At 48.2% G+C, this 142,711-nt stretch overlaps 2 protein-coding genes across 3 annotated transcripts; both read right to left on the reverse strand.

Annotated features, from left to right (window-relative positions):
• Positions 1-11,164: 11,164 nt before the first annotated feature.
• On the reverse strand, positions 11,165-91,463 carry MGAT5B (alpha-1,6-mannosylglycoprotein 6-beta-N-acetylglucosaminyltransferase B). Of its 2 annotated transcripts, none has more exons than XM_059485792.1 (17): positions 91,250-91,463; positions 84,325-84,437; positions 60,841-60,985; positions 47,134-47,246; positions 46,019-46,092; positions 44,437-44,607; positions 42,864-43,028; positions 41,470-41,639; positions 31,809-31,940; positions 30,006-30,139; positions 28,789-28,919; positions 26,400-26,555; positions 24,636-24,782; positions 21,291-21,407; positions 13,989-14,063; positions 13,278-13,552; positions 11,165-11,600 (listed from the first exon to the last, which is right to left on the reverse strand). In XM_059485792.1, exons 1-17 carry the CDS (start codon positions 91,315-91,317, stop codon positions 11,402-11,404), a joined length of 2,385 nt encoding a protein of 794 aa, XP_059341775.1. In that variant the 5' UTR covers positions 91,318-91,463; the 3' UTR covers positions 11,165-11,401. The 2 variants fall into 2 exon arrangements, with proteins under 2 accessions (XP_059341775.1, XP_059341774.1); XM_059485791.1 differs by having other exon boundaries at positions 28,783-28,919.
• Positions 91,464-123,259: 31,796 nt separating this feature from the next.
• MFSD11 (major facilitator superfamily domain containing 11) lies at positions 123,260-140,698 on the reverse strand. Its single transcript, XM_059485678.1, has 14 exons — positions 140,522-140,698; positions 139,993-140,163; positions 138,439-138,494; positions 137,383-137,490; positions 136,895-136,974; positions 136,698-136,794; positions 134,982-135,040; positions 132,820-132,961; positions 132,013-132,053; positions 131,209-131,274; positions 129,028-129,153; positions 128,010-128,184; positions 126,866-127,001; positions 123,260-126,361 (listed from the first exon to the last, which is right to left on the reverse strand). The coding sequence occupies exons 2-14, from the start codon at positions 140,086-140,088 to the stop codon at positions 126,194-126,196; spliced, it is 1,350 nt and encodes a 449-aa protein (XP_059341661.1). The 5' UTR covers positions 140,089-140,163; positions 140,522-140,698; the 3' UTR covers positions 123,260-126,193.
• Between the last annotated feature and the right edge of the window lie 2,013 nt (positions 140,699-142,711).

Consider the following 142,711-nt stretch of genomic DNA (forward strand, 5'->3'; position numbering starts at 1 on the left):
TGGGTGCAAGAAACTGGAAAACCCAAACAGGTCCCATCCCAGCACAAGGTGTGACAGTGTTCACAGGATGAGGGAAGAGACGAGGATCTCACTCCATTTTTCAGAAGGCTTGATTCATTATTTTATTATATATATTACATTAAAACTATACTAAAAGAATAGAAGAAAGGATTTCCTCAGAAATAGAACAGGAAAGAAGGATAACAAAAGCTTGTGGCTTGGACTCTGTTTGAGCCAGCTGGGCTGTGGTTGGCCATTAATTAGAAACAACCAACATGGGCCAATCACAGATGCACCTGTTGCATTCCACAGCAGCAGAAACAAAACCATTGTTCACATTTTGTTCCCGAGGCCTCTCAGCTTCTCAGGAGAAAAAATCCTAAGGAAAGGATTTTTCATAAAAGATGTCTGCCACACAAGGACCCCCCCAAATCCTCTCCACTCCTCACAGGGAATATTTTATCCCTCTTTTTCTCCCTTTGCCTTCCTCCATTGAGGCTTTCCCAACCCCACTGCTGCCCCGTGCAGGGTGAGGTCTAAAATCAGCCAGCCCAAATCCACAGGCCCCAACAAGGCCCCAACAAGGCCCCAACAAGGCCCCAACAAGGCCCCAACAAGGCCCCAACAAGGCCCCAACAAGGCCCCAACAAGGCCCCAACAAGGCCCCAACAAGGCCCCAACAAGGCCCCAACAAGGCCCTGCTTTGCTGTGTTCCAGCACCCTGGGAGCTCTCCAGATCTCCCCACAGACCATTCCCATCACAGGTGCTTTAAACTCCACCATGCTGGAGCACAGTGATTAAAAGCATGCCTGAAACCTTCCCAGGGAACTCAGAGCAAAGCCCAGGCTGCAGAAAACTCCAGAAAACAAAGACTGGAAGTTCCTGAATCCCTCCTGGTCAGGGGAGGGGGGCAGGCACTGGGTAGGGGTCTCAAGGGGCAGGCACTGGGTGATGGTGTCACCTCCTGAGGTGCCACTTGCCCTAGGGACAATGCACAGACCCCAATGGCATCAATTCAGATCCCAGCAGGCTCCAACCTCCCAGAGAGCTCTGATCATGCCCTGCCTTGGCTGGAAACCCTGCAGGGAACAGAGAAGGAGCCATTTAGGGGGGGATTCCTGCTGTCCCCCAGAAATCTCCTCACCCTGACCCAGCCCAGCCATTGGTGCCCCCCTACAGCTCTGCCCTAGATTTTTAAGGCACTGGGGAGCCCTGACACATCAGAGATGGGCCCCATCCTGCCCCCAGCCCTCCCCGCTGCAAAACAGATGGGGAGCAGGAAAAGCCAGGAGTGCCAGCAGGATCCAGCCCCACTCTCCTTAATTTCTGTTGAATAATTAAACCCTGGGAAGTGAATACTTTCTGCTTAAAAAACACCAATTCCAGTGTTTGTAATTACTGTTTTATTGAAGCATTAAAAATTAAAGGACATCCTGAGGTTACAGTGAACGTGAGAGCTGTGCTCAGCCCCAGCAAGGGCAAGCTGAGCTCTTGAGCACCAGCCCAGCCCTGGGGGGGCACAGCCCCTCAATCTACCCCCAAAACCTGGGAGTCTGGGCCACAAGCCCTGCCCAGCCCAGGCTGCCTTCCTGAGGAGAGAGCCCCACCACGTTACTCCAGCCTGGGCTGCTGTTTTCTCCTCTTTGGGGACTTCATACTCCGGTTTGGCCCCTGATAACCCACGGGGAGGATGCACAGGGTCCACAGCCTCTGCATGCCACATGGATCACCATCACCCCATACCCATGACCAGTGGGATGCCCCATAAACCCCAAACTGGTTTCCATGGCAGTCAGTTTCCAACCCTCCATAGCAATTACTCTTCTTGCTCCCCATCCAGGGTGGTGGGGCAATGCCAGGTCTTCCCAGAGCACCCCAGCCCATCCGCTGTGGCATTCACATTCTCTGAAAAAATCTCTTCACCCAGGTTTTTTCTCCTGGGAAGCTGAAAAGCAGCAAGAGGCCTCAGAAAAAATGAAAACAATTCTTATCTCATTTGCTTCTCCTGTGTTGTGTTCATGTGGAATGTGTTTGGAGATTGTTTACCCACAGGTGATTGTTTCACTGGATTCTGGTGTGAGTTGTTTTCACTCTTTGGCCAATCAGAGCCAAGCTGTGTCAGGACTCTGGAAAGAGTGATGAGTTTTCATTATTATCTTTTTAGTCTATCTTATATTAAAAAGATATAGTATATCTTTATATTTATAAAAGTATCTTTTCTGTATTCTTTAGTATAGGATAGTACATAGTGTTTACTTGGAATGTGTTTGGAGATTGTTTACCCACAGGTGATTGTTTCATTGGATTCTGCTGTGAGTTTTGACTCATTGACCAATCAGGGCCAAGCTGTGTGGAAAGAGTCACAAGTTTTCATTATTATCTTTTTAGTATTTAGTAAGTATCCTTTCTGTGTTCTTTAGTATAGTATAGGATTTTAAAAAATAATATAGTATATTAATATAATATAGTATCATTAAGTAATAAATTAGCCTTCTGAGCACATGGAGTCAGAAGCATCATTCCCTCCCCTCATCAGTGGACCTGCATTTACAATAATCCCCCAGTTTCCCCCAGCCCTGCCAGCAAACCAGTACAACCAGTGCAGCTCGCTCCACCTGCAGGGACAGAGCTCATGGGGTACCTGAGCAGGCAGATGAGGCACAACCTCCCTGCAAACTCCAGGAAAATCCAAATTCCTTCCCTCTGCCCGCCCCTCACCCCATCCCTGCTGGCTCCCCAGTGCTGTCTGTGTTCTGGGGCTGCCTGGCAGGTATTTGGCTCTCTCCCAAGCTGAGGGTTGCAAACCATCCCCGTGGCAGCAGAAGGAGAGACAAGCTTTGTAAAAGTGACGCATGGCAGATGCAGATTAATTTTATTTTACAGTCCTGCTGAGGCTTTTCAGCCAGTCACCAACACGGGACTAAAAATACCACCAGGGGCCTCGAGTTTTTTATTTTTCCTGTTCAACAACACTTACAACAAAAACACCCAGCCAAAATAGCAGCTACAAAACCACCTGAGCCCCTGGTGGGCGATGGAGGAGCTGGGGGTGGGCAGGTGAGAAGGCTCTGCCTGTGCTGGGGCGGCCAGAGGAGAAGGAGGAGGAGGAGGAGGAAGAGAAGAATCATTCCTCTGCAGCAGAACAGGCTTCCAAGGAAGATAACCCCCAGATCTGTGGTGCACAATTCTCTGCAGCTCTGGATGATGCTGAGCCAAATGTAAGGAGCATAATCCTCTATTTTCTGTGCTGCTGAATGTTGGCAGTGTGGTTTTGTCAGTGAATTTGTCCTTTCTGGTGTATTTAATGGAGCTTTGTCTGGCTGCTCTGATGCATCCAGGACCCTGGGCATCCAAGATTCCCTTTGTGGCCATGCTGGCAGCCAGATTTTGGGGAGAAGCCTCTCCAGGAGTTCATCTTTCAGCCTCCTGGCCAATCTGGCCAATTTTCAGGAGAGTATTGGCAGAACCCTTCCCCGTGCCAGGCAGGAGTGGGGATTTTACATCCATGGCTCTGGAAGCAAATTCCCCAAGGGAACAGCAAAGGTGTGATGGGATGCTCCCACAGGAGAGGGGTGCTGGGAAGGGGTTTAGGGGTTTTGCTGGGGGGATTTAGGGAGCAGGAGTGAAGCAAGGAGGGTTTAGAGACAGGACTGAGCTGCCTCTGGGATGAGTGGGATCCAGAGCCCCTTGTGTGATCCAGAACAAAGCAGGAGGAAAGGGCTGCTCCATATCCCTGCTGAGCCCACCTGGCACTGCTTGGTTAACGTGCCCAGAAAAAGGAGGACAAGCAGATGTTCTCTGCCAGGCTCTTTGCAGCACAAAGCAGCAGTGGGGGAGTCCCTGAAATGTCCCTGCACTTTGGTTTTCTGCTAGGAACCTGCTCAAACAGGAGCTTGAGCAGCTGAATTTGCAGCATTCCTGAAAAGGTGCTGCTGATGAAATTCAGTCAGGGGACACTGGGTCACACAGGGGTGTCCCCTCACCTGTCCCCCAGGTGAGGAGAAGCAGATTGGGGACCAGACCCAATCCTCTCCCCAAGAGGACGCCTGGGTGGCAGCTCTGGTGTCATGGACCCATCACTGCACCTCCTCCCCTTTGTGATGCAGTTAAGGGAGATAGTGCAGCTGTGGCTTGGGGGGAAGATGATTAACCATTATAACCCCAATTACAGCTTCCTAATTGGGATTAATTTGGTGAGTTAATTAAGTGTGGAAATCTGTTGCCTCCCACTTTTCTTTTATGAACTTCTTGCTCCCAAACCCAGTCCCAGCCTGGCCACACCTGGAAGGGCAGAGCACTGTCACTGCTGTGTGGTGACACAGAGATTGGGGTGGGACTGCTGGTGACAGCCTGAGGGGCTCCACTTTAGCACCCAGCACTGCCATTGTCTGAGCCAGAAGCAGAGATGGCAAAGGGTGGGGACAGGAACCAAGAGGGCTCAGACCTCAGTACCAAACTTGAATGAGCAGAGGGACAGGAATGTCACAGGAGCCTGGGGACAGCCAAGGAATGTCTTCTTGTTAATGTCTTGAGGGTCTGGTGGCTGAGGAACCTTGCAGGTAGATCTAGTGGAGCCTCTTCCCTGCACTCCTCCCCTGTGGGATCATCCCAGCACACCTCTGCTGTTCCTTGGGGAATTTGCTTCCAGAGCCATGGGAAGTAAATCCCCACACCTGCCTGGCTCCTCCTTTGTCTCCAGAGCAAACCATGCAAAGAAATCCTGGTGTGCCAGACTTGGTGAGGGATGTGGGACAAAGCACACCCAGGGGCTCTGTGGGCAGCAAAGGTGCAGGACTGGGAATGCCAGGAATGCCAGGGAAGGGAGAAGCAGCAGCTCCAGTGCCCAGGGTCTGTGCAGCTGCCAGGGCAGCCTTTCCCTGAGGAAAGCTTTGCTGGAAGTGCAGACCAGGATCTCCCCAGCTGCAGCTTCTGTAAAAGGACATGGGGGAGCTCCTGTGGGTCCAGAGGAGACCCTGGAGATGCTCCAAGGGCTGGAGCCCCTCTGCTCTGGAGCCAGGCTGGCAGAGCTGGGGGTGCTCACCTGGAGAGGAGAAGGCTCCAGGGAGAGCTCAGAGCCCCTTGCAGGACCTGGAGGGAGCTGATAACAAAGATGGGAACAGACTTTTAGCAGGGGCTGTTGTGATAAGACAAGGGGTGATGAACTAAAACAGAGGCATTTCAGACTGACTATAAGGAAAAAAGTATTTATAGTGAGGGTGGTGAGGCCCTGGCACAGGGTGCCCAGAGAAGCTGTGGCTGCCCTTGGATCCCTGGAAGTGTCCAAGGCCAGGTTGGATGGGGTTTGGAGCAGTCTGGGACAGGGGAAGGTGTCCTGCCCATGGCAGAGGTTGGAATGAGATAAATTTTAAAGCTTCCAAGCCAAACCATCCCATGATTCTGTGATTCCCATCTGTCCCTGCAATGTCCAGGCCTGCTGTGCTCCCTGTTCCATGCACAGACCCTGCCCTGCTCCCACTGCTGCACACAGCCAGACAGCTGGCAGAGCTGCTGGAGATCCCTATTATTTTTCTCAGCACTCTCCTGAAAATTAATTAATGCAATCAATTCATTAAATAAACACTCCTCCACACTCTGAGCCAGCTGTGCACGGTGTCAAGCTGCAAGAACATCACTCATTGCCAGGCTGAACTTCCAGGTCCCAGTCCCAGTGATGGCAAACTGGGGGAATTTGGGAAGGAATTGGGGCTGGGAGTGAGGGGTTGCAGTGCAACATTCAGCACAAAATGAAAATGAAATGCTTTGCACACAAAGCTCTGGAGTGGCTGCATTTCCATGCAGGTTGCAAAGTCTTCCCTTATTTCTTAGTGATGCTGTCAGATGCTTTGAATCCTTAGATGAAAGGCACTAAATTAGGACAGATCGTTATTTCCTGTTTTCTGGTTTATATTTAGAGAGAAGCTGATACCTCTGGCAGCTCTCTCTAACACTGAAAACAAACTTCTCTCCTGTTTCTAACTGATCTCTGCTGGCACCTCAGCTCCAGAGGGTGAAGGGTGGTGGGAGCCCTCTGAGAGATGGAGAGGAGATGGGACACCCCCCAGCCCCTTTCCTCTGGCATTCCAGAGCCAGCAGCCAGGGTTTGGGAATGGACACTTCATTAATTCATTTATCTTTGCCCTCCTGATGCCCTTTGCAGGCAGCAGTGGCACCTGTGCCAAGCAGCCCTGGCTGGAGGCCAAACCCCTCAAACATTCCCCTCTCTCCCCATCCTCCCCAGATTCAATTTCTCCTCTCTCTAGAGGTGCTGGATGCTCAGGGCTGGGTCCTGGCTGAGCTGCCACCCTCCCTGGGCTGGGCGATGTCCCCTCCTGTCCCCTCCTCAGGCACTGGCAGGAGAAGCTGCTCCTTCAGCATTCCTGCTCTGCTCTGGGATGGCTCTTGGTATTTCTGTGCCTGCCTCGGGGGATAACATTGAATGGGCCATATCTCTGCCGAGAAAATATCGATCCCGAGTTTTAATGGCTTTCCACTAACGAGCCACAATGAGTGTGGCTGGGCACCAGTGCTGGAGCTGATAAAACGTGAATGCTCAGCCCCACAGCTCTGAAAAGCACTTTCACCCCCAGTCCACGTCCCTTCCACAAGATACAGTAAAATAAAGAATGAAAAAGAAACAGAAAGGAAAAAAAGGCAGAAGATTTTGCTGCTCTTTCCACCCAGTTAGTCTGAGGACAGATTTTCAATTTGTTCACTTTCTTCACAGCTCTGGATTTGCCACAGGGAGGGAGAGATGAGGGAAGGGGACAGGAGATGAAATGCATCCGTTTATTTCGGGAAAGTCATCCTAAAGGGGAAAAAATAATATTTAAAAAAAAGGAAAAAGAGGTAGGAAAAACCCTGCCATCAGGGAGACAGGACTCAATTAAAGCAAGACCTTGAGATCCATGAGGCAGCAGCGCCAGCAGGGTCCATCAGCCATCCCTGTCAGGCTCCCGGAGGCTGTGTGGCAGCGAGATCCATCACCCGGGGAAATAACCACGGTGCTTACATCTTCAGCAGCTCCTTGATCTGCTGATAAACCCGTTAGGGGAAATAAATGGGTTTCTGCTGCCCAGACCGGCCACATCAGGGATGTGATTTGCTGTTTTACCGGGAGCTGATAAGCGCAGGATCAGGAGGGAAAAGCTGCTTGAACCATTTGCTAATAAAGGCTGAGATAAGAGCAGAGCAGCCCTGAGAGGTCCCCTGGCTGTGATTTCCAGCCCTGATCGCTGCTCCAGGCTGGCTCTGCAGGGCAGGAACTGCTGCAGGACAGGGATGTGGCATTCACATAGAAAAAAAATGAAAAAAATCGGAAAAAAATTCCTTCACTCAGGGTTTTTCTCCTGGGAAGCTGAAAGGCAGCAAGAGAGGCATCAGAGAAAAGGAAAACAATTCTTATCTCATTTTCTTCTCCTGTGTTGTGCTCATGTTGAATGTGTTTGGGGATTGTTTACCCACAGGTGATTGCTTGATTTGACTCTGCTGTGAGTTGATTTCACTCTTTGGCCAATTGTGTTGGGATTCTGGAAAGAGTCACAAGTTTTCATTATTATCTTTTTAGTCTATCATACTAAAAAGATATACTGTATACTTATAAAAGTATCTTTTCTGTATTCTTTAGTATAGTATAGTATATTGTGTATAGTGTTTGCTTGGAATGTGTTTGGAGATTGTTTCCCCAAGGTGATTGTTTTATTGGATTCTGCTGTGAGTTGTTTTCACTCTTTGGCCAATCAGGGCCAAGCTGTGTCAGGACTCTGGAAAGAGTCAGGAGTTTTCATTATTATCTTTTTAGTATATCTTGTACTAAAAAGATATACTATATACTTATAAGACATACTATATCTTTATACTTATAAGAGTATATTTTCTGTATTCTTTAGTATAGTATAATATTCTTTAATATAATATAGTATCATAAAATAATAAATTAGCCTTCTGAGAACATGGAGTCAAATGCATCATTCTCTCCTCTCATCAGTAGCCCTGCATTTACAACAGAGGTGCCGAGGATGCTGAGGGGGACACAGGGCAGGGACCACTCATCCTCCCCCCACTGCACTGGCAGGGGAAGGGTTTGGTGCCAGCAACATTAAAAATAGGGAGAAAAAAAAACCCAAATCAACTCCATAAAGAAAGTTCTGTGTGGATTTATTTAGAAGAAGAGTGAGGCTCAGAAACATAAATAGCCCCTGGCTTCATTTCTAGGTAAGGAAAATGGATTTCCAGAACAATATCATTCTTTTGACACGCCTGTCCTGGTTTCACAGCTGCCAGAAAACAGGTTAGGAAAAAAATCTGAGACATTCCAGGAGGCTCTGCTGGGTGGATGCCACCAGAAATCTGGAAATCAAAAGGTCCAACCCCACCCTAAGGGGACCCCAGGGGCTCCCCATGAACCCACTCTGGCTGTTAAACAAACTGTCCCAGCCAGCAGCATCAGAGAGTGCAGCTGACAACTCCTCGTTCCATTTTGTTTGGGTTTATTCACAGTTTTGACACTGTTTTCCCCCTCCCTACAGGGGATCTATTCTTTGCAATTAGCTGTGGGAATTAGAACTTCTTTCATGTGGCAGTGGCTCTGCTTCCCTTCAAAACTCTTTCATGTTCCTGCTTAATAAATTGTGAACTTGTTGTTTGCATCCTCAGCTCTCCCTTCCAAATGGAAATGTGTCCTGGCCAGGGAGACCAGGCTGCAGACCTGCTCAGGAAAGGGCTTGGGAAGGCAGCTGGGATGCCCCAGTGATCACCAAGCACAGCCAGGGCAGAGAAAAGCATTCCCAGGTGACAAAGTCCCTTCTGTCCCGCACCAGCAGCTCCATTCCTTGGTGCCACCTCCACATCAGGGTGCCACTATGCCCCTGGCACACACACTCATGACATAAAAAATATTTTGATGCCAATTGTGCACCCAAAAGTGATGTTAACACCCAGCACTGGCATTCCCAAAGCAGTCGAGACCCCAGCTTGCCCCGCCATGGGATTTTACAGACCAAGGCATGTGGGATGGGGCAGGAGGGGCTGCCCCAGCAGTCACACTCTGGTCCCTGCTACATCCAACATCCACGAGTGATGCTCCATCACCAACAGGAGAAGCTTTTTCCCCAGGCAGCCTCTGAGCAGGACTCAGTGCCCACTAATGGGGCAGAGACATGCCAGGCAATAGCAGAGCCTCACTCAGCCCCACCACCCACATTTCCAGGCTGCCTTGAGATCCAGCCAGGCTCCAGACAGATCATTATTTCCCATGACAGCAGCGAAGGTGAGCCAGCCACCTTTTATTTCAGCCTGGAGAAAAATTCTCCTGCCAGGGGATAATTGGGGCTCTCTGCAGTGGGAGGCAGCGCTGCACTGCTGAAAGGTGAAGGCTATTTTAAAAGCAGCTGAGCAGAAACTGTGGAAAAAGCTGCCCAGGGAGCTGATGTGTAACAAGCACTGCCTCACGAGGCATCCTGAGCCTCTTGCTCTTTAAAACTTGTTTAGATTTCCTATAAAACCCAGTTTTATTTGGTTTTTACAACCCTGGGAAGTGAACTGCTGGTGGTTCCTGCTGGTAGACCCCCCATGCCTCTCCTAGGCCAGCTCCTGCCCACCCAGCTCTGGCAGCACTGTGTGCCAGGGGATGCTTTGAGGCTGAGATGAAAGGGGCTGTGGAGAGGTGTTGCTGCTCAGCTCTGCAAAGAGAGGCTTGTGCTGCTTTTATTTAGATGCACACTGGCTGCAAGACACAAAAATTACTTAATCAATCCTTCCCCTGGGCTGGCGTCACAGGCAGGATGGAGGCTGCCCACGCAGCTGGGAGCTGAAGATGATAAATTGCTCTGGGATAACAGCAGTGTGTCCAGCTCATCCAGGGCAGGATGTGGCCCAAAGGACACAGCACCCTGTGGTGACACAGCAGGGACACAGTGAGGGTGGCTGGGCTCTGCCCAAAGCTGCAGCTCAGCTGAAGGAATGGGAGTTTCTCCCAGAAGCTGGCACAGGGAGGACAGGCTGGAGGTGCCAGGGGTGTGGCACAGCTCCAGGGCAACCTCCTGCACTCATCCTGCCACTGCTCCCCATCAGTCACTGGGAGCCAGAGGGGACAATTCTGCCAGGATCCTGCAGGGACAGCGCCAGGTCAGGCTGCCACCCCCCCAGCCTCCCTCACCAGCCAGGCCAGGAGCAATTCCATGGCTGAGAAGGAGTTTCCAGCCCCTGATTTTCCAGCCACACATTTTATGGCATGAAGGAATCTCCTCATTCACCCTTGCAAACAGCAGAAGGGCTCAGCACCAACCTTACAGCAACACCTTGCCCTGGTGAGCAACCCTACAAGAACAAACTAGGTGACCCCAGCCAGCACCAACCCAGCCAGGAGGGGACACATCAGTAGTGGGGGGAAACCACCCCCAAAGCAAGAGAAACAGCACTAAGGAAAGTTGAAGAAGCAAAGAGTTCCATGGAAGATGGTTGCTTGGAGCTCACCTCTTGCTCTGCTGGCAGCATCTGGGGCACACAGAGTCAGGATGTTGCTCTCCAGCTGCTCTGCCCTTGGTCAGTGCCCACCAGGAATTCCCTCCATGTGCTGCAGCACATCTTCCCCTCTGCCCACTCAGCTGAACCCTGAGCAGCCCCTGTGCCCTCACCTCCTCCTCCAGTCATCCCTGGGGGGGATGTTCAGCTCTGTGCATGGCCCAGCAGGGTGAAGAGCAGCCTGGAGGCTGGAGGGATCATTTTGGGCACCTCTGTCCTGCCTGGGGAGCAGCAGCTTTCCCAGGAGCCCAACCCAGCCCCATCCCACCACTGTCTCTTCCTGGGACTACCAGGGGTGCAGTCCCCAATGTGCCCATCAAACCCAGCCACTCTCCTTGTGCTTTGTCCTCCCCCAGCTCCACACCCACAGCAGCCACCAGCATCACCCCTGTCCCACCCCCAATGCAGCTCTGCCCAAGAACTCCCACAGAAGGGCTGGGTGTGGATTCCCCTTTAATTTACCACTTGTCAGGGGGAGGGTTAAAAAAATCAATAAATAAAACAACTGAGGATGCTTGAAGAAGATGAAAACCCTGAAAGTCTGCTGGTGGCTTGTCCCATCGCCAGAGGAGGGGAAGGGTGTCCCCAGCCCCTCTCCCCACCACCCCATCCCAGCGCCACCAGGTCCAGGTGGGTTCGGTCCAGGATGCGCTCGGACAATGCTCCTCGGGAAGAAAATGACTCCAAAGTTCAGGACAGGGTCATTCACAGCTGGCTGGTGGATCAAACAGCCCCCAGAGTCGGACATGGAACAGCCCCTGGGTGAGTCTGAGAGCCCCGGCTCACCCACCGCGAGGGACCCGTCGCAGCTCCTCGGCCGCCGCGGAGTTCTGAGGAGAAGCCACCCGGTGCCGGTGTCCCCGGGGCGGTGGGGACGCCGTGTCACAAGCAGTCCCTGCACAGAGCCACCTGTCCTTGGCGGAAGTCGCGGCAGGGGCAGAGACGCCGGTACTTGGCGTGGTGGCCAGCGCAGCTGAAGAGCAGCGGCTCCTTCTGGAGGTAGCACTCGCGGACGTTCTCGGCCACCGCGGGGTACAGGTGGTTCATCTCGTACTCGGTGCTGTCGCACGCGATGCTGAGCCTGAGGGCCAAGGCAAGGTGGGCAGGTCAGGTGAGCGCCCATTGAAGGGTTTTTGTCCTTCCTGGGGAGGTTCCTTTGCTGAGCTGTGTTTGCCACCCCTTGGCTACATGTGAGGGCTTGTCACCAGGCCAACACACCATGCAGGAAGGGGAGACCCTGGCAACTCAACCCTGCAGTCCAGAGATCACCCTAACCTACAGATGGCTCAGAATCACCCACAAAACCAACCCAAATCTTAGGAGTTGGTCCTTGTGGGTCCTTTCCAGCTCATGAAGTTCAATGTCTCTCTTACAGCCCCTTGCTGACCAACAGCTCTGTCCATGGACAGAGCTCCATGGACACCTCCATGGATGTAGATAACATTCTGTTATTGTATGTTACTGTAGATAACATTCCCTGGAAGGGACAGGGGATCAGGGAATGCCCACATGCTCCCTGTTAGTTGGGATTAGCCAGAAAACTGAGGTGGGCATCAGCGAAAGGCCTGAGGAGCAGCAGAACTGCCCAGTGTGGATTTTAACACCCCTCCCCTCCCAGATGGAGCAGCAGCACTGGCATTGCCCTGCCACCAACCCTTCTCAGCTGATGAGTCCCTGAGCCAGCTCGTTTTGAGGTCTGGAGGAGGACGTGCAGGGGGAAAGAGTGAAAGGCAGGCCCCAGCTGTAATTTATCACATAAAAATGTCAGTGGGACATGCGGCGCCTGCCTGACCAGCGTGACAGCTCCGGCAACGCTCGCATTTAAATTGCCCAGAGAGCAGCACAGAGCCCGGTGGCAGATTTATACTCTATTAAAACTTCACCACTGTGTGTTCAAAACGCAGTTTTATAGAGAGAGCACGCGGGAGGTGGAGAGGAATGGGGTTGGAAAGAGGCGGAACCTTGCCTGGAAACGCTGCTGTTGCCTGCTGAAAAGTGAAGCTGGGCCCTGCCTGCACTGCCTTCATCTCGTACTCAATGCTGAGGCTGGGGACCAAGGCAAGGTGGGAAGCTCAGGTGAGTGGCCATTGAGGGGGTCATTGAAGGATTTTTGTCCTTCCTGGGGAGGTTCCTTGTAGGGTGATACAATATAAGAAAATAAAGGTAGTATAGAAAGTAATCTTACCCCATTAAGGAGTTGTAGCTGAACCAAATATTAGAGATTGGGAACTGGCCTGATTTTAACAGGCCCCCGCTGTAGCAAATAAGAAGAGTGTTATAAAAGAGTGGATTGGTTGGTTGAGGGGAAGTGGAGTCAGCTGGCAACTGCGAGGACAAGGAAGAGTTGGTGCCTAGAGGAGAAGCCTCCAAGAAAACATCGAGGCAGTATGAAACTCCAGCAATATGGAACCCTTGCAGTGTAATGACAATACAACTCTTATGCTATAATGATGACAGTTCCTGATGAAGGACTCATCAGCTGAGAAGGGTTGGTGGGAGGGCAGTGCCAGTGCTGCTGCTCCATCTGGGAGGGGAGGGGTGTTAAAATCCACACTGGGCACTTCTGCTGCTCCTCGGGGTTTTTGCTGATGCCCACCTCAGTTTTCTGGCTAATCCCAGCTAACGGGGAGCATGTGGGCATGAGGGTTCATCACTGGGATTTGGGGAGGAAAATGGCTGCAGGGGATGTGGGGAGCAAAGAGAACATCATCTGGCTGGTGGCCCCCCCCCAAAGCTCCCTGAGAAGGCCCCAACTCACTGTAGAAACACCTCCTCCTTGTTGAGGAACCTGAAGAAGGTGGGCTCGCAGACCAGCCCGTGGTGCCGGCACGTCTCGGTGCACGTGTGCTGGGGCTCTGACACCCACACCTGCAGCGAGGCCACCGGGGGCCACGCCTGGGGGGCCCAGCCCGCGCTGGGGGACCACACCAGGTGTGTGGAGTTGGGGGAAAGCGCCAGCGGGCTTGGAGGGCTTTGCATAGCAGGAGTCTTGGTCTTGGGAGACGGAGGAAGAGATGATGTGGTGCAGAAATCCTGGTGGTAGAGAAGATAACGGGTCAGTGCTCTGAGATGTTAACAGCGGGGAAGGGAGGCCACTAGTGGGACAGAAGGACACTTGGGATGATGACTTTGCTCATCAGGTTGAGGTCACCTGCATGCAAAGATGGCACCTCCTTCTGCAGGGGATGAACCTCTGCTTCTCTCACCTCTTCTCCTCTCAGTGCTGCCTCATTCGCTGCAGCAGAAAGGCCCTGACCCAGCCCCAGCACCCCCAGGTGTCCTCCACCAACCCCCAGCACCTCTGGCCCATGACAAACCTCCCCCAGCCCCATCTCCTGGTGCTCTCTGCAATCAGGGCACTGGCTGCACAATGCCCACAGGAGAACAGGGATGCTCCCCAGGGAGAAGAGGGAAAGCTGGCCATGAGGACAGAGATGGCTCCCCAGGGAGGACAGGGATTCTCCCCAACCTGGTGCTGAATGTAGGCATGGATCCGCTCCAGCATCCCCTCGCAGGTGTACTCATAAGGCAGGTAAGGGTCCACCTGTGAAGGGCAAGAGCAGAGCACAGGCAGCAGCTGGGGACAGCCTTGCCCTGCCCCTGAGAGAGCAGAACATTGGACATGGCTCTGCCACCCACCAAAGCCCATGACTCGTGTCTGTCCACCAAAGCAAGCAGGGAAGAATGCTAGGGCTGGAGAAACCTCACAAGAGTTTCATAAAGTGAGAAAGAGAGAGGAGTACTTTGAGTTCGACCTGTTGGTGAAAATGAAATCATCCCTGTTCCACTTTAATCTCCCTTTCCTCCGCTTTTAGAAAGTTATACAATCAAATCAGTTTTCATCCAATAGGTCACTTCAAACTAAAGCATGAACTGTTCCAGCTCACAAAATGCTCTGCAGCTGTGGGCAAGGGAAGAGCAATCTTTAAAAAATATTTTTTTAAGGAACTTTCTGCCCTGGGAAGACATATTTTTCCACACTCCCTTATTTTCCAAAGAGATGTTAAATGAGGTGCAGGAGGTTGGTGTCAGTCCTGGGACCTCCCTTCCCTTTGTGTATCTCTGCAGATCTTTATTCAGGAGGATTATAAGCAAAACCACCCAGAGATAATTAATCCAGAAAACACTGCTGCTTCTATTTTCTGAGCTCTGCACCTCCAAAATAGCTATTTCCTTTTGAAGTACCTGTCAAAACCAAGCTCAAAGGCTCAGTCTGCTGAGAACCCTCTAAGCATCTCCCTGCCATAAATATCCCACCTGAGATCTCAGGCAGGCTGGAAATCACAGCTGCTTCATCTAATTACAGATGTGCACGCTAATCAGGGCTGACACAGCGACAGGCACCAATCCTGCCTCTGAATTCCTGATGGGCTCTCAGTTAACTGGGGCAGAGCCCTCTGAAAGCAAAATTGCCTGTCTCAGTTTCAGAGCCAGGCTGGGGCTGCCTGGGATCAGTTTGGAGGAGACAAACCCCCCCCTTGCTCAGCATCACCAGTGCTCAGTCTCATCTCACCACTGCCTTCATGGGGGGCTTTTCTCAGGACCCCCTTTGGCCAGGCATAGTGGAGATAAAATTCCAGAAACAGCCTCACCCCCCAAAATGCTGCAGCACATCACACAAACCCTCCTTGTGCTGCACAGGTATCAAAGGTGATGCTCCAGGTGCACTCCCACCTCTCCACAGGCTCCCAGGGGGTTCCCTGAGCATCAGGAGCCTACTGCAGCCCCTGCTCCTCTCCCTCTCAGGGGCTCTCCTTCCCTTTGCTCTCCTCTCCAGGTTTTGTTAGGATTCAGCTCGTGCACTCAGGACTGAGAAAATGCCAATTTCGAGAAGATAATTGTTTAATTAAAATCTGACAGGCTCAGCCTCTTCTCAACAGCCATGTTGTTAATGGCACTCCTCAGCTCAGGATGTCCCCAAAGCCCTGGGAGGGAGGAGGAGGAGGGGGCTTCTGAGGTGGGGATCACTGCAGAATGATGCACGGGATGGCATGGAGGGAATGGAGGTGTTGGAAAGATGGATTTTGCCATTCTTTCCTCAGCTGGGAGAGCTTCCCAGCCCCAGTGCTCCTCCATCAGCCAGGCAGGGAGTCACTGGTGTCCCATGGGAATGCCACCATGAGAGCCCTGCATTTCCAGCTGGAAGGGAGGATGAAGTCTCCTTCATTCAAAAGGAAAAGAAAGCAGGGTGGAAAAAAATCTGAACGTCACCAGACAAATAAGTAGAAACATAATGCAATTCAGTGCTGGCACGTAACAGCAGGCTGGAACATTTTAACCAGCTATTTTCACTGGGATGTTTAATGTGCCGCTCTTTCAGGCATAGTCTGAAATGTATAATTTTCCATTATAGTCCTGTATGTTTGACTTTAATATAATGAAGCCTTCTCCCTTCACTACACCAGAATATTGGGTCTATTAAATTGCTTGTGTGAGGACTGGTTTTGACAAAGGGAAAAGCTCAAGGCCCAGAAAATGGTGGTGCTTGCAAACCTCTCTCCCTCTCCAGCCTCTAACCCCAGGATAACAGACAGAATCCATCAGTGGATTCTGATGGATTTTAAAGACAAGATACCCATGGACTCCTGGAGCCAAAGCCCATAATAAGGCTTTTAAACCTCCAGCATCCCCTGTCCCAGGGGGACACCACTTGTCTCTCTGTCCCCTGTCCCTGTGTTGAGATTTGGTCTCGGAGGTAGAGGGGTTTGGTGCTTCCCTGGTTTTAATCTTCCTTATAAATAGTTGAGGGATGCAAACCATCAGAGAAACCCAGAACTGCTCCCAGAGAGATGAATGGCAGAGTCACAGCCTGCCAAAAACCCTGCCCAGCAGCTGGAGGGTGACCTGGAACGGGTGCCCCCTCCAAAAGGATGAGAGAGGGCAGCACCAAGGGCTGTTCTTGGGGGAGAAAAACACAGATTGCAAACCCCAGCCACGTCCCAGGCATGATTCAGCTCTGCCTCCAGAAGGAAGAAGTTTCTTTCAGGCAGAACTGGGTTGGGAGGGATGCCGGCTGCATCCCAACTGTTTGCACACAGCCAGCAGCCAGGGGAGCTCTGCCAGCCCAGCAGCAGCTCTGGGATGGCACAGCCTGCCCAGGATGCAGCAGGAGAAACTGGGGTGCTGCAGTGACATTAAAATATTGCTGAGAATCAGCAAATCCCCCTGGGAGCGAAGCTGGTTGTCAGCTTGACCATGCCAGGATTACTGCCAGGTTCATCAACCAGCTCCCAAATTCCCAGACAGATCCCCAGCACAGCTTCCACCTGATGGCAGAGCCAGTTTTCCCACAAGATGTCATATCCCCAAAAATGTCTTACTGAGTTCTGCCCTAGAAGATGCAAAACATCTGTGGGATATGTGATTTTTCAGTCATACAACAACAAAAAATCCCTAAATAAATTCAATTTCAGGTCAGTTTTCAATTTTCAATGTTTTCACCCATCAGGGAGGGGGAAATGTTGTGTTTCAGGTTCAATCTGTCTGAGTTAGTGAAGCAAAGGGAAATGCATCATTTCAGATCCAGCACTCCTTTCAATAAATTGGCAGGGTATTTCCAAACAAAGGCAGGCAGATGGGAAACAAAACCATAGTATTTCATTCCAGTAATTTTGAAATGAAATGTTTTGACAGAAAAAAAATAAATTGATGGTGGTTATTCTGAAACACAGACAAATTTATTAGATATTCCAATAACAGAACACCCCATTTTGCCTTTGGGGGGAAAAAAATGGAGTCAGTAAAATAATTTCTCCAAACTCCAGTAACTGGCTGGGAACAGGAACACTAAATTGCCCAGCTACCATCTTTCTGCTGCTCCTCCTGCTAATGCCCTTGTTTTCAATTGCTGCTGTAACAAACAGTATTTTAAAGACAAGATACCCATGGACTCCTGGAGCCAAAGCCCATAATAAGGCTTTTAAACCTCTAAGGTAGGTCAATTTTTAGGCTTAATTGCCTTGACAGCCTCTCTAATAAAGCAGACCTTTCCATTTAAAAGATAAAAAGGTGGGGAGGGGGGAAAGAGGCTGCTGTAAGTTATTCACACTCACTCCCTGCTCTGCTCTGGGAGGATTTTTACAATTTCTTCAAAACCCCAGAGGGATGAGTTGGGGATTAACTCCTTGGTGGGAAGGAATCCCTCCTCTCCAGAGTGACTTCGTGTCATAATGCAAATGGGCCTCAGTGACTTGAGCTGTTCATCTGAGGCAAATTTAGGACTTCCAGCAGCTGAAGGTAAATCCAGAGGCTGAGATGGTTTGTGGGAGGGCACTGCAGAGTGGGGGTCCTGATCCAGAGTGGTGAGAGGAATTTGTCTTTACAAACCAGCTGTGGGTCTGCTCGTAGATAGAACCAGCACTGAGAGGTAAAAGAAACTACGGAAAGGATTCCACTGATGGATGGATGGATGGATGGATGGATGGATGGATGGATGGATGGATGGAAAATTATATTTCCTTTTACAAATAAACTGCTGGTTTGCTGATAAATGAAATTGGATATTGAAAGATGAAAGAAACAATGGGAAAAATCATAAATTCTATAAGAATTAAAAATTAAAAGGGAGGGTTGTACATTAGAGGGCAATCTCTGGTATCAGGCATTTCAGGAAGTCTGTAGCTCTCAAGCACGTCAGCCAATGGGGAAAGAGAGAAGGGAAATTGGGATAAAAAGGAGGCTGTGTCCTCCAAAAATTTAAGAGACCCCAGAGGAATGCCCCATGGTCTCTCCCTTTATTCAAATAAAGTAAATGGACTCCTCTGTCTCCTTTTTGGACATAAACCTCTGATGTTTGTGGATTAATTTTCCCAACAGTGGGAATGAGGAGAAGAGCTGAGAGAGGAGCTTGGTTTGGGCACACCAGGGATGGGCACAGCAGCTGTTCACTCCAATGAGTGCCCAGTTCTGAACACCAGCTCCTCCTGCCCAGTGCTCATTATGCCACCAAGCCCTTCCCTGAAATCCTTTTTAGTTCTTTAATTTTTAACCAGACCATTAAGCACCTAAATGACCTGGTGCCCATCCAGTCAACACAGCAGCAGCACAACACAGCTGCCCAGGAACCAGCACAGCCCTTCCCTCCATCCTCAATCTCACCATTCTTTAATCATTTTAACAGCACAGCAGCACCAGGCTTCACTATATTCTCTGTTCTCTTCTGGAAAAAGTGAAAATTTCCTTCTCTCTCCCAAAACAGCTCCCAGCCTCCCACACACAGCAATTCCTTCACTTCAGGGCTGTCTCCAGCCCAGATGGTGGAGGGTCAAGCTCTGACAGCTGGCCTGGCAGCACAGCAGCAGGGATGTCATTATTTTTAATTTAATTCTAATCAAGATACGGGAATGAATGTGCAGAACAACAACTGTTTTCCTAAGTTGGGTTTGATGAGTCTTTACAAACTCACAGAGAAAATGAACGTGAGGTGAAGAGCTGCAGTAATCACCCTGGAGGAGGTGAGACACAGGGTGATGGCATGGCCACATTACCTGAATCAGGCCCCAGACTGGCACAGGCACCCCCCTCTGCAGCTTCTAATGCAGGGAAAAGCAAGGATGATCCTTCTCTGAGCACCATCACACCCCTGTGCCCGCCAAATCCCACCCAGCACAGTGAACCCCAATGTTTCAGCTTGCAAGGCAAGATGTATTCTATTACCATCTGTATGGCAGATTATCTTTTGTCAAGTGGGCAGTTTGCCTTATCTCTCTGGGTGATCACAATCACTCCTCCCTCGGGAGGGGACATCTGCTGATAACAGCTATTGAATGTCCCTGCATGGCTGATAAGAACTACAGCATCCCATTGGGAGATGGGAGCCCAGAGGGAGGAGCCAAGCATTCCTACCTGGATAGAATCTGGAGATTCTGGAACACCAGCACGGCTTCTCCACTGCATTCCCCAGAGGAGCAGCAGCTGCCTCTTCTTCCACTGGATCTTCAGAGGAAGAATACATCCTTCTCTACAGGATCCCTGCTCCAGCAGAACCACCCCTAACACTGCAGGAGGGCTGAGCCACAATTCCAATGGGACTGCTGCCAAAACCCTGACCCACAGGGTGTCAGGCTGGGTTCTGACTCTGTCAGTGTTGTTCTAGTGTACTGCATTGTTTATTTTATCATTTTTTCTTTTTCTACCCTATTAAAGAACTGTTATTTCCCGTTCCCATATATTTTTTTTTTTTTGCCTGAGAACCCCTTAATTTAAAATTTATAGCAATTGGGAGGGATGAGGAGGATTTACATTCTCTGTTTCAGGGGAGGCTCCTGCCTTCCTTAGCAGACTCCTGGCTTTCCAAACCAACACACCTGAGCCCACACAGCCCCAGGCAGAGCCTGGGTTCCACAGCACATCCCTGAACTTCAGCTCATCCCAGGTGAAGCAAATGGCCAGCAAAATGGCTATCAGCACTTTCCTCCCCTCCAGGAAAACTGACTTTAATAATTTGGACAACTTGACAGGCTCCTGCCACAGGGTGGGAGCTAAATATTCATGAGGGAGCGTTTTCAGAGTGGGCACAGCAGGAGTGTTGCCTTCCCTGGGGTTCTCCCCTTCCTTACATCCCTCACAGAGGCAACTCCTGAGTTATTCCCATTGATCTTCTCCATCCAAAGGAAACAATCAGTGAAGTGAGGGGAAGGCAGGTGCAGAGGGCTGCAGGTTTCTGGGTTTATCTTTGTTATCACACCAGCTTGCAGAACTGCTCAACCCCTGCAGCAGCCTCAGCCTGCTGCTCCCAAACCCTATCTCAGCCTTCCCTTGCTCCAGGCCGGCCCACAGAATTCCCAGGGGATCCTTCAAAAGCACAGCTCTGCCCTGGGGAAACACCTACAATGCCAAAGGAAGGTGGGAGCACCTGTGCCCCTGGGGCTGCAGGAAGGGACCAAAAAATCCAAAGGAGAAAGGAAAGGAAAAGGAGAGCCAGGCTCCAACATCTGCTGCTGCTTGTTGTCTTAGCTTGGAAATGGGGATGTGTGTTGTATTGCCATCTGTCAGAGCTGGGGCAGTTCTCTGCTGTTCATGGGGCAGTTTTTCCTTTATCTCCCCCACAGCCAACCCTCCCTCCAGGAGATCTCTGCTCTCCATGGCCACTGAGTGTCCCTGCAGGGCTGATCCAATCCCAGCATCCCATGGGGAGATGCTCCGCCCAGGGGAGGAGCCAAGCATTCCTACCTGGATCCAATCTGAGCCTGGCACAGCACAGCAGCCTTTGCCCCCTGCATTGCCAGAGGAGCAGCTTTCTGCTGCCCTGCATGGCCAGAGGGAGCCCAGGCCCATCTGCAGCAGCCCTGGAGCTGCAGAGGAAAACTCCCCCCTTGTGCAGGATCCCTGCTGCAGCAGAGCCACAGCTGGCACTGCAGGAGGGCTGAGCCCCCATGGCATGGGGCTGGGACACCTCCCTGACACACGGGGGCAGCTGCTGTTCTGACTCTGGCAGTGTTGTTTTGTATTATCGCATTTTTATTTTTATATTTTCTTTTAATTTTTTTCCTAATAAAGAACTGTTTTTCCTATTTCCATATCTTTGCCTGAGAACAAAATGTCAAAATTATAATAATAATTATTATAGAATATATAATATAATTATTATACAATTTCAAAATTATAACAATTCAGGGGGAGGGGGGGTTACATATTCCATTTCAAGGGAGGCTCCTGCCTTCCTTAGCAGACATCTGTCTTTTCAAACCAAGACACTTGTCCAACCCCGGCAGCAGGGAGGTCACACCATAACTGCTCTGAAGATGTGGGATATGTGATTTTTCAGTCATACCTGTGTCCTCATGATGGTTTTGATGGCAGCTTCAAACTCCTCAGAGTTGTTGTAGTCAACAGTCCACACATGGGGTTTCCCAATGAAGTCCTCAGCATATGGGTGTTGGGAGGACACCTGAAACACAGAGGTGCCAGCTGGATTTTGCAATCCCTGCTGGAATGGAATCCCTGCTGCAATCTCTGCTGTTTCCTGCTCACAGCTGGCTGGCAGAGAGGAGCAGCAGCCTCACATTCACAGTGGGGTTTGACCAACTGCAATAGGGAGTGCTGGAAAATCGATTCCTCTGAATCCAGTTGCTTCTCAGCCTCAAAATGATGTGCTGTAATTCTCACTGGGTTGGGGTGCCCCATTCCCAACAACACTGAATTCCTGTGGCAGCCTGGAATATCTCCACTCTGTACCACAAGAATAATTTACCCTTGACCTGAGCCATTCTGTGGGTCTGATGGTAAAAACCCCCAAAGCAGGAAAGGTGTGTGAAGGCACCACATCTCCCAGATTTGCCAGCTCTAGAAACAAGGCAGGGAGAAAATCCATTGCCACTGAAGGCTGGGAAAGGCTGGGAAAGGCTGGCACTGGGAGAGAGCAGTGCTGGAAGCTGCATGACCCTGATGCCACAGGCAGCCCACACACTGGTACTCCACAGGTACTGACATCCTTGCTTTTCCCTGGGCTGCCCACACAGGTGATTTTTGGGGACCTACCTCTTCTGTTTCAGCCCTGATCTCCTCTGGAAAGGGAAGAGAGAGGTTGCTGAGCAGAGGACATGTTTTGGGGGCACTATAAAACATTTCAGAAGGGCTTGAGCCCCTGCCAGCTGGAGGAGAAGAGCTGTGTGGTTCATCCCCCTCAATGCTGTCCTTCCTCATCTCTCTCCTGGAGACTGATCCCCTCTTTCCCCTCCAGCACAGAAACACCCCGAGGCATTTCACAGCCCTCACCCTGGCTCCAGGCTGAGGCACAGCCCCAGCGCTGCCCAAATGGGTGTTAACACCAAATTTGGGGGTGCATGGGGCAATCGGGGGGGGGGCAGGAGAGCCCAGCCCAGCCCAAATTAACACCAAATTCAGGGGTGCATGGGGCAATCAGGGGGGGCAGGACAGCTCAGTCCAGCTGCACAATTAACACCAAATTTGGGGGTGCATGGGGCAATCAGGGGGGGAAGGACAGCCCAGCCCAGCCCAGCTGCACAGCCCCCAGCTCACTCCCTGCTCAGTGAGGGAGCCTTGCACTGCATTATCCACTTTATTAATAATAAAAGAGGCAATTTTCCCAAGCCTTTAACTTTTAAAGAGTTCCTGCTCTACTTAGATTGAATTCCCAGCGCTGGGTAAGCCTGGAAGGGATTTCATAGCCCTGGCACACTGTGCAGGTGCTGGTGTCCCTCTGGGGGGACAAAGGGATGAGCAGGGGGCATTGCCCTGGGCTGGGAGCAGGGTGTGGGGACCTGTGGGTCTGGGCTGGTGGGGAAGAGGCTGGGGGTCTGCAGAAGGCTCCTGCTCAACCTTCTCCTTGGAAACCCCAAACCTACAGCATAGCCCCTTCTATCCAAGGCAAATCTTGAATCAGGAACCCCATCTGCAGACATCCACTGAGGAAATCTTGCCCAAAAAAAGTAACCTCAGCCTGGCAGCTGCTCTTCCCCAGGCTGGCCCAAGGCCTGGTGCCAAGCGGGTGGCTCCATGCAGCCCCCACATCACACTTGTGTTATAGATATATGTTATAATATTGGCTTTTTGCAAATATTAAAATGGATTCTACATGTGCAGGGCTAAAGTAACTTTGCTTTGAAGACACAGATTTATTTCTGTTGTTAACTAAAACTTAGAAATAGCTGATATAGATATGCTTGTGTTAAAATGCTTGCTTGGATGGGATAATATCCAAAGAATATATGATGAGGACCCTGCTACTGATATGCCAACTATCAATGCTTGCCACTGGTAGAAAGTAAGGCCCAAAACTGAAGGTGATTATAAGAATGGATTAAAACCACAGCCAAGGAATATGCATGCTCTAAAAAAGGCAGATCTGAGGTGGAGCTATGCTAAACAATTCTGGGAATATGTAAACTAGTTTTGGGGAAAAGTTTACTATTATATTTATATTTGTATTTATAATTGTAATATTTACTATTAGTAAATATAAAACAATATAAATATAATAGTAAATATCAACTTCTATAAATATAAATATAAATATACATATTTTTATGATTATAAATATAAATAATTTGGAAACACCCTTTATAGACCATTTCTATTGCATTAGCCTGTGACATATTCATAAACAATATAAATATAATAGTAAATATAAAACAATATAAATATATTGTATTTATATTCTTTATGAATATGTCACAGGCTGATGCAATAGAAATGGTCTATAAAGGGTGTTTCCAAATTAGCAGGTGTGCTCTTGGCTGAATGCAAAGAGGCACCTGGCAGTAAATCCTTGCTTTATTGTCTTTGTCTTCTACTGTCCTTTTTAAAACTTTCTAAACGTTTACAGCAGAGTGAACTGTTGCATTATGATTTCAGGGTTTACCTCAGAACCTGGTCCCTCCTCTGATAATTCCTTCCCAGGTGTGTCAGTCACCTCTCTTTTCCCCTCCCAGCACTGTCTGTCCATCCTGGAATTCCAGAAGGGCCTCGAGTGATTGGCAGATTCACAGGATGCCCTCTACCCCTGGGGGGCACTGGGCCATCCAGGTGTCCTTTGTCCCTCCCCTCCTGTACCTGTTTGGTGGCTCCCTGCCCCTTCCCTGCCCCTCTGCCCAGGGTTCAAAGGAACAGCAACCACGGGCTCAGGGAGTTCTGTTGGAGCTGGTGCTGGATCCAGAGGCCTGTGGGCCAGAATAAAGCTCTGGATCCAAACCCTCCATCAGAACCGACTCCTTTCCTTCACCATCACCTTAAAGCTTCTCCACAGAGGGAAACCTGAGGAGCAGCCCCTGTTATGGGGGGAAGCTCCATCCTGCAGCCCTCAGAGCTCCTGCAGGCCTGGACTTGTCCCCGCATGCCCAACTGCAGCACCCAGCCAGCCAAAAGTGTCTCAGGGTGAAACACCGCACACCCAGCCAGCCAAAAGTGTCTGTGGGGTGAAACACCACACACCCAGCCAGCCAAAAGTGTCTCTGGGGTGAAACACCACACACACAATTAGCCAAAAGTATCTCTAAGGGTGAAACACCACACACCCAGCCAGCCCAAAGTGTCTGTGGGGTGAAATCACCACAGTTGCCGCTATTTGGTTCAGCACCAAGGGCCAGACAAGCTCAGGCACATCCCATCCAGCCATATTGGTAATATTCCAACAGTGAACAGAGTTTTCCAGACTTGCCTCTCGGGACGTGGGCTTCCCGCGGAAGAACTCGTGGTTGAGGGAGCTGTGGGGAGGGTTGAAGCGTGCCTGCAGGAACACACAGCCGTTGGCGATGGCCTCCAGCGGGGCCGGGCCCTCGTAGGGGAACCCAAAGCCAATGAAGAGCTGCAAGGCACAAACACAGTGCTGCTGAGTTGTGGGAACCCAGGACATCCTCCTGAGCAGCCAAGACCCCTGCCAGGGGGCTCAGAGACCCTGGCACAGAGCACAAAACACCTGTGGGTTTGATTATGACCCATGGAGCAAGTTACCAACCTCAGATGAAGATCTGCAAGCCATGACAGTTAAGTAGAATAATAGTGAATTTATCATGGGGTGAAAAGGTAGATTTTGGGGTTTTCTAGAATGGTGTTCAGGGGGCAAGATGGAGGGATCTGGGCATGTCCAGCCTTTCTCCTTCTTCTTCTTGGCCTCCATCTTCTGCTGTGATGTTGGCACTTACAAATTGGTTTAGAGTAGAAGCTCACTGTCTAACATAGGTGATAGGTATTGGAAAGTAATTGTAAACATTGTATATGTAGTTTTTTGTATAAAGACATAACACTGCCCTGAGGGCAGGCAGAGTGCCTGGAACTGTCCTGATGAAGGACCTCAGCAGGACAGGAGAAAATATTTTATAGATAAAGAACCTTGAGACCAAGAACTGAAGAGCTCTGACTCCTTCTTCAAGCACCGGGCTGGGAAAAGAGACTTTCTAACGTATCTCAGAATCATTCTGACCAGCGAGAGGCCATGAGACTGAGTGGTTTTCCCCACAGGGAAACCTCCCAGATAAACCCACCAACATCCCCTCCCCTCTCTGCTGCTCTGCTCCTGCACACCAACTCTCTAAAGGGGTTCAACAAGTTATGCTGAAAATTCCCCCTTTTCACAGAATTCATAGAATGACCAGGTTGGAAGAGACCTTCAAGATCATCAAGTGCAACCCAGCCCCAGCACCTTAACTAAACCCTGGCATCCAGTGCCACATCCAGGCTTTGTTAAACACACCCAGGGATGGGGACTCCACCACCTCCCCGGGCAGCCATTCCAGAACTTTATCACTCTTTCTGTGAAAAACATTTTCCCTGATATCCAACCTGTATTTCCCTTGGCACAGCTTGAGGCTGTGTCCTCTGGTTCTGTCAGTGTTGCCTGGAGAAAGAGCCCAGCCCCAGCTGAGCACAGGCACCTTTCAGGAACTGTGCAGAGTGATAAGGTCACCCCTGAGTCTCCTTTTTCCAGGATGCATGACCCCACTCCATCAACCACAGCCCACTTTGCACAGCCATGGCGTTTCCAGGAGCTGCAAGATCCCCCATGGTGGTTACAGCCATCACTTTGGCTCTGCATGGAACAACATTGCTTTGCCACAGCTGTTTGGGCTGGTAAATCAGGAATATTTCCCCCAGGCAGCAGCTGAAGGCAACAGGGATGTGCCCACACCCACACACTGCAAGAATCTGGTTTATTTTTATCACAGCTATAAGGTGAAAAAAAAACCAAAAACAAAACCCACCCCACTCAGCAATAAATGAATTAATAAGGAAACTTTGCACTCTGCCTGTGGACCCCTGGACAGTCTGCAAGGAGAAACTCCTCAGACACATCTTGATCTGAAATGTGCTCTGCTTGGCTCCTGCCTAATTATCCTTCGAGGTTAATTATCCCAGCTGGGAGTGCCTGCAGGCCTGGGAGGGGCACAGGTAATGGGGGACAGGGTCCTGGGACGGCCTCACCCACCTTTGCCTTCCTCAGCAGCTGCTGGAACTCGTGCTGGGGCAGCAGCCCGTGGTTCTTGACAAATGCTGGCACCTCAGGTGGCCTCTGTGTCTCATAGTAAACAGTGCCATGGATCTCCATGTACTTGTTGAGGATGGCCAGGAACTTCTCCTTGCCCTGGGGAGGAAGGCAGACATGTGAACTACACCAAAGGATGGGTCTGACCTCCTCCCCATGGTTATGGAGGGGGGTTAACTCTCAAACTGCTGTGCCAGAGCACCTGCCATGCTTCAGGCAGACCCACAGCAGTGCAAAATCCCCACCTGTCCCTCTTCATTTCTTGGAAACACATCCTGGACTGCCCCAGGCTCCTGGAGAGCCCCAATGGCTGCAGGATCCATCACTCTGATCATCAGGTTCCTGCCTCCCCTGTCCCCTCCAAGGGCAGCTTCCACTCTGGAGCTGCTGAATTAAAGGCTTCAGAGGGCTCAGAAGGAACCTGAGCTTGCTAATAGCCTCTTATTCCAAGTAACAAGTTCCAAGGATTTTCTCATTCAGATTTAATCCCGTTTCACTACCTGGAAAATGAAAGGGGTCATCAATTTTCTTCTCTTAGAGGCCTCCCTCCTTTTGCTCCAAAGCAGCCTTTCTTTTTAACAATTTCTTTACTGGAGAGTTTTTTTGCTTGTAAAAACCACAAAGGGCCCATCCTTTGGATTCTGGATTTTCCAGTGCTGCAACGGCCCCAAAAGAGCAAAGACCAGGGGGAATAAGGAGTTCTAAATGGGGAATTTGAGAAAACTCTGTATGTTGCCTTAAAACCTCCTCAAATGCTGAATTTCTGCCCTCAGCCATGGATCTCAGGAATCCTCCAAGGCTCTAAGGCTTTCCCAGCTTATTAAAACTTCAGCTCCTATTGTGAGCCAGAGGCAAGGAGTTCAGAGGGGTAGGAAATGAGAAATAAAGGGAAGGGAGGTTTAATGAAATGTTTCTAAATGTCAAAAACATCCTGCTCTGGAGAAGGTGTTTGGTCCAAGGCTGGTAAATGAGCACCTGGCTCCAGAAGATGGAGGTGCTCTGTGCCTTTCTAGACCTCAAAATCACTCAAAATAAGGAAAAACTCCTCTATTCCCTTTTTTATTCCATGGAGTGTACAAGATGGGAAGGAAAGGCCAATTAGCTTGGCCTCAAGGAGCCCCAGCCTCTTCAACCAGCAATAAATGACCCCAACTATGCAGTTTGGGGGAAAAACTGATGTTGTTTGTGAGTTCTGACTCAAAACAGCAAATGCCTGTAGCACCCTGGGTGGAGGGAAATGTCCATTCTGGGGTTTGAACTCTCTTTAGTGCCTTCCCAAATTACCTTCACTAAGCTCCAAGGAAACTTCTGGATAAAAAAGGGCAGCGGAATGGTAGAAAAATAAGACAAGATGTTGCAGTTCTCCTAAAATGAGATTTAGTGGGTTTCAGTAGGGCTTTTAGGGAGCTCCAAACCAGGCAGAGGCAGGGGGGATTTGTTCTCAGACCTGGGCAGGGATGGAAACCCCACAAACACCAGCAAAGAGGAGACAGCCTGGCTGGATCCTGGCTCACCACAAGCATCCCTGCTAATTAGCAGCTGCTAATCAGGAAAGCTGGGAAGGGGAGGAGGTACAGCCCCCACTGCATCAACCCACATCAATCCCAACAGCTCCAGAGGACCCAGCCCACGTCAAGGCAAAGTCGAGTCTGACAGAAACCTTTTCTCTCCCGAGAAGAGGAGCAGAGACAAAGCCCAGCAGCAGCTGGTGTGGTACAGTACCTGCAACTGGAGCAGCCCCAGGCAGTGCACAGAGGGAAAAATAGAAATAAATCAACAATGAGGCAATGCAAATTAGCTCCTTTTTACAGTCCTGGAAGGAAAAGCAGCTTGCTAGCTCTGGATAAGGTGGGGGGAGCATGCACGGCCCCTCTGGAGATGCAGGGGGGTGTTTTTGGTGGGTCCCCACCCCTCTCCCCCAGGTGTTCCAGGCTCAGGGAGCACAACCCCTTTTCACAGAGTGCTTGAAAGCAGACACAAACTATCCCCATCATAATGCAGCAATCACTGCAATTAATTAGTGGCAATCATTATAGCTAATTACATAAAATCATCAATATGAAATCCTCAGCCTCAGAGCCTGCTGGGAGGAAGCACCACCCAGAGCAAGGAGCAGGGAATGGTGTCCCACCAGCCTCTCCCTGTTTGTGGGAGGCTCTGGATGTGTCCCATCACTCCCCCAGGAACCAGGACAAGCATGGTTCTCCACAAACACACCCAGATCTGCACCTCCACAGCTCAGGGTGAGATCCAGAGGCTGGGCTGCCTCCCAGCCCTGCCTGTGCCTACCCCTGCCTGCCTGGCTTGTCCCCAGCAGCCCAAGGACACCCACCTTCCAGATGCTGGCCTCCTTGCCATACACCACAGCCATGCTGCTGACTTTGTTGGCCTTGATGAGCTGCTTCTCAGTCTGGTTGAGCTCCTCCGACACAAAGCCCATGAAGGAGTTGTCAGGAGTGTGAGCTGTGGGCACCAAGGGGAGGAGACAGGTGGCTGGAGAGATGTTTTTTGGGATGTCCCCAGGGGTGGGGATACAGCCTGAGATGAGCTTGGCTACAGAGCCTTGCTGGAGGAAAATGGAGCTTGAATCCCCACCCAAGCAGCTCAAGAAATCCAGGCTTCAGAACCCACTCGAGCTGCTCTTCACACAGTGAGGTGTTTTTAGGCTGCCAGAGGGGCTTCACACAGCCGGGAAAATGGAATGCTTGAGTCACCCAGCACCCCCCCTTTTTCTTCCTCTCTCTCTATCCTGCATCTCCTTTCCAACCCTTCTATCCCATTTACTGTGGGCACTCAATTAAGGTGCATTCATTTTGATTGATACTGAAATCCCCTCTGTGTAGTTTTTGCACTGTGAGATCAGTAAACCAACCACCATGACCTGTAGCAGGCCCTGAACCTGCAAGGGCTCCCTGGCAGTCAGCAGCCTAAGACAGGAAATGCCAAGTCATGGTGACTGTGCTAGAAGCCCCTGTTCTGCCTTTGGACCCCTGCTTATCTCCCTCTAAGACTATAGGTCACTTTCCTTTAACCCTTGCTATTGGACCATTTGCAAAACCCCTGAATCCTATATAAAGAGCTGCTTTTGGCCAGCTTGGGCAGAAGAGCTTGTCACAGACATCTTTTATGGAAAATCCTTTCCTTAGGATTTTTTCTCCTGAGAAGCTGGGAGGCCTCAGGAACAAAATGTAAACAATGATTATCTGCTGCTGTGGAATGCAACAGGTGCATCTGTGATTGGTCTCATGTTGGTTTTTCCTAATTAATGGCCAAGCTGGCTCAGACTCTCTGTCTGAGACACGAGTCTTTGTTATCATTCTTTCTTTTGCTATTCTTAGCTATCCTTCTGATGAAACCCTTTCTTCTATTTGTTTAGTTTAGTTTTAATATAATATATATCATAAAATAATAAATCAAGCCTTCTGAGACATGGAGTCAGATCCTCATCTCTTCCCTCATCCTGGGACCCCAACGGCATCACACCCATTTGTACAAGCAGATTGTGTCAAGCCCCTGTTGCAGGCAGCCACGCCAGGCTCCAGCACTCACGGAACATGGTCATGAACTGGCTGGGCTGCAGGTTCCAGTAGCCCCAGTTGGTGCGGTAGCCGCGCAGCGTGGCGTACTCCTCGTGGTTGTAGGCTGGCTCTGTCCCAAAGGTGTCGATGACCCGGACACGGCACCTGCGGGGCACACACCCCCTGAGCACACCTGCTGTCCCCAAGAACCCCATCTGCACCCCAAAGAGAGTGAGAGGAATGAGGGGTTTGTCTTTACAAACAAGCTGTGGGTCTGCTGGTACATAAAACCAGCACTGAGAGGTAAAATAAACAATGGCGAGGATTGCACTGATTGATGAATGGAAAAAGATATTTGCTTTTACAAATAAACTGTAGGTTTGTTGATAAATGAAGTTGGATATTGAAAGATGAAAGAAACAATGGGGGAAAACCATAAATTCCATAAGAATTAAAAACTAAAAGGGAGTGTTACACATTATCATGCCAGCAGGAGAACCCACAGTGTGAGGGGCAGGGGCTGCAGGAGGGGAGCAGAGATGCAGCTCATTGCTCCTGAAGCTGCTGGCCATGGATCCCAAGTGAGAGTAATAGTGGATTTTTCTTTACAAACCAGCTATGGGTCTGCTGGTACATAAAACCAGCACTGAGAAATAAAAAAAACAACAGGAAGGATTCCATTGATTGATGAATGGAAAAAGATATTTGCTTTTACAAATGAACTGCAGGTTTGTTGATAAATGAAATTGGATATTGAAAGATGAAAGAAACAAAACCATAATTCCATAAGAATAAAAAAAAAAAAAACAACATAAATTCCATAAGAATTAAAAACTAAAAGGGAGTGTTACACATTAGCGTGGAATCTTGGGTATCAGGCATTTCAGGAAATCTGTACCTCTCAAGTACCTCAGCCAATGGGGAAAGAGAGAAGGGAAATGTGGCCAGGAAATTGGGGTAAAAAGGAGGCTGCATCCTGCAAAAATTAGACAGACCCCAGGGGAATGTCCTATGGCCTCTCCCTTTATTTGAATAAAGTAAAAGGACTCCTCTGTCTCCGTTTTGGACATAAACCTCTGGCATTTCTGGATTAATTTTCCTGACAAAGGGTGCAGCAGCATCCCAAGGAGCCCTTCCCAGCACTGCTCCCTCCTTGCAGGACAATTTCCCTTTGCAGGACCCTCAGCTCCCCAGCAGATGAATTTCCCAAAAGTTTATTATTAATGCCTTTCCCAATATCCTGGGAATGCTGAGGCAGGCACTACCAGCACAAGGCTGAGGAGAGAAGAGGAACAACAAGCAAGGGAAGAGCGAAACAAGCTGAATTCAAAAGCAAATGCATTTATAATAAAAGCAATAACAGAGCTTGTCATTTTTCTCTCTAATAAAATTGTGTAGGATAGTGGAAGAGATGGGAAAAAAATGTAATAAATAGCTGGTCTATCAGCACTAAATTAAATCGCAGATTTTCCAGGCTGGTGATGTACCAGGGGATGATGACATTTGTCTTGATGTTCAAGGAGCCAGGGATAGGGCTCCTTACAAATTCCCAAGGCTCACCCTCCCCTGGCTGCAGGAATGGAATGGAAGCACATATCAACACACTGCAGGCACATGCAGGGTTTGGTCTTTCCTCCAACTCTCTCTCTTTTATTGAGGTTTTATCCTAAATACCTGAGGCTCAGAATGCCTCATGCTGTGGCAGCAGGGGGCACAGCAAGGCACCAGGCAGGCAAAAATCAAAGATAAAATCAAAAGGTCTGGCTCCTTGGGTGGGTCATTAATCTTTGCTTGTTAATTAATGAAATGGAGATGAAGAGCAGGCTTTGCTTACCTGTATTTCTTAAAGGAGAGCCCCATGTGCTGCTTCATCTGCTGGAGGCCGTGGTAGTCGGTGTAAATCAGGTCGAAAGGCAGAGGACTGGTCAGGGGGCAGTTCCCCCGTCCTGGAGGTACCCCTAAGTGACTGGGGAGAAGCAGGAGGGATCAGCCCCCAGCACAAACACTCCTTTCCCTGCTGAGCCATCAAACAGCTCCTCTTTGATGGAGGGGGAGGCAGATGGTTCTCCTCGCCCCAGTTTTTATTTCCCAGGCCAAAGATCGGGAGAGTCCTGGTCCCTCCCCATCTTTGCAGCTGCTCCAGGTGAGCTCCTGCTCCTCCCAGATGGACTGTGAGGCACAGCATCCCCAGCCAGGGCTCTCCAGCATCCCAGTCCCCACACACCCTCCCTTGGACCACTCTTGTTGAAGACACCAGATTTCGTTTACTTTCATTGCAGTCACACCAGTGACAGACTTGTAAAGCCACATCTTTCCTCTCCTCTCTGCCTGCAAGGTTCCCAGCTGAGCCTAAAGCTCCCTGTTCCCAGCTCCACATCCCTGGAATGTCTCTCTTATTCCACTCCTTCCCCACCACATCCCAGAGCACTCTCAGCTTTCTCCTTGAGTCTGCTGGCAATGCCTGTCCTTGGATGCTGGGCACATTTCATTCATATTTCTCACTTTTGGTCCCATTTATGAAATAATTCCATAAAACAGGGGGCAGCTGGGCCCTGGGTCTCACTCAGAGGGCTTCCAGCCAGTTCCTTACAAACAGCCACACTCAGCCCCTCTGCCCTCCTCCAGCAGATAAAATGCACTATGAAAATCCAGATAAACTCAACTGACAGTAATCTCTTTATCAAGACCATCAGTTACCTCGCTGCCAGAGCAAGATGTGATTAATCCAGCAAGATACAGGGCTGCTAAACCTGTGGTGTGTCTCGTTCTATTTCCAATTACCTCTGTGAACTGATGAATCCCTCTCTCCAAAGCTGTTCCACCAAGTGTACCACTGATGTCAGCCTGACAGCCCATCTGCTTGTCTGGACCATATTTCCTCCTTCTCAGGAAAAAAAAAAAACCCTGTGACACCTTCCAGCTTCAGCAGGTTTGTCAAAAATCCATGTTGCTTGTACTTGTGATTTCCCAGTGCTAGTTTGCTCAGAGGCTGATTCACTCCGCAGTTTTAATGCTCCTGTATTTTGTTTTTCCTCCTAAAGATGATAATTCCTCATCCTCCTAACTTCATTCACACCCAAAAAGCAGAATTATCCTTATGGAAAACCAAACTGCTGAGCTGCTTTGGTCCACCCAGGCTGTCTCACTCCCACCACACAGTTGTCCCATTCCGTTCTCAGTCCTTCCAACAAGGCTGAGGAATTCCTGGTTTATTTCACAAATCTGAGCTCAGACACTGTGAAATCTCACCCTTAGCTCCTGCCTGCCAGGACGTCTGTCTTTGTTTTCTTCTGGCTTCTTCACTTACTCCAAACCTCTATTTGGAGATGGGAATTTATCCCAGCCATGCCTGTAGGTATTTTCTCTTCTTTAAGGAATAAAAGTTCTGGTCAGGCTTTACACTCCCAGGCTTTGAATCTTTCCTTCTTTGTGAGCTCTCTTACTGGTTCTCTCAATTTCTCAGCATTTTCCCGTCTGAACCTGACAATTCCCTTTCCAGCCCTACCTGGGGTTTATGTGTTCCTCAGCTGAAGCTTAAATGGACCCATGGCCCCACGGTCCATCCTCTGAGGAGCACTTCCATAAGGTCCTCAGCCCTTGTCAAGCCCTTCAGCATTTCACCTTTCAATCCCATGGCTGCTTCCAGGGGGAATTGATGACTTTCCCATCCAGGGAAAACCAAGGGACACAACTGTCACAAGGATTTGTTCTCCACAGAAGGAGAAGGAGCCACACAGAGCCAGAAATTTGTTTACCATAAGAAATATGATAAAGGGCTCTTGGTTGGCTCCTGACCACACCTCCCTCCTCTTCTGAACCTGACCTGGTGGAAGATGCCCTTGCTCATTGCAGGGGTTTGGACCAGAACACCTTTAAAAGGTCCCTCTGAACGCAGACTTTTCTATGATTCTAATGCGGCTCCAAGCCCTTGAGCACTGAGAATCAAGATCCTTCGTCCAGCCCCATCCTCAACCTGACCCAGTTCAGGGTCACCCCAAACTCCTGACCATGACAGGGACTCCAGAAAATGTGTAAATGTGGAACAACCTCGCTGGCCAAAGCCAGGAAAAACAGAGAATTTCAATTTAAGACAAAGAGCTGCTTTTGTAGCTGCTTCATTGCTCTTGTCAGAAAGAATCTCAGCATCAGCTCAGGGCAGCCTGGCCGGGGATGCCGCAGGGGGAACAGGTTGCAGTTTTGTCACTTTTATGCACAATTTTACACGACAGGACTGGTTGGGAAGATGGCAGGAATAGAAAGGCTCTCACCTCCCACAGCTACCTCGGTACAATAAATAGGGCACCAAGGAGACTCAGTCTCCAGAGAAGGCTGAAGGGGAATTTTTAAGCCAGGATTTTGTAGAGATGGAATTCTAAACAACACATTTGCTCACACAGTGCTGCTTTTTCCTCAGTCATCAGACAAACAGTGATTTACACTAACCTGCACTGTGGTGGAACCAATCCATAAAGCTTGTATTTAACTAAAAATCCCCAAACCATTACACTGTGCTTGCAGCACACACCATCCTCTAGCTGGTACATGTCACACAAGCCACTGCACTACAAAATAATCTGTAATTTAAGGAAGCCCTAACCAAGCTTGACGAGGGGCTGCAGGAGGCAGCAATTAGTGTAACTCATACTGAAGCCTCCAAAAAAGTTCCCACCAGTTGGGAAGAGCAGGTCTGACTCTCCCAGCTCCCATCAGCGCCACAATCTGCCACACATCCCCTCTCCAGGTGCTCAGGACTTGCCACATCCATTTATACTCCCTGTGCCATCGCTGCGTGGCTGGAATAGCTCTGAGAGCAGGAGCAGTGCTTTAAGCAGAACACCTCTCCATTTACCCCCCTTATCCTCCCTAAACACTTTATAACCACTGATTTTAATATTCCACTCATGCAAATCCAGCCTACACCTCTGAGATGGGGGCGGGGGGGAGAAATTTTTTTTTTTATTCCTCCTTATTTAAACATTCTTTATTCAGGCTTTCATCATTTGCCAGTTAAGTCAACTAATTTTCTACTAAACCCAATTTCACTCATGGTTGGAGTGCAATTTCCCTGATTTTTCCTCGTGCCATGTACTATTAATGGCGCTTGAAATTACGCAAATAAAATTGATGAGCGCAAATGCCGCCTTTGCCGCCAGCACAGCCTGGGGATCTGCTGGGGAAACCTCCCCTCCCAGACCAGCCATGGGTGGTGACCAGCTCAGCACCTCTGGCTGGTGATCCAGGGCTTTGTCCCATCCCAAATCCTGGATCAGCTGAGCCCTGGCTCCTCTCTGGGAGGGAGCAGCCGGAGCGGCTCTGATCCAAGCGGATGCCGAGCTCGCCTCTCCGCCAGCTGCCTCCACCAGCTGTGCCTACTCCAGAATAAATCTCCAGCAGCTTCTTGTCCTGCTATTTTCCTCTCAGAGGTACTTTAATCAGCCAGGGGACCGTCCCCTCCCTGGGCATGGTGCAGGCGCTCTGGAGTCAGATGACTGTAGGGTTATCTTTACATCCCATTGACCTATTTTCAAATTAACCCAACGTTTCTTTCTGCACTATCACTCCTGGTGCTGAGAAGTCCAGGACTAAATGGATCTCATGGGCATCTCCTGGCAGCCTGGGCCAATATTTTGTATTATGTTTAATTGCATCTTCTCTGCCCATATCTGTGCCATCAGCAAGGCTGAGAACAGAGCAGGGATCCTGTTCTCACTGCTCCCTCAGCTACAAGAGCCCAGCAGGCACAGGGATGTTATCCAGGGATTAAAGGTGCCAGAGCCAGGCCTGAGCAGCTCCCAGGGGTCTGTGACAACCCCATCACAACCAACAAGTGCAAATCTAAGCCCACAAAATGAATATCCTACCACCTGCCTTCTGCCCTCAGCTCTCTCCCTGCTGGAATGAACACTCACTGGAAATTAGGATTTCCAGCCAATTTCAGCAGCTGAAATGGTTTCACTTTTGCAAAGTACACCTGGACTGTTTCTCTGGTCCATCATTGATCTTGTATGACACAGCCCTACCCATCCAGGGAGGAAGTTCAGTAATCCTTTTATTTATTTCCAAGACCTGGAGATGCACAGGACGGTGCCAGAACAAACACTTCTTTCTGGTCAGAGACTCAGCAAATATGAAGGAACTTCCCAGGAAAGGAGAAATCAATACTTGGATTCCTGCAGGGAGCAGCAGAAACTGAGCACTCACGTGCTGGTAGTGCCTGGGCAGACGTGGGACAGATGGACTGTTCTCCTGCTGTCCCAGCTGCTCCAGCAGCTCCCAAAAAAGGAAGAAATCCTTTTTTTGGAGGACAAGACCTCTGCTCTGTGAGGGTGGTGAGGGCCTGGCAGAGGCTGCCCAGAGAAGCTGTGGCTGCCCCATCCATGGGAGAGCCCAAAGCCAGGTTGGACTCGAGCACCAGGAGCACCTGGTAAAGGCTGAAGGTTCCTCCCCAGTGGTGCAGAGCTGATCAATCCACAGCTTTTCCCCGCAGCTCCATCAGGATCACATGGAATCAGCCACTTCTGGCTGTTTCCACAAGCAGTTCCTTTCTCTCCCACACAACAGCAGGACTGGTTTTGCCAGCTGGCAAGGGGAGTGAAGCCAGAGCCTGGGCATGGCGCAGGTTTTCATGTGAACAGATGTGAGACAGAAAGATGGCTTTAATCTGCCAGGAGACAATCAGAAATGTGCTTTCTGGACATGGTGTTTCCATCTGAACAGCCCTTTTTGCAGCCTGAGCACACCTCAGTGAGCACAGAAAGAGCAGGAAAATCACAGCTCTCGCTGAATGCCAGGCACTGAGAGGAGATGGGGCAGTGGGAGCAGAGCCAAAGCCCACTACAGCTCCAAGGCTCCATCCTCCCCACCCCAGCACAGGGAGGGTGGTTCAGCACCCAACATGCTGGCCACAGAAGGAAAGGGCTGCCAGCACAGGGTACAGGCACGTGCTGCAAACCCAGCGCTTTGCCAGGACTAGAATTAAGAGTCCAGAACTTGACACAGGAGCAATTAAGCTCCAAGAATGCTTTGTAAAGCTCTGACCCCAAGAGGCATCAAATCCCATTTTCTTCGACTTTCTGTCCTGCTTTATGAGCAGTTAATTTCGAGGGGACCATTGAGAAAATCACCTTTCAGTGCTTTTCTGAACTCCCCAGCAGCTCACAGCTCTGCAGCCCCTTCTCCCCCAGCCTCTTCCTTAGCTCCAGAAAAGCAGCTGGACATGCCAAGATGACCACTCCCATGGCTCAAGGATGAGAGTGGGAGCTGGAGCATCCAGGAGTGCCCCTTGTGCTGCTCCTCCCAGGGAAAAAGGCCGAGAGGATCCTTCCTGCCTGACCCCAGGGCATGGGTTTATTAAAGCTTTTTTTGTGGGCACAGCCGTTGTTCCAAAGTGCTGCTTGTAATTTTCCACCATCTACTCATGAGCTGCCTCATTAACAACCCAGCTCAGAGCTTTCAGGCACTTCCCACTCCTCCCCTAGCAAGCAAGCAACAACACCAACACTGGCCTGGATTCTCACCTCCCTGAAAGCACTTTTGGGCTACCAACACAGCACCAGGGATCTTCAGCATGAATCAAGTGTTGCTGTTCAGATTTGGGGTTCTGCTTCTTCCCTCCCTGCTTCAAGACAAGGCTCAAAATGCTGCTGGCTGCCCACCCAGCACAAATCTCAGAGAGAAAACAGCTCCTGGCTCCCTGCTCTCTGCAGTTAATTTTCCTTCTGGGAAGATGCACACAGAAATCCAGAATGGTTTGGGTTGGGAGGGAACATATAACCCTGTGATTCACCCCTTTACCTCTCCAGAGGCACCAGAAGCAGGTCACAAATTCACTGGGAGTTCAAAGGAGAATAAACACCTGCACTTAGCTCAACTACAGGAGAAAAAATAGCCCCTGGGTAGGACTCGGCAGTGGAATTCACAGATCTTTAAAGTCTGTAGTGGGTAAAACATAACCCAAATAAACTGGCCCTGAAAAACCAATCTGTGATCTCAGACCCCACAGGGACATTTGGACAGTGCTGAGCTGAGCTGGGGATGAAGCCTGCAGATTCCCTGAGCTCCTTATCTTTGTTCCAGATTAACATCGGTCCCTGAACCAGAGGAAGAAGCATTTGACACCCCTGGCCCTCACTGCTGGGCAGGGAGAGGTGCCCAGCACACACATGGGTGTCACACTCCCAACATGTTTTCACCCCCAGCCCTCCATCACCAGCTTTTTTGACCAGGGCCTTACTTCTCCTCCTTCATCTTCTTGATCCTCAGCATTCCTGACCCACTCCAGACCACCTCCAGGCACTGCTGCATTGCAATCAATACAGATGCTAATCATGAACAGCTCTGATAACCACTGGCTGAAGTGTATGCAGGCAAATCTTCCAGTGATCCCTTGCCAATGATCAATACACGCAGAAAAATCAGCTCAGAAATTTGAAGGGACAAAAAAAAAAAAAAAAATCCAAACCAGGAGAGAGGTTAATCTGTGCTGAATAATTTATGGGCTCCAGTGAAGGCTTTGCTGGGCTGGAGCAGCCACAGCTCCCAGCCATGAAAAGAGCAGGGTTTGCCAAAGAAAAATGCACAAGGATGGAGTCAACGTTTCGCACTCCTGGAGCAAAATATCCCCAAACCCACCTTAACACTGCACAAGCAAAATATCCCCAAACCCATCCCAACACTGCTCAAGGTCAGCAAGAGACAGCCAGGATGGGAGAGGACAGATTCAGGCTCAGTGTACAGAGGTGCAAAGCTTTGCTGCTTCAAGGGGGTGCAGGGGACAGGAGGGGTAAGGAATCATAGTGCCTGGGTTGCCACTTCCCCAGGGACAGGGATTTGGCTTTGCTGTATACCCCAGCCCAGCTCCAGCCCTTTGTGCATCTCTGGCTCTCTGCAACCCCTGCCCAAAGCTGTGGCTGCAGGTAAAACGCCTCCAGGCTGTAAGGAAGAGCTCAAGATTAACTCTTAGCACACCTCAGGACTAATTACTCACGTTAAGCTAAGCCTCCCACTTGCTCCTGGTCACAAAAGCTTTTCCCAGCTCTCCTCAGAGGCAGCAGCCCAGCAGCAGGGATGTCACTGACAGATCTGCAGGATCCAGCACCAGGATTGCTGGCACCACTCATTCCTCTGCCCCCTGTGACACCCACATTAACCCATCTCCTGAGGGGCTGCACAAAGATGCCAATGGTGGCACTCCAAGCGCTGGGCTTTGTCTCCAAAGGGACAGAGGGGATGTGGTTACATCCCAGCTCCTGCCTGCACTGACCCCAGCCCACTGAGAGGAATAGTGGATTTGTCTTTACAAACAAGCTGTGGGTCTGCTGGTAGCTAAAAGCAACACTGGGAGATCAAAGGAACAATGGGAAGGATTTCATTGATTGATGAATGGAAAAATATATTTGCCTTTACAAATAAACTGCAGGTTTGCAGATAAATGAAATTAGATGTTGAAAGATGAAAGAAACAATGGGGAAGAAAACTCTAAATTCCGTAAGAATTAAAAATTAAAAGGGAGAGTTGTACATTAGAGGGGAATCTCTGGTATCAGGTGTATTGGGAAGTCTGAACCTCTCATGTACCTCAGCCAATGGGGAAAGAGAAAAGGGAAATGTGGGAAATTGGGGTAAAAAGGGAGGCTGTGTCCTCCAAAAATCTGAGATTCCAGGGGAATGCCCCATGGCCTCTCTCTTTATTCAAATACAGTCAAAGGACTCCTCTGCCTCCTTTTTGCACATAAACCTCTGGTGTTTGTGGATTTATTTTTCTAACACCATCAACATGAAAGTGAGCACTCAGTGTGGGTGTCCAGCATTTAAAACATCACCAAAGGCAGGCACAGGACATGTGTTTGGGGAGGTGGGGACATTTTCTGGGACACTGAGAAGAGCAAGATGTGCAGCCCCAGCCCAGCTCGCTCACTTCCCATCTCAGCTACCGAGGGGAAGAGATGGAGCTGCCATTCCCAGGAGTCCCAAGGGACACATCCAAATCTGCATCAGGGGAGCTCTCATCACTGAGAAGTGACGTGGAAGCTCCCAGGCTTCTGGCAAAGGCAAAATACTCCAGGCAGCAGGGCAGCTCTCACCAGAGTCACTCACAGAGGGAAATGGGTGCTGCAAAAGCTCCCCGCCTCCCTAAACAACCACCGTGAGGTTTGTCATTATAAAACACAAACAAGAACCACACAACAACAGCAACACAGCCCTCCCAGCCATTAACTCCTTTCATCCTTGACTACACGGGTATTATTTAGCATGTCACTCCCGCCTCTTGGAGGAGATGCAGCCTCTTGCATTAGGACCGGGATTTTTTTAAAGTTAATTAGTTAGGAGCTAATTCCATCCATTAATTCTGAATGCTGCAAGGGCTGGGTTGGGGGGTTTTGTTGTTTTTCTCCAGGATTGTTGGGGTTTTTTCACTCCCTTTTCAGCATGGCTCATTATGTGGCTGATGCTGGCTTAGCATCTCCTAAAGCCTGCCCAGTCCCCGAGGCAGCTCGAGGCTCTTCTTGATTTATAACCCATCTAATTTGCAATTTCCTTGGTTCTTGCCCTCTGATCAGGAGGAGAACAAACCTTATGAGGTGACAGAAGGCAGCAGTGTCAGCCCAGTAATAACAGAGAGGAACATCAGCAGAGAGGAACAGGGCCCACTCTTAGCTTCTCCCTCTTTTTCCATCTAATATTGGTTTCTCTTGGAGACTGCCATCCTGTGTTGCCCCATGTCAGAAAGAGACAATCCCTTTGTGGGAAGTGCCTCCAGCAGCAGCAAATCCCCCCACAGGTCCCCAGGTCACCCCCAGCACCTCCTGAGGGGGAAGGGAAGGGAAGGGAAGGGAAGGGAAGGGAAGGGAAGGGAAGGGAAGGGAAGGGAAGGGAAGGGAAGGGAAGGGAAGGGAAGGGAAGGGAAGGGAAGGGAAGGGAAGGGAAGGGAAGGGAAGGGAAGGGAAGGGAAGGGAAGGGAAGGGAAGGGAAGGGAAGGGAAGGGAAGGGAAGGGAAGGGAAGGGAAGGGAAGGGAAGGGAAGGGCTGCTCAACCACTAGCAAAGCCCCAGGGGTTGAGTGCAGCCATGCATGGTGGGAAGAGCCAGTGACCTGCAGGACATCTGCATCCTGCAGCCACCTGGCCACCAGCCCAGCAGGGAGCATCCCTGGGGAATGGGCCGGCAAAGGGAGCTTTCCCATGGCCAGCTCCAGGCAGGTGTCAGGGGACACAGGTGATGCTGTGTGCTGGCAGCAGGAACCATTCTGCTCAGATCAAGCACTGAAGCCACAGGGCAGAGCCCTGCTCCAGGTATGTCCACATCAGCTCCATGCAAAGCATCACCATCAGTCCTTCCCACTTTCCAGGGATGCAGAAGGATGGGATCTCCCCTAGCCACAACACTGGTGGTGCAGCACAGCACCAGCGCTGTCTGAGATGCAGGTGGGCAAAGAGCCTCCCCCAGCCTTCTCAGACCTGCTGCTTCCACCCAAGACCTTGATGCCATCCAGCACTCACCTCTGCAGCTCCTTCAGGGAGACTGTGACCCTCAGGCTGTGTCCCAGCATGAAGAGGGCAGCCAGGATGTCAGCCCACTGCACCATCTCACCCAGAGGGCCTCCCTTCAGCACCCGTGGGCTGAAAACGTCCCCTGACTCCTCTGTCAGGAAGCCAATATGGACAAGGATCTGCAGAGACAAGGAGAGGGGTCAGCACTGGGGAAAGGGACAATCTGGGTTTTCCAGCCCAGAATGACTTATGGTCCCTGATTCCCTCCAGCTCCTTTGCAGGCTGTCATTACTCAGAGAGCTCAGTCAGGTGTGCAGACAAATGAGCCATGTCCAATAAGCACAGACCCAATGGCCAGAGCTTGGCCCTTTGACTGCCACTCTGTGTCCTGGGGCCTGGCTTATGCTCTCCATGTAGATCACAGTCTGAACCATGGGCTGGAGCTGAATTTCCCTGCACACAGGGGCCAAAGGCACAACAGAAACACCAACAGGAGGGCCAGGAACCTCAGCTTATCCTCAGAGGAGACCTGTCACACTCCAATGGCAGCCAGACACCATCTCCAGCCACCAGGACCCATTTCCAAAATCCACCCCACTGCTCAGCAACACCAGTCCTGCCACATCCCAAATGCCTGTGGAGTCATGTTCACAAACAACAGACCAACCCTACAGACCCACATGTGGCATTCACATTCTCTGGAAAAAATCCCTTTGCCCAGGATTTTTCTCCTGGGAAGCTGAGAAGCCTCAGAGAAAAGGAAAACAATTCTTATCTCATTTGCTTCTCCTGTGCTGTGCTCATGTGGAATGTGTTTGGAGATTGTTTACCCACAGGTGATTGTTTTATTGGATTCTGGTGTGAGTTGTTTTCACTCTTTGGCCAATCAGGGCCAAGCTGTGTTGGGACTCTGGAGAGAGTCACGAGTTTTCATTATTAACTTTTAATTATATCTAATACTAAAAAGATATACTATATCTTTATACTTATAAAAGTGTCTTTTCTGTATTCTTTAGTATAGGAGAGTATGTAGTGTTTACTTGGAATGTGTTTGGAGATTGTTTACCCACAGGTGATTGTTTCATTGGACTCTGCTGTGAGTTATTTTCACTCTTTGGCCAATCAGGGCCAAGCTGTGTCAGGACTCTGGAAACAGTCACAAGTTTTCATTATTATCTTTTTAGCCTTCTGTAAGTATCCTTTCTGTATTCTTTAGTATACCATAGTTTAGTATTCTTTAATATAATATAGTATCATAAAATAATAAATTGGCCTTCTGAGAACTTGGAGTCAGATCCATCATTCCTCCCTTCATCAGGGCACCCTGTAAACACAATACCCACACGCTCCCATAAATGAATTTCCCTCCCAGCTGGGTTCAGCTGCCCCGAGTGTCCCCGTACGTTTTTCTGGTCCCGCTGCCGTCCCGCCAGCCTCTGCTCGAGGCGCCGCGCCGCGCGCAGCCACTGCTGGGCCAGGTGCCGGATCCTCTTCTTCATGAAGCTCAGGGACTCCTTGCCCGTGCCAATGAGCTCCAGCAGGCGAGCCAGGTCCCTCCGGAATGCTGCCTAGGGAAGGAGCACGCTCTGCACGGTGAGTGTAGGGAAAGAGGAGCCAGAGGAGCCCCTGGGCTGCCCCGCGGCCTGGGGGAGGTTTGTCTATCTCAGCAGAGTTGATCTGAGCCCTTCCTGCTCCCCTGGAGCCGTGGCAGCTCCTCCACTTCATGCCCCAAATCCCAGAGGGATCCCACTGAACACAGGGTTCCTCATGAGAATCCAGATTCCTCAGGAGAGGAAAGGCATGAATGTGTTGGAGTGTGATCAGAGGCATGAATGATCTCTGCTGTGGAGAGAGCCTGAGGGAGCTGGGGGTGTCCAGCCTGGACAAGAGAAGGCTCCAGACACATCTTCTTGCAACCTTTCTGTACTTACAGGGACTTATAAAAAGAGAGGGACAGAATTTTTAGCAGGGCCTGTAAGAGCCAAAATGAGGGATGCAGGACTCCAGGCTGCTCTCCAAAATGCAGTTTATTGTATCCAGGATGTCACAGCAGTCCAGGGTCATGGGTGACAGAGCTGTGCCCACAGCTGTCAGCTCCAGCTGCAGGCAGGCCTGGAGACCCTTTGGTTTTGGTTACAATGCATTACAGACTTTTCTTTGCTGAGCATCTTAATACAGTAGAACCAATCTATACCTTAACTTTTATCTATAGCCTATCATAACTACTATAATTACCATATTCATGTTACCATTCTCCAATCACTAGAAGTTAGTACATTACAGTTTAAGCTAGAAGGTTTTTTTCAGTTTTCTTGCAGTGGAAAATTCTGAAACCTTTTTTCTACTTACAGCTTTGCTGCCTTGTTTGCCTGTGCTATCTTGCTGCTTGGTACAAACATCTTCTTGTTTGAGGTGGGTTTATCCTTTGCTCTAAGTCATAAAAACCCCTTCTAACCAACATACCCTTTGCCTCCTTGGTTATCCAGCAAGACTGGCTTCTTCTATATCAAAACTTGCTTCCATCTCTATTCCTTCATCAGATTCTACATTTAAAAATCTTCCTGCTAAGCACACATATCTGTGAGACTTCCTTGTCAAACTTTCATCCTTCCCAACAAGGGCTTGTTGCAACAGGACAAGGAGTGATGGCTTTAAACTGAGAGAGCTGACTCAGAATAAATATAAAGAGGAAACTTTTCATGGTGAGGGTGGTAAAACACTGGCACAGGTTGCAAAGAGAGGTGGTGGATGCTCCATCCCTTGCAACACTCAAGGCCGGGTCGGGCAGGCCTTGGAACAACATGTTCTACTGCAAGGTTCCCTGCCCACAGAGACCCCTTCCAACCCCAGCCACCCTGTGAATGTGTGAAAACCCACATCAGGCATCATGGCCCTGCTGAACCTGAGTATTTATTTCTGCTGATGCCTCCCCACAAAGCCCCTGGCCAAGCAGAGGCCGGGCTGGGCCCACCTTACCTGCGCACGTGGCGCTGGCGGCGGTGAGGGCACGGCAACCGTGTGGTTCCTCCAGGGCAGGGGGGGACAGAACCACTCGACCTCGCTGAGGTAGATGAGGAAGGAGCACTCGGTGCCATCCACACCAAAGAAAGCATAGCAGGGGTCAGAGGTCCAGCGGGCCCTCATCCACTGCAAAGGGCACAGAAACACGTGAAGCCCATGGAGGAGGTGTGCCAGCCCTGCCAGCTGCCCCTGCTGTGAAAAACCTCTGTTCTCCATCCCCTTTCTCTGTCTGGGAGATAAAAATGAAAGGCAGAGGGTGGAAAAGGGCTGCAAACCCAGCCCCAGTGCCACAGGGCTGGTGTTCACCCACTCGGGGCCTCCAGGGAATTTGGGGCAGAGGAAGAGCCAGGGAGGTTTGCTGGGGCTCCCTGGGTTTCTTGCGCTGGTTCCAGCCTTCCCTGGGGGCACAGCCATTAATCCGCAGGAAATGATGCACCACAGGGATTTCTTGTGGCTGGCTTTGCTGGGGAGCTGCTGATCTCTTCGCCCCCGGAGCAGCAGGGCAGCAGACAGATCTGCCAGCAGTCCCCAGGGATGATTTCACACAGAGAATAACCAGGGACCAGAGCAGCGATTTATCATCCCCCACAACGGCTCTTGCCAGCCTCTTCCTAATTCAACTACAAAAACAAATCTGCTCAGGGACAGTTTGCTGTGTGTGTAAAGCACAGCAATCACCAGGAGGGGAGATGGGATTACAGCCTTCCACAATTGCATTACATCCTGAATTTACTGAAGTCGTGGAAGGAAAGGATGGCTAACACCCCTGGAAGTGAAAAATCCACATCACTTTCTTGTACCCCCCATGTCATTCTCTTGTACCATTCAACATCTTTCCAGGGAGACTGGGCCCTGCAGAAGCCTGAGCTTGAAGCAGGTTGGCAAGAGGAGGCAAAAGGGCAATACTTTAATTAGTTGATATAAATATGCTCTCTGACAAAGCCATCATGCTCTGGGCCAAGTGCCAGGCTGCATTCCAGTATGAGGAGCAGGCTGGGTCAGGCAGGACGGATTGAGATGGAGGTTCTGGCCACTTCAACAAGGTGCTGCTCTGGGCACTGCTGGGCTTATTCACCAGGGAATGCTCCAGATATTCAGAGGTGATGTGGCAGAGCTTCCTCCTCGCTGTGTTTCTGGCATTGAACACACAGACTGCAGGCAGGGAGGGCTGCAGGCAGAGGTGGGCCCACAGCTGATTCTGCTGCAGCCTGTGGCTTCAAGGCTTTGTACCTCTCCAGCTAAAGGTACACGTGGTGAGGGTATTACTTGGGGAAAACAATCCCATTTCTGTAGCAAAGCTGCCAGAGAAGGTTGGACACCTCCCTTGTGTTTTCTCATCAAAGCACAACCCTGCTTTGCTTTCCACACCTTTGGGTCTGCTCGTCCTCCTTCAATGGGCTGCACCTTTCCAATATTAACAAACATTTTATCCTGGAAATCATCCCATTCCCCACTGCCCTTCCCAGTTTAACCCCCAGGGTCACTGCCCTTCCATCCCAGCTGGAGACCCTATCCCAGACAGGGAACCCCAACTCACCTCCACCTTCCCAGCACAGTCGGGGTACTTGGGGTCCCTGGGCACCTCACACTGATCCCTCCTGCCTTCTATCCCTGTAGAGAGACAATTTGGGCATGGGGAGAGCTGGAGTGTGACAGAGGAGCAGCCAGAAATGCTGTGAGGAGAATGGGATGGGATGGGATGGGATGGGATGGGATGGGATGGGATGGGATGGGATGGGATGGGATGGGATGGGATGGGATGGGACAGGGCTGGCAGCCCCCAAGCATGTTCACTGGTGCCACAGCTGGGCTGGCAGACAGCCCTATCCCACTGGATGGAGCAGAACATCAAGATGTGAAGCATCTTCAGCATCCCTCCCAAATCAGGGAAGAAACAGAGGAAACCACCCTGCTTCAATGCAGGGAATGTTCTCCTTCCCTAAATCTCAGCAGATCCATTTCCAGCATTTTCCTGTGCCCTCTGCCTGGTCCAGACCCCAAATTCCACCCATCCCCACTCTTGTAAGCAGGCTGCAGGATCTAGGGAAGCACTTGACAGCCTTTTATGCTGTAAACTTGCAATAAAAACTGTCCTGCTGAGCTGCTGGAAGAAGACTCAGCCCCCAGGGTGAGTTCCAGAATAAGCCATAAAGTGGTTAAAATGGCATCAGGATCATTTCTCCCTCCATGGCTGGGCCAATAAAAGCCACCAGCCCTCCTCTAAGCCCTCCTTTGCTCATAATTGAAAAGCATGAGGTGCAAGAGGCAGTGAAAGGATCTTCAGCCTAAACCCCAATAACCACACAAGCATGTGGGGAAGCATCTGCAGAGCCCAGCTGCCCTCCCAGCAGTGACACAGGGGGATGGGAATGTCTCTCCTGCTGCTGAATCCCAGCCCCTGTGAATTTGGATCCAAACCACCAAATTTTTCTATCCAGGGGCTTGTGCACTGCTCGTCACCTTTAATTTTGCATTTAATTCTTCAGCATTTATTCCTGACAGCCATTCAGATTTGTCACGCACGAGTTTCCCAAGGAAGGCAGCCTCAAGATCAGCCTCCATTTCTGGGATTTTTACCAAATTTGTCATGGTTGGACCTTCCCATGGGCACAGCACAACACACAGGGGGTTTGGGGCACGGGGACCACTGACCTTTCCCATTCAGGAGGCTGTTCCGGAGGATCTGATCCACCTTTATTGCAATGTCCGACACATTCTGAGCTATGGCCTGGATCCTCTCCATCAACCCAGCTGCTGGCTGGAACCTGGGAAAGAAACCAAATTAACCCTGAGAATTTGATGTCTCCTGTTACTGTCATGTTTTCTGAAAAATCCCTTTGCCCAGGATTTCTCTCCTGGGAAGCTGAGAAGCCTCAGAGAAAAAGGAAAACAATATTATCTCATTTGCTTCTCCTGTGTTTTGCTGCTTTGGAATGTGGTTGGAGATTGTTTATCCGGCATGAGACTTGTTTTTACTTAATGGCAAATCATGGCCAAGCTGTGTCAGACTCTGAGGAGAGAGTCGCGAGTTTTTCCGTAGCATCTTTTAGCCTTCTGTCTAGGTCCTTTCTCTATTCTTTAGTATAGTTTAGTATAGTATTCTTTAATAGAATAATATAATAAAATAATAAATTAGCCTTCTAAAAACATGGAGTCAGATTCATCATTCCTCCCTTCAACAGGTGTCTCAGAAAATACCACAGTGTCCCAGTGGTGACACTCAGAGGTGCTCAAAGAGAAATCCATACCCAGCAGATTGAACTTAGCTCCAGGATGAAACACAGGCATGCCTGGTGCAGCATTTAACAGGCAAAGAAGTCACTGCTTTCCAGGAGGTTTGATTGAAAACCTATTTAAATCAGTGTTTTATACATATTCTGCCACTTTTTGAAGTGTGCTGTTAAACACGGATCCACCTGTGCATTTTATGCAGGAAAAATATTAAATAGACTGACAAAAAATGGTTTTTTTCTTATTTTAGTTGTGCTGTGTTTGAAAATCCTCTGCTGTGATAATTGGTCCTGCAGTAGAAAGCTGTGCTGGAAAAAAAAATGAGTAAAAGAATAAAAATACAGAGAAAAGAAGGTAAAACTGAGCATGGCAGAGGAAGATTGAGTTTGGAGCAGAGTGATGAAAAACACACAGGACATGTGGATCTCCTGATCCAGCCCATCCACAATGGTGGGGATCAGTTTTTCCTCCCAAGGAACAAGTGACAGGACAAGACAAAACAGACTTACGGTGCACCTGGGGAAGTTTAGATTGGATAACAGGAAAAATTTCTTCACTGAAAGTGAGGCCAGGCATTGGAACAGCCTGCCCAGGGAAGCAGTGGAGTCATCATCCCTGAAGTGTCCCAAAAATACCCAGATGTGGTTCTTAGGGACAGGGTTTAGTGATGAGCTTGGCAGTGCTGGGTTAATGGTTGGATTCGGTGACATCAGAGGTGTTTTCCAGCCTCAGTGATTCTGAGATTCAGGTGAGTGGATTTCCAGCAAGGAGCAGCAGGCAGGGCAGTGCAGGCACAGGGAGCTGGGGCTGAGCTGGGCATTGCAGCCCCAGCAAAGCCCACAGGCACCTTCCACCAAGGCTTGAGGTCAGATCCCACCAGCCTGGATTGCTGCATGTGCTTCCATAGAATCAAACCTGGAATCAACACTGTCCTGGGTGAACAGCTCCATTGAACTCATCTAAGGAACATGTTGTGTGAACAGGAAAAGAGAGCCCTGTAAAGAGGCTCAGTGTCAATTAAAACCTGGTGTAAGCTGGAAAAAGGCAAACAGAACTCCATCCATCAGCAGTGGAGCCTGCCAGGCCTGACAAGGAGCAAGCCCTCCCACTCCAACACCTCTCCTCTGTCTAGCAGACAAGTGTCTGCTAAGGAAGGCAGGAGCCTCCTCTGAAATGGAAAATGTAAACCCCCTCCCTCTGAATTATTATCATTTTGAAATTAAGGGGCTCTCAGGCAAAGATATGGCAGTAGGAATAACAGTTCTTTATGAGGAAAAAATAAAACATTTAAAAATATATAAAATTAAAAATGCAGTAATACAAAGCAACACTGCCAGAGTCAGAATCCAACCCTGCCCCCCTGTGTGTCAGGGCGGTGTCCCAGCCCCATCCCATGGGGCTCAGCCCTCCTGCAGTGCCAGCTGTGGCTCTGCTGCAGCAGGGATCCTGCACAAGGGGGGAGTTTTCCTCTGCAGCTCCAGGGCTGCTGCAGATGGGCCTGGGCTCCCTCTGGCCATGCAGGGCAGCAGAAAGCTGCTCCTCTGGCAATGCAGGGGGCAAAGGCTGCTGTGCTGTGCCAGGCTCAGATTGGATCCAGGTAGGAATGCTTGGCTCCTCCCCTGGGCGGAGCATCTCTCCATGGGATGCTGGGATTGGATCAGCCCTGCAGGGACACTCAGTGGCCATGGAGAGCAGAGATCTCCTGGAGGGAGGGTTGGCTGTGGGGGAGATAAAGGAAAAACTGCCCCATGAACAGCAGAGAACTGCCCCAGCTCTGACAGATGGCAATAAAACACACACCCCCAGCACATCTTGCATTTCCAACCTCAGATACCTGCCACTTCCACCACAAACAGCCACCACATCTCCATGAGTTATCCCAGCAAATAATTTTCCCTTCTTCAATGTTTTGGTCGTAAGTTTTCCCTGCTGCTGCCGCTGAGGTCGTTACAATACAGGGGAATGTCACACGCAGTGAGCAAAACCAAAAGGGCTACCTTGAATACTCATGGCACAAAAAATATGTGCTGATGTCAGGTCTTTCGTGGTGAAGTTTTATGTTTGTTCTCCAGCAGATCAGTGAAACCAAAGGCTGGGATTTAAAGTACCTCTGTCCTCAAGGCTAAAAAAATCCTGGTTTTATGAACCGACACTGCTTCGCTTGTTGATTTAGAGTCCATTTGCCAGCAGCGAGCAGCCCACATTTTTCCTTCTGGCATGGTTTACAACCATCAATATTCAGGCTGCATATCTCCACAGGGAGCCACTGATCTTGGGCTTTTAAGAAATAATAATTAAATGCAGAGGACACCATTGCCCCCAAGTCACTTCCAACCTTTGCAGAGAATAAACCCCAGGTATCCTGCTGTAACCAGTGCAGCAGGGAGGCTGCTCGTGAGGCCCTGGGAAAATATGGGCACAAAAATAACCTGAGATAAGCTCTGCTTGTCAGCATGGCTCCAAGGAGATAAAATTGTCCTGGTCTGAAAGCTTGCAAACCCCCATTTCTGCAACCCTTTTTTCTCCAGCAGAGGCACTCAGTAAACACCTGGGATGGGCAATTTAGGAGGAAACATCACATGGATGCTGTGAATTTAGAGTCAGTGATCCCAAACTCCTGTTTACAACAGGAAAAGCATGTGGGCTTGGTGAAGATGCTCCCCAGGTTTCTCCATCACTCATGGCAAGGAGAGAGGATGACCACAGCCACAGCAGCACTGTTCTCTCACCCTTCAGAGCACTTAGATCAGCTCACAGTCTAGCTTCTGCCTCTTCCCAGAAGCTATCCCAATTCTTACTTGCTCCCAAACACCCAAGGAACCAGGTGAGCCTCAAAAATCAACAGCAACCTCAGCCCTCAGCTCCTCACTGATGATGTCCAGGCCTCAGCTCAGCCAGGACTGAGCACTGGGCAGCCATAAAAATGCTCAAACAAAAATCAGGATTGTTATCCTAAATAAATTGCTTTCTTCCAGCTCAGCCTTGTCCTGCCAGGCAGCCACAGTGTTGGGTGGTAGAGCTGGTCCAGGCTCTGTGCCAGCTTGCCCAGCTCTTGTGAAGCTAGAGCTGCTCCCCAAACACAAAGATTTCACCTCAAAACACTTGTGAAGCCACAGCTGCTCCCCAAACACTAAGATTTCACTTTAGATGCAAAATGTATTTCTGAGCATCACACTCCAGTCCTCCAAACAGGGCGGGCATTGCATGAGCACAACAAGGCTTTCCCCAAAACACAGAGGATTACTGGAAAGGGACATTTTTAATGTCCACATGATTCCTGGAACATATGAAAGTGATGCCTTGTGAAGGCTGACCTAGAGCAGAGACTGGACAGAGCTAAAGAATAAAGTAGGGATTTATTGAAAGGCTTCCATGGATCCACCTTGGGCAGCACAAGAGCCCAGCCAGGGCTGCACCCAAGATGAACCAAAATGGTCCCAAAATGCACAAGCGGGCACAGGGTCTCTCACTTTGATCAGTTCTGCTCCATTTGCACCTTGCAGTTCATTGTCCCATTCCAGCTTTAGCCCATCCAGTCCCATCCTTGTTTTTCTCTCTCCAGCCCACGGTGTTTGTGCTCTTGGGGCTGAGATTTGGATCATTTGTCCTTGGTGCCCAGCTGGAGCAGAAATTGTTTTGTCTCCCTGCTCTGTGCACAGAGCTCACCATCCCCTCATGTGAAGCTCAAAAGTAGCACAGAATCTGAAAAATGTAAAAGCCAAAACCTGAGGCATCAAAAGGAGAGGGAGAAAAGTAGAAAAGTCCCTTTGAAACACAGACCCAGGCTCAGATCTCCCATGCTCCTCATCCTTGGATGCCACCAAACCCTTGTGGGGTTTTTCTGAGGGAGGGATTTCACACCTGGGGAGAAGAGCCACGCTGCCAGCTGGGAACACTGACAGGTCCCAGTGTTTGTATCTGCTGGGTATCAAGGCCATCACAGGAGCAGCACATTTCGTGTGAGGCATTAAGGAGATGACAAGCAGGTTAAGCATAAGTTACATCAACTATCAGCACAGCAATTTGTCACCCAGGCAGGGGACAAGAAAATAAGGCAGTTAAAGGTGTATCTTCAATGTGAAAAGGTTCTCTGTGCCTCGTAGGAGTTTGATGCCTTGTTGTTAGTAACTGGAGACACCAGGAAGGACACGGTAAGTGGCTTGTTCTGCTCAGCAATAGCTCAGCAGAGCAGGGATATCCCACCACGTGGTGGATCCAAGCCAGGATGCCAGCACAGCCTTTGCCAGCCCAGTGGAAAAAGAATCTCCTTTCTTCCAGCACCACCACTGCCCAGGGAGCAGCTTTGCGCCTTTTCCCTTCCTGCTTTTTAAATTTTTCCATAGTGACATGCTAAATGCCACCAAAATGTGCTGGCACTCTGCCAGCTATTGAAACTATACTAAATTACCACAGCTTTCCTAGAGTAAATTTTTCCCTGGGACCTTAAAACCGTTTACTACAGCAAATACAGTATTTTAACTCCTAACCATCAATATAGATTTCGTCTTTATTATTTTCAGATTTATATTTCCCCCTGTTGATTAGGATTCAGATCACACTGTGCCTTATAATGCTCTGTATACAGTATTCATCTCCTTTCAAAAACTGCTATTAAGATGTATCTTTCCCCACTGACAGATCATTTGCCATAGAATATAGCCGGAGGTTGGGTTTTCTGTCACTTTTTTATGCATTAATTTGGTTCCCTTCACTTTGCTCTTGTCCCCAACTCCACAGCACGAGCTCGGATTCAGCCTGTTTATCCCTTTACAAGCCACTGTATTTTTATTGCCTTTTATAAAAGTGGCATTATGAAAAGATGAATCTCTTTCTCTTTGTGTGTTGTCTTCATAATACAAGCCCTAAACATATTTGCTTGCTCATCCGATATTTCTTGCTATTAACTTGTGAAAGCCATGGCTTTGGGAAGACCAATACAGATGGAGAAAAGCAGATGTTCTGAAGATAATACATCAACAAATTCAGCATTTGCACAGAGCAGTTTACCAAAGGATTTCCACTTGTGTCTGTGCTGCCATTTGCCTCTTTAAATATTTTTTTGTTTGCCCAAAGACCCAAAGCAGATCAGAAAGCAGCCGGGCTGGTGCTGCTATTTCACTGCTCTGGGGACACAAATCACATCCAGCCCCACAGCAGCATTAGTCTCCAGAGCAGGGAGCTGAAATCCCACAGGGAAGGGAAAGGGAATGCCAAGGGAAAAAGGATCTTTTCTGTCCACCTGGTTCCTGCTGCAGCTTGTGAGGTGGTGCCTGTTCAAACACCTGGGACATCTCCAGGAGAAATGAGCCCCAAGGGCAGCTCCAGCAGGTCACCCTGAGGGCTCAGGATGCTCTTCCCATCCATCCATCTGTCCCTTCATCCCCAATCCCCTCCAATGGGAAACACTCAGAGTCACCCAGCTCTGGGAAGTTACCAACTCGGTGGCTGGAAAGCTGAGGGGTCCCAGGGATGTGGGGAAAAGCCCTCATCAGGTGCTGGATAACAAAAAAAAGTCATTAAAATGTCCAAGAAGATGGAGAAATTAAAAGTTTTGCTCCACAAACATAAGAGAATACAAGTAAAACTCATCCATGCTGGAGGAAAAACATTTTTGGGAGATCCATGCCCCAGTGTGTATCTGTATATCCTCTCTGAGATGGTTTGTATCCTAAAACCCAGAATCCAGGCCTGCCCATGTGGGAGAGGGCAGGACACAGAGCCAGGGAGATTATTGGGGTGCTGATGCTCTGTCTGAAATTTGTGTCACAGTCCCCTGACACCGACAACCCCAACACAGGAGGTGGAGCACGAGGGGCAGCAGTGGCTCAGGAGGCTCAGCTGGGCAGTTTCTGTTTACTGGCCTTGTAACCCTGGATTTAATCTTCATCCCTGCAGTGCTGCTCCCCTGGGCTTGGATGAGTGCTGGTCCTTGTGGTGGGAGGGCAGCACACCCCGTGCTGGCATGGGATGTGCAGGGAGGATTCCACATCCTGCCCCATTTGGGAAAGGCTCAGACCCCCAGCAAGCAGAGAAAAAGCCCAAAGCTCTGCTTATGATCATCATGGTAGAAATTTAGAGTCATGCTGGAGGGAAGAAGTGCAGGGGCTGAGGCACAGCTGCTTTGCTCCCCCCTGGAGGGGGCTCTGCCAGGTCACTCGTACCCTCAGTGCCTTTCTGACATTGGACAAGGACAGGGCACCTGGCTTTGCCCATGTGAGAAGTGAGTTTGCCACTGAGAAGTGGGTTTATTCTTCACAGGCTGCCCCTGCCAGTCAAATGAAATAAAAATATTTTTTAAAAAACCAGAGGACAGCATTTGTTCCCAGTGTAATTTCTGGGGTCTCTGTACATCCCAAGGTTTTCCACCTCAGGGTGACACAAACAGCTCAGTCTCCCCTCCACGAACACCTGAGTAAAGACCTGAGCTCACTCTGGCCATGTTTGCCCTCACTGGGAATTCACCCTGGGAAATTATCCCAGAGAACACGATTTGGGATGGGAGCATTCCTTGGAAACTCCTTTGAAGCAAATGCCAGATGATGCATGGGCAGAGCCCTGACTGAACGGCTCCAACACCAAGTTACATAATAAATCACATTATAAATGCAGCAGCATTTAGCTCACTAAAGCACTTCCATTTATTTTCATTTCAGTTGATTGTGGGTGATATTTCTCACACAAATACTTTTCTAAGAGGCCCTGAGCCAACCCAAAACCCATGGCTGCACACCCCAGGGGGGGACACTGACATTTCAGTGAGCTGGCAATAAACTTTATGAAAAAAATGATGAAAATCAGCTTTCCAACCAAACCCTGCTCACCAGCACAAAGTGTAACCAACACCATTAATTAAAATATTTTATCAATGCTATATATTTTATCAATACTCTCAAAATGCTTTGAGATCTTCCCCAAGCAGAACACAAAGCTGAAGCCACAAGCCCAAAACTTCATTTTCCTCCTGACCCTCAGAGCAGAACTGGGCTCAGCCACAGGCCTGGGCAACTGTAGGTTTATTTATGGGAACACAGGGGATCATGAAAAGGAGGGTTATGGGATCACCACTTTGTTGGGGCATAAATCAGATACATTTATCTACAGGCTGGGAAAAACTCCCTTCAGTGAGCTGGGAAGGCACTGCCAGCCTCACAGGCTTCACTAAGAGGCACCTGCCTAAAAGTGAGCCCAAAACCACCAGTTGTGGTCAGAATCCTTGGGGCTGAGGATCCCCTGGGGCAAGATACATTCCTCAGCCCCCCATTTCCTTTGCCAGCTGTGTGTTTGGTGCTCATGCTGTGTTTCATTTTAGCAGGGGTATTTTGGCCCTCTGTCTGCTCCAAAATCAGAGGATCTGCTGGAGGTTAACAGGCTCTGATTTTCCTTGTGGGGTAAAGCAGACACACAGGCTGTGTAAAGGCAGCCCCACACCACCACTGCCCAGCCCTGCCCCTGTGCAGCCACACAAAAACAACCACAGCACTAAAACAGCAGTGACTGCACTTGGCCTCAGGTGCTCATTCAAGAAACCTCATTTGCCAGCCCTGTGATAAAGCAGTTTTCAGTGTGTCAATGCTTTGGCATTGGAATAAAATTAATTATTAAATATTAAATATTAAATAAAGATAAATATAAATAAAATTATAAATAAGTATATAAATATAAATATAACTTTAATATAGATATAAATAATATAGTATAAATGTAAATATAAAATTATAAATATAAACATTGAAATAAAAATAAAGTTTAAAAATAAACAAAAGCAGAGCCTCTGCTGAATTAACTTCAGCAAATTGAGCAGGCGGTGCTGGGGGAGGTGCAAGCCTGGGAGCAGGAGGGGAGGGTGTGAGTGACCTGGGCATACCTTGGCACCTGTCCTATCACCATGCTGGTGATGCCCAGCACCATTTGGGCTGTGGGGCTCTTCCATAGTGCCACAGCCCTTCTGGAAATGTGGGTGCATGGATGGACCCTGCTGACCTGCTGGCAGCACACAGCCACCTCCCTGCTCTGTCTTAAGAGAAAAGTAACTTATCTCAGCTGCCCAGGCCTGAATTTCCCCATTTATGTCTTCTCCTGATCCTGATGGGGACTCCAGAGCAGCAGTGAGTCCCTACACTGTGCCCATCCTCTCCAAGTAACACTGAAATGGGGTTGTGTATCCTGGAGAAAAGGAGACTCGGGGGTGCCCCCATCACTCTGCACAGCTCCTGGAAGGTGCCTGTGCTCAGCTGGGGTTGGCAGGACAGACAGAACCAGAGCACACAGCCTCAAGCTGCACCAAGGGAAATGCAGGTTGGAGAGCAGGGAAAAGGTTTTCACAGAAATAGTGATAAAGTTCTAGAATGTGCCCGGGGAGGTGGTGGAGTCCCCATCCCTGGGTGTGTTTAACAAAGCCTGGATGTGGCACTGGGTGCCAGGGTTTAGGTGAGGGGTTGGGGCTGGGTTGGACTCGATCTTGAAGGTCTCTTCCAACCCAGTGATTCTGTGAATTCTGTGAAATCATCCACAGAGGCAGACATCCTCAGGAGCTGGCAAGGAAAAATTCATCCCCTCTGCCAGGATGGAAGAGGCTGTGGGACCTGTGAGGAAGGTGAGTGCTGGGAAGGGAGGCTCCTGTCTCCTGATGTACCCCTGCTCCTGCAGCAGAACTCAGCTCAGCAGAACCAGCACCCAGCAAAGCCAGGCTGGACCACAGGGTGGTCTCACCTTCCCTGGGCTGCTCTGAAGAGCTTTGCCCCCTCTGAGCCCCTCAGGAGATGGGAGCCAATGCTCAGAGGGGTCCAGGACTGCTCCAGGCTCACCTGGGCTGCAGGACACCACAGCCTTGGCAGAGATTTCTCTGCAGCCAGCTCACCATCAGCAACAATTCAGGAATTAATAGAGCCAGGCTGGCAGGATGCAGGAACATCATCCATTTAGTGTCATATTGCGAGACTTTTAATTACTGGGGGAATATGGAGTCATGTAATGATTACAAGAACAAATACTTAAAGTGTGTGGAAATTAACTGAGCCTTGGCAGTAATTAAGCTTGAAGATTAATCAGTCGTTAGCAAATAACACCCTTTGCAGGCTAACCACCACGTGGGGACAGGGATGACCAGGAATGCCAGTGCTGCAGACCCCAGCCTTGCTCTCTGCCATGTCCCTGGGGCATGAGGTGGGCAGGGGCAGCCCAGCTCCTGGAAAAGGGCTTTTCCAAGCCCCAACACTGCAGGGTTACAGTGCCAGCTTGGGTCAGCCACTCAGACCCTATCCTCCCCTCCCTCCCTCCCTCCTAAGCACTTTTCAGCAAGAGATCAACACTTCCCCTGCAAACTAATATTTTTCCCTTGCCCAGTAAACAGCTCTCCAGGAGGCTTCCATAAGTACTCCTAATTTCCTTCCCCTCGGATGATTTACGAGGGTTGCATTCAATTAACAGCAGTATTGATTTTCCTGCAGCTGACTGGCAGCCTGCTGGCCCTCGTTAGGGAATCCATCCTTCCCTTCCCAGCACGGGCAGGATGCAGGCAGCAGGGAGCTCAGGCAGGGCTGGAGAAGGCAGCCAGCAACCCCTGGAGTTCACAGGTGCAGCCTGTGTGCCAGCCCACAAAACTTTTGGGCAGCTCTTCCAAGGGGGAGAAAATCGGAGTGGGACATTTGGGTTTTCCAAGAGTTTTATCGGCTGGAAATGGAGGCACCTGTGGAATGTTCAGTGAGACAGCCCCAGTGGAGGAAGAAAGATTTTGCAGCTTGGAAATCTGGGAGGCTTTCCAAGGCAGGCCATTAATGCCACCCTGCATATACAGAGTTTTCCTTGCACTTTCCAAGGGGTAAAGCCACCCCACCGAGCCTCTGCTGGAGTGGTGCAGTGCTCACAGGTTACTCCATAAAGCTCAGCAAAGCCTTCACCTCCTTCCCCTCAGCTGGAGCTCTGCAAAACCCAGCCCTCCTGATTCCACTGGAGATCCAGCCTTAAGCAGGAGAGCACTTTGTAAAAACAAGAGTTAATCCACTTTTGGGCAACTGGAAGCACAAAGCCCACACTGGCAGCTGTGCAGAGCGGGAAGGAGACGAAGGCAGCAGCAGTGCCAAGCAGGGACGCTTTGAAGAGTAAAATCCCTTTGAAATTACCACCCTTTAATTGTATTATCTTTCCCTGACAGCCTCAAGTCGGTCACTGGTGATCAAAGAGACAGAGGCAGGGAGGGAAGGAGACAAGCCCTCAGTGGAATCCCGGGATCCTAACGAGGAACAGCTCCTGGGTGTCTCCGTGGGGCTGATCTGGGTCCAGGAGTCATTGCTGGGTCCTGGGGCAGCTGGAGGTGCCCAATCCACCTCAGCACAGGGGTCCCCAAAACTGCAGCTGGTCGCCCTCAAGGGACAGTGTAGGAACATTGTGGGGTGGGATGGTGGGGATGGATGGAGATGAGAGATCTCTGCAGCCAGGACTGGAATTTGGGGTTCATTGCAAAGGGCCTGGGTGCAGGGCCCTGCTGGGAGCTGCCAAACACAGCTCAGGGCAGGAATGAGAGAAGAGAGGGAGAGAGAGGATGAGAGGGTAAGAGAGTAATAGAGCGAGGTTCCCATTCCAATACTATAAATCTTCTTCTGTGTTGAATATTCTGATTCTCACTAACCAATCTAGTACAATATACAAATCCTATAGCATTTCCATGCAGCCTATAAGAATCACTACATTACCATACTGTGTTACATTTTAAACTCCTCTTTGGGCCCCTTCCATCAAGCTGGCAGGGTCTGCTCTGACCCTTGGAGCTGTCTGCAAGCAGAGGGTGTTGTTCCATCAAAAGGGGATCACCTTCAGCTGGCCACACCATTGTTTTCCCATTGTTCAGTAACTGAGGGATCTCAAAGCTTGCTTTCATTTCAATCTCACTTATAGTTTCTATATTCTCAAAATCTTTTGCCAGGCAATCATATTGATAAGGCTTTCCTGTTTCATCTTCCCCAACAGGACAGGGAGCTCAGCACCCTGACTCCACAGGGTTTCACAGCAGCTGCTTTTGGATTCCCCCTGGGTTGCTCTGCTCAGCTCAGAGAGCACCCAGAGCTGTGGGATCAGCACAGGGGGCAGCAGGGACCAGGACAAGCCAAGAAAGGTCACCCTGCTTGAGGCAGCACCAGAGGTGGAGCCACTCAAACCCAGCTGTGACACCTCCAACACATCCCGTCCCCTCTGGGCACAGCCCTCAGCCAGACCCCGCACTGCAGGGAAGGAAGGGAGTGCTCAGGAAATACTTCCCAAGTGTTGGCAAATCAGCCAGTGCTTCATCAGGGACTGCCACAGCAAAATCCCACCCACAAGAAACTCCCCCGTGGTGGCTGCTTCACCTGGAGATGCTCTGCCCCATGACCAGAATGGGATCTTCAGAGGCCGGGTGAGAACAAGGAGAGGAGACAGATGGGTTTGGATGCAGAATCAGGTGAAGAGAATTGATTTCTCTTTAGGGGTGACGTATAAAGAGCAAAAGGTGATAAACTCGTTGCCCCTGAATTTCCATTACTGCAAATTAAGACATCTGTGATCTCAGCCCCCAGCTCAGGGCCATCTGAGCACACACACAAAACTTGAGGATCTTTTGATGTGGGTCCATCAGCTCCCATCCTCTCTCCAGGTGATGGCCCCAGAGCCATCACTCCCACAGCAGATCTGAAACACCAAATCCCCATCTGCAGCCACTGCTGCCAGCCCACAGAAATGCTTTTAAGTTTCTCTCTTGGCTGCTGGTGTAGAGAAACAACCATCACCTGAAATCAGTGGTTCTTTTAACACAAAACTGGCCAAGAAAATCATTCGATGTGAGCAAGCACCTTCCAGTGCTGGCTGTAATAGTCCTGTCCACTCCTCTCTGGGATTATTGGTGATCTCACTCACTTGGGTACCAGCCAGCCTCGGAACAACAAAATCCCAGCACCTACCATGGCTGAGGCAAATTATATTTTCTCAGTGCTGGAAATGATGGTACATAAAAGTCAGGACCACGCATTCCATGGCTGCCCTGCAGCTCTAGCTCAGGTGTGCAGGCACTGTGGCAGAGCTCAGCCTTTAATTACAGGCTCACTGACTGTTTTCTGTTATAGACACAAAAGAGGCTCATGAGGAAAGTGAGGGAGAGGGATGGAAATGCTGATGGGAGCAGGGGAAAGCACAGTGATGGCAGGAGGTGGAGGTGGGAATGTTATGAGGGATCCAGCAGGATGCAGCAGGGCAGGGGTGACCTCTGCATGTCACATCCCTGCCATCCACCTCTCCTGTGTCACCTGAGGCTCCACCTGAGCAAAATCCACACTGGCATCTTTTCCACACTGCCAAGCTTGTCCCAAGTGCTGCCCCTGTGGTTTTTCATCTCTGCTGCCCCACCACCAGTTACCATTTGTGCACTGACACTCCAATTAGTATCAATGAATGTTTAAAGGCTCCCAGAGCACAGGGAAATGTCTTTCTAGTGAATCAGTGTGCCACAACAGGGAGGTCTGATGGCACCTCTCACAATGCCAGCTGAGATGTGCAGCACAGGGAGCCAGGGCATCATTTTAAACCCTTCTGGACATTTTAAACCTTGCTCAACTCCAATGCTGAGCACATCAGCCCTGGATTCTGAACAGCCACCAGATACACAGCTACTCATGGAGTACAGGCACAGAGCAAGTGTCCTGATCTCAGGGAGCACATCTCACATGCCAGGTGCTGCTTGGCATGTGCCACCTCCAGCAGCACCGCAGCACAGCAGTGCAGACACTGCCACACCTGCAGCTGGGACAGCTGCTTCAGGAAATCATGGAATCGTAGAATATCACAACAACACCCACAAGGATCACTGAGTCAAGCTCCTGGTCCTGCAGTGGACACACCCCCAAAAATCACAGTGTGCCTGAGAGCATAGTGCAAATGCTTCTTGGACTCTGACAAGCTTGGGAGTGACTACAAATCCTAAAAATCACAGTCAGTTCAGAAATCCCAAAAGAAACAGCTCCAGACGTGGCAAATGAGGCTAGAAAAGATCCTCCCAAGCCCCAGGTCCTGCTGGGTCCCACCACCCTCAGAGCAGCTCAGCACATTGGGGTGTTCTGCTCCTGCAAAGCCCCCACGCCCAGCCCTGCTCCACAGGGTCTGACTGACCTGTCCAGAGGGAATCGTGCTTCATCCCCTTTGTGGAAGTCAGTGCTGTTCTCCAGCCTGGCCAGGACATCCATCCTCTTCATCAGCATCTCCAGCATGTCGCTCATCCTGCGCAGCACCCCTCGGGATTCCAGCGCGCCCATCACTGCAGCACACAGAGGGAGCTGAGACACGGCCAGCCTGGCATGCACACCCCACCCTGGGACCCCAGCTCCAGCCCCACAGCTGCCCCTGCTGCTCCCCACCCCCATGAGTGGGCTCGGTGGTGTTTGGAGCATCTCAGTGCCCTGCTGTCCCCGTGTCCCCTCCCTGGCTCTGCCCCACAGCCCCATCACACTGCCCAAGCAGGGTAAACCCCTGCCCAGATCCAGCTGGGCTCCTCCCGTCCCATCAAAGATGGGACAGAAAATACAGGACAGCCAGTTGTTATCTCAGCCTGGATCCAGCCCCCTCACCAGGCATGAAATCCTGACTTATCCACCTGATCCAGCCTATCTCTGTCACAGACACATTTTATGAAAAATCCTTTCCTTAGGATTTTTTCTCCTGGGAAGCTGGGAGGCCTCAGGAACAAAATGTAAACAATGGTTATCTGCTGCTGTGGAATGCAACAGGTGCATCTGGGATTGGTCTCATGTGGTTGCTTCTAATTAATGGCCAATCACAGTCAGCTGGCTCAGACTCTCTGCCCGAGACCAAAGCCTTTGTTATCATTCTTTCTTTTTCTATTCTTAGCTGGCCTTCTGATGAAATCCTTTCTTCTATTCTTTTAGTATAGTTTTAATATAATATATATAATAAAATAATAAATCAAGCCTTCTGAAACACGGAGTCAGATCCTCATCTCTTCCCTCATCCTCAGACCCCTGTGAACACGGTCACAGTCCAAGGGCTTATGGCAAACTGACTTCATTCCCAAGCACAAAGCAAACAGCCTTTCATGTGCCACTTCTATTTTTCACTCTGCACCTAGCCCAGCATCCTGCCTTTGACAGCAGCTTGCAGAGGATGCTTAAGGAAAAACATGGGAAACTCATCAAAGGGGTGGTGCTCTCCAACACATCCTCCCAGCAGCACCAGATTTTCCTGTTCCAGAAAAGAAGAAATTTTCTGCTCAAATCTGCAATGGGGTGGGAGACCTAGCACTGGAAATAGCTCAAGTGCTGCATCAACTCCCCCAGGAGGGAAGGCCCCCAGTTCCCAGCCTTGTTTAACACTGTTTCTCCCATGGGTGTGCATGGCACTGACCTGCTGGAAAGCACAAGGGGATCCAGGAGCTCCTGGCTCCCAGCTTAATTTGCCATCTAGTGACAGGCAATGAGCCCAGAGTCAGGGAACAGAAAATAAAGCTCCTGTTTCATCTCAGCTCGGCTCATTTCACGTTGGTAATAACTTAATCAGTGCATAATCCCCTGAACCTCTCCCGTTTAGCTTATCTCTGCCGTTCCACTCTCATGTGCTTTCCAAGAGGCAGCACATATTTAATTTAGGGAGCAGCAGGAGCCAAGGGGGTGGCACTGGGAAGGAGAGCAGCTGCTGGATATCCTGGGTTGCTATCAGGACTTAGGGACACCTCATGCACCTCCAAACAGATGCACAACCAGTCCTGCAAAGCCAGATGGAGTTTGGGATTCCCTATCCTGGCACAGCCAGGGGGGCAGAATGGACCAGGGCATCCCAATGGCATGGTGTGCCAGGGACAGCCCTGGCATGGGCTTCTCCTCCCCACAGGAGCGGGCTGAGCATGTGAAACAGCACAGAGGCCTTGGTGTGGGTGTTCAGATGGGAGCAGGGTGTGGTGTGGTGGATCAGGGGCACCGTGACAGCTCCCACTGCTGCTGCAGAGCTGCAAGCCCTGGCTCCATCCCTGCTCCCCCAGGAATTCACCCACACTTCAGCCAGAGCTCCCAGGGGCTGGGAAGGCTGATTCCCAGGGAAGGCAGTGGAGGAGCATCGGGGGGATGGATGGAGATGGGAGATTTTTGAAGCCAGGTTGTGGAACTTGGTGTTTATTGCAAAGGGCCTGGGAGCTGCCAGCCACAGCTCAGAGCAGGGCCGAGAGAGGAGAGGAGGAGAGAGGATGAGAGGGTGAGAGTGCAAAAGGGGTAAGAGTGAGGTTCCCGTTACAATACAATAAATATTCTTCTGTGTTGAATATTCTAATTCTCACTAACCAATCTAGTACAAGATACAAATCCTACAGCATTTACATACAGCCTATAAGAATCACTACATCACCATACTGTGTTACATTTTAAACTCTAAAAACTTCTCTTTGGGCCCCTTCTGCCAAGCTGTAGGGTCTGCTCTGACCCTTGGAGCTGTCTGCAAGCAGAGGGTGTTGTTCCATCAAAAGGGGATCACCTTCAGCTGGCCACACCATTGTTTTCCAGTTGTTCAGTAACTGAGATATCTCAAAGCTTGCTTTCATTTCAATCTCACTTATAGTTTCTATATTCTCAAAATCTTTTGCCAGGCAATCATATTGATAAGGCTTTCCTGTTTCATCCTCCCCAGCAGGCAGCTTCCCAGGGCAGGCAGCACTGGCACTGCAGCTCCAGCCCCCACACTGCCCTGCCAGGCTCTGGGATAACACGGGATCACTCGCGAACACGGCGTTGTGAGCCAACCCTTAACCCCTCCAAGAAGACGACACTGGGCCAGCCAGACCTTGCCAAAGGCTGCCTTCCACGCTTGGCTGGGATTATCAGCAGCACATTATTTTCCCTGACTCTATCTAACAAAACAGAAGAAACATTGACAGCAAAAGCAATTCCTCAAAAGAAAGAGGACAAACCACCATTCATGGAGAGTGAAACTGGGCTCTTCCCCAGACATTCCCTCAGCTCCATGGCAAGAATCAGTGACTTCTCCTTCAATCAGTGGGTGCCCAAGGTCCTGTGCAGCCCCAGACTTTCCTGGGTGGGTTTGGGAGTGCAGGAGCCACCTTGCCAACCCACCAGGAAGGTCACCCTGTCCCCTGCGTGATATCAAAGTCACAGCCTGTCCCACTGAAGAGCAGCAGCACTAATGAGCCTGCAATTAAAAGATGCTATGGGGAGGTAAAAAAGTGGATTTTTGGAACCTGAGGCTCCATTTTGACAAGGGCTGCCCCAAACACAGCTGAGCAAATCAGGAAAAGGCAGAGCTAAGGGAAATAGCTCTGACATGGGCTTAAATCTGAAAATCCACTTTAGTTATTTGTCCATAGACTGAGCCCATTCCAGTGACATCCCTCCCACAGCTGGGCTGTGTTCATGGGTTGCAGCCCCCAGCACCCTCTGTCTACCCCAGGACTGACCATCCCCCAAAATGGACATTTTTACTCAGAATTTGCTCCTGCTCTGACATCCCAGCATGGCCAGTAGGTCAGAGCTTAGACCTTACACTCAGTTTTTGCATGAGGCAGTGATTACTGATCCCTTGTGCTGCGGTGGGTGAGGCTGGAGGTCAGGAAAAAAACCTGACCCAACCCCTACAGTGTAGCCATGATACTTCCTGAAAAATCCTTTCCTTAGGATTTTTCTCCTGAGAAGCCAAGAGGCCTCAGAGGAAAATAAAACCAATAATTATCTGCTGCTGTGGAATGCAACAGGTGCATCTTTGATTGATCTCATGTGGTTGTTTCTAATTAATGTCCAGTCACGGTCCAGCTGTCTTGGACTGTCTGGTCAGTCACAAGATTTTATTATCATTCCATTTTCTTTCCTTTCCTTGCAGGCCTTCTGATGAAATCCTTTCTTCTATTCTTTTAGTATCGTTTTAATATAATATATATCATAAAATAATAAATCAGCCTTCTGAAACATGGAGTCAAGATTCTTGTCTCTTCCCTCATCCTGGGACCCCTGTGAACACCACCACCCCTACAGCTGGCCAGAGAGGCTGAAACCATCACCCCCAGATTCCCATGGAGCCCATCCTGGCCTGGGGATTTGGATCCCAGCCTGTTTGGGGGGTCAGGTTGTGACAGTGTGCTGGGAACACACAGAGGTTGTGCCTGGGAAGGCAGTGGGGATGGAGAATTCCTGGCAGCCCAGGCAAGGATGATGCTCCAAAGGTTCACCACAGAAGCACAGCTGACAAGACAGCTCTGCTCCCAAATCACTGATGAGGGATGAGGATATTCCCACCAGGGCACAAATCCACTTCCCTGTGGATCCCAGAGAGCCACAACTCCACTCTGCACCCACCACCAGCCTGGCCCCTGAATTTCCCTGAGATCTCCCCTCCTGTCACTGCCACCATCCCATTCCCAGCTGGTTTTGAGCCACTGCAGGATGCTCTGAGAGCAGAGCTCTGAGCTTTGCTGTCAACAGTGAGCCGAGATATTCCTTCTCAAATAAAGAAATTTTTAAAAAATCCCAAATACTAAGTAAAAATAGCAATAAAAAAAATAAAAAATCCCAGCTTTCCCTGCATTACCTTTTGGGGCAGCCTGCCAGAAAGCAGAGCTGAGGCAGGACACATCTCCCCCAGCTCTCCCCTGGCACTCGGAGATGAAGCCGAAGCTCTTCCGCATCAACACCTCTCTCTTTCTGTTCCTGGGCTTTGTTGTTGTTGTTTTTCCAGCAGCTTAAGGAAGCTAACAACGCCTTGACATTTTTTGGCAATGATTATTGCATCTCTTGGAAAGTGTGTCTCATTAAAACCAGAAGAAAGGAGGAAAAGTGCTGAAGCGACTCTTTTAAAAATGCAAGAGCCAGGATTAATTTGTTAACCTGGAACAGAGACTCAGACTCCCACCCAGGGCTGCTCAGCTGCCTGAGCCAGGCACGGGGATCCAGAGGATGGAGGAGATCCTGGCCAGGAGCTCAGGCTTCTCCCTAAAGCCAGTGATGAAGATCCCCAAGGAGATTTTACCCACAGCACTGCAGGCAGCCAAGATAAACCCAAACCCACCTTAACAGCACAAAACTCCAGTTCTGAAAAATTAAACAGTGCTGAAAACCGCTTTCTTTTAAAAAACAAAGCCACCAAGCTGCTAATTAGAAAGGGAAAATATTCTAATTTCCCCTGATAATCAGCAATGATGGGACAGCGAATACAAGTAAACCCAACCAATGGATTAATTGGAGTTTGTTAAGGTATGACAGGGTTTTGACAGTTTTCCTGAGTGGCAGCCACGCTTTCCAGGCAATCACTGAACTGACAGAGGTTTTCAAAGCAGCACTAGGAAATAATGATTGCAATCAATCATATCTTACCGGATTTCATGAGACACGCTGGTAAACACAGCAGAGGGAGGAGAATTATTTATGGGGCTTCTGAAGAGCACACAGCTAAGTAATTGGATGAAATCAGGGGAAAAAGGGAAAGCAACCCCTAAGGGTGATGTCTTGCGGAAGAAGGAATAGCTTCTCTGTGAAACCAGCAGAATAGTCTACAGCCAATATGCTCAAATTTCGATGGGCTGAAACCCTGGGGAATTCACTAATGATGCACTTGTCTTTAAAATACCTGCTTGGAGTGAAAGCAGCCATGAGCAGGCGTCACCCCCTGCCAGTACCTGCCACAGGGACCTCCAGAACAGGAGCAGGATGAGAAGCCAGGGCAGTTCTGCTGATGTGCCAACCTGAACTCAAAGGTGAGGTTCAGTGGAGCTCAGTGATCCTTGTGGATCCCTCCCAGCTCAGCATATTCTGTTTCCGTGTTCTCTGACCATGCAGGAGTGGAGAGCAGCTGAGAAAGGAGCATCTCCTTTCCTCCCTGGCCACTCCTTCCTGTTATCAGAATGGTTTGGGTTGGAAGGGACCCTAAAGATCACCTTGTTCCAACCCTCCTGCCATGGGCCAGGACAATTTCCACTAGATCAGGCTGCTCAGAGCCCCATCCAACCTGGCCCTGAGCACTTCCAGAGATCGTGCATCCATGCCTTTTCTGTTCCTGTGTGTCATCACTTTCACAGTGAAAATTTTCCTCTAGTGTAGTAGTAGTATAGTCTAGCTTAATAAAGCTTTTATTCAGCCTTCTGAAATCATGGAGTCAAAGCTCTTTATTTCTCTGACTGGGGGACACCTGCCACAATAGAACTTTATCACTCTTTCAGTTAAAAACTTTTCCCTAATATCCAACCTGTATTTCCCTTGGTGCAGCTTGAGGCTGTGTGCTCTGGTTGTGTCAGTGCTGCCTGGAGAAAGAGCCCAGCCCCAGCTGAGCACCTTTCAGGAGCTGTGAGAGTGATGAGGGCACCCCTGAGTCTCCTTTAAAATGCAATCCCATACTGTATTCCCAATATCCATAACCTGGCTGGTTGGCTGTTGGTCCCCTCCCTTCTCAGAGTGTCACAGCCCTGCCTGGCCATCCCACAACAGCAAATCCCCTGCTGCTGCTGGAGCTCAGACACAGTGAGATATTACCTATGTCCATTGAAAATACCAGCTGAATTAATTTCAATCTAAAGCATCATTTGCTGTGGTTTTCTCCTTTAAAGGACAACTCCAGGCTATTTAAACCCCTCAAAAGGGCAGCACAATCTTGAAAGATTTATTGCAGAGGAAAGCAGAGGATCTCCAGTGGGGCTGAGGCAGCCCCAGACCTCATGCCCAGCTCCTTGGGGTGGTACCCAGGGCTGTCCTGGGATCCCATCCACCCTGGCATGTCCCCAGGGAGCAAAGCCCCAGCCTTTGATTGCCTGCCCCTCTGATGCTCCTCTATTTACTTTCACTATTGATTTTGATTCAAGCAGATTAAAAGACCAAAGAGCCAACTAGCCAAGGACTAACTCTGACACATAATCCATTGCAATCACAGCCCAGAGCCCCAGCTCTAACTGCAAACAAGTGAGCCCAAGGCCAGGCTCAGGTTGGCAGCAATGGCCCCTCCTGTCTCCATCCCTTTGGGGAAGCTGCTCCAGGGATGGAGAAGGTCCCTCAGGGTGGCTGCACCCCTTAAAGGCACCCATTCCCCAGCATGGGCTCCCAGCCAGTTATTACTGCCAGCAAATCCACCCACATCTGCCATTACACTGCTCCAGATTTACTAATTTAAATTATACAGAGAAAACACAGACCTGCTTAGCCAGGGCCCCAAAGGAAGAGAGCAGCAGGAGGCACACAGGGAGCTGCCACACAGCTGGAGCTGCCCATGAAGGAGTTCAGGAGCTGCTGGTGAAGGGGACACTTCAGCAGAGCTCCAGCAGCACCATCGATCTGCTGCTGAGCCCTGGGAGCACTGGCAGTAAAGCAGCTCCTGATAATCAGCCAAATTAAGCAGCCTTAAGCCACTGGCTGGTAAAGTAGATTATGTCCCACCTGCCTGTATCACCTCCTCCTGGACTGATGCCTCCTCTGTTGCACTGCTGTGTCAGTGTGCAGCCTCAGGGTGTTTTGCCTCACTCTCCTTGCACCTCTGGGCAGGCAGAGCCTGTCAGACCCTCTGTGCCCTCCCAAAAACCAGGGCAGGCAGGACCTGACCATGGGTTCCTGTCCCAAATTGCAAGGCAAGATGTATTTATTCTATTTGCCATCTGTGTGGCAGCTGTCTTCTGCTCACTGGGCAGTTTTCCTTATCTCTTCCACACCCACTCCTCTCTCAGGGGAGACATCTGCTGATAACAGCTATTGAATGTCACTGCATGGCTGATAAGAACTACAGCATCCCATTGGGAGATGGGAGCCCAGAGGGAGGAGCCAAGCATTCCTACCTGGATAGAATCTGGAGAATTCTGGAACACCAGCACAGCTTCTCCACTGCATTCCCCAGAGGAGCAGCAGCTGCCTCTTCCCCTGGATCTTCAGAGGAAGAATACATCCTTCTCTACAGGATCCCTGCTCCAGCAGAACCACCCCTGACACTGCAGGAGGGCTGAGCCACAATTCCAATGGGACTGCTGCCAACACGCTGACCCACAGGGTGTCAGGTTGGGTTCTGACTCTGGCAGTGTTGGTTTGGTTTACTGCATTGTTTATTTTATATTTTTATTTTCTTCCCTAATAAAGAACTGTTATTCTTTCTCCCATACTTTTGCCTGAGAGCCCCTTAATTTAAAATTTATAGCAATTTGGAGGGGTGGGGAGGGTTTACATTTTCCATTTCAGGGGAGGCTCCTGCCTTCCTTAGCAGACTCCTGGCTTTCCAAACCAAGACAGCTCTGCAGGTGCAGCCATGTGACAGCAGCAATTGCAACCCTTCCCTGGGTTCAGGAGACCCCCCTGCCTTCCTGCAGCCCCCCACAGCAGCAGTGCCTGGGGTCCATGGCGCTTTCCCATTGTTTCTTTCACCTTTCAAGATCCAATTTCATTTATCAGCAAACCTACAGTTTATTTGTAAAGGTAAATATCTTTTTCCATTCATCAATCAGTGGAATCCTTCCCATCGTTTCTTTGATCTCCCAGTGCTGGTTTTATCTACCAGCAGACCCACAGCTTGTTTGTAAAGACAAATCCACTATTCCTTTCACTTGGGATCCACAGCCAACAGCTCTGGGGTCTTGTTCCTCCCTCCCTCAGCTGCAGGACCCCGAGCTGAGCCTGCACAAGAGGATCCTGATGCTTTTCCACCCCTCCAGCTCCCTCCCATCCCAAAGGAAGCCCTGCAGGAACAGCCTGCAGCTCCACCCAAACATGTCTGCTCCCAGTTTCCATACAAATAAGAAAAGGCAGGAAAATAAACAATACAAACACTCACACTCCCAGTCAGGAGCGTTTCACAGCTGTAAGGAGAGCTCAGGGCTGTTCCCCCCAGATGTATTGCTTCTTACCCCTCCATACACACACCAGAGACCTGATGTCTCCTCTGGGACATGGGGACAGTCCCAGGAGTCCTGCCATGAGCCATGACTGCAGGTAAAGAGAGCTGGATCTCCTACCCCCCCCCCCCACAACTGGGGGAGTTGGGAAGGAGAGATGAATACACACAACCTCAACACAAGCTGCAGTTCAGCTTTTATTTCTTTTTATATATTTTTATGTATTTTTTATATTTTTAATGCATCTTTCTTTCTCATCCCCCTTTCACTTTTTTCTTTTAAAAGAGCAGCAGCAGGGAGTTTTTAGTTGCTTCTCTATTGCCAGCCAGCACTATTTGAAATTGCATTTTAAGCTGTTCTGCAGCGCTTCAAACACCTCACACCGCAGGACAGGCTTCCAAATTACAAGATTAACATTGATTTTAAATTGCTTCCTAAAACACAGGGCTCCAGCACAGAGATGGAAGAAGGGCAGCTGCTGTAGCAAAGCCCTAAGGACAGCAGAGCTCCTGGGGCATGGCTGCACCCCACACTGGAGTGGATGCTGTTGGGACTGGGGGCAAACTGGAGCCTGGATTTGCAGCTGAGACCCCCAGTTTGAGGAGAAATCAGCACACACAGGTCCCACAGGACAGGGACTGCCCCACAGTGACTCCACGGACCCAGGGACGAACCTTTGTGTGTGTTCTTGGTGTTTACAGGAGGAGTCTCTCCAACAGCACCAGCATTCAAGGTTCTCCTCCTGATGGTCCCTATTGCCCAACCAGGGACAATTATACTGCCAACAGCCAGTGCCCCATGGATTGCAGGGAAGGGAGGATTGCACTCAGCACTTGCACAGCCCAAAACCAGCCAGAAAAAAAAGGCTCCAGGAGGTTCAGCGCCCCATCAATCCTCCAGCCCTGCACACCCAGTGCTCCAGCCCACAGCCACGCTCACAGCTGCCCCAAAAGGTGATTTCTTCAGAACTCACTCATTTAACACTTCTAAAATGATCACCCTTTCTCATTCAGCCAAAAAGATTGGCCAAACAGTGCTGGGCATCCTGCCACTTTGCTTCCAGGGGCAAATAAATCATCCCTTCCTCCAAACCCACCAGTGTCCAGCGAGCCCAGGGGCCGGATCCTCCGAGCAGGGCCAGAGCTGGGGGGCACTGGCAGAGCTGCAGGATGAGCCTCAGCTAATCTCTTCTCAAGCTGAACTGAGCCCTGCTCTCTCGTTTAAGGCAGAGAAACAAATAAATCAATGGGAAAACCCAACTTTTACAGAGGCTGCTATGGCTCCCACTGTGCTAGTTTTATTTTCTGAAGTACCTGCTGCCTCCCGGGCTCAGGATGAATTTTGATTTAGGAGTGAAAAGGGGTAATAAAAGCATAAAGAGCCATTAACATTCCTCCTGGCCATGGTGGGGTGTTGGCTCATCACAACTTGATGGAAATGCCATTTGACTTCCTTATGAGCTATAGAAAATCAATTAATTGATTTAATCATTCCCTGGGTGTCCCTGCTTATGGAGATAACAGAGTGCCAGGGCAGCAGAAGCTGCTCCAGCCTCCTCTGACACAGGGCCAGCAGGGAAGGGGCCAGCACACATCCCTGAGCTCCTCATTACTGCTGCCCCACTTCAAGGTGTGTGAATTCACACTTCCATTTTCCAATGGCTTTGGTGGCATAATTTTTTTTTCTTCTCTTGAAGCCTGCAGGCATTCAATCCTGAGCAGTGATTGCATGAAACAGGCACTTCTTCAGGAAGAGACATTTTCCCAGGATGGATTAAGCCTTAACCACTGCAACAGCAGCCCTGACACTTCTCTTTACCCCTCTGTGCCCTGCAAAGCACCAATCTGCATTTTGCATTTTGCACATCCCCACAGAAGTGGGCAGGAGCGTCCAGTGTCACGTGGAGCCCCAGGGATGCCTTTATTTTCATTATTTCAACAGCTCTCATTTCCCTGCCTGCAACACCAATTTAATGAGGGCACTAAAGTTTTACACCTCCATTTAAACTCCCTCTCCACGAGTCGGTCAAGGATGGGAGCACAGGGCACCTAATGATGGATGCAGAGCTTGGGGCTGAAGTGGGGACAGCAGCAGAAGAAGGAGAGGCCACATGATTTTATTTAACCCAGACGAAACAATGGTCTGCTCCCAAAAAAATGCAGATTAAGGACACTCCTGTATGGCCATGGGGTGAAACCCCAGCTCGGTGACACTGCTGGCACTCATGGATGTTGTGTCACCTGCTCAAAGAGCCCTTGGGGCAGCTGAGCATCCAGCAGGGGCTGGCTAAAGGCAAAGTTTGGGGCAGAAAGTCCTCACCCTGCAGCTGGGCTCTGCCTGGCTTTGGTGTCTCCCTTAACTACTTTCTCCCCACCAATGCTTGGACAAGGAAGGAAGAGAACGGTGTTGGGAAGGATGAAAGTTTGACAAGAAAGTCTCACAGATATGGATGCTTAGCAGGAAGATTTTTGAATGTGGAGTCTGATGAAGGAATAGAGATGGAAGCAAGTTTTGATATAGAAGAAAAGAATTGCTGAGCCAGTCTAACTGGATAACCAAAGAGGCAAAGGGTGTGTTAGTTAGAAGGGGTTTTTATGGCTTAGGGCAAAGGATAAACCCACCCCAAACAAGATGTTTTTACCAAGCAGAAAGACAGCACAGGCAAAGAAGGCAGCAAATGTTGCAAGTAGAAAAGAGGTTTCAGAATTTTCCACTGCAAGAAAACTGAAAAACAACTTCTAGCTTTAACTGTAATGTACTAACTTTTAGTGATTGGAAAACAGTAACATGAATATGGTAATTATAGTAGTTATGAGAGGCTATAGATAAAAGTTAAAGTATAGATTGGTTCTACTGTATGAAGATGCTCAGAAAAGGAAAGTCTGTAATGCATTGTAACCAAAACCAAAGGGTCTCCAGGCCTGCCTGCAGCTGGAGCTGACAGCTGTAGGCACAGCTCTGTCACCCACGACCCTGGACTGCTGTGACATCTTGGGTACAAAAACTGCATTTTGGAGAGCAGCCTGGAGTCCCACATCCCTCATTTCAGCTCTTACAGAACAGTGCCAAGCTCAGCATTTCCAGGGGAGCCCCAGAGCCAGCCCTGCTGCTCCAGGAGAAATCAAAACCCCATCACTCCCAGCGCAGTTCCTCAGCGAGGAGCTGCTCCCAGAGCCAGCCAGCTCCACTTGGCACCAACCACACAACTTCTTCCAGCATCAGCTGGCTGCTCCAGCCTCCGAGGATCCATGGAGTAGCTTTGGAAGGGCTGGAGCAGAGAGGCTGGAAGTGAGCCCCAAGCACTGAGGAGCTGCCCAGCCTGCTCTCCACGTGGCTTCCCCCTGGCTGGCACCCACAGGCTCCAGGAGAGCCTAATCCAGCTCTGCATGCAGCAGCAGGACACGCAGGATCTGCAGGTGCCAGCTGGTGCTGAGGAGGTGACACCACACTCAGACCCACACCTGGCACCTGAGACAGCAGCCTGGATAACAACACCCAGGCAGTGCAGGAAAAGGGGATGGGAGAGCGTGGTGGATTAATTTTTTTTTTTAATTTAGAGATGGGGTAACACTGAAAGGTGTTTTAAAAACACTAACAATAGTGTTATTCTGAATACTCTTAACAATATTTACCTTATTCCATATCATATCTAAGTCAACATTTGTTATCTTAAAATTTACATACAAATATACACTACATAAAGCTTCTATCAAGTTTTAAAAATTTTCTACAAATTCATTCCCCACAAGAGGGGAACCTCTTGTCTTTTGAGGGAATTTTACCTGAGCAAACTCTGGATTCAGACCCTGAGAAGAGTCTGATCCCTCCTCCTGGAGCAGCATCCTGGGCTCTGCCAGCAAGACACGCTCCAGCATCCGCTGATCCTGACAAACTGCTCACAAACACTGCAGTTATCCAGGGCTGCTCAGCAGACAACATCAAAACATGACACCAGCAGCCCAGGAGAGGCTCATAACTCACTCAGGAGGAAACTGGGGATAATTAGTGCCCCGTTTGTGAGCAGAGCCTGCCCAGCTCCCTCCCTCCCTTCCCTGTCACTTGCTCACATGAGCCTTCACAACTGGTTCTCCTGTCGCCTCCGCTGAGCGTTAAAGGCAGCAAGATAAATTTAAAACTCACATGATTTCTTGAATATTGTATTGCTGGGAATGTCCCAAGGAAGGCAGGAATGATGCATCTGACTCCATGTTCTCAGAAGGCTAATTTATTATTTTATGATACTATATTATATTAAAGAATACTATACTAAGCTATACTAAAGAATACAGAAAGGATGCTTCTAGAAGGCTAAAAAGATAATAATGAAAACTCGTGACTCTGTAAAGAGTCCTGACACAGCTTGGTCCTGATTGGCCAAAGAGTCAATCAACCCACACCAGAATCCACTGAAACAATCACCTGTGGGTAAACAATCTCCAAACACATTCCACATGAGCACAATACAGGAGAAGCAAATGAGATAAGAATTTTTTTCCTTTTCTCTGAGGCTTCTCAGCTTCCCAGGAGAGAAATCCTGGGCAAAGGGATTTTTTCAGAGGATGTGAATGCCACACTTGAAAACAAAGGGAACAGGAACATCCCTGGAGCCACAGGTGTGTGGGCTGTGTCTCAAGGAGGCAGCAGCCCAAGCCCTCACTCCCAGGTGCTCTCCCCACCCAGAGCAGGTAAGAAAAGGGATTCCCAAAGCCACAAAGCAACTTTTGGGTGTTCTGCCCACCCCAAGCTCCCCAAGTGTGAGAAGAACTGTGTGCTCTGCCCAGAAGCTGACTGGAATCTGTCACAAGTGGCAGCGACCCAAATTTTCAAATGGGTCCTGAAAATTACCTTTCCTGAGAGAGAGGGAGAGTAGCCCCACATTTCTCCTCACAGAGAAAAGCGAGGCACAATTCTTCCCAAGAATATTTCTGGGTTTCACATTCTCTGAACATCAGAGAAAGAAAACACAATTCTCATAATTTGCTGTGCTGTGTTTGTGCCAAAGTAGAATGCAACATGGAGATTGTTTACCCAGAGTGATGGTGTTTTGTTTCCTTGGCCTCTCAGGGCCAGAAGTGTGTGTGTGTGTGTGTGTGTCAGGACTGTCACTGACAGTCACGAGATTCTGTGCAGGGTGTGCAGAGTGAGTGCCTGGCAGATTCGGTTTTAGATGTATAGAACAATATAGTATAATAAAATAATTAATTAGCCTTTGATAAGATGGAGTCCTCCTCATCATTACTCCTTCATCAGGGCCCTCATGGTGTGAGGGAGGGTGAACACACCTGTGTTTTATTTTAAAGCTCTACTGGGCTGAGCAGCATCTCAGTGCAGCCAGGATGGAGCTGAACTGAGCTGTGCCCTCCTCTGCTGTCAGCCCTCACAAGGAGAGGGTACACAGGGGGTCAGGATCATGGACAGATCCCTCCTCCTCCTCCTCCTCCTCCTCCTCCTCCTCCTCCTCCTCCTCCCAGCACAGCTGACTGCGAGGGGAATGGCAGAGTTGCTCGAGCTCACTCTGATCATTGGCAAATCCAAGCCTGACCTTTCTGCCTCCTCTGTGAGAACAAATGGTGATGTTACCTGGCCATGCTGACCCAGCTGGGACACTGCTGGAGCAGAAGGAAAAGCAGCAGAGCCGGGAGCAGGAGCAAAGGACCCCTCTGAGGAGATCATGTAGGTTCTCACATTTCTATTTGGCCTCTCTGCTCCTCTCCTCAGGGAGCAATCCAAGGCATTGAAATAACATGAGATCCCGTTGCTTCACGGTGCTGTGGCTCTGAAATGGTGAAAATGCCCTACAAAACCCCGAGCAACCTTCAGCATTACCATCTGCAGCACAATTCCCACCCCTCCACAACACCCCTGCTCTGGAGAGAAACAGAAACCACAAACAGCAAAGCTTACAGCTGTGCTGCACAGCCCTGAACATCGCCCTCTCTCCTCTTCTGTGTTCACTGATGGAAGAAATCGCTTTAAGCAGGTGAGACTCTAGGAACTGGAGCAAGCAGGAGAGGCAGAGCTGGAATACTGAGAGGCTTTGAGGAGAACAGGGCAGGATTCCTGCCAGGTGACATTACACGCCATCTCCACCACAACACGCCTTGGCTGGTGGCTCTGGATCTCTTCTGAGTCCTGTAGCCCAACGTGGCAAACCAGAGCCATTGTGACACCACAAAGGAGCCCCAGTGCTCAGCCTCCCTCCCCATGGTCTGCATGTGGGGCAAGACACCCCAAGCCAGCAAGGGCAGGCTCCCACATTTTATATATATATATATATATATATATATATATATATGTGTGTGTGTGTGTGTGTGTGTGTATATATATGTATATGTATGTATTTTTTTTCTTTTCTACATTTATTTTTATTCCCTCCAAAATGAACGTAAATAACCAAATCTTTTTGCAGCAGAAGCTGTTCTTTGGTGACCTGCAATTCTGCTGGATCACAGACCATGGGAAGTCACTGCAGGGGCTGCACTGCCCACCCCCAGACAGATTCCAGGTTGAGTTACCATTGCCCAGCTGCAGTGATGCTGTAGGACTGGGAAAACCTCTTTTCTAGCCCACAAGCTGCTTATCACCCCATCAGAGTCTATATCCGGCAGCCCTGAGATCAGACCCCAAAACACCTCTCAGCAACCTAGCACAAGGTGCAACAGCCCTGTAGAGGCTGAGCTTCACCTCTTCTCACTTCTGTTTTCCAGCTTGAGCTCTAAAATCAGCTCTCCCCCACTTTTGTCCTTCCTTCATCCCATTCCCACCAATCCTGCTCCTAAAGCAGTGGAGGAAGCGCAGCGCAGGAGCCCAGCTGTGCTCAGCCACAGGAAACCAGCTGGAGATGCTGGGGTGGGAAAAGGCAGGTGTTGAGCTCTGCAGCTGAGCAGCAGGAAACACTTAAATACAGGTTGAAAAAACAGTTATGGGAACAGCAAACACAAACCCTAGAGCTCAGCAAAGCCCCACTTCCCAAAGGCAGCGGGTTCCAGGACCCCTGCAGCAGTGACCCCAAGGACAGAGATACCTGTGAGCCACTTCAGATGCTTCTATCAAAGGTCAGTGTTGAAGATGGCAATGCAAGATGTTTTCCATTACCATCCCCACCTTTGTCAAGTGGGCAGTTTGCCTTATCTCTCTCTTTGAGTGACCACAATCACACCCCCCTGAGAGGGGACATCTGCTGATAACAGCTATTGAAAGTCCCTGCATGGCTGATAAGAACTACAGCATCCCACTGGGAGATGGGAGCCCAGGGGGAGGAGCCAAGCATTCCTACCTGGATATAATCTGGAGATTCTGGAACACCAGCACAGCTTCTCCACTGGATTCCTCAGAGGAGCAGCAGCTGCCTCTTCTTCCACTGGATCTTCAGAGGAAGAATACATCCTTCTCTACAGGATCCCTGCTCCAGCAGAGCCACCCCTGACACTGCAGGAGGGCTGAGCCACAATTCCAACGGGACTGCTGCCAACACCCTGACCCACAGGGTGTCAGGCTGGGTTCTGACTCTGTCAGTGTTGTTCTGGTGTACTGCATTCTTTATTTTATCCTTTTTTTTTCTTTTCCCTATTAAAGAACTGTTATTTCCTGCTCCCATATTTTTGCCTGAGAGCCCCTTAATTTAAAATTTATAGCAATTGGGAGGGGTGGGGAGGGTTTACATTTTCCATTTCAGGGGAGGCTCCTGCCTTCCTTAGCAGACTCCTGGCTTTCCAAACCAAGACAGGCAGCAAGGTGAGCTGAAATCAAACCAGACCCCTCTGCAGGCAGCAGGAGCCCAGCACGAGGGCAGGGCTCTGCTCCAGCTGTTTCAGGACCTGTCCTACACCTCCCCTGGGTTTGCAGCAAATTCCTCCAGCACCTCACACCCAACCCTGCAGGAACCAACAGCAAGAGGAATCCAAAGGCTTTTGATTCTTTGAGGCAGCCCCAGCAGTTGCAGGCACCATTCCAGCCACATCTAATCACGTTTTAACACTTAATAACCTATTTTCCCTGGCTAATCCCCTGCAGCAGCACGCTCCACCAGCAGGATGCACATCCCACCAAATCCAGCCTGAGGGACCACAGCCAAATCCCTCCCAGCACCATGATTACAGAATTTGGTGCTTTTTCAGCAGCAGCCTCCTGCCCCCTGACTCTGGCAGTAAACCAACTGCAAGGAAGATGCTTGGGGGGAAAAAGGATCATCAAACATATTAAATTCTAAATGAGAGGGCACAGAAAACTCAATCTCCTGAGTCTAGAGCCCTTCCAAAGCATCTCCCACATTCAAAATTTATAGACTTCTCTGTTTCCCTTTTTTATCTACATCTTTGTTTGCTGAATAAATTCTCTCAGTGGCCATTTCAAAACAAAGCAACCTCTTTCTGTGTTTACTTGACAGCAGAGGATTAGGATAAAATAACTTGCATTTCAGAAGGGTTTTTTTTTATTTATTGTTAAGATGCAAAGCCTCTGCTGCAGCGAATCACCAAGCAGAGAATCCATCTGAGGAATGATTTCTGGCAGACACCAAGAAGCTTGGCTTTTGGAGAGAGCCTCCAAGAAAGGTATTCACATACAAAAATCAAATTTTAAATGGGATTAACTTCTGGACTATGACATTATCCATTTCTCCTGTTCATGCTCCTGCCTCACATCTATGTTTATTTTGGTTATGACTGGCTGCTCGCACAGTTCAGGAGCCAGGAAAGCTCTGGGCGGGGCTGGGGCATTTTCAAGTCTCCCTCCCTTTGAATTGCAATAGTTGAGGCTCAAAGCTGGGCTGGGCAGGTCACTCAGGGAGAAACAGGAACAGCCTCAGCCTAAAGTGGACCAGGGACCATGAACTTCAGCATCCATTCACAGCCCAAAGGATTTTTTGGATTATTTTAAAACAAATAATTTTTTGACATCCCCCAGTCTCAGGGTCTTTCTGGGTCGCTGCAACCCCGAGAATGTTAAAAGTTTCTTTTCCCAGCCTGGGTGCTTGAAGAATGAGTCGAAGCTCTTCAGTTTTTGGTATCAAGGTTGTTTATTGTTTCTTATCTATAAAATTCTTTCTCCTGCCCTGCCCAGGTCCATCCAGCAGGACAGTTCCAGGCACTCTTCCTGCCCTCAGGGCAGTGTTATGTCTTTATACTAAAAACTACATATACAATGTTTACAATTACTTTCCAATACCCATAACCTATGTTAGACAGTGAGCTTCTACTCTAAACCAATCCAAAAGTGCCACCATCACAGCAGAAGATGGAGGCCAAGAAGAAGAAGGAGAAAGGCTGGACACACCCAGTTCCCTCCATCTTGCCTCCTGAATCCCCATACCAAAAACCCCAAAATCTACTTTTCCACCCTGTGATAACTTCACTATTATTCTACCTAAACTGTTGTGGCTTGCTGATCTTCATAAAAGGTTGGTAATTTGCTCCACGGGTCACAATCAAACCCACAGGTGTTTTGGGCTCTGTGCCAGGGTGTCTGAGCCCCCTGGCAGGGTCCTGGCCCTGCTGGACAGACAGAGGGATGTTCTGGGTTCCCACACCACAGCCCAGCCCACACTGAAGGGCACAGGGCAGCTTCCCCTGCTCAGCTGGGTCTGGCAGGGCCCTGGGAACAAGTAGCAGCACAAACAGCCACAAAAGCTGGGCTCAGGCCCAGGAAGGAGCTGACACTCACCACAAACCCACCCCATTTATACTCCAGCTCCAGTGTAGAGCTGCCCACCCCAGAGCACATGGAGGGGGATGTTGGCAGCTCCCCTGCAACACCCACCAGTTACTGAATGATGCTCCAAAGGGCTCTTACAGGAGCCCAGGGGGAGCAGGGACCAGGCTCCTTCCCACCAGGAGCCCATTCCTGGGAAACACTCAGGCCTGGGCATGGCAGAGCTGAGGCCATACCCAGGACCTCTCCCCAGGTCACTGGTTTGTGCAGGTTCCCATCCCTCATCACACCAAAAGCTCATCACCAGCCCAGCACAATTAACCTGCCCCTCTGAGCTCGCCTCAGCCCAGCACTGTGTGCTGAACAGCCACCACCACTGCCAGGAATATTTCCTGGCCTTCCCTGGGATCCAGAACACATGTTAATTAAATGCCAGTTGGTTATTCAAACAGACCTTTGGAGAGTTCACAGTGCTAATAAGCAGCACCTGGATGTTCACTGCACGTGAGCTGCACCTCCCCTCAGCCAGGAGAGCCCCCTGAGCTCCTGCCCCAAGCACAGGGCTCAGCCCTGCCCTCCCCTCACCTCAGAGTTTGCGGGGATGGATTTTCCCATCTCCCCAGAGGCTGTGATTCCCCATTTCCCATTTCCAGGGAGGCTCCCTGTGGGAACTCAGCACATCCCTTTGGATGTCCAGAGTCCCTGAGAACCCCATCAGGGGGCTCAGAGACCCTGGCATGCTGCTCAGAACACCTGGAGACTTGATTTTGACCCCTGAAGTAAGTTGCCAGCTTTGTATGAGGACCTGAAAGTCACACAGGTTTGAATAGTGTAATAATAAAATATTCACAGGGTGAAAATGTAGATTTTAGGATTTTTGGTGTGGGAGTTATGGGGACAAGATGGAGGAATCTGGGCGTGTCCAGTCCTTCTTTCTTCTTCTTGTTCTCCATTTTCTGCAGTGATGTTGGCACTTTGGGATTGGTTTAGAGTAGAAGCTCACTGCCTAACACAGGTGATAGGCATTGGGAATTAAGTGTAAATATGTTATACATAGTTTGTAGTATAAAAGGACAACACAGGGTGCCTGTGGCTGCCCTGCTGAGCAGATCTCGGCTGGGCAGAAAGAAAATTTTATAGATAAGAATTAATAAACAACCTCAGGACCGAAAAGTGAAGAGTCCAGACTCGTTCTTCAGTTGCACGGGTGAAAGCAGAGACATCATGCACATCTTGGGACAGCAATTATCAACAGCAATCCAAGAGCTCCCCACCCTTCCTGCCTTGGCCATGGGTGGCCTGGTTCTCCAGCCACCAGATCCTCCCCTCAACACCACAGCCTGTCCCAGGTGACAGAGAGAGTCTGTGGTGACATTGGGCAGCTCCTGGCCAGCACATTCCCTGAGCCTTGGTCCCACTCTGCTTTGGGGGTTACTCACCCCTGGGAACAGCTTCATCACCCTGGGGCACAGCCAGTCCCTACAAACACCCCACCGTGGCCAGGAGGAATGTTAATGGCTCTTTATGCTTTTGTTACCCCCTTTCACTCCTAAATCAAAATTCATCCTGAGCCTGGGAGGCAGCACGTACTTCAGAAAATAAAATTAGCACAGTGGGAACCACAGCAGCCTCTGTAAAAGCTGTGACAGGAAAGGATGAACCCCAAAAGCCTGAACCAGGTGTTAAAGAGTGAGGAAAAGCCTCTCAGGTTGTGCCTGCCAAGCGTTGGGGACAAAGAACACAACCTCCCTCCAGCATCTTCCTCCAGAGACAGCAGAGAGGATGCTTTGTGCTTAAACCAGTGTGTGAGGCCATGAATGAAGCTCATCTTCCTCAATAAGCAGCACAACAACAGCCAAATGTGCAGCAATTCATCTGGAAGCAATAGTTTGTTTGGCAAAGCCACTGAATATAGGGGAAAAAATTGGATTTGCACCGAATTTTTGAGCTTTCTAACAAAGCAGGATTTGCCTTACCCAGTTAGAAAGCTAAGAGACCAAAACCTTGAAAAATTAGAGGACCTAGGTTATAATTTACTGCTTTTCTTCTTTAAATGAGACCAGTCAGGCATTACCAGAAGCAGCATTCAAGCTGCAGCACCTTGGAGCAAAGCAGCATCTCTCCCAGCCCTCAGCAGAGCCAGAGAGGCTCAGGCAAGAGGGTGAACCCATTTACACACCTTGATTTAATCACCTGAACCCCTGAATGGGGAGGATTTGAGGTGTAAGGTCTGAAAAAGGAGATTTGTTTTGATTTGGGGCTGTGCTGACACTGCTCCCAGGAAACAAGGGATAGACAAGGATGCAGCCAGTGGATTCAAAGGTCTGGCTTAAATTAAGGATAAGGATGGGAAAAACCACTCCAAGGCATCCAGAAAGGGGGTGAAGAGCTGAGTAATGGTATTTTTGCCATTATTTCACCCTCAAATTTAGAACCAGCAAAGGTTTTGTGCCACAGCTCAGCTGGCCCCACAGCTCATCGGCGTTTCTGCCTTTCCTTCAGTTCTCTACAAACCTTTCAGGGACACTGGGGCTCCTCTGGGCCACAGGGCAGCTGTGACAATGACACCTTTCATTTCAAGCTCAGCAATTTTTCAGAGCCCATCTCCTCAAATGCCAGCTCTGGAGAAGGTGCTGGTCTGGGGGCTCCTGCCCGCTCTCCTTGTGCTGTTTCTTATCCCAGGAAGGAAGAAATCCCCTCAAACCAGACTCCATTCACCAGGTATGTGCTTGGCTTGGGGACAGGAACATAAACCCACCCTCCCCATGGGGACACCTACCCTGAGCAAGGGCAGGAGCACTGAAAAGCACCGACCCTGCCACCTGCTCCAGGCTGGGGCCACCAGGAAAACACAGAAAGGGGTTGAATGGAGCTGGTGATGGGAACAGCCAGGGGAGCAGAGGGGAGGAACATCAGCCACCATGTCCTCCACCCACAGGGAGAACACAGATCCAGCTGCCACAGGCTGAAAAAACAGCTCTTGGAAGGTCAACTAAGAGGTTTAACACCATCCAGCCTTTGGAAAACATCACTTTATCCCCTTCCTCCTGTAGGGAAGCAGCTGGCACTTCTTCCAGCACCTCAAGGAAGGGATTTAATGCTCCAAAATCACATTCTGGATGAGGCTGTGGAGCTCAGATCCTTCCATGGTTCTAGTATGGGAGGAGAAGACCACAGTGGCCTCACCAAGCCCATCTCACCCTGCTCAGGGCAGCTCAAGCCGGGCAGTTCCCTCTGTGCATTTCACCTGACTGGAATCTCAGAGAAAACATCAGGGGAAGTTCAGTCCATGGAGCAGTGTCCTCCCAGAGCAGGGCAGTGACTGTCCCACCACACAAGTGTCTCCTGAGCTGATTTTGCGTCTTGCCAAAATAGGTGTTAAATACAACATAACACTTGCTAAAAATCAGAATATTTCTCTTCTACATTTCAGTACCTGCATAAAAAAAAGGCTTTGCATAAAACCACAAAGCCTTTTATTTCCCCTTCCCTAAGGAGCAATTTCCACTCCCTGCAGGCCCCAAGTGCTCAAACCCACCAAGACCTCCAAGCACCTGAGCCAGACCCTCCATAGGTCAGACCAGAGGCAGCCCACACACCCACACTGCTGCTAGTGCTGATCCTGATCCTGCTGCTTCCCCATTTCCTGCTGGGAGCCAGGGTCAGCATCCCCAGCACTCAGCCCCACCTGCCACAGCTCTGGGTGTGAGCACAGCCAGGTTGGAGCCACAGGGCAAAGCCACACACGGCAAGAGAGGCCAACAGGGCTCTGAGCCATCCTGAAAATCCCAAAAAGGGCCAGGAAGGAGCTGGGTGTGACAGTGTTCACAGGGGTCTGAGGATGAGGGAAGAGACGAGGATCTGACTCCATGTTTCAGAAGACCTGATTTATTATTTATTGTTTTATGATATATATTATATTAAAACTATACTAAAAGAATAGAAGAAAGGATTTCATCAGAAGGCTGGCTAAGAATAGAAAAAGAATCACAACAAAGGCTTGTGAGTGACCAAGACAGTCCGAGCCAGCTGACTGTGATTGGCCATTAATTAGAAACAACCAACATGAGACCAATCACAGATGCACCTGTTGCATTCCACAGCAGCAGATAACAATTGTTTACATTTTGTTCTTGAGGCCTCACAGCTTCTCAGGAGAAAAAATACTAAGGAAAGGATTTTTCAGAAAATATCATGGCTACACCCATGGGAATGGAAGATCCAAGCACCATCCTCCTGCATCCCTGGCACTCATCAGCTCAGCTGGACCAAGCACATGGGGACACCACATGAGGATCTCAGGTTGGAAATGGGAGTGTGTGTTCTATCACTATCTGTCAGAGCTGGGGCAGTTCTCTGCTGTTCATGGGGCAGTTTTTCCTTTATCTCTCCCACAGCCAACCCTCCCTCCAGGAGATCTCTGCTCTCCATGGCCACTGAGTGTCCCTGCAGGGCTGATCCAATCCCAGCATCCCATGGGGAGATGCTCCGCCCAGGGGAGGAGCCAAGCATTCCTACCTGGATCCAATCTGAGCCTGGCACAGCACAGCAGCCTTTGCCCCCTGCACTGCCAGAGGAGCAGCTTTCTGCTGCCCTGCATGGCCAGAGGGAGCCCAGGCCCATCTGCAGCAGCCCTGGAGCTGCAGAGGAAAACTCCCCCCTTGTGCAGGATCCCTGCTGCAGCAGAGCCACAGCTGGCACTGCAGGAGGGCTGAGCCCCCATGGCATGGGGCTGGGACACCCCCTGACACACAGGGGCAGGGCATGTTCTGACTCTGGCAGTGCTGTTTTTGTTTGTTTGTACAATTGCATTTGTATTTTTAATTTTCCTAGTACAGAGCTGTTATTCCTATTCCCATATCTTTGCCTGAGAGCCCCTTAATTTCAAAATGTCAGGTGTCAGGCTGTGTTCTGACTCTGTCAGTGTTGTTTTGCTTTACTGCATTGTTTATTTTATCTTTTTATTTTCTTCCGTAATAACTGTTATTCCTGCTCCCATATCTTTGCCCGAGAGCCCCTTAATTACAAAATTATAATAATTCAGAGGGAGGGGGTTTGCATTTTCCATGTCAGGGGAGGTTCCTGCCTTCCCTAGCAGACACTGTGTGTTCCCAGTGAGCCAGGCCAGGCTGTGGGGCCGTGCTCACCTTCGGTGCGGATGGTGAAGGGGGAGTCCCCCAGGCGCTTGGCTGAGAACTGCCCTCCCAGGGATGTCATCAGGAAGCACAGCGTGAAAAATCCAATGCCCAGCACGAAAATCCTGCAGAGAGAAAGCAGAGCTGGAGCACGGTGTGAGGAGCAGCCAGCCCCAGCACCCCGTGCCCCTGGGATAATCCCTCTGCACAGCAGCAGGAGAGGCTTTGGGTGTCTGGGGCAATCCCAGCTCCATCCCTGTGCCTCACCCAGCCCTGGCAGGGAGCAGCATCTGTGCAGCCCCAACCCCACCAGCACCTCACCCCAGACCCTTCACAAAGAGCCCAGGACACAAACCCTGGCACTGAGCAGGGGGTTTGCCTGAGACCCCCCTCTGAAATCCCTGCAGCCTCTCCAATGCAGGCCCTGAGGAATTGAGGCCTTGAGGAATTCAGGAATTGAGGAATTGAGGCCTTGAGGAATTCAGGAATTGAGGAAACCCCCATGCACTCAGGGGGAGTGGTGGATCTGCATCTTCAGCAGGGAAGCCAAACCAGACCACAACTGCCCTGCGATGCTCCAGCAGGGCCAGCCCAGCAGCCCAGAGCACGGGAACAACTACAATAAACAATTCCTGTGTTCCTCTGGGAGAGAGGAGTAAAGAGAGACCTTTACCTTCCCTTCCTCCCAAAGGATCTAAAAAAAAAAACCTTTTAGTTTTTTTATACAAAGCCTTTTGTTCCCCTGTAACTAGGCCAGCAGCACTGTCATTGTGTGCCCTGTGCACAAGGGGACAAGCAGGCACCTGCACTCGTGTGGCCTGGGGCCATCCCAGCCCTGCTTTGCTCACAGGGCTGGCAGGGAAGTGGCTCCCAGGGGGCACACAGGGCAGGATGGCACCTCCAGGAGGGACAGGAGCTCCCAGCACTGCTCCTGCCCTGCCCAAATTCAGCCAAGTCCCTCTTTTGGGCGTGGAAGGGCTGAAGGCAAGAGCTCTGTGCCAGGCTGGAGTGAAAAGCAGAGTGCTCTGTGCCAAGGGATGGATGTCTGGCCTCCTTCCACTGCTCAGAGACGCTGCCATCATCCCCAGGACTCCTTGGAGGTGCAGCAGCCACAAAGAATAAAAATTAAAAAAATTTTAAAAAAAGGGAAAAGCCCTGGCAGAGCCACTGCCAGGTGTCAGTGTGACACTCCCAGAGCAGCAGCATGATTCAAACCCAGGGGAAATCTCCAGGAGGAGAAAGAGAAAAGACAACCCCAGCCAGCCTGGAGAAACAACAGGTTTGTAACAGGTAAATCAGTCCTGAGTGGGGCAGGGAGCCCTCAGGGGTGCCCTGGCATTGCTGCCTTTCAGCATCCCTGAGCCAAAGGGAAGCAAAGCACAGAGCACAGCAGCCTTCAGCTCTCCTACAAGCTCTCAGCATCCTCCACAGGGCTCAGGAGCTGCCACAGCACAGCCACCCAGGCTTTTCCAGGGGCAGTGGAGCCCCCAGCCCTCCACTGAGCATCCCTGCACAGCTGAAAGGCACAGGAATAGGAACAGCCTTCAGCTCTGCACTGCAATTATCTGCTGCTGGAAAGGGCTAACAAATAAAGTGACCTGCTTCAAAGCCCTTGTTAGTGCCTGGAGATGTTGTGAAGAGCTCAAGTGCCAGGTCAAGCAGCTCAAGAAGGGCTGGGCTTCCCCAGGGAGATCTGGTGGAGGAGCTCCCTGCTGTCCCTGCACAGCACAGCCAGGCTTTCCTTGCCTGGAGAGGCTCCTGGGCACTGCCAGGGGATGCCCTGAGCTCCCACCTCCGTGCAGGCAGCTCTGATGCTGCAGTCACACAAACAGCACACACCTGAGCCCAGATCCAGGACAGCCTCATCTCAGCAGCAGCCAGCTCAGGAACAAAGGGTTTCCTTGCCTGCTCCAAGAGGGTCCGCCTTGCTCACAGCAGACAACTCCTGCTCATCCCTGTGGATCAGCCCTGCCCCATCCCCATGGATCAGAGGCACCTGGCTCTGGGCATGTCAGCCTTCTCACCTCCCACCTAATCAGGGGTAAAAGCAGCACCCTGGGCTTGTCAGCACCAATGAGCTGTGCCAGCAGCACACCCAGCACCAGCACAAACCCTCCCTGACAGCCAGGCCAGAGCTGAAGCTGGGAGAGCTGATCCACCTGGGAGAGCTGGAGCTGGGAGAGCTGGGAGAGCTGGGAGAGCTGGGAGAGCTGGGGCTGACCCACCTGGGAGAGCTGAATCTGGGTGAGCTGAACCTGGGAGAGGGGATCCACCTGGATGAGCTGAACCTGGGAGAGCTGAATCTGGGAGAGCTGGGAGAGCTGGCAGGGCAGACCCACCTGGGTGAGCTGACCCACCTGGAAGAACTGAACCTGGGAGAGCTGGAGCTGACCCACCTGGGTGAGCTGACCCACCTGGTGAGGGGATGCTCAAGTGCATCGCTAGCACTGCCTGACGTCCCCGTGCAGCCTGGGCCAGCTCAGATCCCTTCATTTCTGAATGAGCTGCCCCTAGAGGAGTGGAAAGCAATTTCTACAGGATACCTAAACCACTGTGCACTCAGTGATCCAGGCTCCCATCCCTGCAGGCACAGCCCCACAAGCAGTCAGCAGTGGAGCAGAGCCACCCCCTCCCCAGCTGTGGGATGTGCACACAGACACCACACAGCCCTCAGCCCCTCCAGAGCTGGCTGGGAGGAAGGTTTGCAGAGAGCTGAGGTCCAGCTGCAGCAGGGAGGTGATGGTGGAGGCAGCAGAGCGTCCTTGATGCTGCAGAGTAACGTGGTGTCCCATAAATAGCTTGGAGAGGGGGTGAGCTGGGGACGTCGGTGCCTGGTCTGCCATTGCCACAGCCTGAGCCCAGCGCAGGGAAAGGCTCTCAGGAGCACCCTGGAGGGGATTGCTGCACCCAGCTTGGCTTTGGAGGGCTGAATTTGCCCTCAGGGAATGCTGTCTGGGACAGCAGGCTGGAGAAGAAACAAGCTGAAAGAGTTCAAAGCCCAGGCAGGTCCTGCACCCCAGGGTCCATCCTGGTCCAAAACCCACCCATGGCCCTGTCCTGGTATCCCCATTTTAAAAAAGCATCACCTCAGTAAATGCTCAGCCCTGATCCTGCTCCCACACTTCCTATTGACAATATCTTCATCATTATGCAAGACCTTGGTGATGCTTTTTAATCTTCATAATTATAGTCTGGCAAGGAGGGATCCTTAAACACTGAGCAGAAAGAAAAAGGGGAAGGGAAGAAAAAGCTACAAAGGTGATCTGTGCTCTACCATCTCCCTAGGAAACTAAACCTTTTTCATTTTGACCGGATTACAGAGAGAGTAGGGGAGATGCAAGATGCTTTTTTTCCTTTAAAAAAAAAAAATTAGAAAAAGAAAAAAAGAGGAATTGGAGCTCTACTGGAATTGCTGTCCTTGGGAGATGAGTGGATCCAGCCCAGAGCAGTGCTCCAGGGAGCAGGGGTGGTGCAGGGCTGGGCTTTCAGCCTGAGAACCCCAAATCCTTTACTTTTGCTCCTGTTCTCCAGGTGAATAAAAGTGCCTGGACCAGACTCACCTGAGTGGAAACTCCCTATACAGAAAACAAATTTACAGCAAAGTAGGTAAAACATACCAGATCCCAGATGGTCTAAATGCACTGGGTTCTCTCCCCCAAAATCAAAACTCTCTGAAGACTCTGGAGCTCCAAGGACCAAATAACATCTATCCTGCATGCTGGCTTTGCCTGTCATCCATGTCACGTTTAATTCATCACTTCGGCGCAGTTTGGTGCCAAGTCACTCTCCACATCCTCCCCAAACTGAAATGTTCACAATTCTGGGCTCTGGCTTGGTGCCCAAAAGAAAAGAAAGTGAAATTCCTCAAGTGTTAAATGAAAATTAAATGAAAGTTGGAAGTGATGCCCCAGCCATGGAGGATTTTGGCCCATGGAACTGAGGAACTCTGACCAGGAGGGTCAGAGTGCTGAACTGGGATGTGCTGGGGGAGGAAGGCCAGCACACCCAGCAGGATGGGGCTGTGGCACTGGGGATGTGACACTGGGACTGTGCCCATGGTGCCACATCCCCCAGCTGGGACCCACAGGAGAATCCTGCAGGGGGAAACCAAGGGCTGCAGGTCAGGTAACACCTTTAATTCGACACGATTTCAACTACCAAAAGCTGAGCCACCATTCCTACCAGCAGAAGTCAGGCTGATGAATGACTCCTCTCCCTCAAACCCTTTTTGCTTGGAGCCTGACAGGGCTGTGGTGCTGTCACACTGATGCTCAGCCATGGGATCCATGCAGGGACCAGAGGGAGCTCTCACTGACCACTGCCACATCCCCCAGAAAGCCTGGCTTGGGTTCCCAGCTGGTGAACAGAGCTACAGAGCCAAGGGCTGGGTGAGGTGGGCCAGGGCTCCTTGGTGAGTTCTTGCCTGGACCCAGCTCTCCTGCCTCTCACCATCACGGGTGAGACCCCTTTGGTGCTGAGATGAAGTCAGAGCCACCCCTGGCCATTCCTGTGGTTTCCCAGACTGATTTGCTCCCTCTCTGCAGGTGCTCTCCCAGCTCAGGGCTCTGCGTTGCTTTGCTGAGCGTGTCTGGAGGGAGGTTAATGAAATGTTTTGGTGCACAGGATCCGGTTTCCTGCTGCTGTTTGCCAATGGCACCGATCCCCATCAGGCAGGGGATCACACCAGGGATTCCCAGAGCAGGGAGGCTTTGCCCAGCCAGCAGCAGGGAACCTGTGCATTCACAGGACCCATCCTGGCTGCCAGCACCTTCTCCCACTGAAGATAAAAATAAAAAAAATTAAAAATAAAAAATAAATTAAAATAAATTAAATTAAAATAAATTTTAAAAAATAAAATAAAATAAAATAAAATATAAACCAAAACTGCTGGGGGTTATCCCTGACCCACAGCTGAGGATGGGGGTGCTGATGTTAGGGGAGCAGAGCTGATTGGCACCAGGCTGGAGCTGGGCAGTGCCAACACTCAGCCACGCTGGGCTGGGAGCAAGGTGACACAGGACTGTGGCATGGGGGGGTGACACTCATGGCAGCAGCAGGGAGGAGGGGCAGAGGTCCTGGCACTGTGGGACAGTAAGGAGAGGGGCTTGGGAATTCCTCCTCTTGCACAGGGAGAGCCTGGCTGTTAAATCAAGGTAACCCCAGTGGTTCCAGTGGCACCAGCACTGGTCTGTACTGGTTGGAGAGCAGAAGCCAGCCCAGGGCACATGGCCAGGACTGTGCAACCAGAGGCCATCCAGCCACCACAAACCCCTCACCCACACTCATCCTCACCCCTGATGGGACTTTGTGATCACCCTGCCATCCCTGTGCTCTCCCCTGACCCTGACCCCAGGTCACTGCTGGAGATGGGGTTCCCCTGCCTCAGGGGTGATGCCCAGGGCACAGGGATGCTCCAGCCAGCCACCTCCTCACTGTGGAACTCAACCCAAGTTAGGAGAGCAAACAGCCAGACAAAGAGCATCCCCTGGGATGAGTGTGTGTGCCCTTCTTGTGTCCCCACAGTCACTCCCTGCTGCACTCCTGAGCTCTGGGAGCCCTCACACCTCTGCCAGGCTCATCCCTGAGCTCTGGGAGCCCTCACACCTCTGCCAGTGCTTTGTGCCATCCCCTTGGCCACGTTCCTCAGTCCCAGGGCAGTGCCGCGGCATCCAGAGCAGAAATCGCTCCAGGCAAGCAGAGCCAGGCAGCTCCCGAGGCGAGGCAGGAAACCTCTCACACCTGAGTGCAAACAGAGCCGAGCAGCTCCCGAGGAGAGGCAGGAAACCTCTCACACCTGAGTGCCAGCCCAGCCTGTCCTCCCTCCCTCCCTCCCGGCGGTACCCGGGCTAAGCAAAAGGCACCGAGCCGATCCCTGCGGTGACCCCAGAGCTCCAAACACAGCAGGGAGCGCTGGAAGCCGCTGGGCTGGGCTGGCCCCACCTTGAGCTTCGTCCCCCGGCACGTTCCCCTCTATCTCTAAGGGGTTTTGGTCCCTCTCCCCATCGGGAAACCACCTAAGTGCCAGCATCTCCCAACATCTCAAGCTCGGGACCAACCCAAGCACGTCTCCGGCGAAGCAAAGAAGCCGGAGAGCAAGGGCTGGAGAGGGGAAGCGAATGTATGGAAGCAGAAATGGGGAGTTCCAGCAAGGGGAAAAAGCAAAGGGTGGGTACGGGTGTGCTGGAGCCGGAGGAGTTCAGGTCTGGACATCCACCCCAGCCCCACTGCCAGCTCAGGGCGGGATTCGGAATCCCCAGCTGCACCAGCCCGCTCAAACCAGAGGAACCGAATCCCCTCGAGTACCAACATCCCCAAGAACCTTTCCCAGAAAAGCCAGCGGCAGCAGCCCCGCGATAACCCCGGAGACACCGAGGCGAGCCGGGACCGGCGCCCAGCGGGAGCTGCAGGAGCCACACGGTGCCCACGGGCAGCCCTGCTCGGACCCTGCATGGATCCCTGCATGGATCCCTGTCCGGATCCCTGTCCGGATCCCTGCCCCGCGGGCAGCCCTGCCCGGACCCTGCATAGATCCCTGAATGGATCCCTGCCCGATCCCTGCCATCCCCAGCTGGGCTCTATCCCCAGCCCTGTCCCGATCCCTGCCCGCTCCCCGCCATCCCCAGCTGGGCTCCATCCTCACGCCCCACACGGATCCCTGCCCATTTCCCTGCCCGGATCCCTGCCCCGATTCCTGCCCGTTTCCCTCCCCGGACCCTGCCCGGATCCCTGCCCCGATTCCTGCCCGTTTCCCTCCCCGGACCCTGCCCGGTTCCCTGCCCCGATCCCTGCCCGGTTCCCTGCCCCGATCCCCGCCATCCCCAGCCGGGCTCCATCCCCGCCCGGATCGCTGCCCCGCAGCCGCAGCCCCCGCACCGTTCTCTCCCCGCCCGCAGCATCCGGGCGAGGCAGCAGCGCCGGGATGAAATCCCAACTTTACCTAAAGGGTCTCAAGGTGACGAGGCATCTCCTGACCATTATCTTGCCATCCGCGTTGACAGTGATCATCGTTCGGCGTCGCGGGCAGGGGGCGGCCCCGCGCCCCCCCAGCAGCGGCGAGCGGGGCTGTGCGGGGCGGGGGGCGCTGCGGGGACCCCCCCCGCCCTAGCCTTGCCCCTGCCCGCTGCCGGCCGAGCCCATGGCCGGGCCCCCGGGCTCCGCTCCGCTCCGCGCACCCCGCGCTGCGGCTCCGCTCCGCCCCGCGCCGCCCCGCGGAGCCCCCGCCGCGCTCCGCCGCGCTCCGCGTGCCATCTAGCGGCTACCGCGCCCGCACAGGGGGGGGATTCGGGCAGCGGGGAAGGGGGAGGTGAAGGTGGGCACCCCCCCGAGGTGAGGGGATGGCGTTTTGTGCGGGGGGGATAAGCGGGTGTGGGCGGAGAGGGCGGCAGCATCCCCGCGCAGGTGACAGATCCCGGCGTGGGGACCCCGGGAGGCAGGGATGACCAGAAATGCCACCCAGCAACGTGCCCGGGCGATGTTTGATTTGTGGGGTGATCAGGACCAGGGCAAACCTCCCTTGTGGGTAAAAGCGGGTCTGAGTCTCTGACAGCACCAGGCTGCAGCCCTGCGGCCCCAGCTCTCTCGGGGGCACAGTCACGGCCACAACGTGGCTCCCCAAAGTCCCCGGGTGCTCCAGGGTGCTGCCAAGGGGACCAGGGTGGTGTCCTTGAGAAGACAAAGAGCTGAGGCAGGGCAAGCAGTGCTGAGCTCAGCAGAGGTGTTTCCGGCTCTCCTGCGGAAGGTGACAAGCACAAAAACCTCACAAAAGTTTGGGCTTAAAGGAGCCAAGTGTGCACAGAGCCCCATTTCCAAGCCCAGCCAGGATGGGGGGTGAGGGAAGGGATGCAGCACCCTGGGATGAGCACAGGATGGCTGGAAGGACAACGCTGTCCCCCCTTGGCCAGGCTGTGGGCTGGGGGGGCTGTGGTGCCAACAGAGCCCCTCATGCCATGCTGGCCCCATGGCTGGCTGTCCCTCTTTGCTCTGGGTACCACCACAGGAACCATAAAGCATAGGGTGACACTAGGGACAGCTGTCCTTTGCCTTGTCCACGGTGGGATGCTCTCCTCCCATGGTCTTCCCCAGCCTTTCTCCATCCCAGTTTCCTCCAGAGAGAGAAACCTCCCTGCAGCCCCACCTGCCTGGCCTGGCTCAGTGATCTGCACCTCAGGTGCTGAATTCCAGCACCAGTCACCCACTCCTCTACAAACCAACCTTGATTGTGCACAATCCCAGGGTTTTCTCTGAGTGTGAAGAGACTCAGAGCCCACAGGGTTTTCCTGTGGGGCTGAGGAGGAGGAAATGCTGCTGTGGTGCTGCATTTCCATAGGCACCCCAGATGCTCACACTGCTTCCTTCTCCCCAGTGGAAACCAGGGTCAGCAAAGCTCCAGGGAGCATGAAGCTGCACCAGCACCAGCCACGAGTGAGCTCAAGAACAGCAGCTGGAAATTTACCCCAAACCACAATTTTTTGTCATAAAACAGCACTTTTTTTCCAGCCAGAAGTGAAAGGCAAAACCATATTCTCCAGGATTTCTTAAATGCTGGAGGATTTTTGTATTTATCCACACTTTTTGTGGGCAGGTGCCAGGGAAGGAGCCATTGCCACAGCAGGTCTGGGTGGGATCCCAGCAGGATGCAGAGGGATGGATGCACAGATTGAGGATTTGCAGCCAGCACTGCCAAGCCAAGCCCTCAGGTCACCTTGGCAAGGACACCCTTCCCTGGAGCCCTCATGGACACAACCAGCAGCCCCCAAACACCAGCTGGGTGCTCATTTGCTCTTTTGGGTGCAGCTGGGAGCACCAGGGCTCCTCTGGAGAAGCCACCTGGTGTTCCTCACCTGGCCATTGGGCAGGGATGGAGCAGCAGCCTGGTGAAGGTGCTGTGGGGATCCTGCTACCCCAGATTTCCTGCTTGCTCACTCCATTCCCAGCTCCTGACAGGAATCCTTGCTGCTCACCTGAGCTGTAAAACCACCTCAAAATCTGGTGCTGCCCTCCAGAGCCCAGCTCCAGCCCGGCAGCAGGAGGCAGAGCCCTTCATTCCAAAGCTTCTTTCCAAGATCAGCTCAGCTCCATGGGGCTGGAAACCTCCCTAGTGCACACAAACACTGCATGGAGGGGGTGGTGGGGCAACCAGGGCACTGCTGGTGTGTGCCAGGATCCAGCTGTACCTTCCCAAGAGCCTGGAAGGGACAGGGAACATCCCAGCCAGGAATGCAGAGCAGGAAAACCCCATAAGGAAAACCCCAAAGTCCTTCTGTGCATCCCACAGCTCTGGGTTGTGCCAAACCAGCTCTTCCCAGTGGCAGCAGCTTCCCAGCAGGAAAGGTCTGGGATGTGGTGGAGCACCACAAATTAATTATTTAAGGATTAGGGGTGAGTGACAATGAGGGGAGAAGGGACCAGGGAGGAGATGGTGTCCTCCCATTCCTCCTTCCAGAGCTGGTCCTGGGCTGGAAAATGCCCCCAAAGGGTTTGGATGTTTCTTGGGCAGGCAGAAGGCAGCTCAGCCACCTTGGCTTCCTCCAGGTGCCTCCTGCAGTACTAACCTGGAAAATAAAATAAAAATAAAATTAAAAATAAAATAAAATAATAGAAAATAAAATAAAATAAAATAATTAAAATAAAAAATAAGATAATTAAAATATAAAATAAAACAAAACAATTATAATATAAAATAATTAAAATAAAATAATATAAAATAATTAAAATAAAAATAAAATAAAAATAAAAATAAAAATAAAATAATTACAATATACAATAAAATAAAATAAACCGAAATAAAATAATTAAAATAAAATTTAAAATAATTAAAATAAATAAAATATAAATTAATTAAAATAATTAAATAATTAAATTATAAAATAAAATATAATAAAAATTAAAATAAAAATAAAAAATAAAATAATTTAAAATTAAAATAAAATAAATAACATAGAAATCTGTTCTTGTCAATCTCCACGCCCATCCTGGCAGGGTGCTGAGATCAGAAGGGAACAAGAGTCAGAGTTACTTCTGCAGCTCCCAATTCCCACCAGGATCAGCCATGCAGGATCCATCCCCCCAGGGATGGGAACGTGGCATTCCCCACCCCCAGGGCCCTCATCCCCAAGGAGAAGCTCTGCAGCAGCCAATCCTTTCCCTGTGCTGCTGCTTGAAACAAAAGCTTAATTAACTACCAGCTCACTGTCTGTTTAGAGGGATAAATCTACAATCCAAGCATGGTAATAAAGCACTGAATTATCTTCTTCGGCAGCTGAGAAGCAATAGCCCCAAAAATCAATGTGCTGGAGTTATACTGCACACACACACAGATTTGTTTGTTGTCCTGAATTCAGCAGCAGCAGGGAATGGAGAGAACCAACTCAGCAGCCAGCTGGCCCAAAAGAAACCAGTTTGGCACCAGTTAGAGCCCCTGCTCACCCAGAAGGAGCATCCCTGGTGCAGGGTCCTGCCTGTAACTGAGGCAGGGCCAAAGCTCCAGGTCCAGCACCAAAGCATCCTCTGGAAGATGGGACTCACCTGCACCACTGCCCCAGTGTCCTGGTTTAGGGTAAATTTGGGATGAAAACTCCAAATGGGGTCCCTGTAGAAAGCAAATTCAAGCGGCCCCTCCTCTCTGCTGGTCTTGGAGACAAACCTCTGTCACAGACATCTTTTATGAAAAATCCTTTCCTTAAGATTTTTCCTCCTGAGAAGCTGGGAGGCCTCAAGAACAAAATGTAAGCATTGATTATCTGCTGCTGTGGAATGCAACAGGTGCATCTGGGATTGGTCTCATGGGGTTGTTTTTAATTAATGGCCAATCACAGTCAGCTGGCTCAGACTCTCTGTCCGAGCCACAAACCTTTGTTATCATTCTTTTCTATTTTATTCTTAGCCAGCTTTCTGATGAAACTTTTTCTTCTATTCTTTTCGTATAGTTTTAATATAATAAATATCATAAAATAATAAATCAAGCCTTTTGAAACATGGAGTCAGATCCTCATCTCTTCCCCAATCCAAGAACCCCTGCGAACACTGTCACAAACCTCCTTTGAGAGATGTGGAAAAAACTGCTTATTTAAGAATTAAAAACTGGTTTTTTTAACAAGCAGAGTACTCACAAACATGGATAATTAATAATAATTAACAATGGAACCTCTTGCTATTCTGAAGAGATGGGAAACCCAGAAAGTCCTTTTGCTTGCTCAGTCTCCATCAGTCCCTCTGGCACTGGAAATGCCACATCCAGGCCCCAGTGGGCCACAGGTGAGAGCTCCTGGTGTTTTTCTGGGTGTTCAGTCCAGAGCAGGGCTGATAAGCTCCAAGAAAAAGAAAAGCCACAGTCCAAAGAACTTCTCTGCCTCAGCCAGCTAAAAAATAACTAAAAGCAGAGGAGAGCTCTGTCCTGCTGTCTGTCCGTGCTGCAAACACAGTTCCAGAGAAAGAATGTGGAGGTGCAAGTGCAGCTTCTGAAAACCACACTTTGTTATTAACTCTGTTATTAAAAAATAACAAAATTTGTGCTTAACAAAAATTGTTGAACCACTCTTTGTTATTAACTTTGTTGTTAACTTTGTTAACAAGATCCACACTTCTTCTCACCCTCTTTGCTCTCAGAATCAACCTTAAAGGTGCAGAACTTAATATCCAGCACAAACAGAACAGACAATTGGGGATAGAAGCATCATAAAGTCACCCTAGGACACCCAGCAAAGGACCTTGGGGATCTTCAGCTGATCCTTGGTAGCTGCCCAGCCCCTCAAAGCTCCCTGCACAGAACGTCATGGTTTGGGTCACCACAGCTGCAGGAAAGGGGCAATAAATGCAGGAGGGCTGTAACCCACCAGAAATAAAGCCTAAAATACATTATTGCAAAGGTCACAGATGCACACACATCACTGCTCAGCTGGGGGCTCCTCCAGACAAGCCACAGTGACAGATTTGTCTGGGTTTTTGTGAGCAGTGCCCATGTATTCTTTAAAAAAAGAATACAATCTCTGTGAGCGGATAAATACTGATTTCCCAATTACGCTGTGGGCCCTCAAGCAGCCATCAACAAAGTGTGTTAAAGCTCTACACTACAAAAATGTGAGAACTTTATAACTCCCTCCCCATTTACAGGCTAACCTATATTTAAATAGGAGAATTAATGCTAGAATGAGTAACCAGGGTCCTGCCTCTACGACACAAGCTTACATCCATACATTATTAACAAATCACCAATATACGACAAATCAAACAAGCAGAGTATTAAATATCTTGTTAATGTGCTGGGGGTCCAAAAGCAGCCCAGGACCCTCCAGAGCCTCCCCACTCCAACCCAGGACCCTCCTCAAAGCTTCCCAAAGCCTGGGGCTGGATCTGCCCGTGTTCCATCCTCTGCAGCCCCGAGCTGCTGGGTGTTCATGGACAAACAGCGATCCCAGAGGGGGACAGTGCCAGCGAGCAGCAGAGCTGTAATGTGCTGTGACAAGGCACTTCCTGAAGTTCTCCCCGCACACAGCCTTGCCCTTGAGATAACAGAGATAATTTGATTGCAGGAGCTGCCGTGCCCAAGCGCTTTGGGCATTAGGATCACTTAGTCACCGTAATCCTCTGTCCCCCCAGGCGACACTGCTGGGGACAGGGAGCTCTGTTACTGACACAAACACTGCCTCAGCCTCAATTGCTGCATCCCCGCCTCTGCACAGCTCTGTTCAACAGGGCAGAGAGGCTCCGAGGGATGTCCTGTGCCACTGAGCATCACCAGCCAGGGGCAGCAAAAAAAAAAAAACAAACCCTAAATTTGCTCCTCAGAGCACTGAGCAAAGAGCAAGGGAGGGCATGGCAGTGTCCTGAAGCCACCTTTGCATCCCCATACACACGGGATTCTCAGGAGCTCCCTGAGACTGCTGAAGGGACCAAGAGGAGCCAGCAAAACCCCTGGGCATGGGTGGCCTTGCTGCTGCCAGAGTAGGAAATGTGGGTGCTGAGGATCAATCCACCAGCCTGAAGTCCCTGTGACTGCAGCCTGCAGAAGATGCAACATTTCCCTCAATATCTGAAGTGCAGGAACACTGCTCAGCTAGCAGGCAACAGTGAGAGGGCACCTGACCCTGCCCTGGGGAGATTCACCAACCATGAGGGTCCCAGAACCTGTCCTCTGCTCCATGGGGCTGCTCTCTGTTCCCCAGGGCTGTTCTCTGACCCCTGGAGCTGCTCTTTGCTCCCTGGAGCTGTTCTCGATGTATTCTGGTCCCTGGGGATGTTCTCTGGTCTCTGAAGCTGTTCTCTGGTCCCCAGAGCTGTTCCCTGGTCTCTTGATCTGTTCTCTGATCCCTGGAGCTGCTCTTTGCTCCCTGGAGCTGTTCTCTATGTTTTCATGTCCCTGGGGATGTTCTCTGGTCCCCAGAGCTGTTCTCTGGTTCCTGCAGCTGTTCTCTATGTTTTCTGGTCCCCAGAGCTGTTCTTTGCTCTCTGGATCTGTTCTTTGGTCCCTGGAGCTGTCACTGGGGCTGTTCTCTGATCCCTGAGGCTGTTCTACATGTTTTCATGTCCCTAGGGATGTTCTCTGTACCCTGGAGTTGTCTCTGTTCCCTGGAGTTGTTTTCTGGAGTTACTCTCTGTTTCCCGGATCTGTTTTCTGGAGTTCTCTGTTCTCTGGAGTTGTTCTCTGGTTTCTGAGCTGTTCCCTGGAGCTGTTCTCTGATCCTGGATCTGTTTTCTGGAGTTGTTCTCTGTTCCCTGGAGCTGCCTGTCTGGGTCCCAGTGGGCTGCACCACCAGACAGACACCGATCTCTGTCCCCTCCTGCCCTGGGACGCAGCTGGAGCCCAGGGGTGATGGTGATGTTCAGCATTTCTGCACTGCCTGAAGGCATCCCTGGGGGCAGATCCAGCAGGGCTGAGGCTGCCTGCAGCCCCCAGCCCATGGGAGCTTCCAGAGGGGAGCAGGAGCAGCATTCCAGCCCTGGGATCCCCGGGGTGCTGCAGCCCCCAGCACTCAGGATGGGTGTAGGAGCATTGAGGGTAGGATGGTGGGGATGGATGGAGATGAGAGATCTCTGCAGCCAGGTCTGGAATTTGGGGTTTATTGCAAAGGGCCTGGGTGCAGGGCCCTGCTGGGAGCTGCCAGCCACAGCTCAGAGCAGGCCCGAGAGAAGAGAGGGGGAGAGAGGATGAGAGGGTGAGAGAGTAAAAGGTAATAGAGCAAGGTTCCCATTACAATACAATAAATCTTCTTCTGTGTTGAATATTCTGATTCTCATTAACCAATCTAGTACAAGATACAAATCCTATAGCATTTACATACAGCCTATAAAAATCATTACACTACCATACTGTGTTACATTTTAAACCCTAAAAACTCCTCTTTGGACCCCTTCTGCCAAGCTGTAGGGTCTGCTCTGACCCTTGGAGCTGTCTGCAAGCAGAGGGTGTTGTTTCATCAAAAGGGGATCACCTTCAGCAAGCCATACCATTGTTTTCAACTCGTTCAGTAACTGAGGGATCTCAAAGCTTGCTTTCATTTCAATCTTACTTATAGTTTCCATATTCTCAAAATCTTTTGCCAGACAATCATATTTATAAGGCTTTCTTGTGTCATCTTCCCCAACAGATGGGCTCTCAGCATCAGTGGGGAGCAGGGGGACCATTCCAGCCCTGGATCCCCAGGGGTGCTGCAGCCCCAGCGCTGGGGGCACAGCCCATCCTGTGCTCAGGCACTGCTGGAGGAGCAGAGCCAGGTCAGGTGTAAAACACGAGATTCTGCAGCTCCCGACAGCTCAGGGCTGTCAGCGCTGCCTTGCAGGGGAATTTGGGCAGCTCCTGCTCCTCCAGCCTGTCAGCACTGCGAATCCTTCACTTCCATTAGCTGCTAACTCGCTAATTCAGCAGAGGAGAATAATCGATGTAGGGATCACTCCTCAGCTCCCAATAGGATTATGTGTTCTGAGAGCAGCGGGGAAGCTGAATTTCCCTTCCTCCTCCTGCTGAAATAAACTCATGCATTTCTCTCACTATGTTAATTAAGCCCAGCAACGACCCCGGCTTCAGCGAGAAGCAAACACAAAAGGTGAAAGGAAAACCTGCAGCAGCTTTATCGGTCACAAAGGGCTCCTGGCTCCCCGGCTGCAAAGAGAGACGCTCCGAGGAAACACGAGCCGCAATTAAAAATTAAAGGGAGAGGAAGATGTGCGCAGCAGAGAAGGGAGGTGCGGTGGGATCGCATTAAGGGGCAGCTCCTCATTCCCCTGGCGAGCACAATTCCCTCACTGGGCACAATTCCCTCACTGGGCAGCTCTGCCCAGCTCCATCGAGGCAGGGAGGAGGCAACAAGGAAGGGACAGAGCCCAGGGGAAATGAGGGACAGCCCAGAGTAAAGGAGAGCAGCAGGACACTTGGAAATGCTGAACCTTTGCTCCTGACGAGGACAGAGCATCCTTCCTCATTTAGGTGGGGGTATTTGAGGATAAACACCCCCGAGAGCCCTCACGGGAAGGGAAGCAGGGAAAGTGAGCCCTGAGGGCTGGATGTGCCCCTTGGCCAGGCAGATCCTCAGAGCTGCCAGCTCAGGTTTGCCTCCCCCCTGTGCCTCTCTGTCACACTCAGCTGAGCACATTTCCCAGCCCAGGAGGACAATGCATCGCTCAGCCTTTGGATTAGCATCGAAAGGACAAGAAAACCCCTCTGGAGGAGCCTCTCAGGCTTATTAGCACGTTATCCTGAGCTCCTGCAGCAAGTGCTGCCTGCCCGGAGAGGGAGAGTCCAGGAGCTCCCCCAGCTGCCCCACAGGATGAGGATGGATTTTATTCCCTGGGGAACAAGACTGGGAGGCTCCCCCAGCCATCATATGGGATGAGGATGGATTTTATCCCCTGGGAAACAAACCCAGTAGGGTCTAGGAGCTCCCCCAGCATTCCACAGGATGAGGATGGATTTTATTCCCTGGAGAACAAACCCAGCAGAGTCCAGAAGCTCCCCCAGTATCCCATGGGATGAGGATGGATTTTATCCCCTGGGTAATAAGCCCAGGAGAGCCCAGGAGCTCCCCAGTCCTCCCATGGGATAAGGATGGATTTTATCCCCTGGGGAACAAACCTGAGAGAATCCAGGAGCTCCCACAGGATGAGGATGGATTTTATCCCCTAGGGAACAAACCTGGGAGAGTCCAGGAGCTCCCTCAGCCATCCCATGGGATAAGGATGGATTTTATCCCCTGCAGAACAGCCCCACCAACCTGGGGGCATCACCCTGCACAGGATGGAGACCTCGTGGTGGAGCTCAAGGTGAAAAGTGGGGCTGAACAAGGGGAGCAGGGAGAGCTGAAACACCCCCAAGAGGCTCCTGTATCCACAAGGATTCACTCAGCCACCCAGGGGTCACTTCAAGAGCCCAAAATGAGCCCAGCAGGGCACTCACACCCTTGCAAGGTGCCAGAGCTGCGAGTCCTGCAGTGAGCAGCCAGTGCTGGAGCAGGAGGAAGGTTCAGCCAAATTAAGAGGGACAAGATACATCAAGCTTCAGCTGTAATTAAAGAAAATCAAGTCAGGGGTGAGAAGAATTCTCCAGCCTTTTAATTACTGCGGGAGGGTCGAGGCTGCTGCTCAGCACTCACAGCCCTGTTGCTCTGTCAGGAGGCTGACAGTGGGAGAAGTCTCATTTTGCAGCCCCCTCTCTGCCACAAGACTTCAAAATTAATCCAGGAAATCCTAAACTGTCCTGAGTTATTCAAATGTATAATGAAATATAGAATAAATATATAAATATTTTATTATCTATATAAAATTATTTATATATATATATATAAAATTCATTATTTCATTATATATTTAAAATAATTTTATGTTTATATAATTATATATTTATATATATAAATATATAAACATATAATGAATTCAAATATATAATGAAATAATGAAAAATGGAAAGCCCCCAGCTATGGCTGCGATCATGCAATTAGACTGTGAGAAAATAAACCTCTGAAGCCCTCAGACATTCAAACCTGAGAGATTTCATGAAGAAAAATGTTCGCTTTTCACATACAATGAGTGGAAATAATTTTAGGTTTTTATTATTATTATTATTATTTTAGGAAGGAAATAAGCATATTTCAATCCAGTCAAGAGTGAAATTGAGTTGAACAACAAAGCAATTTCTATTAGTGGAGACCAAGGGGGAAAAAATATGGATGAATAGGAAACTCACAAAGAAATGTGTCAGACAATTGTGGAATTAGGAATTAAGAGACTTTGCTTCGCTGCTGATAATATAAGCACATAATGATCTACCTCATCCCTTATGTGCTCCCTACCTGTAACAACAACACTGTAAAATCACAACAGTAGAAAAAATTGGGGTTTAATTCTGCCCTCCATCCAGCAGGGGAGGGAATGGGGTGCTGTGCTTTGGATCCCCCATTAGGGCTGCTCCCCTTTTCCTACAGAGCATCTCCTCTTCCCATCCCATTCCTCTTCACCTTCTCCACTCACTGCTGGTGCTTTTGGGGGCAGGCAGTGTTGAAGACTGCAATGCAAAATGTTTTCTATTACCATCTGCAGGGCAGTTTATCTTTTGTCAAGTGCGCAGTTTGCCTTATCTCTCTCTTTGAGTGACCACAATCACACCTCCCTCAGGAGGGGACATCTGCTGATAACAGCTATTGAATGTCCCTGCATGGCTGATAAGAACTACAGCATCCCATTGGGAGATGTGAGCCCAGAGGGAGGAGCCAAGCATTCCTACCTGGATAGAATCTGGAGATTCTGGAACACCAGCACAGCTTCTCCACTGCATTCCCCAGAGGAGCAGCAGCTGCCTCTTCTTCCCCTGGATCTTCAGAGGAAGAATACATCCTTCTCTACAGGATCCCTGCTCCAGCAGAGCCACCCCTGACACTGCAGGAGGGCTGAGCCACAATTCCAATGGGACTGCTGCCAAAACCCTGACCCACAGGGTGTCAGGTTGGGTTCTGACTCTGTCAGTGTTGTTCTGGTGTACTACATTCTTTATTTTATCCTTTTATTTTTTTTCCTTCCCTAATAAAGAACTGTTATTTCCTGCTCCCATATTTTTGCCTGAGAGCCCCTTAATTTAAATTTTATAGCAATTCCAATGGGTGGGGAGGGTTTACATTTTCCATTTCAGAGTAGGCTCCTGCCTTGCCTTTCCAAACCAAGACAGGCAGCATCCCACTGTCCCCTCCTGAGGGTCCCCATACCAGGCCACACAGCAGCACCATGGGTTCCCTCCTCATCTCATCTCCATTGCCAAGGATCCCGGTCCTTTTGTTAAAAACTTAAAGTTTGAATAGTCTTAATCATCAAATCTTAAAGCAATTACACTGCCCTAAATCTTTATTGGCTTTAAAGATTAACTTCTCATCTCCAGCAAGGCAGCTCCACTTGTTTCTGCTCAGCAGGATCACAATTTGAATGTGGAGACAAAGGAATATTGATCACGCCCTATATTGCTAAATGGAATTTTTTGTACCTCTTTCCTTCATTTTTCTTTCTTTTCTATATTTCTTCTCCTGCAGACAAGGCAGTGAAGGTGAACTGCAGCAGGAGCCGAGGCTGGAGCTGCCAGGTGCTCTGTCACAGAGGCAGGGAGGAATGCAAAACTCAATTTCCAGCAAGTCCTGATCCCTTTGAAATCAATTAGGCGGCTCCCGAGTCCCCGGGTTGAAAAGAGACGGACGGAGGCAATCAAGGGGAGCAGCACTTGAGTAAAAGAGCAGTAAAAGCACAGAGCAATTCCCTAAAATGCTGCTGATCCATCAGCTGAGAGGCTCTGTGAAGGAAGCCAGGGTTTGAACAGCTGGTTTTGTACCAACCCTCCTTCGCAGGGCACTGCCAAAGCCACCCCAGTGCTGTGGGACAGCTGGGACACAGCACATGGTAGCTTCTCCCTGGGCTTGGATCCAGCCCAGATGTGTCCATCAGGGACAAGACCTCATCCCAAAGGGCATTGGGCCCCAAAATGGGGTGGTTCCACTCCTTCAGCATCCCCCTGGCACAACAGGCATCCAGAAAGGGGCACCACAAGGAGCACATGGTGGCACTTGTGTGACCCAGAGGGGCCCTGGCAGGGGGAAAAGCCAACAGAGGACAGGCAGTTCCTCAGGGAAGGATGGTTTCAGGTTTTTCCTCTCCATTTCCTAGCTCAGGAGGGAAGAGCACACTGCTGGCAGAGCTTGTTCCCACATTTACCCACATCAAAGCTCTCTCAAAGCCTCTGTCTTCTGTCTTTCCAAAAGGAAAAGGAGAAAATCAGAATCAGCAAACTGAGGAGCAGTTGGAGCTGCACTTGGGCTTAAAGAGGATTGATAAGTCTCCTCCACACCAGTAAATAACCAGACTTTGCTGCTTGCCCAGAGGTGGGAGCATCCCTTCTCCAAACACCTGCAATAAGACACTTGCAATTACTGCTTTGTCTCCTGGAAACTAGTAAATAATTCAAACAACCTTGCTTCTTTTTTTTTTTTTTTCTTTCTTTCTTTCCCCTTTTGTTTTTCATTTTAATTAATCCACATAGAATTTCGTCCTCCAAACACAATCACAGCAGCCCAGGAACAGCCAGCAGAGGATCTCATTACACAGCTTCCCAGCCAGATCCTGCAGCCATTATTAATAGAGACTTCACCGAGCGAGGAATTAATAAACCCTGATGGCAAGGGAGAAGGGAAGCACTGCTGGTGCACATCAGCCTCTCCTCTGGTCCCTGGGATGGCTGTTAGAGGTGCCAGGGGGCTGCCATGCCTTAGGAACAGCCAAATCTGCCTCCTGCAGCCAAGTGCCACCACCCTCTGTCAGTGCTGGTGACCCAGGAGGAGATGCCGGGTTCAAACCAAGTGAGGGAGTCAGGAGAGCTGGCTCAGCACACACAGGTCACTGCACAGCCCCTGGCACAGTCCAAGGGTGTGTTTTCACAGAGCTGTGCTAATCCTTCCTTTCTCTGCTCGCAGCAGGAGCAGCTGGTGCCTGGAGTGCTGCCTCAGCACCAGGAATTGCTCTCACCTGGGGGTGGCTTTATGGAGTGCAGACACATAGACACACAGGACCCCCTAATCCCTGCCCTGGGAGGAGAGAGCAGGATTTTGCCCCCCAGCACCCCAGTGTGGGGTAAAACCCTGTGTCCAGCTGGTTTTGGGGGTTTGGATCCTGCCTCAATGCTCAAACCCACATGGTGCCTGTGTTCATGAGTGTCCTGTGGTGAGCATCCATCCATCCATCCATCCATCCATCCATCCATCCATCCATCCATCCATCCATCCATCCATCCACCCACCCACCCAGGATTGTTTGACCCCTCAGGAAGAAGAAAACGCCTCCTCCTTGGAGAACCCCCAGTTCCAGTGGGGTTTTCCTGACACAGGGCAGTGTGGATGGGACAGCAGTGACTGCAGGCAGGGACACAAGGGACACCCTTCTCCTGAGGGATGCTCCTGTAGGAAAATGCCAGCATTCCCTGAAGTAACTTGCAGAGGGAACAGGCCCAGCCAAGCAGGGTGGCACCACACCCCTGCTCCTGTCAGGATTTTCTCTCCCCAGCCCCAGGAAGGCTGTGCTGGCTGTGCAGGGTGTGAATCACTTCGGCTCCACAGCTCCTCTGCCTTCATCAGCTGCACTTAGATAAACAGCAGTACATCAATAAGCAGCTCTAATTAGAGGTGTTAATAGCACTGGGAGCTGGGGGAAAGCACAGGAGGCAGGTGGGAGAGAAGTTGGCAATGTGAGGAGAGGGAGGGGGGGAGCAGGGAGATCTGGGATGCTCAGGACTTTCCCTTTCTGCCTTAGGGGGGCTTGGCACACACCCCATGGGTGGGACAATCACACTCCAGGAGCCCCCATGCAATTGCCAGGGAAATATCCTCCATCCTGATTATCTTGAATAATTTATGCAGATGCTGTCATGAATTCATATTTTATGGAAGTCTTACAAGGCCGTGGATGTTCACAACCATTTGCTCCCTTCCAGAAATCTCCATCAGTGAGGGATGCTGGGGGCTGGAGTGGAAATGACAGCTCAGGGACCCCAGCTCCCTGTGGCACTGGGGACAGGGCATGGAGCTGATCAGGGCAGCCACATTCCCAGGGCTGGGCTGTGCCCCTCCACCCGGCACCTCCTGGGGACAGGGGACACTGGCACAGCAGCAGGGCTCCCCCACGACCCCACTCCTCACAACCCTGATTCCCCAAAGCAAAGAGGCTCTGTGGTCCCATGGTGGGACTTGGAGAAGGCCTATGAGAAACATCAAGGAGGTATGAAACTCAATTGATATGGAATCCTTGCACTATAACGATAAGAGAACTGTTGTAATATATAAGACAACATGGGCTGGGCATCCCTGCCAGCTCCAGCGCTTCCAGTGCTTCCCCAGCAGCTGTCTCCCTGGAAACTGGAAGCAGGAAAGGGCAGCACTTCCCTTTGGGAAAGGTGGGTGGACAAGCTGTGCAGCAATTCCTTCCAGGATGGATGAAGGGCTGGGGCTCCTCTGCTGCCCAGCTCCAGGTGTGTCAGGCAGGACCTTCCCTTCCCAGGGATCCTCCAGGCTGTGCAGGGGCAGGAGCCATTCCCACACCTCCCCAGGGCTGTGTTATGTCTTTATATTAAAAACTATGTGTGCAATATTTACAATTACTTCCCAATACCTATCACCCATGTTAGACAGTGAGCTTCTACTCTAAACCAATCTGAAAGTGCCAACATCACAGCAGAAGATGGAGGCCAAGAAGAAGGAGAAAGGCTGGACATGCCCAGATCCTTCCATCTTGCCCCCTGAACCCCCATTCTAAAAAACCTCAAAATCTACTTTTTCACCTTGTGATAAATTCACTATCATTCTGCTTAAACTTTCGTGGCTTGCAGATCTTCATCTAAGGTTGGTAACTTGTCATAATCAAACCCACAGGCATTTTGGGCTCTGTGCCAGGGTCTCTGAGCTCCCTGGCAGGGGTCCTGGCCATCCTGGACAGCCAGAGGGATGTTCTGGATTCTGACACACATCTCCATCTGCTTTGGGGTCAGGAGGGATCAGTGCCTGCATTCAAGGCCACAGTGATTCAGTCACTGCAGGAAAAGCAAAGGACTTTGTGGAGAGCCAACGGAGCAGGAGGTGGACAAGGAGGAGGAGAACAAATGGGAGTAAGGGGAAAATTTGAGGAAACAAAGAAGAGGTGCTCAGAGAGTGCTGGAGGAGGATGTGGCCTCAGGGAAGCCTGTCAGAAGCCAGCAGAGCAGAAAGTCAATGATATTAAAGCAAAGACACTGGATATTTTCATTCCCTGCAGCTCCCACTCCTCAGAGGAGAGCGAGGATGTCTGAAATGCAGGCAGAAATTCAGCCAGAGGCACTTTAGTGCTTGTTCACTCTGTAAAACACGGGGAAGCAGAGCAGGGATAGGCTCAGAGGGGACAGGAAGGACTGGCACATGTCCCCAGGCAGCCCCTGTGTCACACACCCCACACTGGTTCTGTTTGCGCTCCCCTCGGGCACACCCAGGGAGCCTTTGCTCAATCTCAGCTGCCTCTGCCTGCAGCAGCTCCCATCCATCTCAGCTAATGAACCTTCCCCAAAAATGCACCAGAGGCCGCAGCTCCTGTGAGCAGAGAGGGGGGACACAGACAAATGTCCCCTGCCACATGAGGGTGGCTGCTCTGAGCCTGACCCATCTCACACTGACCATGGGCACATCCAGCTGTCCCACACTGGGCAGGGCACGAGCAGCACCAGCAGCTCCGCTGTGGAATTCACATTCTATGACTCAAATTCACATTCTATTGACAAATTCTATTCAAATTCACATTCTATGATTCCTTCACCCAGGGTTTTTCTCCTGGGAAGCTGAAAGGCAGAGAGAGAGAGGCCTCAGAGAAAAGGAAAACAATTCTCATCTCATTTGCTTCTCCTGTGTTGTGCTCATGTGGAATGTGTTTGGAGATTGTTTACCCACAGGTGATTGTTTTATTGGATTCTGGTGTGAGTTGTTTTCACTCTTTGGCCAATCAGGGCCAGGCTGTGCCAGGATTCTGCAAAGAGTCACAAAGTTTTCATTATTATCTTTTTAGCATTCAGTAAGTATCCTTTCTGTATTCTTTAGTATAATATAGTAATCTTTAATAGTACATTGAGCATAATAAAATATATTTTATATCTATTATATATAAAAATTATATATATAATACATAATTATATAAAGTATATATAAAGTATATAATATATAATTTATATTACATATATTCTATTTAGTATATTATATATAGTATATATAGTATATATACTATATTATATGATATATATATCTATATTGTATATATTATATACTTCACTGTAACATTGAATCTAATAAAATAATAAATTAGCCTTCTGAGAACATGGAGTCAGATGCATCATTCCTCCCTGCCACAGGGCTTGCTGTGAATTTACAAAAGCTCCATCAGGGCTGGGCTCTGCCAGCAGCACCTCCCAGCCCAGGGAAGGAGCAGGCTGTGGATTGAAAGGCAAACAGGAACCTGGGGGCTCACCCAGAGCCCTATTTCCTCCAGGAGCTCACACCAAGCTCAGTCAGAACACTGAGGATTTAATAGCAGAGCTACTCCTGGGAGCAGCTGTGGGGCTGCAAATCAGGCATCTGCTGCACCAGGAGCAGCACAGGGAGATTTTGGGGGTAAAAGCTGCTGGTTTAGCTCTGGGTGTTCAGCACAGGGTCACCTTCACCCTGCAAAGGAGGTTACAAGCCCTGCTGGCATCAAGTTAAAAAAACAGGAGGTGGGGAGACCATAGCTCAGCTCCAAACCTACAAATGAACCTCTCTTTTTAATCTTTTCCAGGGAAATGGTTTCTCCAGGTTTTGTCTGGAACAGCCAATGAAACCCAAGGAGTTGCATCCAACTGCGAGGGGAAAAAAGAAATCCAGGTCTATTAAAAATTATGAAAGACACCTTGACAGTGTCCCTTTAATGTAATTAAAAACCTATTTAAAGGCATGCCAAATGTTTACTAATTAAACAAGCACTTAATTCTGTAGCCATAATGAAAAAAGTAATTGGGATACTTTGAGCAAATCCCTGGTTTTTAAAGAAATAATTACTTTATAGAAAATTAGTTACTAAATTAAACCATTCTTTACCTGCTGTTACTTTGGCTCCTTTTCTCATTTTTGTGCAGTTGAATTCTGAAATTCCCTGGGAAAGATTTTTATCCTGGATAATGAATATTTCAAAGGACACAGGAAAAAAGAGGAAAAGTAGGAAATGCTAGCAGGTATCCAAGTGTCAATATGGGGCTGGTGGAAAAAGCATGGCTTGGTTGGCACAGACTGAAATGTGCCCTCATAGGGGAGGTGCTCTGCTGGCAGATCTCCATCCCACCACCCTCTGCTCCCCAGCACTGCCACCAGGGCAAACCAGGGCCACCAGCTTGGGGACAAAGGTGGCCCAGCCCCCTGAGCCCCACTGCTGTGCTGTGCATGGAGTGAGCCCAGCCCCTGAGGGGACACAGGTGGTGTTTGCCATCCTTGGAGGTGTCTGAAATCCAACTGGAACAGTCCTGGGACAGCTGCTGGTGGTGGCCTTGCTGGAGGAGAGGGTTGGACCAGGCAACACCCAGAGGTCCTTTCCAACCTGATGCCTTGCGTCTAGAACAGAGGCTGGACAGACCTAAAGAATAAAGCAGGGATTTATTTAAAGGATCTCCTCAATGGATCCACCTTGGGCAGCACAAGAGCCCAGCCAGGGCTGCACCCAAGATGAACCAAAACAGTCCCAAAATGCACGACCGGGCACGGGGTCTCTCACTGTGATCAGTTCTGCTCCATTTGCATCTTGGAGTTCATTGTCCCATTCCAGCTTTAGCCCATGCAGTCCCATTCTTGTTTTTCTCTCTCCAGCCCATGTTGTTTGTGCTCTTGGGGCTGAGATTTGGATCATTTGTCCTTGGTGCCCAGCTGGAGCAGGAATTGTTTTGTCTCCCTGCTCTGTGCACAGAGCTCACCATGCCCTCATGTGAAGCTCAGACCCACACACTGAAGCAGCACAGAATGTGAAAAATACAAAAGCCAAACCCTGAGGCATCAACCTCAGCCCCTGTGGGGTTCTGTGATGTCCAGCCTGAGGAGCAGGAGGGATGATGCTGAGGATCCCACCAGCCCTGCCTGCAAACCTGGGCTCCACATCCGGTGCCATGGAGCAGCCAGGTCACATCTTTGTGCCCTCCTTGCAAAGCAGGGTCCCCAGCTGAGATCCTCCAGGTTGGGACTGTCCCCTTGGTGACCCCTGCAGACCTGACACACATCCTGAGGCTTCCCAGATGCTGCCACTGTGGTCAGGCCTGAGCGCAGCATCCAAGCATGGCCTGGATAGGGCCTGCACGGCCTGGTCTGCTGGAGTGTCCCTGCCCAGGGCAGGAAGGAAATTATCTTTAAGGTCCCTCCAACCCAAATAATTCTGTGATTCAGAGGCAGAGGGAGGAAAACCAAGCACTCCCAGCTGTGTCCTTCATACCCATCCATCACAGGAGGTTCTTTCTGTCTCCTCCTTTTCTTGCAGACTGTCTCCAACACAGCCCTGACCAAGACAAGGCCTTTATTCCCACACCGCACTGAATTTAATGTGGCTCCATGAACCACCCAGTGTGGGAAATAGTAAAGGGAAGAAGACTTTCAGAAAGCTGTGAAAGTAGGCCTCAGAAACAGGAAGAGCACAGAACTTAGAGCTGGCTGTAGCTACAAGGCCTGAAAGTAGAAAAGTTACAAGACTACAGCAAGTAAGGACACAAAACAATAGTTTGAGTTTTAGATTTGGCTAAGATAGACTTTAAGAAAAATATGTTTAGCAAGGTAAGATGGAAGAAGAATTCAAGCTTAATCATGGAGTATGGTGTATTGTTAATAGAAAGCATACAAGTAAATATTGTGTGAAGCAGGTGTACATGTGTTTTTAAGGATTGGCTAGAACAATTATTTTTACTGCAACAGGCCAGGACCAAGTAATAAATGACATAAACTCTGTGAATTTACAGAAGGCTAATAATAATCTTTATTAAGAAGCCCATGTTTTAAACTCTTTGTTACAGGTGGACTTGAGTGGTCCTTTAATTAAAACACCATCACCATTGGTTAATTAAGGAACCACCCTTTGGTAAACAAATCTCCATAACACATTCCACATGTTCACAACATTAGGTGTATCAAGATAAGAATTGTCTCTCCTTTTTTTTCTCTGATCTCACAGCCTTCCCCAGAACAATGCCTGGTAAAGTTGTCTGTTGCTCTCTGTGACCAGAGAGCTACTACAGCAAATTACCTGTAAGCTTTAGCAATATGTTATTGGCTAGAAAGTTTTTAAGATGCTCTGTAACAAAGAAATCTTTGGCTGCTGTTGGTAACACGTGAGCTGTTGTCATCTTTCAGTTGTCTCAGCCATGCAATGAGCCTGATGCTGCAGTACAGCTTGTTAGGGAAATTAATCCACAAACACCAGAGGTTTATGTCCAAAAAGGAGGCAGAGGAGTCCTTTCTGGCTTTATTTGAATAAAGGGAGAGGCCATGGGGCATTCCCTGGGGTCTCTCAAATTTTTGGAGGGCTCAGCCTCCTTTTTATCCTAATTTCCCTTCTCTCTTTCCCCATTTCTGAGGTACTTGAGAGGTATAGACTTCCTAAAATGCCTGATACCAAAGACTCCCCTCTAATGTACAACTCTCCCTTTTAATTTTTAATTCTTACAGAATTTAGGAGGTTTTTTTTCCCATTGTTTCTTTCCTCTCTCAATGTCTAATTTCATTTATCTGCAAACCTAAAGTTTATTTGTAAAAGCAACTATCATTTTCCATTCATCAATCAGTGGAATCCTTCCCACTGTTTCTTTTATCTCCCAGTGCTGGTTTTATCTACCAGCAGACCCACAGCTTGTTTGTAAAGACAAATCTGCTGTTCCTCCCAAGCTCCAGGAATGTACCCCAGCAGTCCTGCCACTTTGTGCAAACTCATACCCTTGTTTTCCAGCCAAGGTGTGCTTGCCTCAGCCTGCCAGCTTCACCTGACTCCTCCCAAGGGCAGGCACAGGCTCTGAGCATCAGCCACTGATGTGATGTGACACCAGGCTGGACCCAGAGTGAAGGCACACGGTGACCAAACATCTGTGCAGGAGGCAGCAGGGGCTGGCTCCCAGCTGTGGGGCTGCAGGGGCCTGGCATAGCAGAAGGAGAGTCTGATTGCATTTGCTGATAGTGGATTAGGAGGCTTTTCTTGGATCTCCACTTTCTCTTGGTTAGCCAGTTCCTTGAGGGGCTCTGCGGGGAGGCCTTACAAGAGATTTATTAACAAGATGAAGTGCAATGCCAGGAAAAGCTGCTCCTGTAAAATGCCCTTCCCCTCTCATGTGCACAGGCTGAAAGCCACCCCGTGTGGGAGCACTCAGCATCCTTCCCCTCCAGCAGCTCTGCTCCTTCACCACAGCAATGGGAAAATGCTGCTGTCCTTCCTCAGACACCCAGCAGCCTCCAAAAAGCCCTTATGTGCCAACAATAGCAAATATAAGTGCCTTAAAAGCAAGGAAAAAGGACCTGTGGGGAGTACAGCTTGTCCCCAGCACTGCCACAGCCTTTCCCCACCACAGACACATTTTATGAAAAATCCTTTCCTTAGGATTTTTTTCTCATGAGAAGCTGAGAAGCCTCAGGAACAAAATGTAAACAATGATTATCTGCTGCTGTGGGATGCAACAGGTGCATCTGTGATTGGTCTCATGTGGTTGTTTCTAATTAATGGCCAATCACAGCCCAGCTGGCTTGGACTCTCTGTGCGAGCTACAAGCTTTTGTTATCATTTCTTCTGGTTCTATCCTTAGCCAGCCTTCTGATGAAATCCTTTCTTCTATTCTTTTAGTATAGTTTTAATATAATATATATCATAAAATAATAAATCAAGCCTTCTGAGACATGGAGTCAGATCCTCATCTCTTCCCTCATCCTCAGACCCCTGTGAACACCATCACATTTCCCCAGGGCCAAACTGCTCCTGGCTGCTCTTGGCAAGAGGCTCAGGCTCCCAGCTCTTCCCCAACAGTGCTTGGGAGGAGACAGGAGCTCCAAAGGTGTCTGTGTGAAGGGACAGACTGGGTTTAACCCCCCCCAGGGAGGTGGTGCAGCTGGGGCTGATGGCAGGCCAGCCTCTTGCACAGCTTCTGGAGGGCAGCTGGATGCTCCCCACTCACCTACAGCCTCCAAAAATAACTGAGAGCTTCCAGCAGCATCAGCTGCTCCCAGCTGTGCTTGAGGGCACGGACACACAGTCCCCTCCTGGGTGCAAGGCAGGTTATTTGGGCTGTCTGGAGCCAGGGGTCACATCTGGAAGCCATACCTGGCCCTCAGTGCATCCATCTGCAGCCTGAGGCTGGGCTGTTCCTGCAGGGATCGCTCCCAGCCCAGGGAAGGTGCTGAAACTGAAGAACAGTTTGCTGGTCAGCAAGTCTGAATAACTCATTTGTGAAAAACTCCAATCACTTGTTTTTAAAATTCTGAAAGTTTAATAGCAATAAAATGGTTATAAAAATAGTAATACAATTAGAGTAATAATAATTTGGACAATTTGAATTAAGATAATATGAGACAATAAAGACAAAGAGTTACAGATGGTCCGGGTACCTTTTCTGGGCAAAATAAGCCCGAAAAAGGGCACACATTAACAGAGGATTAACCCTTAAAAACAATAGCCTGTTGCATATTCATACACCTCATACATGATGCATAAATTCCATTCAAACACAGGATTCTGTCTGTCAACTTCTTCCTCTGAATCCTAACAGCGCCTTCAAGGCAGGAAGAAGTTCAGTTTCTTCTGATAAGAGAGCAATAAATTCTTTTTCTCTGAAAGATTCAGGTGTCCTGGGGCTGCTATCTGGTGCAAGTGCCTCATTCCCTTCTTAAAAAATCCCACTAATACAGTTCTTATTTTAACTACAAAAGTTACCTTTTAATTACAAGACTACATTTATCATATTAATAAAATGTTAATACAGCACTACTAATCAATACATCAAAATACATATGGTAAATATCTGCCTAGAGCCATAAAATGTGCACTTCTCACACCATTTTTACCTATTTTCCCCTGAATCTGATCCTCCAAGCACTGATCCACCTCACACTGCCCCAGACAGGGGCTGTTTTAGCAGCAGTGCCACCCTGCAGATGAGGAAGCCAAAACCTGTCCTAAGGCCAGCACAGGAGGCAGGATTAGCAATCCAAAGCTCAGCTCAGCAGAATGATTCACCTGGACCACACAGGGACACAGCCCAGGGTGACACTGCTGAACCTTTGGGCAGAGGTGACCACAGGTCCCTGCCAACAGGAGCTGCAGGGGAAGGAAAGGGGAGGGAGGGAGAGATTAACTGAAGGAGGAGGGACAAGAAGCAAGGAAAATAAAGAAAAGAGAGAAAAACAAGTGAGCACAGGGGTACAGGAACAGGAACCTCCTGGTGCATGGTTATACTTCACTACAAGTGAAATAAATTCGCTTTTTCTGAGAGGAAGGATACAGAGCACACCACGTGTGGGAGCCTGACAGGACCTCAGATATTCTGAGAGATCCACCAAGTGCTAGGTGAGATCAGAGCTGTTGTGCTGCCTTTTAGCAGCTCCATGAGAATTAACCCCTTGTCCTGTACCCTGATCTCCCTGAGGAGTGGCGTTGGAGTGCCTGGTCCCCAAATGCCATTGCAAAACCCCAGCACGGGTAATCCCCAGGGACAGCCCAACAAACCCTGGATCTCCACCAGCTCATGGGATATCTGCAACAAATGAGGCTGCAGATGGAGAAGTTACTCCAGGCTGCACTGGAGCTCTTCCTGTGTCCCTGTCAGACCCAAGGATGAAAAATGAACTCAGCAGCTCGGCCACAATTCATCTCAGCTGGCTGAGGGCTGCCTCTGCAGCCCAGATCAGGCACAGGCACCACTCAGCCCAGCCAATTTCCTGTGCTGATGCTTCACCCCAGACCCTGGCAGGACAGAGCCATTAATTACAGAGGCTGGAATTGTCTTTCCTGTAGATAAAGGGGAACCAAATGCTGCTCCAGGAGCTGTGTGTGCCCAAGAGGGGAATGAACTCTGCCAGCAAGTGCTGCTAAAGCCAGCCTTGCTGGGATGACACCAGTGCTGTGTGCTCAGCCAGACCAGCCACGGGTCTGGCTTGGGTGGAACACAATTCCTTGGGTTTAATTGCCAGGAGTAGCCAGTGAGAAGAGGCCTCTGTCTTGGTTTGAACACACAGGTGTCTGCTAAGGAATGCAGAAGCCCCCTCTGAAATGGAAAATGTAAACCCCCTCCCTCTGAATTATTATAATTTTGAAATTAAGGGGCTCTCAGGCAAAGATACAGAAATTGGAATAACAGCGCTGTACTAGAAAAATTAAAAATACAAATGCAATAGTACAAACGGACAAAAACAACACTGACAGAGTCAGAACATGCCCCGCCCCCTGTGTGTCAGGGAGGTGTCCCAGCCCCATCCCATGGGGGCTCAGCCCTCCTGCAGTGCCAGCTGTGGCTCTGCTGCAGCAGGGATCCTGCACAAGGGGGGAGTTTTCCTCTGCAGCTCCAGGGCTGCTGCAGATGGGCCTGGGCTCCCTCTGGCCATGCAGGGCAGCAGAAAGCTGCTCCTCTGGCAATGCAGGGGGCAAAGGCTGCTGTGCTGTGCCAGGCTCAGATTGGATCCAGGTAGGAATGCTTGGCTCCTCCCCTGGGCGGAGCATCTCCCCATGGGATGCTGGGATTGGATCAGCCCTGCAGGGACACTCAGTGGCCATGGAGAGCAGAGATCTCCTGGAGGGAGGGTTGGCTGTGGGGGAGAGAAAGGAAAAACTGCCCCATGAACAGCAGAGAACTGCCCCAGCTCTGACAGATGGCAACAGAACACACACCCCCAGCCGCATCTTGCATTTCCAACCTAAGACATCCTCAATAGCCCAATCAAACCCGTATTGTGCCCACTGATCCCTTTCCAGCTGGCCATGAACTCCTCCCCAAAGCCATAACATCTCCCCATCCTTTCTGTGTTCTTTTTACACTTTTCCTCTCCAAACATGTCCTCACAGCTGGGAGGATTTGCTCCAAAATCCAGCAGAGAGCAGGTCAGCCCCACAGCCCTTCCAGCACCTGCCTTGGTGTCCCACCTGAGCTGACCCCAAATCCAGAACCTGCAGTCTCCACAACCATTCAGGCAGGGACAGCAGCTCCTGCTGGCTCTTGATGGAGCAAGGAATTACCTGCACACACCTGGCTGCTGCTGCAGCTGCATTCGCTCCTCTCCCAGCCCAGCAGTAATTCCTGCTTGTGGTATTTTCAGACCCCCCCACTGTAGGGAGGAGATGATGAGTCAGATTCCATGTTCTTACGAGTCTAATTTATTATTTTGTGATCTATATTATATTAAAGAATGCTATATTAAAACTCTACTAAAGAATAGAGAAAGGATACAGATAGAAGGCTAAAAAGGTAATAATGAAAAACTTGTGACTCTCTCCAGACCCCTGACACAGCAGGCTGTGATTGGTCATTAAGTAAAAACAATTCACATGAAACCAATTAAACAATCACCTGTTGGTAAACAATCTCCAAACTACATTCCAAAGCAGCAAAACACAGGAGAAGCAAATGAGATAATATTGTTTTCCTTTTTCTCTGAGGCTTCTCAGCTTCCCAGGAGAAGAATCCTGGGCAAAGGGATTTTTCCAGAAAATATGACAGTGACAGCTGCTCTGTACAAAACACACTGCAGAGAACTCAATTATAAACTAAACCCATCTTCCATCTGTGCTGTGCCACACCAAACAGCTTATTAATGGAAAACAATTCTAATTATTGACACAGAGGTAACTTCAGAAACTCCACCAGAGCAGAGTGTTTGGGAGCAGCTGTATCCCACTAAAAATCCCATTCTGGGCACTTCAGGAGGATGCAGGACACCCTTTGCACGCACCCAGGACAACCTGCCCTCACTCAAGCCTCTTCCAGGTTTCCAGTACTGAAGAATTGGCTCACATCCCTCAGCACAAGGTCTGAGAGCCCTTCTGCTATTTCTGTGGTCATTAATTATGACAGCTGGGTCTCTATCAAGGTTTTACAAGCTGGAAGGTACAACAGCTAATTAACATTGTGCTCTTGGTCCCCACAACCTCCCAGCTGAGCCACAGCTCTGCCAAAAGCCTTGCAGGAGAGAAGGAAGCAGCAGACAGGAAAAAAAAAATAAAGAAAGACCGAAAATCATCTTGGCTCCCAGCCCAAACCTTTCTCTTTTTAAGATGCATTTCAAGAATCTGCTGGCTGGTAACCTCACTGAGTTACAAGGGAGGCTGCTTGTCAAGAGCTGACCTGAGCTGGATTTAATTGGGAGCCAGCTGGAACGAGATCCAGAGGGCACCTTGGGGAGGCTCCCTGGAGGGTGGCAGAGGCTGGGAACAGCTCCACACGAGCAGAGAGCACCCTCTGCAGCCGCAGGCACAGCCTGGACCTGCCCTGGGCTTGGGATGGAGAGCCCCAGGCTGTTCACAGCTCCCAGGACTGAGGATTTACAAACTGGATTAGCTGGGAGCAGCCAGCTGCTAATGCCAGCTCGTTGCCTTAGGCACAACCACTGCCTTTTTGCTTCAAAATTCTCCTCTTCTGCAATATTTATTTCCTGCGTGAAGTTGTTTGTTTTTGGGGGGGGGGGGGGAAGGAATATATTTATAGAGGAAAAACAAATCAAATATTATCCAGCAGTACTTTCCAGTAGAAAATATTGACCAGTTTCCACATCTAAGTATTATCAATATCTTAAGCCTTTAATTCCACCAGAAACAAAACAAGTCCATTTGAGATTTTCAGTCAATGACTTGGGAACATTATCATTCTTGCTAAATGTAGCCCTTCAGGAAAATATTGACCATCAAACTGCACTTTCAGCTGTTTAAAACTACCCAGGGCATTCCCACTCCTTTATTCCACAGCCTGAGCACCTGTCACCTTACTGCTTCACCACCAGCTGAAAAGAAGCTTAATTTTTAATGGAGCAACACGACCTGTCTTTCCTCTCCAAGTGAAGTGACACATGTTCCCACAGAGGGAAACCAAACCACACCACGACATGCTGTGAGTTCAAAAGGCAGTGAAGACACAGAGAGCTCTTTCTGTGCTCTGCACAGGGCCAGCTCACAGGTGCATCCTCACAGAAAGCAGAACCCAAGCTTTGCTGATCCCTCAGTGTTGCTACCCATCAACACATCATCATTTCAGAGCTCCTGGTGGCCCGAATATGAAAAATAGTCCTCTTGTTTTCCTCCTACATATTTTAGCGCTCCCCTCTGCTTCTCACCTGCCTTGTTACCAACCTCTCCTGACCACATGTTGCTGCAGCCGTGGGCTCCTTCACAAACTGAAATCTTTGGCTTTGATCCTGCAGTGAATCCACACCCACAGTGGGGGTGAGCTGCTGTTGGAGAGCCAAGAAAGAAAATACAGAAATACATGCAAATATATTTTTTCCCCCACAGTTCAGACTGGGATGTGTAAAGCTGCCCAATTTATGCCCTCAGAACACTTTCACCAGCCCTGCCACCAATGCCAAGCAAAACTTCCCCTGCCTGGTGAAAGAAAAAGCTCAAAGTGGGTAAAAAAAGTGTCTGGTTGTCCATAGCCTTGTGCCAGCCCCAGGAATGCATCCATGAGCCTGGAATTCTATCCTCAGCAGACCCACTGGGATCCCCAAGCGCACCTGGCTGCCAAGGCAGGTGGAGCTGCCCAAAACCTGAGGCAGTGCCAGCCCCAGCGAGGGCAACAGGGTGCCCAAACCAGCACCTTCACTAACAGCATTGCAAACACACCAGGATGTGCCTCAGCACAAACCTGTTTTGTCCAGGAAATAAGAAGTCTTGAACATGAACTTTCCAGCCTTGAAGCATTTTAAGCCATCCTCCCCTCACAATTTCCACTACCGGTGGTTTGTTTGTTTGCTGCACAACATCATAAACATTTCTACCAGCTAGGAAACTTAAAATCCAATGCTTTCTGCATGAAGTAAAGCCCAGCATGCATAGTGCCCTCTCCTTGCCTTGGAGTCATTTTCCTTCTGGTTGTCCTGGGTTGTAAGATATGTGTGTATTCTATGTGCCATGTGTTGGAGGTGGGGCAGTTCTCTGCTGTTCATGGGGCAGTTTTCTTTATCTCTCCCACACCCAACACTCCTTCCAGGAGATCTCTTCTTTTAATGGGCCATTAATTATTAATTACCTTCTGCCCATGGCCACTGAGCGTCCCTGCATGGCTGATCCAATTCCAGCATCCCATGGGGAGATGCTCCGCCCAGGGGAGGAGCCAAGCATTCCTACCTGGATCCAATCTGAGCCTGGCACAGCACAGCAGCCTTTGCCCCCTGCACTGCCAGAGGAGCAGCTTTCTGCTGCCCTGCATGGCCAGAGGGAGCCCAGGCCCATCTGCAGCAGCCCTGGAGCTGCAGAGGAAAACTCCCCCCTTGTGCAGGATCCCTGCTGCAGCAGAGCCACAGCTGGCACTGCAGGAGGGCTGAGCCCCCATGGGATGGGGCTGGGACACCACCCTGACACACAGGGGGCAGGGTTGGATTCTGACTCTCAGTGACTTGTTTTCTGGGAATTTTTTATACTATTGCCTTTGTAATTTTTACTTTTCATAGTACAGCGCTGTTATTCCAATTTCTGTATCTTTGCCTGAGAGCCCCTTAATTTCAAAATTATAATAATTCAGAGGGAGGGGGTTTACATTTTCCATTTCAAGGGAGGCTCCTGCCTTCCTTAGCAGACACCTCTGAGTTCAAACCAAGACACCTGTTTCTGTGGAACTGGGAATGTGGGCAGGGACAGTCCCAGCAGATCCCACTGAGCACCCACGGGTGCTCAGCCCTGTCTCTGCCTCTCCCTGTCCCTGCCAAGGGCAGCGCTTCGTGTCTCACTGACATGTCTGAGAATCAGCAGAATTAGGCTCTTGTCAAGTATAATTATTGTAATTACTCATAAATGCCATCAAGATGTGCCTGTGATCGCTGCTCTCTTTCACTTGCAGCGGGGTAAGGGTAGCAGATGAATGCAAGCACTGGAACACTCATTTTTCAGGCTCACTCGTGTCCTATTTTCTCCAAAACTTCCAATTACAGCACAGGTGACTGTTGAATCCCAGCCCTGCAGGGAGGAAGAGCAGCCAATTCCATGGCTGGGTCACCTCCACACAGAGAAAACACTGAGATGGGAGCAGCAGCTGAACGTGCTGGGCTTGCCCTGTGTCAGGCTGAGCACACTGACACCACAGTGGTTGCTTTTTGACAGATATTTTATAGGAATAGGCATAATGGGAAGAAAGGCAGTTTAAGAAGTTTGGCCTGCAAATTTTAAATGAGCATTTGGAGAAATTGCAGTGAGGGAAAAGGCTGAGCACTCCCTGCTGTGCTTTCCTCCATCAGGCACACGCTGGGAACAGAGCAGGGACACTCCAGCAGCTTCTGATTCTCCCCACTCCTCTGATTTCAGCCCAAAAACTCAGCTCAGAGTTATTTCCAGCTGAGGAAACACCTCCTCAGCACCATCACTCTGCTCTGGAGCTGTGAAACTAATGCTCTGTCAGTCACAATTTCGTGAGCACAAAACAAATAGTGATGTATGGTGGCAAAGCTCCTTTCAACAGCTGATTACACAGATAATAACCTGTTTGGTTTAAGGGGGTTTAGGGATTTTTTTTTACACAGATTAATAATCATAAACTTAGCAGGTCAGGCATTACCACAAGATGAGTGGCTCTGACAACAAGCACTGCATTTAGAAAGGATGCTTAATTGAAGCTAATTTCACTAAGTGACCTTAAATAGCAATTTCCTTTTCATGTGACAGAATGACTAATTTATTTTTTTTTTCATTTAAGGCACAAACCTTCTATTTTTTCCTCCCTTCACGATTAGCTTTGAAGTGCAAACTCCTGAATCTCCTTTTATCCAAGACCCAAAGGGCTGTGCACAGCAAAAGTTAACCTGCAAGGTTCTTTTCTATTTGCTTACATAAAGGATTGTACAGTCAGGTATTGAATACAGATCCTTCCCCTCAGAAATCAGAATGGCAAGGCCATCCAAAGATCACACTGGTGAAACCACAGTGGATTTTGGCCCATCTGCAAATTACTAAATCTTGAGGGGAAACTGCAGCAGGCAGAATTCATCTGTCCTGGCCTTCTCCTTGTTACCCTAAGCATCTTCATCTCTGCAATTGAATTATTTCATGTATTACCCAGCCAAATGAGAGGCAGCTATCACCATGATATTTTCTGAAAAATCCCTTCACTAGGATTACTTCTTCTTCAGATGAGAAGCCTCAGCTTCTTCATGTTTTGCTCCTCTGGAATGTGGTCTGGAGATTGTTTATCCAAACATGTGAATTGTTTTGAATTAATGGGCAATCACAGCCAGCTGTGTTGGACTCTCTGAGTCAGTCACAGGTTTTTATTATTCAGCCTTTTCTAGCCTTGTGATAGATTCCTTTCTCTTTCTTTAGTATAGTTTTAGTATATAATTTCTTATTAATGTAATGTAATGTAATGTAATATAATGTAATATAATATATCAGCCTTCTGAGAACATGGAGGCAAAGTCTCATCTCTCACCTCATCCCGGGGATCTCACAACACCACAAGGCAGCAGAGCTATTCCCTGCTGCTCCCTCCATTCCCCTCATTTGCAGGATGGAGCCTGCACTGAATCCTGACTTTGAGCCTGAACAAAGCCCTCCACAGCCACATTTAAATTTAGATAAACAAGACACAATCCATGATTGGTTTTCTGGAGTCTTTCAGACCAGATCACTCAAATTAAAAGGAAAGGAACTGAAATCATAGGAAAGGATACTGGGAAAGGAAACAAATGAAAAAAAATAGCCCCAAACCAACATTTAGACACTTCTCAACAACAGCATGGGTTTCCTTAGGATGGGGTCTCAAACAGGACAAGGGGACAGGCTAGGGTGAAGCAGCCACTGGTTGCCCTGAGACACTTCACTGGTGTGTCTAAACCAGAATGAAGCATTCCCAAAGGGCTCCTTAGCCCTAAACCAACCCCTTCAATTCCCTGAGCTGGCTCTTACAAAGCACTTCCAAAACCATCAGTTCAGACTGTGCCTCCCTCTCCTAAAACAGTGACAAGAGCAATCCCGACAACTTAACGAGCTATTAACAAAAACAATGGCTGTAATTCGCTTTTATTTGCGTGCCTGTGACCACGAAAGGAAGACTCAGTACACTCACTGGAAATCAGAGTTCCATTACGGATAATCACTGTGTGAGCCTGCTCCCAATTATCACCAATTATCAGCCCAAGGACCTACCTTTTAAAGGTAAAAAAGTTGCCACCGTTTAGACTTCTGCACAGTGTCAAAATGTAAATATAAAAGAGAAAGGAGAGCTTGGAGGAAGACTCTCAGCAGCTGAGATAACCAACTTAACAGAGGCAGTATGGACTAAATAGAAATCTCAATTTCTAATGCACAAACTCAATTGAACAAAGCACCCCCCTTCATGTGCCCGCTGAGACTAATTCTCACTTCCAGATTTGCTCTTTATTGCGTTTTAAGGAAGTTTTCCCCACTCTTATTGGTGCTTCTCTGTGGTACCAACTCAACCTCTGAAAATAAATTAATCAAGGCACCATTCTGAATTTATCCATGATAATCATGAGTCTCAATTTTACTTTTGAACCAGCATGGTCCTATCAGAAGGGCAAGGTGCTTGTAAAGCAGCAAACTTCCCAGTTCAGCTCCATCTCTAAATCATCCCATCTTTTATTATTTCTGCCTGCATGTTAGACAGGGATCAAGGAAAACATGGTATTAACTGCTGCTGCCATTTAATTAACATTTGTGGGTCTCCAAGGAAAACAGAGGTGTGGATAAAGCCTTCAAACACACAATTCACCAGGAAAATGAATGGTTGTGATGGTGAGGTCGTGCCTTGACTAACACACTTGCACAGTTTGGGTGTTGTGGTTCCTGGCATGATGCTGAACATTTCATTTCCTATTTATACTGAGAGCAAACAATTCATGTTTGCCATGAAATACAGAATTTAGTGCTCTGCTCACTCACCTCTCTGTGCATTAATTGCTGGCACTTAGGCTGGAGTCCAGGGAAGAACATTCATCAGCTGAAGTAAACTTGTGGAATTCCAAGAAGGTCCAGAGGAACTTTGATTAACTCAGTGGTCCTGAACTTATGGCCTTGTACACTTGAATTATTTTTCTATAAATCACAGCAAGCCCCACCAGGAAGCTCTCTCTCCTGTATATTTTAAAATGGTCACAAACATTCAAAGAACTCACCAGCACAAGATTTCTTGTTTCTCATAACTGTACCACAGAAGGGTTTCTGCTAAGATAGGGACCTTGGTCAAGGATTTTTGGGAGTTCTGGTTGTTTGGGATTTTTTTATACCCCTTAAGAGTTTGGCAGTATCTGCACAAAATTATAGATTTGAATTATTTTTTTTTAATTATTTTACAAATGGTTCTCTTATATATCTCAACTTGCTAACATGGATTGTACCTAATTAAATCAACACAAAAGTAATTAAATTACACAAGAGTAAAACCACATCATTAATTAGGAAAGAAGTCCACAGTTCTGGAGATTCTCAGTCCATGCAGCCATGTATCAAAATGAAAACCAACTGGCAAGACAAAATACAGGTATGTTTATATGAGATTCATTGAAGGCTAATTTGTAGCAGTTTATTTGGCACTCAGTTGTCAAGAAGAGCAGTTTTCATTTCCTGTTTAGCATTTGTTTGAAAAACATGAGGATGTGATATTAAATCAAGATATTAAACCTTAGTAACACCCTAAAAGAATGAGGGGGAAAAAATGAAAGAGGACTTTTTAATAAACCAAAGCAACTTCATGTATAATTTTGCTTATAAAGATGAAATCTATAATATAAAACAAACCCACAGATAAAGCAAAATCCTTCTTTATTTAACAGTGAGCTCCCAATTCAGATTAACATGAAATTGTGCAAAGGCCACTGAGGTGAAATGAAGGGGCTGCAGCCTCATGGTTGGTAAATGCTGATTAACAGATTAAGAGATGGAATCATAAATGGATGTCAGTGTTACTGCTCTTTATATTGCTACACCAAAAATTTCAACCAAATGAACAGCTGTGCACATTAGAGGGGATCTTTCAGCTCTTGGCATATTAAAGAAATATGAATAAATGAAAAGCAATCATATGTCATCAGCAGCCTGAGTAACTGAGGCCTCTCTCTTCAGATCAAATGTCAAAAGCAATACTTATATAGTTAATTGTAAAAAAGAATAGCTATCCATGATGCAGCTTGGAGAGTGCCATGATTTCTTGTAAATCTTGTCACAGAGCAATAATACTTCCCTTTAATGACCCTATAAATAGTTCTGAGCAGCTTTCTAAGATTATCTGATACTGAGTCAGACCAGACGAGAGCAAAATAAAAAAGTAAAGCATCAGATTCACAGAGGTACTGAAAACCCACAAGTCCTTGTTCATTAGTGTCCCTCTGAATTGGTTTCAAAATGCTTTTTGAAAGTACATAAACTTAGCACTTTAAATTTGTAATAAAATAGTTCATATAATTCTTATATGGCAAATGAACATCACAGAAGTTCATAATTAAAAGAGGTCAATTTAAAAAGCAACCTCATGAGAGCCATAACCTACTTACAATAAAATGACATTGTTTAAAAATCACTTTTAAGTTACTCATCACCACAAGATCCAAAAATCATTTTTCCCCCAAACTGCTCCTTGTGAACTTTCAAGTCTTTCTGCTCTCATTAAGGTGATGGGGAGAACAGGGTTTGGAGGAAAAAAATTCAGTAATTTGCTATTTGAGAAAAAAAAAAAAGCTCTTTATCCCTTTTGGTACTCTGGAGAAAATGCAAATGTGTAGCAACAAGAGAATTTTAATCAGTGGCAGCACCCTTTAATCCACACATTTGTAGTGCTCAGTATATAAAAATCATATGCTGCAAATTGCAGGATAACAGGAGTGGGAGAGAGAGAGGCTTTGCAGTGCTGCTGGTCCCATTAATCACATATTGATTGAGCACTGAATGCTTTTTCAGGCTGCCTGACAGATTGGAATGGCTCTGGTAACCCCTCACTCAAATCCATGTTCTGCCTCATTCTCTTTTCCATCATTCATTAAATCTCCTGGGAATACACAGAAACCTCTCTCTGCTGCTTGTCCTCACAGATTTCTCAGCTTGCTGGATGTTCAGGTGCCCTCCAATCCCCCCATTAACACCTTGCTGATCTCACAGCAAGAACCTGCTGTGAATTTAAAAATCCCTTTCTCCATCCCTGTAAAAAGATGCCCCTGGGCTGTTTGGCTGTGCTGCACTTGTGACACTGCTCCTGAAGAGCAGAAGTGACAGCAAATGTCACAGGAGATGCCACCCTCCCTCCCCAGGGTTAACCTTGGCAGCTCCTACAGGGCTACAACACGTGGGAGCTACTGACATGTGAAACAGTCTTTTTAAAATTGTCTTTAAAGACAAGGCATTAATATTCTGACTGGGCATAACAGAAGGTTGGTGAATTGTACTTTTCTAAAAATAGCTCCATGGAGTGTCTAAAAACACCTCCTGAGTGTTCCATGCCTGCTCTCTGCCCACCAAACACAACTGCAGAGTTTTATGTAGGCAGATGAAGTCAGGGTGAGCTGCAGTCACTGCCTGTTACATCACCTACAACAGTTCTGGATTAAAATTCAGTTACTGTGCCTGTAACCTTGCTTTCCTATTTGGTGGAGTAAGATTACACTTCAATTACACTTCAATTTTCCCAAAACAGACTGAGTAAAACAACTTAGGACAAGTGTTTCAGGTAATGCAGTAGAATAAACACTGCAATATTGTTCTGACAGTTCACATTCTGGGACTATTTCTATTTTTAAAAATTGTCTTAGTGCTCCCATCACAGATTTCCATCATTGATGAAAATGCTACTGAACTCAAAAGAATTATTTGAGATTCTGAGAGGGAAGCTCTGGATTATGATCCTTCATAAAGCAATACCCTGAGGAAGGCTCAGCACCTTTCCCAACACAGCTCAATTCTGAGATGCTGAGCCAGAAGCTGTTTTCCACCATCAATATCCCAGCCTTAAGATGGCCAAGGGTGATTTCTTCAAATTCTTGTAAAAATCTATCATGTCACACTATAACTTGATTGACTTCTTTACAGAAAAAAAAAAAAAAAATTAAAAACAGCAAACCCAAAAAACCCCACAACAGAAAAAAACCCAACCAAACAAAAAAACCCCATGGACCTGACAACTTAAGCACATGAAATAGATTAACAAACAAATGGTTGGGAAACAAGGAGCTGAGGGATACAGAATAAGGCAACATTTCCCACAGAAATACTTCCTCACATCTAATTGTTGAAAAATTCAATGCCAAATTGATTTCTCAGCTGTGCAGACACGATTTGCAATATAATCTACCTTATAAAAATATCACTCATTGAATACAGGAATTCAAATGTCTGCAGAACTAGAATATAGGAAAAATAATTTAAGAGACAAAACCCCAAATGAATTCTGTAGTGCATGGCAGAGTGAAATTAGGCAGTTACATTCTGAAAGGGACATCTCAGAAGAGAATTGTTCAATACATGGTTCCCTACATTTCCTTCCATTCCCAACAGCACATTTTTAACAACACAATACCACGCTCAGATGGCCAAAGCAAGGAATAAAAGCCTTTCAAATGTGGCATTATTTTCCCCTCCTATTTCACATTGAGCTGCACTGAAGCAGCAGCTTCCTCCAGCTCAACCTCTGCAGCAACTTTCCACCTTTTTGACACTTCCCCAACCCCATGTGCTGTTCCTCCTGGCACAGGGATCAGATGCTGCTGTAGTCAGAGCCACGGGCAGCCAGGGCTGCTGCTGCTCCCCACTCCACGGTGAAGAAGGTGATTGTTCCAAAGAAACCCACCAGCACCATGATCAGGAGCTGCCACTGCAGCAGGAAATAGTTGCTGTAGAAATAGGCAACTGCAGCACAGATGGACTGAGAGGAAAAACAAAGGGAAAAGATTATCAGTGGGGATTTCCAGGCAGGTGCTGCTACAGAAGGATTATCAAAGTGACACAGAGACAGTTTAATATGAAGCTCTCAGAATGCTTTTGTAGTAGATAGAGAATCTTAAGGCTTCATTATACCTCAACATATGTCTCAGCATGTCCCACAACAGATTTAGTTTTTACTTGTTATTTAAACAGCATCCAACTGTAGAAAATGATCACCAAACTCCAAAGTGTTTGTAGCATTGCAAGCTGGTATTTCAAATGGTAAAACCATTACCAAAATCTCTGGTATTTCAAACCACTTTGTCTAGAAACAACACAGACAAAGCTTTAAGAAACTGTTTCCAGCTTCACAAAACTATTTTTCACCAAAATTCAGCATGAAATAATGTGCAGAGACATTTTTCTCAGCTGATTAAAAAGCCCAACCCAGTAATTCAGTAGCATCCCAACAATCCTACTTCCAAAAAGCTGTGTTAGGCAATACCTGGACAAACTTAAAGATGGCAAAGGCAGGAGCACTGTCCTCTGAATACAGGAATCCCAAAATGCTGAGGAGCTGGGTGTTGAAGCAGCTGTCCCCCAGCCCCAGCAGGAAGCTGCAGAGCATGGCCACCTCTTTGCTGAAGGAGAAAGTAATTCCAATTTAAAAGCCATTCCTTCAAACAGCTCACACATCTATAAAGTGTTTCTGGCAGGCTTATTTGGAAAGTGGGAATGGAAGAAAGTTATCACACTTTTAATTTCCCCAGAAAAGAGCTGGGAATGCCTGACTTGGCAAAAGGAGTGATTTCAGCAGCTTTAATTTCTTGAATGCCAGGACTTCTGTTACTGTTACCTGCAGTCAATTCTGCACTGAATTAGAATCACTAAAATAAGGTTTCAGTGCTTGGAGCCACAAAACCCACACAGCAGTGATTAAAAGCTGAGGCACATGGTGAGTTCAAAAATCTGCAGGGATGTTAGAGAAATACCAATTAATTTGGCAGAAAAATATTCCAGCTAAGAGCAGTCACCTGCACAGGCACAAATGCTTAGAATGCAAGTTAGCAGCTGGGTCTGCAAAACTGACAGCACAGGATTTTCACACAAATTGGTCAAAATACAGCCCAAAAGAAAGTTGTAATGATGAGATAAGAAAGCTTTCTATATTCTTCCCCCAAACACTGAGTGCTGTAAGGGACAGGCTGCAGTCACATCAAGTGGAATTTGACAAAAAGCACTGGAAGACTTTAAAAACCAGAGCAACAGGGCAAGGCTGGTGCTCCCTGATGTAAAACTGAGCCCAAGACTGTTTTAAAATAAACTGAATTCTTAACACTCACTACAATAGATGCTGGTCTTGCTATTGTGCTACATGTCAGAAACATCAGTTGCCAAGTGACACAACTGCTATTATTCATCCCCAGGCTTTTTATTCTTATGCCATTCAAGTTCCTAAATTGGGTGCACACTGGTGGAATATCTACCTTTAACAAAAACAGAATTCCTGAAAGCTTTTTCCAGGGAGTTAGTCACTACACAGAAAAAAAAAAAAACTTCAAGAAATTTTCTGCAGAGAAACAATCTGTTTTATGCACCTCCTGAGTTACCAAAGGCAAAAAAAAAAAAAAAAAAAAAATCCCACATACCTTGGAATCATATAAGCAACTTGATCTGTTCCTTCCATAGGAGCAATGGGGGCATCATTTGGCATGTTGAAAAAAATCAAATAAAAGGCAATGAAGTGGACAAGGATGCCCAGCATCACCACTGGGTTCCTGCCAGAGCAACTCCTCTTGCTCAGCAAGCCAAAGATTCCTCCCCCTGCAGGAGCAGAAAAAGGAGAGAATTCCATCAGAAGTGGAGATTTAAATACTGACAATTTAAATTATAAACGTTCCCACATCGGATAACAAAGATTGACTGACATGCAAACAGCCCCAAGGAGTTTGCCAGGGAAATGGGGCAGGAGATTGATCAGATGGGGGCTGATGAACATATTTCAGCTTTTAGCAAGTATTTAACCAGCAGCTCAGTACTGCACCATCACTAAGTGGAAATAGACAGCCTGTGCTCAGCTCTTAATTGAAAAACATGCAACTCAATGGATCTGAGCTGCTAATGAACAGTGGTTTTTTGCTAAACACCTCAGTGCTTGAGTCTACAGAAAAAAAGAAACATTTACTTAATGAATATTACCTGTAGCCAGATTTATTCAAATATCACATCTCATTTAACACAAGCAAACTTTTTAAAGGAAGAAATCCTTAGTGTAAGCATTTATTCAAAAATTTTAAAATTATATCACTCAAGAAGTAATAAAAATGCAAACATAATACTATTTAAAATAGCAAAATGGTTTCAATTCCCTAATAACACTGCAGCCCAGTGTTTCTCACGTTTGAAGTCTCTCTATTCCTCCACAGAGGAATGCAGAATATTAGAATTGGTCTACATCCACTTCACACAGTGTAAGGTATAATTCACAGTGCAGTGAGGAACCACAGTGCCAATTCTATTGCTGCTATTGCATTTTATGTTCACATAATTATTGCTGGAAGCTCCAAACACACAAAAAAACACAAAACAAAAAAAAAATAAAATAAATGTAATAACTGCATCAGCCTAATCGTTTTTGTTGTCAAAAGGTAGCAAGTTTAGACTCACCCAAGATTTCTCCAACACCAATAAAAATACCAGAGAGACCAATCAGGCTTTTCTCTTCACTGCCAAACCTGTTCACAGCACCAATGCAGGTTCCATACACTCCAGAAAAGAATGTTAACACCAAACCTCGGAAGAAAACCAGACAGAACTGATAGATGCACTCTCATAAAAGTCATGAAAAAATCTTTATGTCTAAAGGCTGTTTTGCCCTCAGGTATCTTTCAAATCAAATATTTAAATTAGATGTGGGTAATAAAAGCAAAGAGGGAATTTTAAAGGATGTAATTATTATATTCTTCTATACCAGTTCCTAAAAACCACATTAGCAAAGTGACACTAATTGGTGTCACAGGCACCCAGGTTCAGGGCTGCTACTCTTGACCCAACACCTAAAATGTTTATATTCAACAATATATAAAATACAGGTTTATAATAAATATATATGTTTATATTTTGTTATATTAAACAAATATAAACCTACAGTTTGTATTTCTACTTCTACAAAACCTCTGGAATTTTATCAAATAAAAAATGCCATGTGAAATAACACAAAGTAACTGAAGAAATAAGGCACAATTTCATTTAAGGATTTCTCCCCCCTTCAAGTTATGGCATTCCTAAAAGTCCCTGCAGGCTCAAATACCAATAAGGAGCTAAGAATCCTAAAATTAACTTTTTATACATACATAATGAATTTAAGCTGAGAAAGAACAACTGCCCTAAATTCTCTGTTTTAAACTGTTTTAAAACAGTTTTAAATTCTGAACAACTGTTTTAAATTCTCTTTCTTCCTTTCTATTGCCATTAATGTGAGGAAAGGTGACACCACTGCCTCAGGTAACATTACCATGAGCAACCATTAATTTAAAAATCTAAACTCAATAAAAAAGTGTATTTAAAACAACACAAAATGTTACTCCTAAACAAAGAAAAACAGCTTCAAATGAAATTTTCTAATTTATATCCTTTGCTTTTTGGCTACAGCCAAATGCTGGTATAGCTCACCCTGCCCTGCCTGGATGAACTGCATGGCTTCAATAACAAGGGTGCACTTGGAGCATCTTAATTCCAGTAATTTTGGAATAAAAACCCTTGTTGGCCTCAGGGAATTTTCTGTTTTCCTACAGAAAGTAGCAACACCAACCCAGATCCAGAAGATGGCAGCAGATATTTTTTTCCCCAGTCTGGACTGAGTTATTTTTATGCCACCTGTAAAGCCAAATTTCAGGATGTTCAGGCAAAACCTGACTCCCTTCCCTTGTTATCTTGCTCCACATTCCCATCCCCAGAGGAATTCATGTGAATTAATCTGGGTTAACACAACACTGGAGATGCTGTGAAGTCATTTGTAACTCAGATTAGTGGCTGGAGCAACCCAACTCCAGAGTTACTCCTGCTGTTTCTCTACCAGGAGCTGCTGCAAACTGCAATGTTGATATTTTGATCACATTTACATTTTTCTTTTCACATAACAATAATTTTTCCTAACGGTGACTCAGAGCTTGGGTTCTAAAAGTGCATCTATTTTATAAAAAAACCTAATTTGAGCATGAAAAAAACTATATCTGAAGCCAAATAAGGAGCAAGAAATGCCCCCAAAAAAACCTTAAGGATTTTATAGGGGTTTTTTGGTGGAAGAATCACTTATATTGCAAAAATACATTTTTATTTTACAACTCATACATTGGTCCAAGGATGGCAGACCAAGTTTAACTGAAAGTTGCTAAAAAGGGTGAGAACTCTTGCCACAGCAAATCCTATCGATAAAAACAGCTGGAAATTGCTAAACTGATTCCAAATTGAATCAAGACTAAAATGAAGAGCATTGGGAATCTCTTAATGAAGGGATGATGTACAAACATTCTTTTAATTCAAATGCAATACAGCTGCATTAAACAAACAATCTCCAATCTATTGATAGTGCAATATCAAATCCCATAAAAGCCAGCTCTGTAAATTTTGCCTCTCACTTTGGGACCCAGAACTTTACTGAACCAGCACCTGCAGGTTTGGATGCACCCCTGCTCCTTCCCAGGACACAAAAATGTCATGAGTAACCCAAAAATAATTAAAATATCCAAATAATGTGTTCAGAGATATGGATTAAAATTCCAGTCTGTTGTTAAATTTCCAAACAATGCCCTGCCAGTGCTCCATGGTGAAATTCTGCTGGCTTCATACCTGTGTAGGCTGTGGTAACACTGAGAAGCAGCATCTCTTTGGTGAAGCTCAGTGTAATAGATTTCTCTGTAAGGAAACAATAAAGAAAATTAATAAAACTTCTGAGGATACTACTAAGATAATCTTCAGTTACTTTTGCTCTTTGCTTAAAGCAAGAATTGGTTATTATACAAACTGTGTATTAAAGTTTTATTTACTGTTTATTACAGCAGAGTGTCAAATAAACCAACTTAAATCTGCCATCTAGAAGAAATGTGCCATCCAAAAATTGTATTTTGTAACAAATGCAGTGAGGGAAATATTAAAGAGGAGATACACAGTTTTCAATTATCAGACAATTTTCTGCTCTCTGCATTTTTGTACTCTCAGTTCATGGCAACTGTCTCCTAAAAGGATAAATAGATTTTCAGTGAAGATCTCCACATCCTCACAACAAACTTAACAGTCTCAGGCAGAACACATCAAGCTTCAAAAGGAACTGCAGATGCTTCAGTTCTAAACTGTTAACTGGTGACAAAATCAAACAACCTATTTGACTTCTTTTTATCTTCATATGTTTGTTGGTTTTTATTTTTCAGTCTCACTGCCTCTCCCAAGGAGTAACCTGCTCCTTTTGTGCTCACTGTTGTAAAGCAGTTTGGATCTGAGTCACATCAAAGGAGGAACACTCCAAATCTCTCCTGGACCACTCAGGTATGTGATTGAAGTGGTTTGTACATGATCACATCATCAGCACAAACACAGAGAGCTGGCAAGGAGATGCCAGGTTCTGCTGAAGCAACTCTTATGTGAAATCGTACTTACTGAAGGCAGCCACTGCTCTCATCATTTTGTTTCGTGCAGACCTGGGTAAACAAATTATTTGGTCAAAATGGAAGAGAATAATCACTTTATTGCTGTGCTGGAAGGTACCTTCATTTTTCAAACTTTCTGTACATTTTCTACTGGAATATGCCAATGTATTTTTTAAAGTTTCTGAGATCTAAAGTAACCACAAAATCTATTTGCTGCCTGCACTGGTGAATGCTTGCTTAATAGAATCTTTCTTTTGAACATTTTTAGCTTTCAACATTTTTTCCACAGGCATGCTCACTGATGTTTTTCTAACATCTTCATTGTTCTTTAAATAAAGCAAAAATATTTAAGCTGATGCCTTAGGCAAAATTGCACTGAATCTGTGTAACTGTGCATTTCTAATGTATTTATCAGGGTGGAATATATACTTGGAGAAGACAGGAAAAAAACATGTTCCAGTTTGTAAAACAACTTATAAAAAAGGAGTATTTTCTGTTTATTCCAGCCTTTCAAATGGGCTGATGAGGGCAAGATAAATAATAATCAGTGGAGAAGAGGTGAAGTTTATCTTTTGCAAGGCACTTGCTTATCAAAGGAAAAAAACTTCATGTGCAGTACTGAACTTCACCCTTGAGAATATGCCTTATCAATAACATTATTTCTCATATATTCTAATTGTTAAAACAAAGACACTTTCGTGTTAAATCTGTGAATCCACCAGATTGCTGATAAGATGCCTGTTCCCAGCACAGAGGGGAAGTGAATGCACAATGTTCCTCTGGAGCTGTGACAACATTTATTGCCATCAACACTTACGAGCTCTCCCCCAGGATTTCATTAGTGGAATCATCATCCCCTGGAGCTTTTGTGTCCTCTTGTTTCCTAATCAGAAAGAACAGAACTGTGCCTACAAGACTGATAACAGTCAGAGCGATGAAGACAGTTCTGCGATCGCTCTCTGTGGAAAAACAAACAAGAGCCATAACCAGATGTGCAGAAGAGATCCAAACCAATCCAGCTACCTTCCAACAACTAACACACACATGCTACAGTGTTGAACACACACTAATTTTCTAGCTTACCTTCCACATGGAGCTGCTGGCAAACTCCTGTCTCAGTTTTATGGTGCTAATAAAATATCAGCAAATTAAAGAGGTCCCTCGCATTCTCTGCCATGCAAAGGCAATGACCAAGGAGCAGCCAATTAAAGAAGTGCATAAATTATTAGCAGAAGAAAGTACATTTTTGAATATTTCTGTAATTCAGACTGGACACAAACTGCCCCAAACCCCTTCAGATACCTAAGAGAATCTCTTGACCAGCATCAGAACCATGACATGATAAACTGTAGGCACTAAAACCACCAAAACCTCAGTAACTGTCACAGCAGCTGGAGGGGACAATTCTGCTAAAAAGTTGGTTACTGCAGCACAGTCACAGTCACATTTAATGCAAAAGCCACCCCCAGTTACCAGCATTAAGCAGGGAAAAAAGCCAATAACAGCAAAGAGTTGTGACTGAACTAATGCATGACCCTGAAGATATTACCTATGCTTGTATTTACTTCCCTCTTGCAAACTTGTCCTAAAAATAACTTGGGTATGATCACAGATCCAAAAAGAGAAGGTGTGCTACACAGCTTGAAATGACTCTGCTATTTTTATATAGGTAGTAAAATAAGATTTGATTTTTAAATGTGATTTGATTTTTAAACGCTGTTAGGATTTCATATAAAATTTTCCAATAAAGAGGAATCTCAAGACATTTAAGATGGAGGGATGTGTAAGAGCAGAACTGCCTCATAGTTAATTGCTCTATTCTGTGGTTAGCAGAGCAGTGAAGTTTGGAATGCACAGAATTTGAGACCCTTCCCCAGGTTCAAAGTGTCTCCAGTATTTCCAGCAACACTTAAACCTTTGAATTACAGGTGAGAGAATGCAGAAAATGACCTTTAAATTTAGCCAGTGTGTCATTACCAAACCTGTATCTGTGGAGAACCTGAAAAGATGGAGCTAACAGAAACAAGAAGTGAACTGTTCTCTCTGTTCTGTTATTTCTGAAACCTGATAATTATCATTTAAAAGTCAACATCTTATTCCTGATTGACTTAAGCAGAATTAAATCATCTGTTAAAAGTTAAAAGAACTGACCATTCAAGTAGATATTCAACATTAGGACTAAATAAGGAAAATTATCAGCAATTATAGAACAGGAGAATCAAACTTACCTGTTTACAGAGCACTGCCTTCCCAGCAGCACTCATTTTTGATTATTAAAATTTATTTTCACCACTTTTCTTAGTGAATTTCCACCCCTCTACTTTCCTTGGCCTGAGCAGTTGACAGAAATCTTTGGTTTAAAACCAGATTATTGACATTGTGTGGCTCAAGAACATTAATAAAGTCTACTGTTACTCAGTTGTTCTCTTTGCCAGTTAAGCACAACATCAAATGGAAAAAATACAGCATTAATTACAATCCCATCAGGAAGTTCATCTCATAAACTCTGCCAAGAAAGAAAGGGAGTTCTTTCTCCACATTCCCAGCAGTGCTGCCTCATCTCAGCCACTGCCCCCAACAGTGCTTTGTGCCAGCACATTTAATGCAGACATGAAGTAAAAACTGAAATGGTTTTCCTTTATTTTCCTTTATTTCATAGCTTTATCAATCTCCAGTATGATTTAAAGAACCCTCCACACCAGGAGCTTACTTTGGAATAGCACAGTGTGTACATTATTACACATACAGCCAGAACACTTTCCCCAGGTAAATTTTGGCACAAATGTGTCTGCACAGGGAAAATCCCACAGTAGCTGCTGTGGGAAATCTCCAAGAAGAGACTACCTACAACAAACTGGGAGGAAAAACAAAAATAGTCTGCTTTTGTATAAGCTTCCTGCCACTTTGGAGTTCATTATTTCATCTGTTAATCCATGCTACTGTGTTTGAAGGTTGGCCACATAAACAAGCAGTACCCACCTGATATGTGAGTTTTTCCTTGCCAAGCCAAGTATATGTACAGATTTCCAAAAATCAAGCTGAAAACAAAAAGAATAAAGGTCAACAATACATTCTATGAAAATATTAGGGTACTAACACCACATTAGTACTATTTTATACAACAACAACATCTCAAAGCTGTGCAATCGTGAAAGAAATAAAGACATGAGTCACTCTCCATGTCAACTGCTTCTATATAAAACTCTAACAAATTTGAGGATTCTGCCCCAAAATGCTGGCTATTCGTTTTTATCAATCAAGACACAAGGTGGTGGCAAAAATGAAGAAATCTGCATCTAAGCTGCTTCTAATTTTGGAAGCATGTAGGTTAGAAAGCTGACATATTTCTGGAGGTGATTTTGTAATACTTCCTCTGCAGGGTCATGTGTTTTGTCTGAAGGATTGTTCAGCTCAAGGAAATTCTGTGTCCCTAACTACCATTTCCCAAAATACAGTCATTCTGAATAAATGATTTTGAACAGTTTTAAAGCTAATTTTCCTCTTATTAACCCATGTATTTTACTCACTGTAAAACCCACAATCAGGTGGGTTTGTGAATTTGGTACTCTGATAACATACTGAGGGGTTAATTCTGGAACTGAAAACTTTAGAAACACAAAGTTTGACAAATGCATGCTGCTTCAGGCTGATGTTCTCCCAACCCTGGATCCCATCCCCACAGCAGCATGAGCAATGCAGGCTCAGCACCCTCAGCATTTCTGCAGTTCATTCCCCTGGTTATCCCCCAGATATATATTCTGGGAGAATATTCAGAACTGCTGCATTAGAGGTGGTAAAAGAATCTGTCTTCAGGAACTATCTGTGCACCTGTCTCCCATGAATTTTGATTCCTTTTCAATCCTGCTCACACCACCCAACTCTACACACTCCCAAGGCTGCAAGCTCCAAAAATGTAATCACCCACTGTAAAAAGCACTTTATCTGTCTCAAACCAGTCCCTCCCTACTCTCACCCAGTGACCCCAGTTCAGCACAGCAGCATTTTGTGAGCAATAGTTCCACACTCAGCTCCCCTGCTGCCCACATTTTGGGGATAATCATCCTCAGCTGCTGTTCCTCCACAGGAAAGAGTCCCAACCTTTTCAGTTTCTCCTCAAGCCATCAGCTCTATCTTCTTGTATAATTTCAATTTTTTTTTCTATGTCCAATTGTATTACACTCCCACGAGAGGCATTAACTATCTCTGCACAAAACACTTAATGGCCACAACACAGCATTCCCTGCCTTGTTCTCACTGCCCTTCTTGATGCTGAGCTTTTTGCTGATTTTTTTAGTTGAGCAGCACTCAAAGTTTAATATCAGAAAGCCACCAAAAACAAGATTTCTCTTCTGGCTTCTGACTGCCAGGTCCAACTTTAGTATCTTCACCTTGGCAGTGAGAACCAGCTTTTCCCTCATTAAAGGACACAAATTGGAACAGCCCTCCACAACCAAAATTGCTGTTACATCCCTCAAATGCTCCCCTAACAGAAATATATATTTTTAGCAGCTGAGATTGCAATAATCAGCTTTCTTTCATTCCCTGTTCTGTAATGCACAGCACCAATAAAAACATTGCTTCCATCTCTCCTTCCCACTGACTGCAAGGTCCCAGGGGAGTCATTTTCAATGCAAAATGTGTAAAAAGGCAGAATGTGTGCACAACCAAAAAAATTAATTAACAAATAAAGTTTACCTGAACTGTAGGAGTGCCCAAAATATTCCACTGTTCCTTCCAATGGTGTTTTCATCAGAATTTTCAGTCAAGCAATTTCCCTGGGCTGTCCAGAGGACTGAAACAGACAGAATATATTGTTCAGGAAATAAAAATATTTTAAAGGCATATTCAAATCTCATTTAAAAAACAGTCAGCAGAGTAAGAACAATGCTTACCAGCAGCTGCAATGCCAATAAGCACAGAGGCAGTGTAGAAAGCCCATGTGGCTGGCTGGATGAAGACTGCAATGTACAGGCTGGAACAGAAGAGATCAGGGCATTGAATACTGACCTAAAGTGGACAATGCTCTTTAACAACCAGATTAAAGCACTTAGGTGCTTCTAAATCAGCTACTCTCTCCTAAGGAATGTTGAAAAACAGGTTGTACGTGAAAAATCTTTTTACCCTTCTAAGCACATAGAATTTTTAAAATATTGTTATTAATCTGAGAGCATAACCTCAATTCCACAGTCAGCAAAGTCTGGAAATGCTGTGGAAAAAAATTTGCTGTTTCCAGTACTCTGCAGTTAAACACCTGGAGTATCTCTGTGAGAGGCTTTGTTTAGCCAGTACAATTTCATGTATGGCACAGGAGCCTTAGATGTGAAGAGAAATTTAAAAATATTTCCAAGGAAGCAGGAAAAAACTCAAAATCAATACTTACCTATAAAACACACCACTAATCACCATAGAGAATTGAGGTCCCACTATTGCAACCAGGGAAGGTGATATAAGATTTGATGCAGACAATACTCCATAAATAATGGACATGCTACAAAAATTTTAAAAGAAAAGAGTGTTAAATACTTAAAATAAAATATAGGCTAAAATATGACTTAAGAGTGATCAGTGGATTTCAAAATATCAAGTTAAGTACATACATAACAGCAAAAGTTCAATGGCTCATTTCCCTACTTTCCTCTGTTCCCTTCACCCATGTGGGAATTCAGGAGTGAACAATATTCCCTGGATTGCTGAGTAGAGTCCCAAACTACTGCAGGCAATGACATCTTGGAATTTACAGCAGGCATTTGTCAAACTGCCTGAACAGCAGTTATTGTATTTTGTACCTGTAAGTCTAGAGGAGAATGTTCTAGAACCTCATTTATCTGCCGGTGAGGTTTTCATCTTCTGCCAGATACACCACAGAAATTTTACAAACATATTTTGTGCCAGTGGCATTTTTAGTTTAAATTAAGACAGTAAACCCTTCAAAGGAGCACTGAGGTTTTCCTACAGGACAGATTAATTTGGAATGCAAAAGGTCCCTGATCATGCCTGACAAGTTTGACTCAATGAGAATGGTTTTTTGTGGCTTTGCTTGTCTTTCTGACTGCTCCTTTCACATTTGAGCTGTATTTCCTGAGAGCTGATCCACACCACCTGTCCTACACAAACACCACGTACAAAAGCAAACAACCAAGGCCTGAGTTGGCAGTTTTATTTATTTTTAAACTTCCACCTTCTTCACCTCCTAAGGCAAATGTTGAGAATGTGATGACAGTGGTTTTTCACCCTATAAAGAAAACATGCAAACCAGATATGTAGTTCAACTGGAAATAATTCAGAGCAGAGCTGTGAGAAGCCTGTTTTAAACTGCTTTAAGTGTGTCAATAAATTATGAAGTCAGCAGAACTCTGCAATCTCTTGAGAGTGTCTCTCTGCTGTAACTAAGTTCACCCTGCAAGGAGCAAAGTAAGAAGAAAATCTGTGTAATTACCTCGTGTAGCCACTGCCATGGAAGTCTGTGTTGTTTAAATTTGTGATAACAGTTTGCTGTGAGGAGAAGATCATACATTGTAATATGTCAGAATCTATCTTGTATTTTGAAAAACACCTGCATTGGTTTGAAGTCAGTATCAAACATTAGAATTATTCATTAATAGACACTACAAAGAATTTTAAATGTTAATTACAACTCACACCACCTCCACAACAAAGATGCAGGAGATACTTGGCAAGGAAACATCTATGTTTGAAGAAGAAATTAGTACTTTATTACTAAATCATAATTTTATGAGTTAGCTAAAATACTTCACAAAACTTCTGTTTCACTTAAGACCTTTCTTATGTAGATAGGTATGACTATCTTAATTATAAAAGTGGGGAAAAAAGGAGAAGCTTCAGAATAATCTTGACTTAACTATGAATCTCTGCTAAGAGTTTCCACTCTTTTCAGCTTCCCATTATTTCCCTATTCCTTTTTTTTTCCCCTTGAATCAGCTTTAGTGATCATGAGACCATGCAGTTAGCTGGACTGCCAGGCAGATCTGATTAAAAGTCACTTGTACAGACTTTTATGACGATGAATTACATGATTGCATGATCACAAAGTCCAATTCAGTGAGGTGCTGAATTCATTGCAGGATTTCTGAGATCATTGGGCTGCCCTTGAGAGCTCACAGAAAGTATCACACTGCACTGGAACTTACAAAAACTACCCCAAGTAGTTATTTATGTAATATTTCTGTCTTATTCTGTAATGCACTGTCTAAATATTTCTGTAGTTTTCTGTAATGCAGTGAAGGACATTTATCTATCTGAACCCAGCAAGGATCCTTCTTGCATGTGAGAAAAGAGCTGTAAGCCCTGTGGGCTCAAAGGGGATGTTGAAATCTAACTGCCCTGCAGGAGCAGAATTAACAGTACAGCTCAGGAAGTTAAAGGGCTAAACCTGGCAGTAACACACGTCTACAAATTTAAATAGTAACAGCAAATTTGGATTATGCTGTGCTCAATTTTTGCTCTGCAAAGAGATACTAAAGAGCAGCAAGTACCTCCTTCAGCTGGAAGGTGACTTGGCAGTTTAGTAATTGTAGAAATCTGTCAGGTGTTATCCTCATACTCCCCCTCAATATCTAGTTTGTTAGATTATGAAAATCCCGTTAATAATAGCATGGTTAATAATAACTTAGGCAAATATTTTGAAAGGGACAATACAGAGTATGCAAGGCTCAGTGTAATTCAATTGTCTAACATCACAAGTGTTAAAGCAGAGATTATTTTAAACCTCAAACATTTTATAAGAGTATTTTTCTACTTTCCAAGCAATCAGGCTCAGTTTTATATGTAGCTATGCTATCATAAAGAGATAACCCGCTGAATTATTTGGTTAAACACATTAATCTACTTCAAACTAAACCAAAAGAAGATAAATGTCAAAGTATTGTGCACATTAGGAAATCCCAAATAAAGCAACATTAGAGCACACAAAAGACAAGCCAGGATAAAAAACTGAGACAGAAACGTGGCACAAATTGAAAGTGACACCTACCGCGATATTTCCACAGGACTGGAAAGCAGTGAATATAAACATAAACGAGACTCCCAAAATAATGATGTTGAAAAGCTTTTTTCCTTCCGGAGACATTTTGTGTATTTTTCCCAAGTCCTCCGCTTCAGTCTGGAAAAACTCTTTTTTCTTTTAAAAGTTTCCTCTTAACCTCTGTTTAAAAAAAAAAAAAAAAAGCATAAAAGAAAGCAAGCTTCAAAAATAATGACTACTTAGGGTTACTTATTAGCTACCAGAAAATATCAATTAATCAAGAATCCTGGAAACCTTTTAAATAATATGCAACAAAACTTGAAAAATAAGAAGGTGTGGTACAAAAGGTGAAGTCCAGGATTCTCTCTACCTGTTCCCATGAGGGTTTAGGGCTGATAATGATTACCTAGGGCTACTTATTAGCTACCAGAAAATATCAATTAATCAAGAATCCTGGAAATCTTTTAAATAATATGCAACAAAAACTTGAAAAATAAGAAGGTGTGGTACAAAAGGTGAAGCCCAGGATTGTCTCTACCTGTTCCCATGAGGTTTTGGGGCTGACTGCAGGGTGTTACTCCATGGCATCCCTTTCCCAATATTGAGCAGGTGAATGGGCTCAGCTTCTCGGCATTGCTGAAATCAGAATTGCGCTCCCCGGCCTCTCAATCACCTGACGAAGGGAGGATGAGCCGCTCGTACATTTCCATGTCCTGCACAGGAAATAAAGAACATTTCAGTGCCTGGATCAGCTGACCCAGCCCGATGTGAGAGCCCTTGTGCACTATGGGAAATGCAGTTTTGGCAAAGCAACCTTTTTCCTGATTAAAGCGGTGAAAATGTCCCAGCCCTTAAAATAAAGTTATTTGTACCAGTTTTTCAGATTTGTGATTTCTCGGCACTAGATAACACCTGGCAAAAAAAAAAAAAAAAAAAAAAAAAAAAAAAAAAAAAAAATTAAAAAAATTAAAAACACACACACAAAAAAACCCCAAAACCTTACAAACCAAACCAAAAAATAAAAACCCCACTCAACGACAGAATCATGGAATCACAGACTGGTGAAATTTTTGATGGAAAGGGACCTTAAAGTCCATCTCATCCCACCCCTGCCATGGGCAGGGACACCTTCTCCAGGACCAGGATGCTCCAAGCCCACTCCAACCTGGCCTTGAACACCTCCAGGGACAGAAGTGATATTATTAATCTTTTACTTCACAGTATTTCTAAATAATCAATTTAAGATTAATTGATCTTCGAGTCATTAAGATCTCTGTTAAAACATCAGCAAAACTGAGAGAGGATCAGGCATTGATCAAATGGCCACTTTTTCCTGTTACCATCCTTTGTCTGTTCTGTTGGGCCTCTGGGATTGGAGAATTCAACTAAATCAGTTCTACTTTAATGCTGGCCAAAAGGACAGAGAAGGAAATGCAGAACTGATTGATGTAAATGACAAATCACATTTTACCTCTGCTGTCTACAGTAAAGGGTTTAAAGAAACAGAGGTCTCAAAGGGAGAAAAGGATATTGGCCCAGGAGTTAGAAGGGCTTGTTGAGAGAGTTCAAACTAGATCTGAAGTGGGATAAGGTTTGCTTGACAAACCTGATCACCTTCTGTGATGAAACAACTGCATGGACGCATGAGGGAGGGCAGTGGATACTATCCATCTTGACTCCAGCAAAGTTTTCAACACTGTGTTTCACAACACCCTCCTGGAGAAGCTCAGCATGGGAAGAGTGGGCAGTGAGATGATTGAGCACTGGCCGAATGGAAAATCCCACTCATAATCAGTGGCACTGGATCCGTTTGGAGGCCTCTCACTGCTGTCCTCAAGGTTGTTTAACCCTTTTATCAATGACTTTGATGAGGGATCAGTGCCTCCTCATCATTTGTGAGGAGGCATCACATCACCATGTGCTGATGGCACAAAGTTGGGAGGGGTGCCCATAGCCCAGAGTGCTGTGAGCCCCTCAGAGGTACCTGGGCAGGCTGGGGAGGAGGGCAGAGAGGAACTGCCCAAAGTTCAGCACTGACAAGTGCAGGGTCCTTCACCTGTGGAGATTAAAAACTGGGGAAAAGGGAGAAGTCCCAGGCATCAGCCCAGGCCGGGACTGAGTGCCTGGAGAAGCAGCTCTGTGGGGAAGGAGCTGGGGCTCCTGGTGGCCAAGGAGCTGTCCATGAGCAGCACTGTGCCCGAGGGCACGAGTGTGAAAAATGCATATTTTATGATTGGCTTTTCGCAGATTTTAAAATGAATATTATATGTGTTATGTTAGAAAGTTATGCCGTATTCATTCTTTTAAGTAGTGTGTTAAATGTAGTTTTAGGTTATAACAAAATGTTAGAAAGGACTCATACTGAGATAACAGTCACAGGACACCAAAATCTTTCAGAGAAAGAGAATTTATTGTTCCATTATCAGGAGAAATGAACTTCTTCCCGCCTTGTTCGGGCCGGATGACGCCTTTAGGATTTTGAGGAAGAAGCTGATGCTGACCAGACAGAATCTTGTATTTGAATGGAATTTATGCATCATGTATGAGATGTATGAATATGCAAAAGGTTATTGTTTTTAAGGGTTAATCCTCTGTTAATGTGGGTCCTTTTTCAGGCTTATGCTGCCCAGAAAAAGGTACCCAGACTGTCCATAACTCTTTGTTTCTATTGTCTCATATTGTCCTAATTCAAATTGTCCAAATTATTATTACTCTAATTGTATTACTA

Source organism: Ammospiza nelsoni, chromosome 19 (genome assembly GCF_027579445.1).
Source record: "Ammospiza nelsoni isolate bAmmNel1 chromosome 19, bAmmNel1.pri, whole genome shotgun sequence".
Taxonomy (NCBI): Eukaryota; Metazoa; Chordata; class Aves; order Passeriformes; family Passerellidae; genus Ammospiza; species Ammospiza nelsoni.

Coding starts and splice junctions, on each gene's coding strand:
- MGAT5B (XM_059485791.1), bottom strand. CDS start 91,317: ATGATCACTGTCAACGCGGATGGCAAGATAATGGTCAGGAGATGCCTC. Junction 31,941..41,469: donor TCCCTGAAGGAGCTGCAGAG/GTGAGTGCTGGA, acceptor GCTTCTCCCCAG/TCACTTAGGGGTACCTCCAG. Junction 30,140..31,808: donor CTCTCCTTTAAGAAATACAG/GTAAGCAAAGCC, acceptor TGTGCCCCGCAG/GTGCCGTGTCCGGGTCATCG.
- MFSD11 (XM_059485678.1), bottom strand. CDS start 140,088: ATGTCTCCGGAAGGAAAAAAGCTTTTCAACATCATTATTTTGGGAGTC. Junction 138,495..139,992: donor AGTCCTGTGGAAATATCGCG/GTAGGTGTCACT, acceptor TTCTCCTCACAG/CAAACTGTTATCACAAATTT. Junction 128,185..129,027: donor TGGTGTTGGAGAAATCTTGG/GTGAGTCTAAAC, acceptor CTGCTCCTGCAG/GGGGAGGAATCTTTGGCTTG.